This window comes from Oncorhynchus mykiss, chromosome 2 (assembly GCF_013265735.2).
Source record: "Oncorhynchus mykiss isolate Arlee chromosome 2, USDA_OmykA_1.1, whole genome shotgun sequence".
Lineage (NCBI taxonomy): Eukaryota > Metazoa > Chordata > Actinopteri > Salmoniformes > Salmonidae > Oncorhynchus > Oncorhynchus mykiss.
The window spans coordinates 82854728-82974385 of record NC_048566.1 but is presented as its reverse complement, the minus strand read 5'-3'; the positions used below and the strand labels follow the sequence as shown (position 1 = coordinate 82974385).

The window sequence follows — 119658 nt, the reverse complement described above, 5'->3', positions numbered from 1 at the left end:
GCAGTTGTTCTCAACTAGCCTACCTGGTTAAATAAAGGTTAAATAAACAAATTAAATAAGCACTGAGCTAGGCTGAAACTCCTCACTCAAGAAAGCGAAAAAGAGACCATGTTTGAATGCGGCTTAATTAACTCTATTATTATAATTTTTTACATTGATTGCAAACTGATATGTGACACGTATTAATGCCAAAATAACATGCAAAACATACATCAAAAAATAATACAACATTTTCTTTCTTTTTTTTTTGCTAAACAGGTGAGGATGAAAACAGGTGGGGCTCTGCCTGAATGACGGGTCGCCACTGGTTAACTCATATCCAGATAATGTTGTATATTCATGTTTTTGGCCAAAGCATAAATTGGAGAGAAAAAAAACACTTCAAAACCTCACCTCAAACAGATGTTTAAAAAATTCTAACTATTTCATCATAGAGGATGTCATCTTGAGGAGGATGAGCTAGCCAATCAACAGTCTACTTGTATGAATATTGTAAATAACCAGTAAACCCATTACTTTGTTGTGGTAGTCCACACCATTCCAACACAGAAAATCTGCTTTTCAACATACTTAATTACCATTTGTTGGAAAGAAAACTATTACACTCATATTGTAATTAATTATAGGTCATATTTAATAGAAATCGGGAAACAATGGACAGTTACTTTAAAGGGTAAATGACAGAAAAATTTTATAGTAGCATATACTAACCAATTGCATAAGTAGGCTAGCCTATTCATAACTGGCTGTTCATGACTGCACATATAGAGAATGCAATAATACATTGACCAACATTTGACTCGGTAATGCACATTTTATTACAGTATGGGCTACTGGTTGTATGAGCACATTTGGAAAATGGTAGAATGGCTTGTATTGAAATAATTATTGTGCCTTGACATAGGCACTTATAAAACTCTACACATTGGCCAAGCAGGTGTCCAGATGGGCAGTGCATGTTGGGAAGGGCCATATTTACAGAATGCTTAATTTAGACTTCATGACATGGCTTATAAACAAATTCTATAAATGGTTTATTTAAATGAGGCACGACATTGCCATGAGTCACTGCTGTTGTGCTGTTGAAATCAGACAGTGAGTTAAACTTTCTTTCTTCTTCTGAAACATGTTCTTTACCTTAACTTTTCAACTTGTAGGAAAACATCAGACTTTACAACACAAGTCCATGGTTTTATATCTTACACATGCATGCCCGGAGTATCAGATGTGTCCATTTATGTTCCTGTTGTGCAGATTACACAGTGCAGTCAGCTAAAGAAAGGTTATGTGCCTAATTGTGAAGCAAACTGGCCTGGTTAAATGCCCAGTCCAAAACAGTGTATGTGTGTGTGTGTGTGCAGAGTCTTATTCATAAATCTATGCTTGTGTGCGTGTGTTTGATGCCTCCAACTACAGGTGTCTGTTGTTGCTGCTAAGCAGTTTGGGGTAGGCTGTCCCAATGGAGCGCCCGTGCCTGACCACCACCACCTCCAGCTGACATTCGTCAATGTTGACCACCACTGTGGTGCTCCGATGTGTGTTGATGAGGAAGATGATGGTGTACAGGGCCATCTCAAACTCCGGACTGGCCCCCACGAAGGCACTGCCCACCGGCTTCACCAAACCGTGCCAGCTGAACTGGAGGTTCAGGACGTGGTCGTCTTGGTCAGGCTGTGTGTGTGTGAGTAAGTGAGAAAGAGTGAGGGACATCTTTGTTAGACAAAAGTCAATTCATAAAATTGGTTTGTGTGGGTTGGGAACAAGCATAATTTAACATGAATTCGACATGTTTAAAGCTGCAGTGAGAGTGAAGTTTTTGATATCCTGTCAAAGTAAAGGAAATGTTGATCAATGTTACATGTTTGAAAAGGGCTGTTAGGACACTTACTATGTCATGGTCCCTGGCTTTGTATCCCTTGTAGTCCAAATTCCTGCTCTTCTCCTGCAGGTAGAACTGGACCCAGTTATGGAAACCAGCAATCTCATTTCCGAATTTAGTCTCTCCAACAAACACATGCTCAAATCCGCACGAGTCCTTACTGTCAAATGAACAACAGACACATAAGACACATTTCACACAACGTAACAAACAAAAATGTGGTGGCAATTCCAATGTTATTTCAAACTCCAGAAATGGTGGTCAAAAAGTTACAATAACATGCAATTACAATAATAAACAGGTCATTAAATATATAATTAGATAAGGACCCACTATGTATCATACTTGGAGCAATATCAGAAAGTTTCCTCAGTGGTGGACAATGTAAAAAGTGGCTTATTACCTGACTCTTCCCTACAAATCAACACATGTAGGATCTAGTGTGCACAATTATGTTGAAAGAATGTCTAAAATACACATTTTCCAGACGTTGAAATCTGGTTCATTTTCGGTTCTGAATGAAAGTTGAAATATGTACTTTCCGGATGTTGAAAATACGTATTTTCAGGATATTGAAAACCTGTATTTTCTTTTGTAATTGTTTCTACGGACAAATTTCAACCGTATATAATGTATCTACATGTCAATGAAGAAGGCATTTATATCACATTTAAAATAGATATTTACAATTAAAGTAAGAATAATTTCTATAACTAAAGATTGCAGTATGAAATATTTATTACTGTCCCCATCTTTCACTTACGCTTTTTAAAAGCTTTTTAAAAGTCTTCTGTCAAAACCAACAGAACACTTCAACAACATTCTCAGTAACGGTTACAGAAATGTTTTACTTACTATGAACCTAATATGTGGTTATTTATCTACCTTAGTTGAATGAAAGTTGAATGTAAGTCGCTCTGGATAAGAGCGTCTACTAAATTACCAAAATGTAACTGTAAATGTAAAAATGAACACTTGCAAAGCACACTTATTCTAACGAGCTCCGCACACAAACAAGACCAAATTTGGTCAGTCTGGACCAGACCAAATCTAAACCAATCATAGATGTCTATCTTTCACAAGTTTGGATAGCAGAGTACAGTCCTGTACAGTACAGTAAAGTACAGTAAAGTTCAGTACAGTTCAGTACAGTAGGCTACAGTACAGTACAATAGAGTATAGTTAAGTACAGTATAGTATAGGGGTGTGAACATTTAAATGTTAAAATTGTTAAACAAAATTGGGATCCTTAACATTAACAAAAATCCCAAACCAAAAAACAATATTTAACAATGTTATTTTTGTATTTATTTACCCCACAACATTAAATCACAGTGCAATTATCACAAAACATATTATTAACTGTGTAATAGCCTGACTATTCGATAAGCTATAAAGGCCTGGGGAAAGTTGTGTAGTATAAATGAAACCCTCCTCTCTCCCTCGCACTGGATCGCCTGGAGGTGAATTCATTATGCCGATTCTGTTGCAAAACGTTTCTAACATGGAACGGGAAGGGACCTACCTGAATTTGTCCAATAGAAACTTTTGCATTTTGCAACTATTTGGACTAATGATTACAACCCTGCTCTCTCTCTTAGCTAGTGATGCGAGTGTGTGTTCTGTCATCAGTCTGTTGCGTGTAGAATATCCTAGCCTATTCATTGATGATAGGCCCTGCTAGAGGGAAAACACCCTATTCATTAGCAGTGTTGGGGAAGCTACTCTGAAAATATAGTTTACGAAGCTACTAATTACTTCAAACTGGAAGAAGTTAAACTACACCAAAGCTACCCTTAAAAAAACCTAGTTTACTTAACCGTCGTGGACACAGACATCTTGCTTCCAGACAAGCTAAACACCTTCTTCAGTGCCACCAACACCACGCTACCAAGGACAGTAGTAGGCCTGATTACCGACAATGATGAGACAGCCTACAGGGAGAAGGTGAGGGCCCGAAAAATAAACTCTCACTCAACGTTGACAAAACACAGGAGCTGATTCGTGGACTTCAAGAAACAGCACAGGGAGCACCCCACTATCCACATCGACCGGAGCGCAGTGGACAAACTGAAATGGTCCACCCACACAGACAGTGTTGTGAAGGACTCAAACTCAGTGTGCTGAAGAAATTTGGCTTGGCACCTAAAATCCTCACAAACTTTTACAGATGCACAATCGAGAGCATTCTGTCAGGCTGTATCAATGCCTGGTATGGTAACTGCACTGCCCACAACCGCAGGGCTCTCAAGAGGGTGGTGCGGTCTGCCCATCGCATCATCAGACCAAACTACCTACCTTCCAGGACACCTACATCACCCAATGTCACAGGAAGGCTAAAAAGATCATCAAGGACAACAACCACTCAAGCCACTGACTGTTCACCCCGCTATCATCCAGAAGGCGAGCATCAGTACAGGTGCATCAAAGCTGGTGTAACCGATGTGAAATGGCTAGCTAGTTAGCGGTGGTGCGCACTAATAATGTTTCAATCGGTGCCGTCACTCGCTCTGAGACCTTGAAGTAGTGGTTCCCCTTGCACTGCAAGGGCCGCAGCTTTTGTGGCGCGATGGGTAACGATGCTTCGTGGGTGACTGTTGCCGGTGTGTGCAGAGGGTCCCTGGTTCGAGCCTGGGTCGGGGCGAGGGGACGGACGAAAGTTAAACTGTTACATTGATGCTGTTGACCCGGATCACTGGTTGCTGCGGAAAAGGAGGAGGTCAAAAGGGGGTTGAGTGTAACCGATGTGAAATGGCTTGCTAGGTAGCGGTGGTGCGCGCTAATAGCGTTTCAATCGGTGACGTCACTCGCTCCGAGACCTTGAAGTAGTGGTTCCCCTTGCTTTGCAAGGGCCGCGGCTTTTGTGGAGCGATGGGTAACGATGCTTCGTGGGTGTCAGTTGTCTATGTTGTGCAGAGGGTTCCTGGTTCGAGCCTGGGTAGGGGCGAGGGGACGGACTAAAGTTAAACTGTTACACTGGGATCAAGAGACTGAAAAACAGCTTCTATCTCAAGGCCATCAGACTGTTAAATAACCATCAGTAGCACCTTAGAGGCTGATGCCCTCTATACATAGACTTGAAATCACTGGTCACTTTAATAATGTTTACATATTTTGCATTACTCATCTCATATGTATATACTGTATTCTATTCTATTCTATTCTACTGTATCTTAGTCCATGCCGCTCCAACATTGCTCGTCCAAATAGTTATATATTCTTAATTCCATTCCGTTACTCTGGATTTGTGTGTATTGTGTGTATTGTTGTGAAATTGTCAGATATTACTTGTTCGATATTGCTGCACTGTTCGAGCTAGAAACACAAGCATTTCACCCCACCCGCAATAGCATCTGCAAAACAGGTATATGTGACCAATAAAATTGGATTTGATTTGATTTAAAGTTACTCTGAAAAAAGTTGTTCACTTCATGCAAACTACTTTGTGGTAAAATATCATATCTGAAATCTAAAATGTCTTAGACTACAAATTGCAAGAACAGATCACTCTGAAGTCAGTTGTTAACAGAATGTGTAAGTTAGCCTATTAAACACAAAAACTATAGTTCAAGTGAGAATAAGTCAGGTTTCACAACAAAAAAATAAAAAAATAAATAAAGGACAATTTTGCCTTCAAAAAACGTAGTGTGTAGTTCCAGTTGTTAACTCAACTACTACATGGCAGAAAAGTAACAACTGAAAACACAACCAAGATTTGATTTTATGTTCATCTACCACCAAGCTACTGCAAAATGTAGAAAAATTACAAGTTCAAATACATGTAGTTCACTACTACCCAACACCGTTCCTTACAAAAACCTTGATGTATTTGGAGACTTCCCATTTCAGATCAGTGCAGATGAATGTCTACACTTTCTCCCGGGACACTGTGTTTCAAATAAAGAGTGTTAGCTGAACAAATCATACGTTCAATACAAGTTTCCGGGATGGACGTGATTGCAGCAAAAGTGAGTTTAGTTTGTGTTTGATGAACGTTTGAAACCCTGTAGATTACGTGAATTATTTAATTGTTATCTTTATGTGTATGTGAAATGTCAGAATTCGTCTTCTCTTCTTTGACAAATTATTTTCTTTTTGACATTGTTTGCCATGAGCACTTGTTCACTGTGTACCATGTCATATTTAATTATCCTTTGTGCATCCCTTTGATAGTATGTTGTTTATTGCAGAACTAGCATACGTTGTACAATTGCAGCATGTTTTCTGTTGCAAAATGTTTCACTATGGTGTGCACTAATGAATACTCCCCAATTCTTACCTTCCACTTCTGTAGTAGAGGTCGAACCAGATGGTGTACAGCTGACGCTTGAACGTCCTCAGGTCTGATTGGGAGTGGCCCTTGCTAACCAGATACCTGTGGGCATGCTGTGGGAAAAACATAAATAAATAAATTCACCAGGTGACACACACCAAACTCCTCTCTGTCCATATTGTCAATGTGAGATGTCACAATGACCAATAGTCTTATGCATAAGAGGGTAAAACACAATTTGACAGAAATTGTGTTTTACTTGCCTGTTATAATTTTCTTAGAAATGTTCATCTCAAAATGATAAGTTGTATTAAACACATTTTGAACATGTGTCCCCACAGGCTGTAAGGTCTTTATTTGAGAAAGAGGCCCCAGCCAAGACAGCGTGCCAAGACTCTCCAGATGTTTTAGATGTACTGCATTGTTCCCTGTGTTTTTCTCCTAACATCGTGGCCATGGTCATCCAAGAACAGAGTGTGACAGGAAGAGCCAATACTCCCTCTAGAGTTTGGTTTCACAGAGTAGTTACTGACCTTATGTAGAGCATGGGAGTCCCCTCACAAACACTCTGTTCAGGCAAACCCAAAAGCACTTATGCATATAGCTTAGGGCAGGGAATTGCCAGGGACCTCACAATACTTTGGTGCCAATATGATTTGGATTGCGATTCTGTATTTATGCATCACAATTCTATATTTATTGCAATTTGATACTGCGATTTTATTGTGATCCGATGTTCCAAACATATTGCTCACTAACTGTCTGCTGCAGAGGAACAAGTAATACTTTCTACATATCTTGCATTACATTGCTCGTCCAAATATTTTTATATTCATTTCATTCCTTTACTAGATTTGTGTGTATTGGTATAAGTTGTGTAATTGTTAGATATTACTCGTTAGATATTACTGCACTGTCGGAGCTAGAAGCACAAGCATTTCACTACACCCGCATTAACATCTGCTAAACATGTGTATGTAACCAATAGAATTTGAATTGAAGAGAGAGGAGAGAATTTGAAGAGAGAGACATGAGAAAGCAAGTTTTTGAGAAAAAAGTGTTCAAAACATGTTTTATTTGTTTTTACAAATCGATATTTGGAAGTCACAGAATCGATATGGAATCGGCGAAAATATACAATACTTCTGAAGCGAACCTCAGCCACGCTCTTAACAACTGAGCCACACAGGACCACTATACCAATTGTAGGCAATTTAGGTGACATGTTCTGCTGTACCTTCATGACCTCTGTGTTCAGAACGGCATCCAGGAAGAGATTGTTCTCTGTGACCTCTTCTCGGCTGACATGCTCTGCCACGCCTGTTGACCTCTCATAGTTGTCCAGGAGCTTCATGAAGCCTGCAGCGGAATGTCGTTGAAGACATCAAATAAGAGATTTAAAGTCAAATAAAGCCATTAGAAAGGCATTTGAAAGTAACAGAAAGTAATTTTTAAGTAATTCTAAAGTCTCAGAAAAACACTAACAAGTGTAATCTATTTGAGACGACTTCAGTTCACAACTAAATTCAGTTCATATATTCAGTTCAAACAATTTGTTTGACAATTTTGATGTAGACACAGATACTTACGGGAGAAGGTAGTAATGGTCTTCAGTTTGTTCTCATTGACATTGGAGAAGAGAGGCGATGAGGCATGGTCCCTGGCATGGTTACTGCCTTGAGAGACATAGCCAGCTTTGCCCTGGAGTGGACGACACATACATACACCAACAACTAAACACTTCCCTCATGTCAAAATAACATAGGCTAGGCCTTCTTCTTATGTGACTTATTTCAGTATAAGGACAGGAGTTTTTCTTGAGCGAGCCTACATCTTAGGGAGGGGTATTTTATTAGGGAGGGGTATTTTATTAGGGACTGGAATTTTTCCTGAGCAGGCCATTTTAGGAGGGACATTTCGGAGGTTTTCCTGTCCAGGAGGCCTACTTATGAGGGGCAAATTAGGGCCAGGAGTTTGTTCCTGTCCAGCTCCTAATTATAGCCTGTAACTAATAATGGAATGTGTGTCAGGTAAGGTGGTCAGGGAAAACTCTAGTCATGGGGGCCCTAGTCATATCCCACCTGCACAGAGATCGTATAGTCAGTCCCAGGCTTCATGCGGTTCACATCCAGCTTCCAGAGCTCATTGAAGAGGTCTGACAACTCTTGGTTTATTGCCTGACTACAACAACAGGAGAGCAAATCATGTTTTATAATAAAGTGTAATAATTATGTTAGAAGTATATAATAATCACGTATAGAATTATTGTAATAACCAGATCAGTAATGTCCATGTAAGCAATAGTTACTAAGGCTTTTAAATCCATGTTGAACCCATCATGATTCTGAGTGAAGCAACAGTGAACTGTGATCTTTACTCTAGCCCAGGTTTGTTTTGTTTTCCTTAAAACTGCCTATTGTAAAAGCATTTTGGTGTCTGAGAAAAGCACTATTAAAATACTATGTATTATTTGTACATTTCTAAAAACACAGACCCTTGAAAGTAGTCATGAACCAATAGTGTTTGTCTATTCATTGGATTTGCTTTTAATTCTTTTGATTTCTGTTATTATGGTATAATACAGAATATCTCGTGAATATTTTAGGAAGATCCACATTCATACAATAATAACAGTAAATGCAATGAAATCGGATGGTTTAAACTAAAGGCTACATTGGACTGGATTATGTGCTAGATTATCAGAAACACAGATGAACAGTAGAGTGAGCAAATGTCATCTCCAGTGATTCATATACCTTGCTGCATCCAAAGGGGGGAACACCACTGCCAGCAAAATGACAAGCAATCCACATCCTAGCAGAGCAGACCTGTAGATTACACAATTTTAAACATAATATTGTGGTAACAGATTTCCATAGAAAGGTTTTAAAACATGGATGCATTCAATTCCTTTAATACATCGAAACAAGTTTTTTTTAAAACAACAACTCTAAATTAACTGATTGACTCCATGGTCAATCCATAACCTATTGACAATCACTATTGAAAGATGTTGGTTATGCATGTAGTGCATGTTTTGGACTTTTCTCACTACTCTATGGCAATAACATACATAACAACATTCTTCATAAATTACGCAATGGAGAACAGAACAGAATGCAAACACAGGCAACATTCTCAACTTGTTCAGACATGGTTCAGTCAGTGATGTTTTTAAATGAATGCAGTGAAAGTTATGCTGTGATTCTAAAAAAAATGTAAAATAAAACGTTATCTTACCGTAGTGCCATACTACCTCCAAATGTAGGCTTTTGGTAGTTTACAATTTTCGAGGTCCAGAGGTATGCTGTGTTCAAAGTTGTCTTGAACGATTGCAACAATAACTCTGCCCCTCCACCCGAAACACTGTATATACAGTCGACAAAATACATTGTCACAAACCGCGCGTGCGCGTAGAGGAAGAAACTGTGTAGCAAATGGCTGTAAGTAAGCTATAGCCAAAGCGCTCTTGCATTTCTGTTGAAAATAGTCACAACATCAAATTATTTTGTCGGACTGGTCATTTATTTTTATTCAAATAACAGGCCTCTTAAAGATGCCCTATCTAGAAATCGCTCCGCCATTTCCTGGTTGCTAAACTTATAATTGTTCGCCTAATTTCAGTGTATGTGACAAAACAAGCAAGTAACGTTATAGTGTAGAAAATGACTGTACCATCTAAAGCGCTTTGAAATATCTTTACCACAACCAAAAATCTATTATGTTCAGCTGTTTGAAGCTGGTGTACCAAACCAAAAGTAAAAGACGCAAAAACAGCGCTCGTAGTGGCCGGGGACTTTAAAACCTCTACAGGATGGGTGTCCCTATACCGGGACAGTTGAGCTAACGTGCGTGAACTAATGTGATTAGCATGACAGTTGTAAGTAACAGCAAACTTTCCAGGACATAGACATGTCTTATATGGGCAGAAAGCTTAAATTCTCGTGAATCTAATTGCACTGTCCAATTTACAGTAGCTACTACAGTGAATAAATACCATGCTATTGTTTGTGGAGAGTGCTGTGCTCTAATGTGTCATCCTGTGGGCCCCAGAGATAAAACGTTGCATAGTTATGTTTGATCAAATCTATTTTTATATTCAAATGTAGGAACTAGGTTCTACAGTTTGAACCCCTGCTGTCTCTGGCTCCACACCCATCCCGCCCGGGCCATCTAGCTGTATAAGCTAATGATCATGTATGACATTCCTGGGAGTGTGTAAACTTAAATGTTGTATTACGATATCATTTTTCTATGTTCTCTAGTTATGTACTTGAAAACGTATCAATTCAGCACATTTGGGCAGACTTGATACAAAATATTGTCCAGTATTGCCATGCTTCACTGGATGAACATGAAACTTTGCAAACACACTGCTGTCATCTAATGGCCGAAATCTAAATTGCGCCTAAATTGCAATAATACATTATGACATTTCTCTTGAATTTCAAAGACGATGGAACAAAAAATAACATTATTATGTATTATCTTTTACCAGATCTAATGTGTTATATTCTGCTACATTATTTCACATTTCCACAAACTTCAAAGTGTTTCCCTTCAAATGGATATGCATATCCTTGCTTCAGGTCCTGAGCTACAGACAGATAAATGTCATTTTAGGCGAAAATTGAAAAAAAGGGTACGATCCTTAAGTGTTAATGCAGACAAATTTAAATCCTTTAGACCTAATTTCTAACAGCATGTCACATGTGCAACCAGAGGAAAAAAATCTCTAGACCATCTTTACTCCACACACAGAGACGCGTACAACTCTCTCCCTCGCCCTCCATTTGGAAAATCTGACCATAATTAAATACTCCTGAATCCTGCTTACAAGCAAAAACTAAAGCAGAAAGTACCAGTGACTCGCTGACTACAGAACTGGTCCGATGATGTGTATGCTATGCTACAGGACTATGCTAGTACAGACTGGAATATGTTCCAGGATTCATCCAATGGCATTGAGGAGTATGCCACCTCAGTCAACGGCTTCATCAATAAGTGCTTCGACGACGTAATTCCCACAGTGAGCGTACGTACATATCCCAACCAGAAGCCATGGATTACAGGCAACATCCGCACCGAGCTAAAGGCTAGCTGCCGCTTTCAAGGAGTGGGACACTAATCTGGATGCTTATAAGAAATCCCGCAATGCCTTCCGAAAAACATCAGACAGGCAAAGCATCAATACAGGACTAAGATTGAATCCTACTACACCGACTCTGACGATCGTCGGATGTGGCAGGACTTGAAAACTATTACGGACTACAAAGGGAAACACAGATGCGAGCTGCCCAGTGATGTGAGCCTACCAGACGGCTAAATGCCTTCTATGCTCGCTTCGAGGCAAGCAAAACTGAAACATGCATGAGAGCACCAACTGTTCCGGATGACTGCGTGATTACGCTCTCCGTAGGTGATGTGAGCAAGACTTTTAAACAGGTCAGGATTCATAAGGCCGCGGGGCCAGACGGATTACCAGGACATGTACTCAGAGCATGCGTGGACCAACTGGCAAGTGTCTTCACTGACATTTTCAACCTCTCCTTGACCGAGTCTGTAATGCCTACATATTTCAAACAGACCACCATAGTCCCTGCGCCCAAGAAAGTGAAGGTAACCTTCCTAAATGACTACCGCCCCGTAACACTCATGTCGGTAGCCATGAAGTGCTTTGAAAGGCTGGTCATGGCTCACATCAACACCATCATCCTGGAAACCCTAGACCCACTCCAACTCGCATACCACCCCAACAGTTCCACAGATGACATAATCTCAATCGCACTCCACACTGCCCTTTCTCACCTGGACAAAATGAACAGCTATGTGAGAATGCTGTTCATTGCCTACAGCTCAGCATTCAACACCATAGTGCCCACAAAGCTCATCACTAAGCTAAGGACCCTGGGACTAAACACCTCCCTCTGCAACTGGATCCTGGACTTCCTGACGCGTCGCCCCCAGGTGGTGAGGGTAAGCAAAAACATCTGCCACACTGATCCTCAACACGTGGGCCCCTCAGGGGTGCGTGCTTAGTTCCTGTTCACCCACGACTGCTTGGCCACGCACGACTCCAACACCATCATTAAGTTTGCTGACGACACAACGGTGGTAGGCCTGATCACCGACAACGATGAGACAGCCTATAGGGAGGAGGTCAGAGACCTGGCAGTGTGGTGCCTGGACAAAAACCTCTCCCTCAAGATGAGCAAGGCAAAGGAAATGATCATGGACTACGGGAAAAGGAGGGCCGAACACGATGTAGTGGAGCGGGTTGAGATTCAAGTTCCTTATTGTCCACCTCACCAACAAACTATCATGGTCCAAACACACCAAGAAAGTTGTGAAGAGGGCACAGCAACACCTTTCCCCCCTCAGGAGACTGAAACGATTTGGCATGGGTCCCCAGATCCTCAAAAAGTTCAACAGCTGCACCATCGAGAGCATCCTGACCAGTTGCATCTTCTTCTGGTAAGGCAACTGCTCGGCATCCGACCATGAGATGCTACAGAGGGTAGTGTGTACGGCCCAGTACATCACTTAGGCCAAGCTTCCTGTCATCCAGGACCTATATACTAGGCTGTGTCAGAGGAAGGTCCAAAAAATGGTCAAAGACTCCAGTCAACCAAGTCATGGACTGTTCTCTCTGCTACCGTACGGCAAGAGTTACCGGAGTGCCAAGTCTAGGTCCAAAAGGCGCCTTAACAGCTTCTACCCCCATAAGAAGGCTGAACAATTAGTCAAATGGATACCCAAACTATTTGCATTGATACCCCCCTTTGTTTTTACACTGATGCTACTCGCTGTTTATTATCTATGCATAGTCACTTCAACCATACCTACAAATGACCTTGACTAACCTGTACACCCGCACATTGACTCGGTACCCCCTGTATATACAGTACCGGTTAAAAGTTTTAGAACACCTACTCATTCAAGGATTTTTCTTTTATTTTTACTATTTTCTACAATGTAGAGTAATAGTGAAGACATCAAAGATGTGACATAACACATATGGAATCATGTAGTAACCAAAAAAGTGTTAAACAAATCAAAATATATTTTATATTTGAGATTCTTCAAATAGCCACTCTTTGCCTTGATGAAAGCTTTGCACACTCTTGGCATTCTCTCAACCAGCTTCACTTGGAATGCTTTTCCAACAGTCTTAAAGGCGTTCCCACATATGCTGAGCACTTGTTGGTTGCTTTTCCTTCACTCTGTGGTCCGACTCATCCCAAACCACCTCAATTTGGCTGAGGTCAGGAGATTGTGGAGGCCAGGTCATCTGATTTAGCACTCCATATCTCTCCTTCTTTGACAAATAGCCCTTACACAGCCTGGAGGTGAGTTGGGTAATTGTCCTGTTGAAAAACAAATGATAGTCCCACTAAGCCCAAATCAGATGGGATTGCTGTAGTAGTCATGCTGGTTAAGTGTGCCTTGAATTCTAAGTAAATTACAGTGTCATAAGCAAAGCACCCCCACACCATCACACCTCCTCCCTGCTTTACGGTGGGAAATACACATGCAGAGATCATCCATTCACCCTCACCGCATCTCACAATGACGCGGTTGGAATCAAAAATCTCCAATTTGGACTCCAGACCAAAGTACAAATTTCCACTTGTCTAATGTTTCTTGGCCCAAGGAAGTATATTCTTCTTATTGTTGTCCTTTAGTAGTGGTTTCTTTACAGCAATTCGACCATGAAAGCCTGATTCACTGAGTCTCCTCTGAACAGTTGATGTTGAGATGTGTCTACTTGAACTCTGTAGAGCATTTATTTGGGCTGCAATTTCTGAGGCTGGTAATTCTAATGAATTTATCCTCTGCAGCAGAGGTAACTCTGGGTCTTCTTTTCCTGTGGCAGTCCTCATGAGAGCCAGTTGCATCATAGAGCTTTATCGTTTTTGCACTTGAAGAAACTTTAAAAGTTCTTGAAATGTTCTGTAGTGACTGACCTTCATGTCTTAAAGTAATGATGGACTGTCATTTCTCTTCGCTTTATTGAGCTGTTCTTGCCATAATATGGACTTGGTCTTTTACCAAATAGGGCTATCTTCTGTATATCCCCTCTACCTTGTTACAACACAACTGATTGGCACAAAAGAAAGAAATTCCACAAATTAACTTTTAAGAAGGTACACCTGTTAATTGAAATGCATCCCAGGTGACTACCTCATGAAGCTGGTTGAGAGAATGCCAAGAGTGTGCAAAGTTTTCAAGTTAAAGCGTGCCTATTTGAAGAATCTTAAGTATAAAATATATACTGACACTTTTTTGATTACTACATGATTTCACAGTTTTGATGTCTTCACCATTATTCTGCAATGTAAAGACTAGTAAGAATAATGAAAAACCCCTGAGTGAGTAGGCGTTCAAAAACTTTGGACCGGTAATGTAGCTTCATATTTGTAATATTTAAAAAAATATAGAATTGTATTATTTTTTACTTTAGTTTATTTAGTAAATATTTTCTTAACTCTTATTTCTTAAAACTGCATTGTTGGTTAAAGGCTTGTAAGTAATTCATTCACAGTAAACTCTACACCTGTTGTATTCCTGACATTTCCATCCCCAACTACAACATTTTCCGACAAGATAGAAATGCCAAAAGGGGAGAAGTTGCAATCTACTGCAGAGATAGCCTGCAGAGTTCTGTCATACTATCCAGGTCTGTGCCCAAACAATTCGAGCTTCTACTTTTAAAAATCCACCTTTCCAGAAACAAGTCTTTCCCCATTGCTGCTTGTTATAGACCCCCCTCAGCCCCCAGCTGTGCCCTGGACACCATATGTGAATTGATTACCCCCCCATCTATCTTCATAGTTCATACTGTTAAGTGACCTAAACTGGAATATGCTTAACACCCAGGCTGTCCTAAAATCTAAGCTAGATGCCCTCAATCTCACACAAATGATCAAGGAACCTACCAGGTACAACCCTAAATACGTAACCATGGGCACCCTCAGATATCATTCTGACCAACTTGCTCTCTAAATACACTTCTGCTGTCTTCAACCAGGATCTCAGCGATCAATGCCTTATTGCCTGTGTCTGTAATGGGTCCCCGGTCAAACAACCACCCCTCATCACTGTCAAACACTCCCTAAAACACTTCAGCGAGCAGGCCTTTCTAATCGACCTGGCCCGGGTATCCTGGAAGGATATTGACCTCATCCCGTCAGTAGAGGATGACTGGATTCCCTTTAAGAGTGCTTTCCTCACCATCTTAAATAAGCATGCCCCTTTCAAAAACCGTAGAACTAAGAACAGATATAGCCCTTGGATCCCCCAGACTTGACTGCCCTTGAACAGCACAACAACATCCTGTGGCGTTCTGCATTAGCATCGAATAGCCCCTGCATTAAGCAACTTTTCAGTGAAGTCAGAAACCAATATACACAGTCAGTTAGGAAAGCTAAGGCTAGCTTTTTCAAACAGAAATGTGCATCCTGTAACACTAATTCCAAAAGGTTTTGGGACACTGTAAAGTCCATGGAGAATAAGAGCACCTCCTCCCAGCTAACCACTGCACTAAGGCTAGGAAACAATGTCACCACCGATAAATCTACCATTATCGATAATTTCAATAAGCATTTTTCTACCCCTACCCCGGCCAACAGCTCTGCACCCCCTGCAGCACTTTGCCCAAGCCCCCTCCGCTTCTCCTTCACCCAAATCCAGACCGCTGATGTTCTGAAAGAGCTCCAAAATCTGGATCCCTACAAATCAGCTGGGCTAGACAATCTGGACCCTCTCTTTCTAAAATGATCACCCGAAATATTTACAACCCCAATTACTAGCCTGTTCAACCTCTCTTTTGTATCGTCTGAGATCCCCAAAGATTGGAAAGCTGCCACGGTCATCCCCCTCTTCAAAGGGGGAGACACTCTAGACCCAAACTGTTATAGACCTATATCCATCCTGCCCTGCCTTTCTAAAATCTTCGAAAGCCAAGGGAACAAATAGATCACCAACCATTTCGAATCCCACCGTACCTTCTTCACTATGCAATCTGGTTTCCGAGCTGTACACGGGTGCACCTCAGCCACGCAAGGTCCTAAACGAGATCATTACCACTTTCGATAAAGACAGTACTGCGCAGCCGTCTTCATTGACCTGGCCAATACTTTCGACTGTCAATCATCACATTCTTATCGGCAGACTCAACAGCCTTGGTTTCTCAAATGACTGCCTTGCCTGGTTCACCAACTACTACTCAGATAGAGTTCAGTGTGTCAAATCGGAGGGCCTGTTGTCCGGGCCTCTGGTAGTCTCTATGGGGGTGCCACAGGGTTCAATTCTCAGACCGACACTTTTCTCTGTATATATCAATGATGTCGATATTGCTGCCGGTGATTCTCTGATCCACCTCTATGCAGATGACACCATTCTGTATACATCTGTTCTTTCTTTGGACACTGTGCTAACAAACCTCCAAACGAGCTTCAATTGTATACAACACTCCTTCCGTGGCCTCAAACTGCTTTTAAGAGCATGTAAAACTAAATGCATGCTTTTCTTCCGATTGCTGCCCGCACCCACCCGCCCAACTAGCATCACTACTCTGGATAGTTCTGACTTAGAATATGTGGACAACTACAAATACTTAGGTGTCTGGTTAGACTGTAAACTCTCCTTCCAGACTCACATTAAACATCTCCAATCCAAAATTAAATCAAGAATCGGCTTCCTATTTCGCAACAAAGTCTCCTTCACTCATGCTGCCAAACTACCCTCGTAAAACTGACTATCCTACCGATCCTTGACTTCGGCAATGTCATTTACAAAGTAGCCTCCAACACTCTACACAGCAAATTGGACATAGTCTATCACAGTGCCATCCGTTTTGTCACCAAAGCCCCATATAATACACACCACTGTGACCTGTATGCTCTCGTTGGCTGGCCATTGCTACATATTCGTTGCCAAACCCACTGGCTCCAGGTCATCTATAAGTCTTTGCAAGGTAAAGCCCCGCCTTAGCTCACTGGTCACCATAGCAACACCCACCAGTAGCACACCCTCCAGCAGGTATATTTCACTGGTCATCCCCAAAGCCAACACTTCCTTTTGCCACCTTTCCTTTCAGTTCTCTGCTGCCAATGACTGGAATGAATTGTAAAAATCTCTGAAGCTGGACTCTTATATCTCCCTCTCTAACTTTAAGCATCAGCTGTCAGAGCAGCTTACTGATCACTGAACCTGTACACAATCAATCTGTAAATAGCACACCCAACTACCTCATCCCCATATCATTTATGTTCTTGCTATTTTGCACCCCAGTAGCTCTACTTGCACATCATCATCTGTACATCTATCACTCCAGTGTTAATGCTAAATTGTAATTATGTCACTTCTATGGCCTATTTATTACCCTAATCTTCTACATTTGCACACACTGTACATAGATTGTTCTATTGTGTTATTGACTGTACGTTTGTTTATCCCATGTGTAACTCTGTGTTGTTGTTGTCTCCCTGCTTTGCTTTTTCCTGGCCAGGTTGCAGTTGTAAATGAGAACTTGTTCTCAACTGGCCTACCTGGTTAAATAAAGGTGAAATAAAAATAAAATAAAAGGATCCCCCCCTCCCCATCAGGCCCCAGAGCCAGTCCACCCCCAGCAACAGGCTCTGCTGTTAAGGTCATCTTGCTGGTGACAATACAGTTGTAGAGACCCTGCTCTATGCAGGAAAAGATGAACTGGACCAGGAAGATGTCATTGGGGGTGCCCAGGCTGGGTTGTAGCTGGTTCTGGGGTTCCTGGAAATCCAGGGAGTTCCTCAACTGGCCGGCTACATAGAGAGATGCCCGGGACAAGACCTGAGACTTGATGTCCCTCTGCCTCAGGATCTCCTCAGCCAGCTCCCTGAGTTTCCCAGGCCCATGTTGGTAGCAATCATCAACTTATTCTACTCAAATCTCAAATCTCAAATTTAACCTAGAGCAAACATTTTTAGTCCACAGTCGTGGCCAAAAGTTTTGAGAAGACACAAATATTAATTTCCACAAAGTTTGCTGCTTGTGTCTTTAGATATTTTTGTCAGATGTTACTATGGAATACTGAAGTATAATTGCAAGCATTTCACAAGTGTCAAAGGCTTTTATTGACAATTACATGAAGTTGATGCAAAGACTCAATATTTGCAGTGTTGACCCTTCTTTTTCAAGACCTCTGCAATCCGCACTAGCATGCTGTCAATTAACTTCTGGGCCACATCCCGACTGATGGCAGCCCATTCTTGCATAATCAATGCTTGGAGTTTGTCAGAATTTGTGTGTTTTTGTTTGCCCACCTGCCTCTTGAGGATTGACCACAAGTCTGGGGAGTTTCCTGGCCATGGACCCAAAATATCGATGTTTTGTTCCCCGAGCCACTTAGTTATCACTTTTGCCCTATGGCAAGGTGCTCCATCATGCTGGAAAAGGCATTGTGCATCACCAAACTGTTCCTGGATGGTTGGGAGAAGTTACTCTCGCAGGATGTGTTGGTACCATTCTTTATTCATGGCTGTGTTCTTAGGCAAAATTGTGAGTGAGCCCACTCCCTTGGCTGTGAAGCAACCCCACATGAATGGTCTCAGGATGCTTTACTGTTGGCATGACACAGGACTGATGGTAGCGCTCGCCTTGTCTTCTCCGGACCACCTTTTTTCCGGATGCCCCAAACAATCGGAAAGGGGATTCATCAGAGAAAATGACTTTACCCCAGTCATCAGCACTCCAATCCCTGTACCTTTTGCAGGATATCAGTCTGTCCCTGATGTTTTTCCTGGAGAGAAGTGGCTTCTTTGCTGCCCTTCTTGACACCAGGCCATCCTACAAAGGTCTTCACCTCACTGTGTGTGCAGATGCACTCACACCTGCCTGTTGCCATTCCTGAGCGAGCTCTGTACTGGTGGTGCCCCGATCCCACAGCTGAATCAACTTTAGGAGACGGTCCTGGCTCTTGCTGGACTTTCTTGGGCGCCCTGAAGCCTTCTTCACAACAATTGAACCGCTCTCCTTGAAGTTCTTGATGATCCGATAAATGGTTGATTTAGGTGTAATCTTACTGGCAGCAATATCCTTGCCTGTAAAGCCCTTTTTGTGCAAAGCAATGATGACGGCACATGTTTGCAGGTAACCATGGTTGACAGAGGAAGAACAATGATTCCAAGCACCACCCTCCTTTTGAAGCTTCCAGTCTGTTATTCGAACTCAATCAGCATGACAGAGTGATCTCCAGCCTTGTCCTCATCAACACTCACACCTGTGTTAACTAGAGAATCACTGACACGATGTCATCTGGTCCTTTTGCGGCAGAGCTGAAATGCAGTGGAAATGTTTTTTGGGGATTCAGTTAATTTGCAAGGCAAAGGGGGACTTTGCAATTCATTGCAATTCATCTGATCACTCTTCATAACATTCTGGAGTATATGCAAATTGCCATCATACAAACTGAGGCAAATTTTATATTTGTGTCATTCTCAAAACTTTTGGCCACGACTGTAGAGCTAATGAAAAAGTGTTCCCCCATCAGAGACAAAATTTTAAAGACAATCAAAAATACTAAAACCATTTACAAGACTCTTAGATGAGTGTGTTATTTTCCTTCAATGAAACCTCTAGTCATTCCTTCATTATGGAGTCACAGTATTATCCAAGGTTCAGCTCAGCACCAATATATCATGCTGGAAGATCAAGAGGATTTCCATGCAAAACACATTGTTCAGACTACATCAATAGCAGCCAGCTGTGAATGAGGTGGCTCAGTTATGGTTTCACATGAATAGCATACTTTACTTCTGCCTGAACAGAACTGGAGGAGCAATGCTCCTGCCCCTAATGCATTTTATTTTTAATGCGTGTTCATGTTCATCATGCTGCAAATAATAGCTTGTCAAACCTTTAATTTAAAGTGCACACAATGGGTAGGATACAGTGTACACAGTTGTTCAATTTGGGCAACTACTAACAAAAATAAGGGTCTGTACGTGTTGACAAAAATATGGGTCTGTACGAACATGGATGCTTTTAAATGGTATTGAATCTGCACTGCGGAGCAAAATTGACCCATACACTTTATGTTCTACATTTCCAAGCCTCCTACCTGATCATTGAAAGACATCACTTGGTTTAAATTACTTTATTAACCCTAGAAATGGGTAAAACCTCAACCAGTACACAGTACACTTTCTTCTCATGTGGTTAGGGCGTTCCATAATAGTATCTTTGCTTTTGAGACATTCTTGCATTGCTCTCTCAACATGCTACAACGTAGCCTGGGTGCCAGTCACTTTCTACTCTGTCAACTCCTTGTCACTCCAAACAATATGTTTGGCATGACAATTCCATTAGGAGTTGGCAAGAGAGCAGAAACAGACAGGCACCCAGGCTAGCTACAATACTTGGAAAATAACTATGCTATTTGGCAATTTTTAAGAATAGTTCTCAGTACAATGATAAAACAAAGTCTGTCTTCTGTTGGCAGGTGTACAACATTTTGGCTACAAGAAAGGCTTCAATAACATGCAATGATGACACTTAACAGGAATCAAATGCATTGAACTGTGTATTGTACTAAAATGCATACAGTACAGTATTGGTGCCAATGCATGCAAAGAAACACCATTACTGGGAGTGTCTAGGATATGGCGCGATATGTTGAAAGTATAGTAATGATGCAGCTAATAGTCTGGTTTTCTGCATAAACCATATCAATTGTTTTGGGGCATACCACTTAACTTGGGCAAATCTGCACAGCATTATACCGTTATTTTTCTGTCGACAGTAACTTCGTTCAAAAGCCAAATATATTCTTTAAAATGATATATTAGATTTTGCAATAGTCCTATAGTACATCTTACTGTAAAAAAAAAGTGTATCAGATATTGATATTAATACTTAATTCCACAGAAAGATGGCCAGTATACAAACAAGGATTACAAATGTCTCCAGTATCCAGCTGGTAGGCAAACTATGGTGGCGTATTGCTTTGAAATACATCCTCTCCCAATAGGTCAGTTAAAATGGATTGGCACCTTACAAAAACAGAGGAGTGTGTCAGTTCACATGACATCAGACATGGTCTTGTATTTCTTTAAAATCTAGATTTTTTTATACCTCATCTAAAATACTAAAAGGAGATCTGGTGCTTGCTCTGCGAGGGTTGTAGGGGTTACGGTGGAGTCTGGAGTGTGTGCTAGTGGAGGACCCGGGTTGAAATCTGTTGAGCGTTTGCTTTAGCCTGCATGGAGTGCTAGATGGGCAGACTTTTCTATTCCCATTGTATTCTAACAGGCAAGCTCAACCAAGCACAGCTGAAGTATTTGAAATGATTTCAAATAGTATTTGAATCCTGGTCTGCTAGTGGAGACTGTTTCGTTCACAACAACACTAGGGAACACGGTCACATGGCGACGGTCAGCGTCACATGTTGGAATCGTCATCTGTTATGCTGGGGTTGGGTGAGTTGGAGATCTCCTTGAAAAATTCATCGTCTTTCAGCATGCTCTGGAAACACAGGGACACAATGCATGAAATAAGAAATTAATACTGGAGAAGAAATGTAAGAACTTAGAGGTCGACCGATTAATCGGAATGGCCGATTGATTAGGGCCGATTAAGTTTTCATAACAATCAGATTTTTAAAAAATACCTTTATTTAACTAGGCAAGTCAGTTAAGAACACATTCTTATTTTCAATGACTGCCTAGGAACGGTGGGTTAACTGCCTTGTTCAGGGGCAGAACGACAGATTTTCACCTTGTCAGCTCGGGGATCCAATCTTGCAACCTTACCGTTAACTAGTCCAACGCTCTAACCACCTGCCTCTCATTGCACTCCACGAGGAGCCTGCCTGTTACGCGAATGCAGTAGAAGCCAAGGTAAGTTGCTAGCTAGCATTAAACTTATCTTATAAAAAACAATCATAATCACTAGTTATAACTACACATGGTTGATGATATTACTAGTTTCTCTAGCGTGTCCTGCGTTGCATATAAACGATGCAACGCTGGGGGATGATTTAACAAAAGTGCATTTGCGGAAAAAACACAATCGTTGGACGACTGTACCTAACCATAAACACCAATGCCTTTATTAAAATCAATACACAGAAGTATATATTTTTAAACCTGCATATTTAGCTAAAATAAATCCAGGTTAGCAGGCAATATTAACCAGGTGAAATTGTGTCACTTCTCTTGCGTTCATTGCACGCATAGTCAGGGTATGGGCAGCCTGGCTCATTGCGAACTAATTTGCCAGAATTTTACGTAATTATGACATAACGTTCAAGGTTGTGCAATGTAACAAGAATATTTAGACTTAGGGATGCCACCCTAGATAAAATACCGAACGGTTCCGTATTTCACTGAAATAATAAACGTTTTGTTTTCGAAATTATAGTTTCTGGATTCGACCATATTAAATGACCAAAGCCTCGTATTTCTGTGTGTTGTGTTATAATTAAGTCTATGATTTGATAGAGCATTCTGACTGAGCAATGGTAGGCAGCAGCAGGCTCGTAAGCATTCATTCAAACAGCACTTTTGTGCGTTTTGCAAGCAGCTCTACGCAAGCACAGCGCTGTTTATGACTTCAAGCCTATCAGCCTAATGGCTGGTGTAACCGATGTGAAATGGCTAGCTAGTTAGAGGGGTGCGCACTAATCACTCGCTCTGAGACTTGGACTAGTTATTCCCCTGCAAGGGCCGCAGCTTTTGTGGAGCAATGGGTAACGGTGCTTCGAGTGTGGCTGTTGTCAATGTGTTCCTGGTTCGAGCCCAGGTATGGGCGAGGAGAGGGACAGAAGCTATACTGTTACACTGGCAATACTATAGTGCCTATAAGAAGGTATATGATATATATGTATACAGTGGGGCAAAAAAGTATTTAGTCAGCCACCAATTGTGCAAGTTCTTCCACTTAAAAAGATGAGAGAGGCCTATAATTTTCATCATAGGTACACTTCAACTATGACAGACAAAATGAGGGGAAAAAAATCCAGAAAATCACATTGTAGGATTTTTAATACATTTATTTGCAAATTATGGTGGAAAATAAGTATTTGGTCAATAACAAAAGTTTCTCAATACTTTGTTATATACCCTTTGTTGGCAATGACAGAGGTGAAACGTTAGTTTCACAAGGTTTTCACACACTGTTGCTGGTATTTTGGCCCATTCCTCCATGCAGATCTCCTCTAGAGCAGTGATGTTTTGGAGCTGTTGCTGGGCAACATGGATTTTCAACTCCCTCCAAAGATTTTCTATGGGGTTGAGATCTGGAGACTGGCTAGGCCACTCCAGGACCTTGAAATGATTATTACGAAGCCACTCCTTTGTTGCCCGGGCGGTGTGTTTGGGATCAGTGTCATGCTGAAAGACCCAGCCACGTTTCATCTTCAATGCCCTTGCTGATGGAAGGAGGTTTTCACTCAAAATCTCATGATACATGGCCCTATTCATTCTTTCCTTTACACGGATCAGTCGTCCTGGTCCCTTTGCAGAAAAACAAACCCAAAAGCAGGATGTTTCCACCCCCATGCTTCACAGTAGGTATGGTGTTCTTTGGATGCAACTCAGCATCCTTTGTCCTCCAAACACGATGAGTTGAGGATTTAACAAAAAAATCTTCTTCTGGATCATCCAAATGCTCTCTAGCAAACTTCAGACGGGCCTGGACATGTACTGGCTTAAGCAGGGGGACACGTCCGGCACTGCAGGATTTGAGTCCCTGGCGGCGTAGTGTGTTACTGATGGTAGGCTTTGTTACTTTGGTCCCAGCTCTCTGCAGGTCATTCACTAGGTCTCCCCGTATGGTTCTGGGATTTTTGCTCACCGTTCTTGTGATCATTTTGACCCCACGGGGTGAGATCTTGCGTGGAGCCCCAGATCGAGGGAAATTATCAGTGGTCTTGTATGTCTTCCATTTCCTAATAATTGCTCCCACAGTTGATTTCTTCAAACCAAGCTGCTTACCTATTGCAGATTCAGTCTTCCCAGCCTGGTGCAGGTCTACAATTTTGTTTCTGGTGTCCTTTGACAGCTCTTTGGTCTTGGCCATAGTGGAGTTTGGAGTGTGACTGTTTGAGGTTGTGGACAGGTGTCTTTTATACTGATAACAAGTTCAAACAGGTGCCATTAATACAGGTAACGAGTGGAGGACAGAGGAGCCTCTTAAAGAAGAAGTTACAGGTCTGTGAGAGCCAGAAATCTTGCTTGTTTGTAGGTGACCAAATACTTATTTTCCACCATAATTTGCAAATAAATTCATTAAAAATCCTACAATGTCATTTTCTGGATTTTTTATCCTCATTTTGTCTGTCATAGTTGAAGTGTACCTATGATGAAAATTACAGGCCACTCTCATCTTTTTAAGTGGGAGAACTTGCACAATTGGTGGCTGACTAAATACTTTTTTGCCCCACTGTATGATATACAAATGGAATAGAGAGAAATAGTTCTATAAATACTATATTAACTACAACCTAAAACCTCTTACCTTGGAATATTGAAGTCTCATGTTAAAAGTAACCACCAACTTTCATATGTTCTCATGTTCTGAGCAAGGAACTCAAACGTTAGCTTTTTTACATGGCACATATTGTACATTTACTTCTCCAACACTTTGTTTTTGAATTATTTAAACCAAATTGAACATGTTCCATTATTTATTTGAGGCTAAATGGATTTTTATTGATGTAAGTCTAAGTCTAAGTTAAAATAAGTGTTCATTCAGTATTATTGCAATTGTCATTATTACAAATAAATAAAAAAAGAGGCCGATTAATAGGTATCGGCTCTTTTTGGTCCTCCAATAATCGGTATCAGCATTGAAAAATCATAATCGTCGACCTCTAGAACCTATATTTATGTCACAAATCCCTTATATATTTATACCGTGCCTTCAGAAAGTATTCATACGCCTAGACTTATTCCACAATTTAAAATTGATTTAATAGATGCTTTTAGCTCACCTATTTACACACAATAATGACAATTAAAAATATATTTTTTAATGTTTGCAAATGTATTGAAAATGAAATATGCCTCATCACAATTCTAGTTCCTTGGACTTCATGGTATAGTTTCTGCTCTGACAACTTTGGGACCTTTTCTAGAAAGGTGTTTCTTTCTAAATCATGTCCAAACGACTGAATTGGCCACAGGTGGACTCCAACCAAGTTCTCGTGACATCTCAACGATGATCAAAAGACAACGGATGCACAGGAGCTCAATTTGGAATGTCAAAGCATAGGGGTGTGAATACTTATGTAAATGAGAAATCTTGATTTCATTTTCAATACATTTGCTAAAATAAAAACATGTTTTCACTTTGGCATTATGGGGTAGTGTGTAGATGAAAAAAAAAAGTGTCACCAATTTTGAATTCAGGCTGTACATTTTTTTGTAATACATCATGTGGTATGAATACTTCCTGAAGGCACCGTAGCGCTTATACCCTAAATATTGTTATCCACAAACCATATCAACATAACACTTAAGCACAATTAAAACAGAAAAAAATAAAAGATTCCTTCTTACCGTCAAGTTTTGGATGCCCTCGGAGAAAGCTCCTATCTGCCTCACAGTTCCCTCTGAGTCCTCCATCTGCAATAACAGATATGGTTTGACACAACACCATTATTAAGAAGACCTGTCTGTGCAGCTGCTCTGAGCGAATATAGAAACTAGGCAGTGCTGCCATCTCCTGTTACGGCAGTGAACGACCAAAAAGGTCTGTATGTAATACAGGCAGACTGGAAACATCGAGGAGAGAACAATCTAAAAGGTGGAGGTTGAATCTTAGTATTGATGAGATGACTTACTAATTACTTGGAGAACTTAGTAAGTGTGTACTGAGCACCATGCAACCTTTACAGAGAAATGCTTTGCCAAAATGCTTGGTCTGACAACGACCATAGGAGTTGGCAAGACAGCACAAACAGACTTAAGACCCGACTAAAAAGTTTACCTGCTCTAGCCGGTCAATGTCGTCCTCGTAGAGCTGAAGCTCATAGCCTTTCTGGAAGCTACGTCCCTTTGGCATCTCCACGTCCATGGGGCAGACATACTCCTCACTATCATCCTGCCTCTTCTTCCTCAGGCTGCCGAAGCTCCCGAACGACATCTTCCTCGGCTGGTGGGAACAGATTTCTCAAATGATTATAAATTGAGACCACAGCTCATAACCAAAACCAGTGTCAAACACATGAAAACAATCTTACCACACCCAAACACACGTCTTCATCACTCCTTACCAAAAACCATGGTTGCATCCAAAATACGCCCTATTCCCTATATTGTGCATTACTTTTGACCCCTACCTTGACCTTGGCGGTGGCGGTGAGCAGGGTGTAGTCAGGATTCTCCAGACAATCCTGTTTGAGCCCCTGGGCCTCAGAGCCCACCAGCAGGTTGAAGTGGGTGGCCAGATGCCTCCGCAGCAGGGTCTTGTTGGGGGGAATGTTCAGCAGCAGGGCCATAGTCTCCACGTTGAACCGTGGCTCCAGCACCTGGGGGAAGAGGGAACATTATGAGATGTGAGCTAGGTTGAGACGCATCCCGTTCTAAGATAAAACCCCATTGTCATTTCTATGTCGTCGCCAACTGGTTTTAGGCATTTGGTCATTTTTCAAAAACAACAAAAAACATTGGTCTTATTTTACCAAGACCACTGTGGGCCACATTAAACCTGATCACAGACCTCTGATAATTCTCTCTTACCATGAGTCCCCCGTGAACGCCGCTGCCCCTCAGGTTGGGGGCATACTCCGCCAGGTCCACTGATCTCAGCCACTCCATCACTCTGTGATTGGTCCACTGGGAGATCTCTGCTGGCGTGATGTTGTTCTGACCAATCAGGAGACAGAGAGAGAAAATAATGTGTTTATCAACAGACCAAATGATTGTATGCCAATATTTGTTAAATACTTGTTTAGCTTGAAGAAGTACATAACAAAAAGTGACTACTAATGTTCATGTATTCCTGGAACCAGGGTTGTCTTCATTAGGGCACACACCGGAAAACTATTTAAAACATTTGCAACAGAAAGCAAAAAGGTGCCCGTTTTCTTCTATTTGGGGACTACTGAAAACAACCGGTGGACCTACCTCGTCAGAGGGCCGTCGGCGCAGGCAGTTGGGCTCGTAGTTGTTGAGGCGCAGCACCTGAATGGCTCTCTTGATGCTGAGGTGGTGGAGCACACTGCCCACCTTCAGAGATAGCAGGTCATCCTGACAGAGGACACAGGTGCAAGAATGTTAAAAAGAATGTCAGGTCAGATGGAAATAGTTAGCAGGAGGACTCCTACATTGAGTTAGTGAGGATTTTACCATTGTGCAAAGAAAAAACTATTTCCCAGCAGGTAAGGTCCAACAATCTGATGAGATTCTATTTGATTGTACTAATAGTAGTGTGGTATATGGCTAGTGTTTGTTTTTGCCGTCTTGTTTCGAGCCATTGTGTAGTCATTGCATCCACAGACGGTGAGACTAGGCCTCCAGTGTTACTAATCACACTCTGTAGTCCATGCTGTACAGTCTGTTCAGCTTAATGTGAACTGGCAGTGTGATCATTAGGCCTAGAGCCATACAGTATCTGAATCTGTGGCTCTGAATCTGATCAGGCCTATCCATGCATGGCCTGAGGACAGGAGTGTCAGTGTGTGCGTGTCTATCTCTTCGACACTCACTACTGTCATGTAGTGTAGCATGCGGCCGTCCACCCTCCCCTCATCAAACTGGGTCTTATACTGAGGCAGGCCAATGTCATCCAGCCACCCTATGGGAGGAGATGAGGGAGAGAGAGGGGGGATGTGTCAACCTGCCAGTCAATTTCCCATTAGAAATCAAATAATCAAAACGTACATCTCGAGAGCACTTTAATCAAATTCAGGACTTGTTAATTGGATTCCAATTAATTTGAAACTCCCACCATATAAATTGACAACATGAGATGTTAAGCATAGTAAAACCCCATTATTAACCATGACTCCCATACTGGCATTCATTTACTCACTGGTCACCCAGTTGTAGTCCAGTTTGCCCTTGTTGTCATCCTCCTCAGAGCCCAGGGCCTGCAGGGCCAGTTGGAGCTTCTTCCTGTGCAGCGGGTGTTTAATGCCCAGCTCCTAAACAAACAAACAAACAAACACACAACCACCCAGAGCCACACCCCCAGGACAGAACAGAGAATTAGTTCCATCCACTTTCTCCGGTCATAGAGTACAGTATTTTTGGCCAGAGAATAAAGAGAGGCAGTGCCTAGGTTAACCATAAAGTGCTGAATGAATAATATTTTCATTTATGTGTAAAGTCACCCAGAGAGACCCATCCCATTATTGAACCCATCCCTTACATGATTATTTGACACATATTTAAGGTCCTTAACATACAGTAGAATTAATACATCAATAAATGTTTTACACCTCGGTAGCGTCAACCACAACCCTAATGGGGCGAATTGCCTCAGGGGATCCATACAAATGACATCTGGCTGTACTGTGGAGTCCAAGTGTTTTTATTCATACAGGTTAGTCTCATTGAGATACAATCTCTCCTGCTCAGTGCTCACCCTCTCTAGGTCCTGCTGTGAGCCCTGCAGCAGAGTCTGTCCAGAAGAGATCCACACGCGGGCCATGTTCAGGTAGAGCCCTAGTCCCTGCTCCTGCAGCCAGTCACACACCTGCTCCTTGGACCAGCGGGCAAACGGGGTGTCCAGGTCACTACGAGCGAAAGAATGAGGACATGTTGGCTTAAAGTGGGTCACCCGTTCATAAAGGAAGACAGTATTGCCTTCTAACAATGACTTGACCGTGGTAGGACGCAAAACCGGACTAGTTTAGATTCAACTTCCTTTTCATCACATAGCCTGGTCCCAGATCTGGCTAGGCTCTCTATGCCTGTAGGAGTTGGCAAGAAATCACCAACAAATCTGGGACCAGGCTACATGATTGGATAAGAGTAGTGTAAGAGAAAGTCATTTCTAGCATTGTTTTTCCTCTGTGTATTTCACCACACAGAAAGCTAAAGGAAAGCCAAGTGACGCACATTATGTTTCTCAGTGCTCAACGGGAGTGCACTGAGCACAAAAACTTGTTTCTCATTAATTCAAGGTGAAATCACAGTGCACACTAACTTCTTGGGTAATCGCTGTAGGTCACGGGACCAGCCCAGTCTGGGACCTGCTGTGGCTCGGACTCCGCCTCTCTTGAACTCGACCGCCTCTGATAGGTTGTCATCCAGGTTGAACGTGGTGGACTGACTTCTCCTCAGCCTTAATTTGTTTTTACAAAAAATTCAAATACATAATTTAAATTCAAGTCTGGTCATGACTCCAAACGAATGTACCATGGATGCGGTGGGGTTAGCATAGCTGAAAGCATTAATTTTGTTTTATTATAAAAGAATACACAAAACATGTTTCTCTTCCTTATATTGCCAGCTTAGTTTTTTGATTAGTCAAGACTTAATTCAGAGTTTTAAATCAGATCAATATTAACCAGGGTTGTATTCATTAGGGCACACCGTAGCTAAATGTTTTGCAACAGAAAAAAACAAAAAACATTTTGTATTGAAAAAGTTTAAGTACTCCCTCCCCGTTTCAGTCAGTTTCCTTCTGTTTTGGTGCCTAATGAAAATGACCCAGGCACCCAAAACTCAATATTGATGTCTTACAGGACAGTGTCATCAAGAGTTCTGTACCAAACAACTTTAACACTTACTTTCCAAAGAGCCCCTTGATTCCTTTGGACTTCTTCTTGCACTCAGGGGATGTAGTGGAGGTCACACTGGTCAGTGTGTTGGTGCTGTCGCTGTTGGCTGACCTCTGGGGTAGACCGGCCAGGTCCAGATGGTCAGTGCCCTCCTCTCGCTCTGTCTCAGCTGTAGAAACAGGACATCAGCAATGACAACAGGACATCAGCACCGCCATGTCACCATGGTGACAGTCATGGGGTGCATCCAAAATAGCATCCTTTTGGCTCTGGTCAAAAGTAGTGCAACATAAAATCAGGTGTAGGATCTTAAATTGATCTTCCTGTTGTTGTAGGAAATGTTCTGCACAGCAGGAAATGCTGTAGGTTTAAAAAGGATTCTAAATGTGTCATTTTCACTTTAAAATGTTAGACTTGATTTGCCCCAAATAAAAATGTATCGACCCCTACAAAAATATCCATTCATTATAATCCACATTTACTGTTGCTGCAGGATTACTTTTTGCTGTGAAAAACCGGTCAAAGATTCCTCACCTGTAGGGAATAGGATGTCATTTCAGATGCAGCCATGCACAGATATCTGCATCTCAGGGCCAGAGGCTGTGGCCCAGAAACACCCTATAGCCAGCCACACAACTCCCAGACAGAGAAATCATAGGGATGGTATAACACTAATACCCAGGCAATGCTACTCACTTTTTATTATCTATGCATAATCACTTCACCCCCACCTACATGTACAAATGACCTCAACTAACCTGTACCCCCACACACTGACTCAGTACCGGTGCCCCCTGTATATAGCCTCATTATTGTTATTTTATTGTGATACTTTAGTTTATTTGGTAAATATTTTCTTAACTATTTCTTGAACATTTCACAGTAAGGTCTACACTTGTTGTATTCAGCACGTGGCAAATAAAGTTTGATTTGAATCTGTTAATATCTGCATGCAATGGAGTGGAGACTCCTGAAGCACTAAAGAGTTATTTTATTTTAGTTGTAGTCAAAGACTAGTTGTCCACTGGTGTATAGGCAAAACATGCGTACAATTCAAATGTCAATATTATACTTGAAGAGATATTGGAGGCATCCTAAATCTTGAACAGAGTGTTTATTTATTGAACCTTTATTTAACTAGGCAAGTCAGTTAAGAACAAACTCTTATTTTACAATGACGGCCACTCCCAGGTCAAACCCTCCCCTAACCCGGACGACGCTGGGTCAATTGTGCATCACAACCGATCAGGGCCGGTTGTGTATCACAACCGATCATGGCCAGTTGTGATACAGCCCGGAATCGAACCAGGGTCTGTACTGACGCCTCTATCACGGAGATGGAGTGCCTCAGACAGCTGCGCCACTCGAGAGCTAAAGAGTGTAATTTATGCACACACACATATTCCTAAATGAGACTCACTAGGCCTCTGGTTACAGCATGCATGACCTCTTCACTGAACTCAACTTGTACATGGGAGAGTGAGGTGGTCTAAGTTAGGAAACCACAACATAATCAGTATCTAACTGTGTTTAGTGGGTTTAAGAAAAAGGTTATTTGAATATTTGGAGTTGAATTTAGCTTTCAGGAATAGTGAACAGCATATCAACTGATAAGAGCCAAAACATCAGGAAGAACATAACATTCACATAAAGAAATGTACTTCATGAAGACTATCAGGGAACATCACTGCAGATGACATCTGGTTAGAAAACCGGGATATGGTTTGTTGCGAGGGGAGTTTGAACAGAAATAGAAATGAGCATATACAAGCAGTTTGCCGACATACAGAACAAAACATACAAAAAAGGCTCTGATCTTTGATGTAATCCAGCCATGTTGCAAAGCTGCTTGCCTCTGAACAATTGCTGGTAACATGGGTGTGGTTGCATGTGAGGATGTCTACTGTAGCTACTGTAGAATTATATACCAAAATAGCAGCAACGATAATGCCTTGCCATGGGCTAATGGTTGCCGGAGAGTAAGTAACCTCTTTTCAAATGTTTAGAGTGGAAATTCAAACCTATGTGAGAACTCCCAAGTTATATCTACATGAGCATGCTTCATTAAGTCTTGTATAACAATAACAAGGTCACCACCAAGACCTAGCATAAGACTTGGGTTAATCATGTATTATACAGTGCCTTGCGAAAGTATTCGGCCCCCTTGAACTTTGCGACCTTTTGCCACATTTCAGGCTTCAAACATAAAGATATAAAACTGTATTTTTTTGTGAAGAATCAACAACAAGTGGGACACAATCCTGAAGTGGAACGACATTTATTGGATATTTCAAACTTTTTTAACAAATCAAAAACTGAAAAATTGGGCGTGCAAAATTATTCAGCCCCCTTAAGTTAATACTTTGTAGCGCCACCTTTTGCTGCGATTACAGCTGTAAGTCGCTTGGGGTATGTCTATCAGTTTTGCACATCGAGAGACTGACATTTTTTCCCATTCCTCCTTGCAAAACAGCTCGAGCTCAGTGAGGTTGGATGGAGAGCATTTGTGAACAGCAGTTTTCAGTTCTTTCCACATATTCTCGATTGGATTCAGGTCTGGACTTTGACTTGGCCATTCTAACACCTGGATATGTTTATTTTTGAACCATTCCATTGTAGATTTTGCTTTATGTTTTGGATCATTGTCTTGTTGGAAGACAAATCTCCGTCCCAGTCTCAGGTCTTTTGCAGACTCCATCAGGTTTTCTTCCAGAATGGTCCTGTATTTGGCTCCATCCATCTTCCCATCAATTTTAACCAGCTGCGACCACCATGTTTGACAGTGGAGATGGTGTGTTCAGGGTGATGAGCTGTGTTGCTTTTACGCCAAACATAACGTTTTGCATTGTTGCCAAGAAGTTCAATTTTGGTTTCATCTGACCAGAGCACCTTCTTCCACATGTTTGGTGTGTCTCCCAGGTGGCTTGTGGCAAACTTTAAACAACACTTTTTATGGATATCTTTAAGAAATGGCTTTCTTCTTGCCACTCTTCCATAAAAGGCCAGATTTGTGCAATATACGACTGATTGTTGTCCTATGGACAGAGTCTCCCACCTCAGCTGTAGATCTCTGCAGTTCATCCAGAGTGATCATGGGCCTCTTGTTTAAAGCTTGGGAAATATATTTGTATCCAAATCCGGCTTTAAACTTCTTCACAACAGTAATTCGGACCTGCATGGTGTGTTCCTTGTTCTTCATGATGCTCTCTGCGCTTTTAACGGACCTCTGAGACTATCACAGTGCAGGTGCATTTATACGGAGACTTGATTACACACAGGTGGATTGTATTTATCATCATTAGTCATTTAGGTCAACATTGGATCATTCAGAGATCCTCAATGAACTTCTGGAGAGTTCGCTGCACTAAAAGTAAAGGGGCTGAATAATTTTGCACGCCCAATTTTTCAGTTTTTGATTTGTTAAAAAAGTTTGAAATATCCAATAAATGTCATTCACTTCATGATTGTGTCCCACTTGTTGTTGATTCTTCACAAAAAAATACAGTTTTATATCTTTATGTTTGAAGCCTGAAATGTGGCAAAAGGTCGCAAAGTTCAAGGGGGCCGAATACTTTCGCAAGGCACTGTGTGTGTGTGTGTGTGTGTGTGTGTGTGTGTGTGTGTGTGTGTGTGTGTGTGTGTGTGTGTGTGTGTGTGTATGTATATATATATATATATATATATATATATATATATATATATATATATACCCTTACATCTCTATCAACACCAGCATCCTTAAATAATATGTAGAAGTCACCTTCAACTCATATTCCATATAGAGCCGTCACCCAACAAAGAAAGAAATTGTAATTTTTTTTTAACTTAGTCTGGGGAGAATCATGATTTATGAAATTAAATTACAAAAGACAGTTCAGCTCACATAACGTTTGTGAGTTAGGTGAAAGTAGAAATTCAACAGTTGGTTGAGAGGGTTTGGGAAGGAAGGGGATGGAGGGAATGTTATGAGGTCAAGGGTCATATCCAGTAGTGGTAATTCCCCTAGAGAGGCCATACTGCCTTGCCCTGAGGACATGGCTCCATTATACTGTACCTAGCATAGGCGCACTCGCACTCCGGCTACGATCTTCACAATGTGTTACAGAAAGCAGACATGACATGAGAGGAACAAGACAGAGGTCAAAGGTTACCGGAGGGAAAAAACAACAGGGGAGAGTCACAGTATAACTGTAGGAGGAGGAGACAGATAAGATGCATATATAACACAACTACAAAGCGCACACACTATAGGCTAAATTTTCATAATTAGACCGGGAGAAGTTTCTGGGACTAGTCATTATGGTGTTCGTATGTATTTTAAATATGGGTGTGGTTTTGGAGAACATAAAAAATAAAATAAAAAACATTAAAAGCTGCATAGAAAAACCAAGCTCAATGTTAAGAACCGCTCAGACTTCAGAATAAACCAAAAGGCTGTGCAGCGCTGTAATGGTAACATTCCCCAGCACGTCACGACACTGTTTCCACCATTTCTCTCACTTGCCTGTCTACCCCTCTAAGTTCCTTACTGTCTGAATTAAGTGGCAGAAACACCAAAAATATATATACACAAAAGTATGTGGACATCCCTTCAAAATAGTGGATTTGGCTATTTGGCTACACCCATTGCTGACAGGTGGTTCAAATCGAGCACAAAGCCATAAAATCTCCAGAGACAACCATTGGCAGTAGAATGGCCTTACTGAGGAGCTCAATGACTTTCAATGTGGCACCGTCATAAGATGTCACTTTTCCAACAAGTCAGTTCGTCAAATGTCTGCCCTGCTACAGCTGCCCCGGTCAACTGGAAGTGCTGTTATTGTGAAGTGAAAATGTCTAGGAGCAACAACGGCTCAGCCGCTAAGTGGTAGGCCGCACAAGCTCACAGAACAGGACCCCTGAAGCGCGTAAAAACGTCTGTCCTTGGTTGCAACAATCACTACCGAGTTCCAAACTGCCTCTGGAAGCAATGTCAGCACAAGAACTGTTAGTCGGGAGCTTCATGAAATGGGTTTCCATGGCCGAGCAGCCGCACACAAGCCTAAGATCACCATGTGCAATGCCAAGCTTCGGCTGGAGTGGTGTAAAGCTCAACGCCATTGGACTCAAGAGAGGTGGGTAGATTTTCTCTGGAGTGATGACGCTTCATCATGTCAGTCCGACGGACGAATCTGGACTTTGAGGATGCCAGGAGAACGCTACCTGCCCTAATGGATAGTGGCAACTGTAAAGTTTGGTGGAGGAGGAATAATGGTCTGGGGCTGTTTTTAATGGTTTTGGCTCCTTCATTCCAGTGAAGTGTAATCTTAATGCTATAGCATACAATGACATTCTAGACAATTCTGTGCTTCCAACTTTGTGGTAACAGTTTGGGGAAGTTTTCCTGTTTCAGCATGACAATGCCCCCGTGCACAAAAAGGTCCATATAGAAACTGTTTGTCGACAACTTGACTGGCCTGCACAGAGCCTTGACCTCCACTCCATCGAACGCCGACTGAATTGGAACAAAGACTGAGCCAGGCCTACACGCCTAACATCAGTGCCCAACTTCACTAATGCTCTTGTGGCTGAATGGAAGCAAGTCCCCACAGCAATGTTCCAACATCTAGTGGAAAGCCCTATCAGAAGAGTGGAGGTTGTTATAGCAGCAAAGGGGGATCAACTCCATATTAATGCCCATGATTTTGGAATGAGATGTTCAAAGAGCAGATGTCCACATACTTTTGGTAATGAAGTAAATTTTTTTAAGAATAAAAAAAAAAAGACTACCATCTCACAAATCTAATCATACCTAACATGAATTGGTCAAAATGCACAAGATACCACATCATACAAGTGAAAAGAGCACAAAAGAAGCAGAGTTAGAAGGCAGAAAGCAGTGAGTAGCAGTGTTATACAGTATCTGGGCCTAATTCATAAAGCATCTCAGAGTAGGAGTGCTAAACTAGGATCAGTTTGGCCTTTTAGATCTTAATGAAAAAGATTATACGGGTGGGGAGGACCGGATCCTAGATCAACACTCGTGGTCTGATACGCTTTGTGAATATGGGATCTGTTACCACAAAACTTCCACCTGAGACCCAGAGCTCATCCACCCACACCAGGCCATCCATCTCTTACCCAGGTTAGGGGTGCTGGCTGTCCTCTTGCCTCCCTTGATCTTGAAGAAGCCCCGGCCGAAGGAGGAGCGAGCCTTCTTGTTACCGAAGCGGTCATCCTCCGTGGTCACGGGGTGAGACGAAGAGGGAGACTTGGGCGGGCGCTCGCTGATCTTACTGATCTCCTCCACAGCCTTATTCTGAACAGTAGCAGAAAAGAGCTGACAGATCAAATTTACATTTCCGTCATTTAGCAGACGTTCTTATCCAGAGCAACTTACAATCAGTGCATTCAACTAAGGAAACAAACATGACAATCATTGCAAGTCAAATTATTCTTCAAAATAGCCGCTATCTGACAAATCAGTGCACACAACGCCAGAACCATGTCACATCAAACACGCAGTAACATATAAAACAATCTATGGGAAATTGGATTTGAAAATACCATACAGTGCAGAGTTGGCTTAAAGTGTAAAGTCATACATTTCAATTGAATGTGATAAAAGGCAATCAAACGCATGCAACGAAACCAAGGTGACACACACACGAATAGGAATAAAACTTTTTTTTTGCTGTTCGAGACTACTCAGATTTTATTTCAAGTACTCAAATTAATAAATATTTATTTTATTTGTAACACGCCATGGAATTTCTCTCTGCGCATGTATATATGTATTTTTATTTAACTAGGCAAGTCAGTTAAGAACAAGTTCTTATTTACAATGACGGCCTAGGAACAGTGGGTTAACTGCCTTATTCAGGGGCAGAACAACAGATTTATACCTTGTCAGCTCGGGGATTTGATCCTGCAACCTTTCGGTATCTGGTCCAACGCTCTAACCACTAGGCTACCTGCCCCATCAGATCGGAACAATGCCTAATTTATCATAACCATTACAGATAACGCATCTTAATTGCCCCATATACTGTATATTCAGTCAATAAAAAAGAAAGTGCCATTTAAGATGAATTTATTGAAACCGTAATATCAACTGGTTATTGTGGAACACAATCTTCCAAAAGGCAGTAGCCTCAGTAGTGGAGATGAGCAGAGATGGGTGGGATGGGCTGAGGGAAGCTGAGGGTTGGGATGTGGAATTGGAGACAAGTGGGACAGGAGTTGCTGGGCGGGGGATTGAATGATGGTCAAAGATAAAAGTATAAAAATTAAAAAGTCAAAATAAAACCTAGTAAAACAGTTTGAATGATAATGAAAGGCAGTGTTTTTACAGCTAATGCCGATTTGCCTGAGGCTGATGCCGTGCAGGTGTTTGTACACATGCATATACACACACACTCATTCAAATACACACATACACATGTAAATAGTGCCAGGCATGCACTCAAACATATACAGTTGGCCTTGCTGTTATGATTTTAGTTGTCCTTTGTTTATTTGCATTGTTTTCTGTCTTGTCTTTTTCTCTCTTTAGTTCATTTTCTTAGTTGTTGGTGCACTGGGGGTGGGGAATGGAATCATTTGTATTTTTTTTCCTGTGGGAGGGGTCTCAGATGGTTGAGGGGTTGCTCTTGGGGAACTGTGGGGGAGGGGAAATATTGGCGGATTCGGGTCCCCGTTTTTGGCCTGGTGGTAGATCTGTCAATGTGCCCTTGAGCAGGGCATTGACCCTGGATGCTTCTGTGTGTCACTCTGAATGGGAGTCTGTTGGATGACTGGTCTGATGTAGTCGTTGAGCGGCCTCACTACAAGTACATTGTATGTTTTGGATATTCAATAAAATAAAATGAAATAAATGAGGTAGTGGCGATAGCTTGAAGTAGCCTATGGCTGTACTTATTTCCAGTCAAGACACCCATTTTATGTTTGGGGAGTAAGCATATTCTTAATGATTCTGATGAAAATACGCTCTGCTTGATCAACCTACCGGTAATGTTTTTGCATATTTTCCGTGTGGATCCTGTCCATGTTTAGGTGGGTTATAACCTAGGCCAGGGGTATTTAACATTATCCTACAAGGTCCAGAGCCTGCTGGTTTTCTGTTCTACCCGATAATTAATTGCAAGCACCTGGTGTCCCAGGTCTAAATCAGTCCCTGATTAGAGGGGAACAATAAAACAATGCAGTGAAACTGGCTTCGAGGTCCAGAATTGAGTTTGAGGGGCCTAGGCTAGTCAATTCAAAATAGTATTAGCAGTTCGCAAAGTAGCTTAAGCAGAAAATGGACAGGACAAAATTATTCCATAACTGCAGCTCACTTTGGAACAGATATTTCCTACTTCAATCAACCAGTCCATTTTGAATGTGTGATAAAACTGTTGTCATTTGGCAAGGAATGTAGCGTGTGTATCCCATCATTTAGATATATGTTTTTATAGGCATTTACACAGAGTGTCCAAAACATTAGCAACACACTGACCAGGTGAAAGCTATGATCCCTTATTGAGGTCACATGTTAAATCCACTCAAATCAGTGTATATGAAGGGGAGAAGACAGGTTAAAGAAGGATTTTTAAGCCTTGAGACATGGATTGTGTACGTGTGCCATTCAGAGGTTGAATGGGCAAGACAAGATTGAAGTGACTTTGAATGGGGTATGGCAGTTGGTGCCAGGTGCACCGGTTTGATTGTGTCAAGAACTGCAACGCTGCTGGGTTTTTCATGCTCAACATTTTCCCATGTGTATCAAGAAGGACATCCAGCCAACTTGACCCAACTGTGGGAAGCATTGGCTAGGGTCAAATAACATTTCACTTGCCACAAAGCACATTCCACCAAATAGTTTTACAGTATTTGAAAAAAATGTGAGCTCTCGTTAAAGATCACACTTTGTCGTCCATTCCAGTACCCAAGTCCATCCCTGCACACACTCATAAACATTAGCCTTACTGAGGATGCTAACCTTCAGGAGGCTTTCTAACAAGACGGAAGAGACAAAAAGGAAGAGAATATAAAGAATGATAAAGAGAAGATGAGCAAAAAAGTGTCTGACTGAAATTTGGATAGAAGACCACAGAGAAAAGACTCTGTTGGCTTTTCGTCCATCACCAATGTAATCTGCCACAGATGATGAGATGGAGTGTTAGTGGTGAAATTGACTGAGGACTTAAGAATTCATCAGAAATCTCTGGGCCTCCCGGGTGGCGCAGTGCCACTAGAGACTCTGGGTTCACGCCCAGGCTCTGTCGTAACCGGCCGCGACCAGGAGGTCAGTGGGGCAACGCACAATTGGCATAGCGACATCCGGGTTAGGGAGGGATTGGCCGGTAGGGATATCCTTGTCTCATCGCCCACCAGCGACTCCTGTGGCAGGCCGGGCGCAGCAGTGCATGCTAACCAAGGTTGCCAGGTGCACGGTGTTTCCTCCGACACATTGGTGCGGCTGGCTTCCGGGTTGGATGCGCGCTGTGTTAAGAAGCAGTGCGGCTTGGTTGGGTTGTGTATCGGAGGACGCATGACTTTCAACCATCGTCTCTCCCGAGCCCGTACGGGAGTTGTAGCGATGAGACAAGATAGTAGCTACTAACAATTGGATACCACGAAATGGTGGAGAAAAAAGGGGGGTAAAATTTAAATATATATAAAAAAATATATATAGAAATCTCTTTACCTTTTCGCTGTTGCTGACATACAAGTTGTCCTGACTCCCTGAATTGGGGCTATCCAGGGTCCTGAAATGACAAAGCTCATCACAGTGAACATTAACAACATCTGGCCAACATATGTACTGAACTGCTGACCTTTGGGAGGAAGGAATTCTGACAGAAGCTTGCAGCGTACATGACATGCAGCTTCACACCATAGACATACTCACTGTAGAGTATCACATGAAAGGGGGGCCTCCTGTGACTCTTCCTGGCCCCCTGCCTCGCTGCAGGGGATAAACAGACAAGTGTTGGGATGCTAACCCGATGCTAACATGGACAAGCTGCGAGCAGTCTGCTGCACGCTATACTGTTTACTGGCTGTGGTCAAACCTGGGTGTGGAGGCTACAAATATTTGTCCAAGGAAGCCTTATTACTCATTCAAGCGGATTTATACACCCTTATTAGACACATTGGACCTTGTGGTATCGACATGTCATCAATTATGCCACATTTATTATGCTAAGGGCGAGATGAAGCATGAAAGCTCGCCTAGATATTGACCTTTTCCAAGGCCAGTCTCATTTCAGGAAGTAGCAAAAACAAAAGTTGACTAAAGTAAGAATTGGGGAAATTCAGGTAGGTCCGTTCCTGTTTGGTTCCTAGCGAAAACACCCCAGCACTGGACAGACATTTGGAAATTTGGAAATTGTCCCACAGGTTTAAATAAAGCCTGTTGTTTCGAGGATTATAGAACATTATTATCTCTAGTTCAGCTCACCTCTCTGGTTCAGGTTGGTCCAGCTCTGGCCCCCTTTTTGGATCGCATGCTGACTGGACTGAAGGGCTAGGTGTGGGCAAAGACACTTCAGTAGCTCCATAGTGCATCTCCAGCTTCACAATGAAGCAGAGGACCAAACGGAAAAGAACATTTAGTAAAGTACAACCGCCAGAAATGCCAGAGTTTACCTTTCTTGTGTCAGTGTTGTCACAATTTAGTAGATTAAGGGTAACGAGCAGTAAAGAGTGCTTGCCATAATTCAAAACAGACAACCATCAAAAGTGTCACTGCAAAGTGATATTGAATGTTATCAACCTAATTTGACAAAGTGACAGTGACTCAACACCTCGTTCAAAAATGTGTAACTAGCTGTTTTATTGGTTGGAGGACATCTGAAGGCGTTTTCTGAGGACATTCTGTGATCAGAGGGCCTTGACCCGTTCTAGTCAATATATTTCTATGCATGAAGCTTACTAGTTATGACATGTCATCTTATACCTCGTCTGGGCTTTTCCCTGCTACTTCCTCGTCTCCGGCTAGAGCGTGCCTCTCCGACTCCATGGCAACCAGGGGGGTTGTCGTTGACATCATGGAGAGGGAGCTGTCGCTGTTACTCTCATCACTCTCGCCGTCTTGGGTTTTCTCTGGAATGGAATATGAAAGTTATTTTTATCAGGCAGATATTTATGTAGCCCAGAGAGAGAGTCCAGAGTTGGCCATTCTATTGGAGCCCACTGCCAGATATGAGGCTTTGACGTTCACATTTTTAAAATATTTCTATCTGCTCTTACAAATCACTGCTAACATTAAACTGCATCCGACTGATCATTCACAAGGTCACTCAGCATTGTTTGTAGTGTTACCTTGATCTTGAACAAATGATAAGAGTGTTTCTCACCTAGAAAAATAACATGGTAATAGCACATTGTTTTAGAGAGAGAACATGGTTTCTCAAACCTTTCTTCCCTTGCATTGAACTCCTGTCCTGGACCGTCTTGTAGTGCAGCAGCGACTGCCTCAACTCCTCAATTTTACGATCCTACAGGGGCAGAGGGGTCACAAAGATCAAACTTGATAAAACTAACCATCTAAGAATCATGATGGAGGGCGGTGGGGTCAACTGTAGTTTACTGTACCTTCTCCTCATTGGCTGCCATCAGTGATTCCACTGCTTTTTTCATTCTCTGCACTTCCACATCTGAAGGGTAAAGAAATTGATTTTTGCTAGAGAATATACAGCTGGGTCAACTCCGGGCAAAGGTTTGTCTGGGGTCCTCTGACTAACTCATCCATAGTGATCTATGGTACAACAGTACATTATTTAGAGAGCTGTCAATATATTTTAGTATCCAACAGCACTACCTAAACAGTCAGGGAGACCTCCTGGGGGACATTTTGACTCCCTATCCATGTAGTCTAACTACTTCTTAGCCTCACAGTGAAATAAGCACCACATCTAACAGTTGAGGGAACCTTGAGGTGAAGGATTTGGACTTGGTGGGTAAAACTATGTCAATGCGCTTTTCTATAGCTGTCACAATAAAGACATGAAGATGACAAGGATGATGGACTGACGATGAGGGTTAGCAGACAGCACGCTGGGTGTTGATGGAGAGAGCAAGTGGTGAGAGGAGAGAAGAGTAAGGAAAGGGTGAGAAGGAGAGGTCTGTGGTTGAAGGAGGTGTTGGTTGAAGGAGAAAGCAGGAAGATGGGAGCACAGACTGAACAGTGAGCGAGCGGGCGGGCATCTATACCATAACAGATGAGAGGAAGGGATGTTTTGACATGTCTATCATCGTATATATTTATAAATCCCTAGGGCAGTCTTAAAGGCACAATCCATAAATTAGATTTACATTGTAATCAATATGTTGTGTAGAGAGCTTTTGGGACCGTTGCAATCACAATACCAAAGAAGAGCAGGTGAATAAATTTGAACAACATATTTCTTGTTGTGTATAGGTTGTGTTTTACACGTTTACGTTTCAACTTCATCTAGTTGCCATGGAGGACAGAGAACTAACAGAATGCACCTTTAAGATATTTAAGTCAACTAACTTTATCATTCTTACAGTACATAAAGACAAAACACCTTTCTGCAATACAAACCACTGATATCTTTTCATTCACTTATTTGAGTTCTAAAATATCGGTGGCTGAACTGATAAAATGATTTCACAGAGTATATACACAGTATTAAGTAGCTTTCCAATGGGTTATGGACAAGCAAAGTTCAGATGGACCATTCATGCCCATACATGCAAACAGGGGACAGATGAGCAAGAGCAAATAATAATAAATACAAGAATTGATAAAACGCATAACCTTACGTTTCTCTTTCAGCCTCAATTTAAGAGTTTCATCTGGGTGAGAGACTAAACAGGACACAGAATTACTGGCTTCAGTTTCTGACGACTTCAGTTTCATTAAGACTGTATTCTTTTAAATCATGTTGATTGGTTACAAAATATGACAAACTGCAATATCAGACATAATATATTATAAGCATAATAATAAGACAAATGCTCATACATGCTTATAACACGTTATAACGCATTATACCTGTCTGCTTTCAGTTAAGTGTAACCAAAATGTTATCTTTGCTTAATGGAACATGTGTCACAGATCTCCATTGGACAGACCTTTCAGTGTAGAACTAGGCCTAATCTGTGTCCGGGAAACCGGCCCATTGAGTAAAGACACAGATAGAAAGTCAACTGCGGCCCATGATGTCACCTCTGTCTCCAATGTCCATTCCAACCGGTGTGATGCCTCTGAACCCAGTCTCGTCGTGTAACCTCCTCAGCTCTCCGTCCCTTCCCTCCAGATGCCTCCTCAGCATTGCCAGCTCCTCCTGCTCAACACACAACAGTTAGTCAGCGACATCCTCACAAAAAACACTGGTTGCATTCCAGGCCAACTACATTGCAGACGTACTGCAGCATTGCATCAACAAATGGTTGTGTGCCACGTCATCGACTGCGCAGTTGAGGAAGAGAATGGTCGTGTTCCCCTGCTTTGACGTTGCATTGCATCAACCAATGGTTGTGTGCCATGTCATCGACTGTGCCGTCAGTCACCAGATTGCTATAACATATGTGGTTAGCTGATATAAAATACCTATCCAGGGCTTGTAAATTCTGGCATGCATCAGCAACACCTGGGCAGAGGAACGCACCCAACAACTATGGTGTGGTTAACCGATATGTTAACCACTTATCCAGGTGTTGTGAGACCTGGCAGGCTTCTGCAATGTAGTCTGCCAGGAACATGGCCACTGACTTAACGCCCCCTTTCCCCACCTCCATCCTTACCAAACACCCACCTTCACAAACAAACCACAACACAAACATTCAGATGCTGACTTGACAGGCAGAGACAATGATACACACATACCCAGAACAGGTGTGACTAAGGGAGGAGGTGGGGATGTGGGGGTCAGTGCGGGGGTCTGGGGTGGTTGATGTCTCATCAAGTGTTGGAGGAGCCATTTTACATGGCAGCGTCCTAATAGCCTGGTCGCAGGCCTGTTTGTGCTGGCAAAACAACATAAACAGATCTTGGACCAGGCTAGTGTCAAAATGTCAAGGGACAGAACATCAAGCATGAATGATTTCAAAACAAAAACAGAGAACGTACATTTCATCCATGAGAAAGAGGGAGGGAGGGAAAAAAATGAAAGAAACTGCAAAACAGACTTCCAAAAGAGGTCACAAAAGACCAAAATGAAGACATACCTGTGGTTTACATTAAATATGCTATATGCTTAAATTAGGGTCTTGTGGATGTCGCCACATCCACAAGGATGTTTAAATTTGTATGTATAAGTGCTTAGCTTTTTGCACCTGCACCAGAAAAACACATCAATTTTACCATTTGCATCATTCAATTGTTTTTTATGATAAGTCAGTTGAGTTGGTCTTTTTCTGCTAACACACCTTTAATCTTGGCTAGAAATATGTAAAAACAAAAAAAAAACTGCACACACATAACCCCATATCAGATGGCAACAAGCAGAAACCCTGGGAGAAGCCAACCTTCAGGGCCTGCAGTTTGTTTTCCTTCCTCTGTTTCTCATACTGCATCTGGCCCACTTTGATTTTCAGGCTAGAAAGCTTGGCCATTAATGACTAGTAGCGGTAGAGAAAGAGGAAAGCCAAGGAAAGAGAGAGAAAAGAGATGTTATAAAAGAAAGACAGCAAAAGGGGGAGGAGAAGAGGGAGGAGAAGACGGGGGAGAAGAGGGAGGAGAAGACGGAGGAGAAGACGGAGGAGAAGACGGAAAAGACGGAAAAGACGGAGGAGAAGGGGATACTCAAGATTTGAAAAATATTCAAAGAAAGAAGAGAGCATATAAGTGTAAAGAAGAAATGGGCTATAGGGAAAAGTTTTCCTTCTGGAAGTAGATTTTTTTTAGCAGAATAAATCATTCATATATTACATATTGCAGTGTAGGTAGGCCTACTCCACAGGACCACATGATAACTCACCTTAGTGGATTTCAGTTTCTTCTCATACTGTACTCTTTCACTCTCCATCTCAGTCACTCTGTACCTCAGTTCATTCATCTCCAGAACCATGTCCTGATAGGGGAGAGAAAGACAGCATGACCCACAGTGTACTGGGAGGAGGGAAGCTGCATTCAACATGTTTGTTCAATCAGAGAATTTCTCAAAAGTAAAAGGAGTCCTAGAACAGTCACCCCGATGGCTTGATAAACCATATGGTAAGATTGCTTGTTCCTCATGCGCTACTTAAGATACGTCAAAACATGGCCATGGTTTTCATTTTATCAAAATAAATATTTTGAACCCTGAAGAAGGCAGCTTAGCTGTCGGCTTATTAGACTTATCACATCGGAGCGATTCGAGTGAAAAGCTTTGCTTTTTCTTATCAAAAGAAGCCTATACAGAGAATTCTCCCACATACTCCAAGGCCAACTACTGATCCCCACGGAGACCATATCATGTGATGAGGGACTAGTTTCCAGGCACAGTAGAAATCCCAGAGCTGTTCCCAGAGCTGTTCTGCTTTGCTCCGAACTGTCGTGTAAACAAGATATGAACAACCTTTTAGGTCTTTGTTGGCAACCATACAACCAGAGTTAAGCCAAATCTTCACATTTCTCCATTATCAAAACCCTAATGCCAGACATTTGAGTGAGAGCAACTCATGCATATCTTCAAACAAGGCACAGTGCCCCTGGCCATGGTAACTGGCATTCTCTTGGCAGTGAACAGTGTCTTTACTTGCCCCAACACACTGCGGCTTTGAACACATGATGATATAAGCCTCCCCACACAGTTTTCGGGCAGCAAGAAAGGGTGTGTGTGTGTGTGTGTGTGTGTGTGTGTGTGTGTGTGTGTGTGTGTGTGTGAAAGAGCGCGAGGGAGAGGAAAAAGACTGCAAGAAGGATGAATCCTAAAGCAGAGGCCTCCCATTCCATACCTCATTGTCGCTGAAGTCAAAGTGCAGTCTGTCCTTCTCAAATGAGTTCAGCTTCAGGTTGGACACCTCGGCCATCAGGTCCTGTTTCTGAGTCTCTAGAGCCGTTCTGCACAGGAGTTCCTGCGAAACCACAAAACACAGACTAAATATAGACAACACACACACACACTCAGAGTTTGCCTTGCTTGGTTTTGCAGTTCAGCAGTGGTGACAATAATATAACTTCAACAGAGCCCCGTGTTCAGGGGCCGTTCTCCTCCAAACTGACCTGTTGCAGCATCTCCTCAGTGGTGTTCAGTTTCTCCCGGTGCTCATCCAGACACATGTCCAAGTCCCTTATCTTCTCCCCCTGCGCCTCTACCTGGTCTGTCAACACACTCACCTGCACAGGAACACATGGGTAAGACTAAGTTGCTCTTATACCTGTGTAGTAAGACAGTAATTACAATTACTATGCACCATAATAATGTTTGAGTTACTACACCAAGTTCATTAAAGCCTGGTCCCAGATGTGTATGTGCAGTATAGCCAATTCCTCAAATCACATTTTATTGGTCACATACACATGGTTAGCAGATGTTAATGTGAGTGTAGCAAAATGCTTGTGTTTCTAGTTCCAACCATGCAGTAAAATCTAACAAGTAATCTAACAATTTCAAAACAACTACCTTATACACACAAGTATAAAGGAATGAATAAGAATATGTACATTTAAATATATGGATGAGCGATGGCCGAACGGCATAGGCAAGATGCAGTAGAGGTATAGAGTACAGTATATACATATGAGATGAGTAATGTAGGGTATGTAAATATTATATAAAGTGGCTTTGTTTAAAGTGACTAGTGATACATTTATTAAATCCAATTTCTAATTATTAAAGTGGCTAGAGATTTGAATCAGTATGTTGGCAGCAGCCTCTCTATGTTAGTGATGGCTGTTTAACAGTCTGATGGCCTTGAGATAGAAGCTGTTTTTCAGTCTCTCGGTCCCAGCTTTGATGCACCTAAACTGACCTCGCCTTCTGGATGATAGTGGGGTGAACAGGCAGTGGCTCGGGTGGTTGTTGTCCTTGATCTTTATGGCCTTCCTGCGACATCGGGTGCTGTAGGTGTCCTGGAGGGCAGGTAGTTTGCTCCCGGTGATGCGTTGTGCAGACCTCACTACCCTCTGGAGAGCCTTATGGTTGAGGATGCTCTCGATTGTGCATCTGTAAAAGTCTGTGAGTGCTTTTGGTGACAAGCCAAATTTCTTCAGCCTTATGAGGTTCTTTACCACGCTGTCTGTGTTGGTGGACCAATTCAATTTGTCTGTGATGTGTACGCCGAAGGAACTTAACTTACTACCCTCTCCACTACTGTCCCATCGATGTGGATAGGGGGGTGCTCCCTCTGCTGTTTCCTGAAGTACACAATCATCTTCTTTGTTTTGTTGACGTTGAGTGTGAGGTTAATTTTCTGACACCACACTCCGAGGGTCCTCACCTCTTCCCTGTAGGCCGTCTCGTCGTTGTTGGTAATCAAGCCTACCACTGTAGTGTCAGAACACACCCTTGTGAGGCCCCAGTGTTGAGGATCAGTGGGGTGGAGATGTTTCCTACCCTCACCACCTGGGAGCATCCCGTCAGAAAGTCCAGGACCCAGTTGCACAGGGCGGGGTCGAGACCCAGGGTCTCAAGCTTAATGAAGAGTTTGGAGAGTGCTATGGTGTTAAATGCTGAGCATTAATCGATGAACAGCATTCTTACATAGGTATTCCTCTAGTCCAGATGGGTTAGGGCAGTGTGCAGTGTGATTGCAATTGCGTTGTATGTGGACCTATTCGGGCGGTAGGGAAATTGAAGTGGGTCTAGGGTGTCAGGTAGGGTGGAGGTGATATGATCCTTGACTAGTCTCTCAAAGCACTTCATGATGACGGAAGTGAGTGCTACAGGGCAATAGTCGTTTAGCTCAGTTACCTTAGATTTCTTGGGTACAGGAATAATGGTGGCCCTCTTGAAGCATGTAGGAACAGCAGATTGGGATGGGAGCGATTGAATGTGTCCGCAAACACACCAGCCAGCTGGTCTGCGCATGCTCTGAGGACGCAACTAGGGATGCTGTCTGGGCTGGCAGCCTTGCGAGGGTTAACACGTTTAAATGTTTTACTCACATTGGTTGCGGTGAAGGAGAGCCCGCAGGTTTTGGTAGCAGGTTAGGAGGTCATTGTCATGCCAAACATTTTTGTAAGTTGGCTATTGTAAGCGCAATCAGTTCTGGGACAAAGCTAAGTTCATTACAATAAAAAGGTAACTTGCTGATAATTAATTTTGTTGTAAAGCCCTTTAAATGAGCCATTTAGGCTTCCTTGGTAAGATGGCTACTGGCTATGACATGTTGTTGTGTACTGGACACTACCTGAAGCACCAGGGATTCCTTGTCACCCTCCAGCCGAGACAGTCTCTCCTGGTAGAGGTCCCCACCCATGGAGATGTGGTGACCATTGGACTGCAGGCAGGCACAGAAGACAACATGAAGAGTCAGTGAAAGAGTGGCACTTTTGATTGGTCTGTGAGTGTTAACATACATCCTCCAATAGTATTTTGTGATAGACCGTTAAACATAAATGTTCATCAAGTTATGAGTAGCTGGACAGCGTGGACCCAAGAGGTGTTTTTTAGGTTCTGAGATGAAGCCTCTATTACACTGGTAAAGCTTTATGACATGCTCAGTGCTTAATGTGTCAAGATCAAGTCAGATCAAGCTAAAGATCGATGCTGTGGCACCTCTGGTACACTGGAATATGTCCTAGGGTGAACACGGCATATTGGAAGTGCCTTAAACACGGACAATTATCAGACAACAAATCGCACAAGTCTTTCGAGTGACCGCTTTGTGTGATTGATGTTGCATTTGCCCATTCCTTTGCCTGCAACACCTTAAATGGTTAAAGAGACTAGTGTACACACAGAGTGGGTTTCAGCAGAGAGTTACTAGTGTACACACAGTAGGTTTCAGCAGAGAGTTACTGGTGTACACACAGAGTGGGTTTCAGCAGAGAGTTACTAGTGTACACACAGTAGGTTTCAGCAGAGAGTTACTGGTGTACACACAGAGTGGGTTTCAGCATAGAGTTACTAGTGTACACACAGAGTGGGTTTCAGCAGAGAGTTACTAGTGTACACACAGAGTGGGTTTTAGCAGAGAGTTACTAGTGTACACACAGAGTGGGTTTCAGCAGAGAGTTACTAGTGTACACAGAGTGGATTTCAGCAGAGAGTTACTAGTGTACCCACAGTAGGTTTCAGCAGAGAGTTACTAGTGTACACACAGAGTGGGTTTCAGCAGAGAGTTACTGGTGTACACACAGAGTGGGTTTCAGCATAGAGTTACTAGTGTACACACAGAGTGGGTTTCAGCAGAGAGTTACTGGTGTACACAGAGTGGGTTTCAGCATAGAGTTACTAGTGTACACACAGAGTGGGTTTCAGCAGAGAGTTACTAGTGTACACACAGTAGGTTTCAGCAGAGAGTTCCTGGTGTACACACAGAGTGGGTTTCAGCATAGAGTTACTAGTGTACACACAGAGTGGGTTTCAGCAGAGAGTTACTAGTGTACACACAGAGTGGGTTTCAGCAGAGAGTTACTAGTGTACACAGAGTGGGTTTCAGCAGAGAGTTACTAGTGTACACACAGAGTGGGTTTCAGCAGAGAGTTACTAGTGTACACACAGAGTGGGTTTCAGCAGAGAGTTACTAGTGTACACACAGGGTGGGTTTCAGCAGAGAATTACTGGTGTACATACAGAATGGGTTTCAGCAGAGAGTTACTAATGTACACAGAGTGGGTTTCAGCAGAGAGTTACTTGTGTACATACAGAATGGGTTTCAGCAGAGAGTTACTAATGTACACACAGCCTCTGGCATTTCCCGTGGCCCAGATCCCAGTGGTCTCTGCAGCAAGCAGTTGGTTCCCACCACATCAGTGGGTTGTTTCTCACAGCGGTCTGTCACAAACCCTGGCTTTTATCTTATTGACTACAGCATACTCTAAGAGTTCAGGGAGATGTTTGCTTTGTAAACTCTGAGGACCTGTTCGTGGACATTGGAGACTCATATTAGAGGTGTTCTTGTAAAATTCAAAGCGAGGACAGGCTGAAGAACTGAACAAGATGATCAATGGCCAGATGGGCTTCACATAGTTAGTTTGAACTCAGTGTTCCAGAAACATTCCTGCTGTAAAACAGCTACAAAACAGAATGGAACGAAGAGCACACGCAGAGAGCAAAATATATAGGCTTAATCATTCATATACTATTAGTCGGCACAAAGAATCAACGTTTTAACCAACTGCCTTTGATATGGGTGTGCTGGCTGGTTGCTCTACAGCAAGATCCTCTAGTTGCCCAATGGAGCTTCAACCCCAACCAACATTTCCCTTGATCAATATTTAGAGGGTTTATATATTACTACTCTGCTGCTAAAACTGACCAGGAAATGTCTGTGATAATGTATCCCCTCATACCATACTTCTCCTTTAACCCTCATACTGTCACGTTCGTTATAAAAATGAGACCAAGGCGCAGCATGAGTAGAGTTCCACATGTTTTTAATAAAACCGAAACTGAGCAAAACAAAATATACAAGCACAAACGAAACGTGAAGCTTTACGAATAGTGCAGACAGGCAACTAAACATAGAACAAGATCCTACAAACACCAAAGGGAAATGGCTACCTAAATATGATCCCCAATCAGAGACAACAATAAACAGCTGTCTTTGATTGGGAACCATATCAGGCCAACATAGAATTACAAAAACCCTAGACAATACAAAAACCCTAGACAATACAAAACTAGTGTACCCACCCTAGTCACACCCTGACCTAACCAAAATATAAAGAAAACAGATATCTCAGGTCAGGGCGTGACACATACACAGCAGTAGAGCTCTTCAACGTACCATCCCAGATTCCCCACCAGACGAGTCTCAGACATGTTGTTTTTGTAGTGACACAGGAGGGAATAACACGAGGGAATAACACGAGGGACACAACAACAACAGATGTCCCCTTTGTGGATCTAACCTTATCACACCATAAATCACCACAACAACAGATGTCCCCTTTGTGGATCTAACCTTATCACACCGTTAATCACCACAGCAGGCCTATATTTACACATTCCGTGACATGTCTGGACAAACACCAGCCGTAACATGACACCGCTGTGGAGACTAATGTGATGAGGGATGTCATCGGAGCTGAACATGAACTTTAAATTAATGCAACAGTCGTCTCCCATGTCGGTTTACAGTACGTCTGACATTCTCTTAGTCCTCTCATCACAGATTTGTGTGTCTCTCCCAAGTCACTAGATGTGACAAAGGATTTCATACACATGGCTTTGAGAAGGTTCTAGATAAAGTAAGTTTTAGTACCAGCGAAACCAGGAAGACTTTGCAGTCCCTACACTGTGATACAGCACATTCAACCACAGAGATTTATCATCAACATCATGGGTGGATGCATCTGAAACAGCACCCTATTCCTTATATAGTGCACTACTTTTGACTGGTCTCACCATCAGGTGTCCCTGCTGCAGCCAGTCCACCAGGCTGTCTGCGGTGGCGTCAGGGATCTGGCAGCGCAGGCCCTCCCTCTCCTCTGTGTCCATTAGCTCTAGCACGCCCCGGAGGTCCTCCAGCAGGTTCAGCGCCCGCAGGCTGCCCATGAAGGGAGAGGTGGGCGACTGGCAGTCAAACAGCCCGTTAGAGTAGTCCATAGCCTTGGAGCCTGGGGGGGAAAACACTCAATTAAACAGTTTCTATACTTTAAAGATGGAGAAAGATTCTCTATTTGCAGTTAGCCTCCCCATGAAAGAAGTTCAGTCATTTATAAGGTCTATTAAATGGTACAACTTCATCAATTGACTATGTTGTATTTTAGCCCAAGAAAGAGGACATTCTATGCAATGTATAACAGGTTCACAACAGCCCTGCATTTCTAGAGTAGAGTGAAAATAACTCTCGGTTATACCATTACGTCACTGCTCCTCATTACAGGAACTAGCCAACACGACAAGTGAGGAAATCTAGCTAATTTACACACAAGACTCTACAGGGAAACACAGCTACAGGCAGAGAAAGAGTGGGATAGCAAAAGAGAGACAGAAAGAGAGAACAAGAGAGAGAGAGAAAGAGCTTGAATGAGGACAGAAAGGCTAGAGTTACTTGGGAAACGTAGACATCATGTGATCGGACAGTTAACTGAAATGTCAGGCCTATAATTAACCCAATGCATAAAATAAGATTAGCCTTAAAGCGCGTCTATGCTGACTCTGTGCATTAACATTACTGTACTAATACAGCCATACTGAAGTACCGAGATGGGCTTTACATTTATCCCCATCAGCTACAGTACTACATTTAACTGCCACATGTTGAATTCCGCTATCAAACCACAATGGGAAATGTCCACTTCTTGAAGATTTTTTTTTAGTTCCTGTCTGAAAACATGATCATCAAAAACAGTTAACATTAGCGATAGCGACATGAGGGGATAGTACTTGCTCAAACTAGCCTGAGCGTGTGATCATCATAATGATCTGGTATTCACAGTTAACTGGCCAGTCTAAAAAATTTATTCTGCCTCTTGAAATGTGTGTTGCAGAGCTACACTGGTTGGGCCAGGTATGACCATTAATCCTTCAGTGAGTATTGAGAAAGGCATATTGTACTGGAAATTAATTTCTGTATGCGTCAAGTGTCTCAGAGGAAGAGTGCTGCTCTAGGATCAGCTCTCCGCCCCCGTCCGTATAATCTTAATCATTATGATCCAAAAGGCAAAACTGATCCCGAATCATCAGCACTCCTACTCAGACTCTTTGTTAACACAGTCCCAGGTCTAACTATCCAACTCCGATAGTGTTGCGCCAGTGAATGTGATGCTGACAGATCAGTCGTTGTTCTTCAGCATGCCAACGCAGCAGTGACAGAGATTCTTACCTGCTATTATCCCATCCATCTGCTCCAAGGCTGCTGCCAACATGTCACTGGCATCAGACATCATCTTCAACACTCAGTGGGCACCCTGGGAGAAAGAAAACGGGACAATGAACCATTAAGCTATATGTAATTAAGGGCTAGGAGTTTTTCCTGACCCACTAGAGGGTTAGGCAATACATGGCACTTATTATTGACTTCACAGGAGGTTGGTGGCACCTTAATTGGGGAGGAAGGGCTCATGGTAATGACTTAAGCGGAATCAGTGGAATGGAATCAACTACAACAAACATGTTTCCAGGTGTTTGATGCCATTTCATTTGACCCATTTCTTCCCTCAGCAGCCTCCAATGACTGACTTACTTTGCAGTGAGTGCATACATTCTTTGTATGTGATCCCTGTGGGTTGGAACCCATGACCGTGGCATTGCTAGTGCCATGCTCTTGCCCACTGAGCCGTGGTCGGGAAAAACTGCTGGCCATAGGTACAGGCTTGTAGTTACTTAGATGTAATCTCCACATCACTAGAGCAAGAGCTTTTATGAGATTTTGAAGTAAAAAAAATACATATACATTTTAAAAACTAACTCTATGGAGTCTGAAAAGGTAGGAAGTGAGGGGAGGAAATTTCTGCTAAGAAATATGCAACACTTTATCGTCAGTCGGCTCAGTGTTTCACAGGAAAATATAATTACTGGGTTGCTGACACAAAAGCCACTCTAAGAGATTGCTAAGAACCAGAATGCGCAAGGACATAAAAAAACATGGCTAGGTTTTGGCTATTTTTTATTTAACTAGGCAAGTCAGTTAAGAACAAATTCTTATTGACAATGATGGCCTACCAAAAGGACTCCTGCAGGGATGGGGGCTGGGATATAGATATATAGATATATATATAGATACAGTGCCTTGCGAAAGTATTCGGCCCCCTTGAACTTTGCGACCTTTTGCCACATTTCAGGCCTCAAACATAATGATATAAAACTATTTTTTTGTGAAGAATCAACAACAAGTGGGACACAATCATGAAGTGGAACGACAATTATTGGATATTTCAAACTTTTTTAACAAATCAAAAACTGAAAAATTGGGCGTGCAAAATTATTCAGCCCCTTTACTTTCAGTGCAGCAAACTCTCTCCAGAAGTTCAGTGAGGATCTCTGAATGATCCAATGTTGACCTAAATGACTAATGATGATAAATACAATCCACCTGTGTGTAATCAAGTCTCCGTATAAATGCACCTGCACTGTGATAGTCTCAGAGGTCCGTTAAAAGCGCAGAGAGCATCATGAAGAACAAGGAACACACCAGGCAGGTCCGAGATACTGTTGTGAAGAAGTTTAAAGCCGGATTTGGATACAAAAAGATTTCCCAAGCTTTAAACATCCCAAGGAGCACTGTGCAAGCGATAATATTGAAATGGAAGGAGTATCAGACCACTGCAAATCTACCAAGACCTGGCCGTCCCTCTAAACTTTCAGCTCATACAAGGAGAAGACTGATCAGAGATGCAGCCAAGAGGCCCATGATCACTCTGGATGAACTGCAGAGATCTACAGCTGAGGTGGGAGACTCTGTCCATAGGACAACAATCAGTCGTATATTGCACAAATCTGGCCTTTATGGAAGAGTGGCAAGAAGAAAGCCATTTCTTAAAGATATCTATAAAAAGTGTCGTTTAAAGTTTGCCACAAGCCACACCAAATATGTGGAAGAAGGTGCTCTGGTCAGATGAAACCAAAATTGAACTTTTTGTCAACAATGCAAAACGTTATGTTTGGCGTAAAAGCAACACAGCTCATCACCTTGAACACACCATCCCCACTGTCAAACATGGTGGTGGCAGCATCATGGTTTGGGCCTGCTTTTCTTCAGCAGGGACAGGGAAGATGGTTAAAATTGATGGGAAGATGGATGGAGCCAAATACAGGACCATTCTGGAAGAACCTGATGGAGTCTGCAAAAGACCTGAGACTGGGACGGAGATTTGTCTTCCAACAAGACAATGATCCAAAACATAAAGCAAAATCTACAATGGAATGGTTCAAAAATAAACATATCCAGGTGTTAGAATGGCCAAGTCAAAGTCCAGACCTGAATCCAATCGAGAATCTGTGGAAAGAACTGAAAACTGCTGTTCACAAATGCTCTCCATCCAACCTCACTGAGCTCGAGCTGTTTTGAAAGGAGGAATGGGAAAAAATGTCAGTCTCTCGATGTGCAAAACTGACAGACATACCCCAAGCGACTTACAGCTGTAATCGCAGCAAAAGGTGGCGCTACAAAGTATTAACTTAAGGGAGCTGAATAATTTTGCACGCCCAATTTTTCAGTTTATGATTTGTTAAAAAAGTTTGAAATATCCAATAAATGTCGTTCCACTTCATGATTGTGTCCCACTTGTTGTTGATTCTTCACAAAAAAAATACAGTTTTATATCTTTATGTTTGAAGCCTGAAATGTGGCAAAAGGTCGCAAAGTTCAAGGGGGCCGAATACTTTCGCAAGGCAATGTATATATATATATATATATATATATATGTATATATGTATATATATATATATATATATATATATATATATATATATATATATATATATATATATATATATGTGTGTGTGTATGGATAGATAGAGATAGAGAGATAGATAGAGATATATCTCTATCTATCCACACACACACACACACACACACACTGCTCAAAAAAATAAAGGGAACACTTAAACAACACAATGTAACTCCAAGTCAATCACACTTCTGTGAAATCAAACTGTCCACTTAGGAAGCAACACTGATTGACAATAAATTTCACATGCTGTTGTGCAAATGGAATAGACAACAGGTGGAAATTATAGGCAATTAGCAAGACACCCCCAATAAAGGAGTGGTTCTGCAGGTGGCGACCACAGACCACTTCTCAGTTCCTATGCTTCCTGGCTGATGTTTTGGTCACTTTTGAATGCTGGCGGTGCTTTCACTCTAGTGGTAGCATGAGACGGAGTCTACAACCCACACAAGTGGCTCAGGTAGTGCAGCTCATCCAGGATGGCACATCAATGCGAGCTGTGGCAAGAAGGTTTGCTGTGTCTGTTAGCGTAGTGTCTAGAGCATGGAGGCGCTACCAGGAGACAGGCCAGTACATCAGGAGACGTGGAGGAGGCCGTAGGAGGGCAACAACCCAGCAGCAGGACCGCTACCTCCGCCTTTGTGCAAGGAGGAGCACTGCCAGAGCCCTGCAAAATGACCTCCAGCAGGCCACAAATGTGCATGTGTCTGCTCAAACGGTCAGAAACAGACTCCGTGAGGGTGGTATGAGGGCCCGACGTCCACAGGTGGGAGTTGTGCTTACAGCCCAACACCGTGCAGAACGTTTGGCATTTGCCAGAGAACACCAAGATTGGCAAATTCGCCACTGGCGCCCTGTGCTCTTCACAGATGAAAGCAGGTTCACACTAAGCACGTGACAGACGTGACAGAGTCTGGAGACGCCGTGGAGAACGTTCTCCTGCCTGCAACATCCTCCAGCATGACCGGTATGGCGGTGGGTCAGTCATGGTGTGGGGTGGCATTGCTTTGGGGGGCCACACAGCCCTCCATGTGCTCGCCAGGGGTAGCCTGACTGCCATTAGGTACCGAGATGAGATCCTCAGAAGACCCCTTGTGAGACCATATGCTGGTGTGGTTGGCCCTGGGTTCCTTCTAATGCAAGACAATGCTAGACCTCATGTGACTGGAGTGTGTCAGCAGTTCCTGCAAGAGGAAGGCATTGATGTTATGGACTGGCCCGCCCGTTCCCCAGACCTGAATCCAATTGAGCACGTCTGGGACATCATGTCTTGCTCCATCCACCAACCACAGACTGTCTAGGACTGTTGCACCACAGACTGTCTAGGAGTAGTCCAGGTCTGGGAGGAGATCCCTCAGGAGACCATCCGCCACCTCATCAGGAGCATGCCCAGGCGTTGTAGGGAGGTCATATAGGCACGTGGAGGCCACACACACTACTGAGCCTCATTTTGACTTGTTTTAAGGACATTACATCAAAGTTGGATCAGCCTGTAGTGTGGTTTTCCATTTTAATTTTGAGTGTGACTCCAAATCCAGACCTCCATGGGTTGATAAATTTGATTTCCATTGATCATTTTTGTGTGATTTTGTTGTCAGCACATTCAACTATGTAAAGAAAAAAGTATTTAATAAGAATATTTCATTCATTCAGATCTAGGATGTGTTATTTTAGTGTTCCCTTTATTTTTTTGGAGCAGTATATATATATATATATATATATATATCACAACAAGCGAGACACCACAACACTACATAGAGAGACTTAAGACAACATAGCATGGTAGCAACACCAAATGACAACATGGTAGCAACAAGAAGAATACCATTAGAACTTAAAAGGATTCCTCTTAGTCATACATGGTGCTGACAACATAGCCGGTCATGAAAACACATGGTTGGGTAGAATAGTTTACACTAAGTAGACAACTGTTGAGACAGAAATATGTGAGTGTAGACTTGCAGTTAATAACGTCATATCATGGAGGAGACGTGACAAATGGAGCATCATCATCTTAGAGAAATGTCATTCATAGATCTGTATTCTGTAAATAGTCTGTATTTCACATGGACTTGTCTCCACAACACCGTAAATGTCAGTCGTCATAAATAAGCTACAGTACTAGTGGCGCTGTGTGTGTACAAGGGCGGCAAAACAAGGAACTGTAAATAATCCAAGTATAAAGAAAATAAGTGCAGGGCATTCTGGACCAGAATCATGTTGTAAAAATGATGTTGTGCATAGTTAATGTTTCTCTTTTGGAAAATACAAATAGCCAGACATCTTTGGATTCAGTAGTATCAAACATTGGAACAACTTTTGAGCAGCCATGTCGTAAATCCAGAGCAGTCTTAAAACAAAGCCACAGCAGCAGCTCCCGACTGTACACCTCAATAAGGAGCGGTGTTGATAAGCTTGTCATTTCATAATCTATACCCCAGAAATTAGGCCCGGCATGCTCAAAGGCAAGGGGAATGGAATCTCTGGTGCATGAAATGAGAAATTAGCCTTTCAAATAACACGTTTTTATTTTATTATACATTTGGTTGTTAAATCAGTTTGGCCAGAAAGAAAAGTGTAAGAAGTACTCTGGATTCAATTTGACTGCACATAATAACCATTAGTACTAGTGTTTGACAGGTGCGTAAGTTTAAGAATCATAACGCATCAAAAAAATTAAATAAACATGCACACAGTTTTGGCTGGAGCCATGAAAGACCGTAAGATAAGGAGGATTTAGCAAAACATGAAAGTGTCTTGAGGCAACATCAAAATGAACAACTTTACTCCCTACTCTGGCACTGTTTCTTTTTAAACATGCAAACATTTGAACCTGAACGTGTTTTTAATACACGGCAGCCGGTGGGGTTCAAATGAACATCCAAACGAGAAATATGATCTCCTTGTGCTTGAGGTGAAATGTTGGCCAATCTTAAGCCCTTCCTGTGTTCCCTAGGTTACCCTGTCAGGCGTGGGTCATTGGACACACATTTAGAATAATAATTAAGCCATTTACCCCATTTATTGGCACAGTGAGTGAGCCACCGCTATGGACACTGGACACTTTGTTTTGGAGACCAGCGAGGAAACATCTTCTGGGCCCTAGTTTGGAGAAAGGCCCAAAAAGCACAGCAAGGCCATTCTCTGTCTAGCTTCCTAATCAAAAGGATGCGCACGCACACACACTCACACACACACACACAGAGAGAGAGACTCATCACTAACAATACAGGCCTTTTCTATGCCAAAACTACATTCTCCGAGAATTTATGTTTTGAGCTACAATGGTCTTGCATGAGTACGACACTGCTTTACAATTTGAGTCCATAAGGTTCTGCCTGCTTCTCAGACAATCACGGTCGATTGAGACAGCCCCCCACACCGCTCTGATTCAGAAGGGTGGGGATAAATGCGGAAGACACATTTCAGTTGAATGCATTCAGTTGTATAACTGACTAGGTATCCCCCTTTCCCCTTCCCACTGTCCCACTCACACAGTGCAGTGTTCTCCATGGTATGGGCCAAGGTAAACTCCACTCCTGAGAGCTTTCCTTCACTGGCTGCTGACTCACTTCCTGGGGGGAGGACCCCAATGTGTTAGGGTGTAACACTGTTCTACTTTTTATGGAAACCACCCAGCCACCTACCACTGTCATTTCAGCATTCCTGTGGTCAACATCTTCCTTATGGAAAATACAAGCAATGAATGCATCAGGATTTTCCCTGCTTACAGTGTTGAAAATGCTGTTGAAAACACCAACATCATACAACGTTTTATCGTTAACAGATGATTTATGAGTCATTCATATCTTCCGCAAATTGTGGTGTGTAAATTGGAAATTTTGTTGAGATGATTTAGGCTACAGTAGCTAACAACCAAAAATCTCTGCCTAGGTTTTTGAGAGAAGGCCTGAAATTAACTTCACACTAACTTAACGAGCTGTGTTAAGTAAATTAGTATTTAGCTGCTATTTTCAAAAGAGCACAAACATGTGTGCTCTGCTAACGCTACCCCCCAAAAGGTCTCCATACATACTTTGGGGCTAATCAGCCATTTTAAAGTCATTAACAGGATTTCTGTTAAACACTTTCAAGAGTTGCCATTCTAACACTCTTATCTTTTCTCTCTCCCAGAAATGTAATTCCAGAGTTCCTGGCAAATCTTTATTTAGTAACTTTCAGAAGCAGTTGTTTTTCTAAATAGTTTGGATTTGTATCAGGCCATTGTTTGAAGTCATTTCAAAAGGTAAAAATATTCCCAAACTCACGACCAAAAATAGAACTAGCCTAATCATGTCACCAAGACAATGAACATCAGTGACACAAAACTGTCATAAAGCACAACAAAAGTCATTCGCTTTTCTTTCTAAAAGTTGCATCATCACTGATGAAAGCTGCAAAACGTTGAAGGCTTTAAAGATCACAGAGAGATTGGAGATTGAAACAGACTTGTCTCACGTCAAAAATCAGCTAAAAAAAAAAAAAATTATTTAATCTTTTCACTCATTAGACAGCCACAGTAGACTGCACTTGACTCAGCACAATACAAAAAAAGACCAGGAACTCTTCAAGGTCAAGGGAAATATGCTATTAGGCCCCATTCCCACTATGAGATATGAAGGAGAGTGAGGGGCAGGGTGGTGAAAGAGAGATCTACTTTTCAGTTCACATTACATGTGGTCCGCAGCTCAAATTACATGGTCCGCAGCTCAAATTTACCGTAAATATCAAAGTAACCAGTAAGCACAAACTATTCAACAATGACAAACCTTTCCTCTTAAACATATTACACTTAAGAAATAAGGCACATCGAAGGGCTGTTCTTAAGCACGTGCAATGCGGAGTGCCTGGACACAGCTCTTAGCCGTGGTATATTGGCCACATACAGTACCAAAAACCCAAAGTGCCTTATTGCTATTCCAAACTGGTTACCAACGTAACTAGAATAGTAAAAATAAAATGTTATGTCATACCCATGGTATACGGTCTGATATACCACGGCATTCAGCCAATCAGCATTCAGGGCTCGAACCAACAAGTTTATAATTAAGCAATAAGGCACGGAGGGGTGTGGTATATGGCCAATATACCACGGCTAAGGGCTGTTCTTATGTACGACGCAACGCAGAGTGCCTGGATACAGCCCTTAGCATTGGTATATTGGCCAAATACCACAAAGTGCCTTATTGCTATTATAAAAAACTGGTTAACAATGTAATTAGAGCAGTAAAATTACATATTTTGTCATTCCCATGGTATACAGTCTGATATACCACGGCTGTCAGCCATTTAGCATTCAGGGACTGAACAACCCAGTTTATAATATTGAATACTGCAACCAAACTATATTACACTGTTGAATAATGCAAGATGTGCAGACAATTAAAGGGTTTATTTTCTCGTCTGTTGGCTACACTCATTACATTTTAGCTTCAAGACAAAAGCAGAGTGGCTAAGAGCATTTCTTCAAGTAAAGTTAGCCTACCAAAAATGAATGATTAACCCGCTCATATGAAAATAAAAGTACAGTAGGCCTACCTTTAAAAAATTAAGCCTGGTTTGTTTTATCAATATCATGCAAATTAGTACAAGTGGAATGCAACAAGTTGTTTTATATGGAAGACCTACTGCCCCTTTAAGAGCTAGAATTGATTTTTTTTGTACCCCGTTGTGATTCTCACCAAAAAATGTTGCTTTCTCACACTATTTAAATCCCACAATCGAATTAACAGTTAATGAAGCACTCTTAGCCTATGAATTACATATAGTAAACAAATAATCTGAACTCCACACATACAGTTGAAGTCAGAAGTTTATATACACCTAAGCCAAATACATTTAAACTCAGTTTTTCACAATTCCTGACATTTAATCCAAGTAAAAATTCCCTGTCTTAGGTCAATTAGAATCACCACTTAATTTTAAGAATGTGAAATGTCAGAATAATAGGAGAGAATTATTTATTTCAGCTTTTATTTCTTTCATCACACTCCCAGTGGGTCAGAAGTGTACATACACTCAATTAGTATTTGGTAGCGTTGCCTTTAAATTGTTTAACTTGGGTCAAACGTTTTGGGTAGCTTTCCACAAGCTTCCCACAGTAAGTTGGGTGAATTTGGCCTATTCCTCCTGACAGAGCTGGTGTAACTGAGTCAGGTTTGTAAGCCTCCTTGCTCACACATGCTTTTTCAGTTCTGCCCACAAATTTTCTATAGCATTGAGGTCAGGGCTTTGTGATGGCCACTCCAATACCTTGACTTTGTGGTCCTTGAGCCATTTTGCCACAACTTTGGAAGTATGCTTGGGATCATTGTCCATTTGGAAGACCCATTCGCAACCAAGCTTTAACTTCCTGACTGATATCTTGAGATGTTGCTTCAATATACACACATCATTTTCCGTCCTCATGATGCCATCTATTTTGTGAAGTGCACCAGTCCCTCCTGCAGCAAAGCACCCCCACAATATGCTGCTGCCACCCCCGTGCTTCACGGCTGGGATGGTGTTCTTTGGCTTGCAAGCCTCCCCTCCTCTCACCCTTTTATTTTTGTTTCATCAGACCAGAGGACATTTCTCCAAAAAGTATGATCTTTGTCCCCATATGCAGTTGCAAAACGTAGCCTGGCTTTTTATGGTGGTTTTGGAGCAGTGGCTCTTCCTTGCTGAGCGGCCTTTCAGGTTATGTCAATATAGGACTCGTTTTACTGTGGATATAGATACGTTTGTACCTGTTTCCTCCAGCATCTTCACAAGGTCCTTTGCTGCTGTTCTGGGATTGATTTGCACTTTTCTCAAAGTACGTTCATCTCTAGGAGACAGAACGCATCTCATACTTGAGCGGTATGACGGCTGCGTGGTCCCATGGTGTTTATACTTGCATACTATTGTTGTACAGATGAACGCGATACCTTCAGGCGTCTGGAAATTGTTCCTAAGGATGAACCCTACTTGTAAAGAACTAAAATGTATTTTCTGAGGTCTTGGCTGATTTCCCATGATGTCAAGCAAAGAGGCACCGAGTTTGAAGGTAGGCCTTGAAATATATCCACAAGTACACCTCCAATTGACGCAACTGATGTCAATTAGCCTATCAGAAGCTTCTAAAGCCATGACATAATTTTCTGGAATTTTCCAAGCTGTTTAAAGGCAGTCAACTTAGTGAATGTCAACTTCTGACCCACTGGAATTGCGATACAGTGAATTATAAGTGAAATAATCTGCCTATAAAAAATTGCTGGAAAAATGACCTGTGTCATGCACAAAGTCCTAACCGACTTGCCAAAACTATAGTTTGTTAACAAGACATTTGTGGAGTGGTTGAAAAACAAGTTAATGACTCCAACCTAAGTGTAAATAAACTTCAGACTTCAGCAGTACATTAACATTTTTGTGTATCTTTGACAATCGCTAATCAATATCCAAAAACAGTATTTTTTTGTAAACCTGCAGATCACCTCTCTTTTGTGGCACCAATATGAGGGTTTATGGCATGGGAAACAGTGTTGCAGTAGTCTAGTGTGACTCCTTTGGAGTGTTCACACTGCACAAAATATTAAGCGAGTCCACAAAAATTGGCTGAAAGGGACCAAGTTTTAAAACACCCTTGGTGATAGCTGGGTTCTCAACACTGCACTGGAGAATATATTGGAAAAACAGAGTGAGGACGATTTACAGCAAGGCTATGATCTAAATGCATGCTTTTCAACCGTTCGCTGCCTGCACCCGCAAGCCCGACTAGCATCACCACCCTGGATGGTTCCGACCTAGAATATGTGGACATCTATAAGTACCTAGGTGTCTGGCAAGACTGTAAACTCTCCTTCCAGACTCATATCAAACATCTCCAATCTAAAATCAAATCTAGAGTCGGTTTTCTATTCCGCAACAAAGCTTCCTTCACTCACGCCGCCAAACTTACTAAACTGACTATCCTACCGATCCTCGACTTCGGCAATGTCATCTACAAAATAGCTTCCAATACTCTACTCAGCAAACTGGATGCAGTTTATCACAGTGCCATCCATTTTGTTACTAAAGCACCTTATACCACCCACCACTGCGACCTGTATGCTCTAGTCGGCTGGCCCTCGCTACATATTCGTCGCCAGACCCACTGGCTCAATCATCTACAAGTCCATGCTAGGTAAAGCTCCACCTTATCTCAGTTCACTGGTCACGATGGAAACACCCACCCGTAGCACACACTCCAGCAGGTGTATCTCACTGATCATCCCTAAAGCCAAACACCTCATTTGGCCACCTTTCCTTCCAGTTCTCTGCTGCCTGTGACTGGAACGAATTGAAAAAATCCCTTTAGTTGGAGACTTCTCTCCCTCACCAACTTTAAACATCTGCTATCTGAGCAGCTAACCGATCGCTGCAGCTGTACATAGTCCATAGGTATATAGCCCACCCAATTTACCTACCTCATCCCCATACTGTTTTTATTTATTTACTTTTCTGCTCTTTTGCACACCAGTATCTCTACCTGCACATGACCATCTGAGCATTTATCACTCCAGTGTTAATCTGCTAAATTGTAATTCGCCTACCTCCTCATGCCTTTTGCACACAATGTATATAGACTTTTTTTCCCCTACTGTGTTATTGACTTGTTTATTATTTACTCCATGTGTTGTCTGTTCACACTGCTATGCTTTATCTTGGCCTAGGTCGCAGTTGTAAATGAGAACTTGTTCTCAACTAGCCTACGTGGTTAAATAAAGGTGAAATAAAATACTAAAAGGCACAATGCCAACAACCCTCCCACCAAAACCCTATATTCAGCACATCTCTGGAGACAAATAGTGGCATGCATGGCTGACACCTGCCCTCAACACACTTCAAACAGACAGGCATCTCCACAACAGATGTGCTCACTGCTCTTAAGTTTTCTGCCCACTTGTCATCCACTGTAAGTTCACAGGTTTAGAAATCATGTCATGAACACTTTTAGCTGAGCTGTTTGGACATTGCATCACCCGTCAAGGCCTCCATGCATTCAACGTGTTAGTGCTGTATACGCAACGGCTCGACAACTAACAAAGCATGCTTAATTAGACCACAGCACTCAGCCCTGGTCTTGGAATGCCTCCATTGTCTCATCGTATGTAAACACAGAGCTTACTCCAGCTGAGCATGGCTGGCGTTGAATAGTGGTAGGGTGCTTACTCTGCAGGTATGTTCCACTGATCGCTCATAAACAACTGTTTGCAGCCAGCATTTACACAGTGAAAGCCAGATCTGGGTTCAAATACTATTTAATTTACTATCATTACAAAAACTTCAGCTGGGATGGATAGAGCTTGCCTGGTACAATGGAAGTCACACAAATGCAAACCCCGCCCATCTGGCAGGCTAAAGCAAACACTAAACATATTTGAAAGATGTCAAATAGTATTTGAACCCAGGACTGCTTAAAACACATTGCGTCACAGCGTCTGTTGATTCACAAGGATAATCCCAAGTAGGTTTGGGCAATATCCAGATTTTGATACCGTCATAATACAATTTCTGTACCATACCGGGGCATACGGTATTACCAAATGTGCACACAAGGTGCGCTACTTAAAAAATTAAAATAAATGTCAAAGTAATATACACAGTGTTCAAAACATGAAGAAATTCTTCCTAATATTGAGTTGCGTTCTTCATCGACTACAGCTCAGTGTTAAACATTATTGTGCCCCCAAGCTCATCACTAAGCTTAACACGGAACCCAAACTGGCTGAGCGCGCCATCGAGCATAAATGTATTTTGTCCCCCTTCACCAAACACGATCACGACACGCAGGTTAAAATATCAAAACAATGCTTGTGTTTCTAGTTCTAACAGCACAGTAATATCTAACAAGTAATCTAACAATTCCCCAACAACTACCTAATACACACAAATTTAAAGGGGTGAATGAGAATATGTACATATAAATATATGGATGAGCGATGGCCGAGTGGCATAGGCAAGGTACAGCAGATGGTATAAAATATAGTACATACATGTGATATGAGTAATGTAAGATATGTAAACATTATTAAAGTGGCATTATTTAAAAGTGGCTAGTGATCCATTTATTAAAGTGTCCAGTGATTGGGTCTCAACGTAGGCAGCAGCCTCTCTGAGTTAGTGATTGCTATTTAACAGTCTGATGGCCTTGAGATAGAAGCTGTTTTTCAGTCTCTCGGTCCCAGCTTTGATGCACCTGTACTGACCTTGCCTTCTGGATGATAGCGGTGTGAACAGGCAGTGGCTCGGGTGGTTGTTGTCCTTGCTAATCTTTTTGGCCTTCCTGTGATGTTGGGTGCTATAGGTGTCACGGAGGGTAGGTAGTTTAGCCCCGGTGATGCGTTGTGCAGACCGCACCACCTTGCGGTTGAGGGCGGTGCAGTTGCCGTACCAGGCTGTGATACAGCCCGACAGGATGCTCTCGATTGTGCATCTGTAAAAGTTTGTCAGGGTTTTGGGTGACGGGACAAATTTCTTCAGCCTCCTGAGGTTGAAGAGGCGCTGTTGCGCCTTCTTCACAACGCTGTCTGTGTGGGTGGACCATTTCAGTGTCCGTGATGTGTACGCCGAGGAACTGAAATAGTTCCACCTTCTCCACTACTGTCCCGTTGATGTGAATAAGGGGGTGCTTTCCTGAAGTCCATGATCATCTCCTTTGTTTTGTTGATGTTGAGTGATGTTATTTTCCTGACACCACACTCCGAGTGGCCTCACCTCCTCCCTGTAGGCTGGTCTCGTCATTGTTGGTGATCAAGTCCACTACTGTTGTGACGTCTGCAAACTTGATGATTGAGTTGAGGCATGCATGGCCACGGAGTCGTGGGTGAACAGGGAGTACAAAGGAGAGGGCTGAGCACACACCCTTGTTTCCTACCTTCACCACCTGTGGACGGCCCATCAGAAAGTTCAGGACCCAGTTGCACAGGGAGGGGTTGAGACCCAGGGCCTCCAGCTTGGGAGGGTACTATGATGTTGAATGCTGAGCTGTAGTCAATGAACAGCATTCTTACATATGTATTATTTTTGTCCAGATGGGATAGGGCAGTGTGCAGTATGATGGCGATTGCATCATCTGTGGACCTGTTGAGGTATGCAAACTGAAGTGGGTCTAGGGTGGCCGGTAAGGTGCCGGTGGTATGATCCTTGACAAGCCACTCAAAGCACTTCATGATGACACGGGGTGGTAGTCATTTAGTTCAGTTATCTTTGCCTTCTTGGGTACAGGAACAATGGTAGCCATCTTGAAGCATGTGGGGACAACAGACTGAGATAGGGAGCGATTAAATAGGTCTGGAAACACACCAGCCAGCTGGTATGCGCATACTCTAAGGACGCGGCTAGGGATGCCGTCTGGGCCAGCAGCCTTGCAAGGGTTAACAAGTTTAAATGTTTTACTCAGCCACTGAGGAGAGGGGAGGCTGCAGTCTTTGTTAGCGATCCACAACGGTGGCACTGTATTATCCTCAAAGCGGGCAAAGAAGGTGTTTAGTGTCTGGAAGTGTGATGTCGATATCCGTGACGTGGCTGTTTTTTAATCAGTGATTTCCTGTAGACCCTGCCACATACGTCATGTGTCGGAGCCGTTGAATTGCGACTTCACCTTGTCCCTGTATCGGCATTTTGCTTGTTTGATTGCCTTGCGGAGCGAATAACTACAATGTTTACACATTCTGCCATATCGCCAGACCTCTTTCCATGGTTAAATGTGGTGGATCACGCTTTCAGTTTTACGTGTGACATGGCAAATAAAATGTTATTTGACAAGTGAAATCAATAACGGATCATAGCTTGTGCATTTCATGGAAGGAGCTTTGTGTTTTGTACACTCAGTGTAGACAGTACCAGTCAAATGTTTGGACACACCTACTCATTCAGGACTACCTGACATGATGACTCCCCAGTCCACCTGACCGTGCTGCTGCTCCAGTTTCAACTGTTCTGCCTTATTATTATTCGACCATGCTGGTCATTTATGAACATTTGAACATCTTGGCCATGTTCTGTTATAATCTCCACCTGGCACAGCCAGAAGAGGACTGGCCACCCCAAATAGCCTGGTTCCTCTCTAGGTTTCTTCCTAGGTTTTGGCCTTTCTAGGGAGTTTTTCCTAGCCACCGTGCTTCTACACCTGCATTGCTTGCTGTTTGGGGTTTTAGGCTGGGTTTCTGTACAGCTGATGTACGAAGGGCTATATCAATACATTTGATTTGATTCAATAGTTTTTTTCTCATTATTTTCTACATTGTAGAATAATAGTGATGACACAAAAAGTATGAAATAACACATGGAATCATGTAGTAACCAAAAAAGTGTTAAATGAATCAAAATATATTTTCTATGTGAAATTATTTAAAGTAGCCACCCTTTGCCTTGGTGACAGCTTTGCACACGCTTGGCATTCTCTCAACCAGTTTCATGAGATAGTCACCTGGAGAGCATTTCAATTAACAGGTGTGCCTTGCTAAAAGTTAATTTGTGGAATTTCATTCCTTCTTAATGCGTTTGAGCTAATCAGTTGTGTTGTGACAAGGTAGGGCTGGGTATACAGAAGATAACCCTATTTGGTAAAAGACCAAGTCCATATTATGGCAAGAACAGCTCAAATTAGCAAAGAGAAACAGTCCATCATTACCTTAAGACATGAAGGTCAGTGAATGTGGAACATTTCCAAAACTTTGAAAGTTTCTTCAAGTGGAGTTGCAAATACCATCAAACGCTATGATGAAACTGGCTCTCATGAGGACCGCCACAGGATAGGAAGACCCAGAGTTACCTCTGCTGCAGAGGATAAGTTCATTAGAGTGACCAGCCTCAGAAATTGCAGCCCAAATAAATGCTTCACAGAGTTCAAGTAACATACACATAAACTGTTCAGAGGAGACTACGTGAATCAGGCCTTCATGGTCAAATTGCTGCAAAGGAAACACTACTGAAAGGACATCAATAAGAAGAAGACTTGCTTGGGCCAAGAAACACGAGCAATGGACGGATGATCTCCGCATGTGTGGTTCCCACTGTGAAGCATGGCGGAGGAGGTGCGATGGTGTAGGGGTGCTTTGCTGGTGACACTGTCAGTGATTTATTTAGAATTCAGGGCACACTTAACCACCATAGCTACCACAGCATTCTGCAGTGACACGCCACTCCATCCCATCTGGTTTGCACTTACTGGGACGATCATTTGTTTTTCAACAGGACAATGACCCAAAACACACCTCCAGGCTGTGTAAGGGATATTTGACCAAGAAGGAGAGTGACTGAGTGCTGCATCAGATGACCTGGCCTCCACAATCACCCGACCTCAACCCAATTGAGATGGTTTAGGATGAGTTGGACTACATAGTGAAGGAAACGCAGCTAACAAGTGCTCAGCATATGAGGGTGGCAACTTTAAAGAATTATTTCATAGTTGATGTTTTCACTATTATTCCACAAAGTAGAAAATAGTACAAATTAAGAAAAACCCTTGAATAGGTTTGTCCAAACTTTTGACAGGTACTGTATTGCATGTTGGCAAATGTTTGAAAATGAAGTTTTATTGGATGCTTCCCGGGCACGTTGTACTTTTTCCTAATGGAAACCCTGCCACACACATCAAGTCTCTGTGCGTTCCATAAGCGCCACTTCTACTAAGTGCAAGAAGACACAATCAGCTATTGTTGACGCTGAAAGGGGTTTGAACTGACAAGCTTACAAAGACTGTAGGAAAGTGTGCAAAAAAAAAATCACAATGACAATACCAAGCCACAACACACTGCACAGTAATGGCAGCTGTCTGAAAGACTATGCTTTTCAGACCTACAGTACTCTACTGAGTAAAAACATTATTCAATAGTCTCTCACAAACGCTCTTGTCCTCAAGAGGAAACTTCTGGCATGCAATCCACTGGGGCAGAGTAATGAGCTCAAGGGAAAGAAGGGAGAGAGACTCTCACTAATGGCTTTTCAGCTTTGGGCTCTTCAGGCTAAGAAAGCATCACAACCCATCCTCTGCACAGCACAGAGCACTAAGCTATTCCCAGGTCATATTTAATCAGGCACCAAACAGAAGAAAATGGACTGAAACAGTGAGGGACAAGTTTGACTTGTCCAATAAGAAATGCCTATTTTCATTTAAATTGAGAAATGTTTTAAAACGTTTTCTGATGTGTGCCCTGATGAACACAACCCTGACATACAAAACCCTGCCCTTTGCTGAACTCTGGTTTCTCTCTGTTAGGCAGGCAGGCAATCTCCTGGTACATGCAGCAGAAAAATACTGTCCTGAGGGCCACTTATCTGTGAAGAAAAGAAGCATTTATGGCAGCCATGCAACTCTGGGAGCTGGCTCTGACTTCCAAGAGATCGAGCTGAGACGCGTTGCGATGCATTGTTTCTCTGGCTGGAAAGTGCTCTGTATAAGAAAGAGGATTTTACGATGTTGGCACCAATTTCTATGTGTAGCATCAGACAGCCAGTGAGGGACAGTAAATGTTTATCCAGTTGACAAAATATATCCAAATCTAAAGATACTCATAAACATACAAATTTCACCTGGTTAATATTGCCTGCTAACCTTATTTTAGCTAAATATGCAGGTTTAATAATATATACTTGTGTATTGATTTTAAGGCATCTATGTTTATGGTTAGATACACGTTGGAGCAACGACAGTCCTTTTTCGCGAATGCGCACCGCATCGTTTATATGCAACGCAGGACACGCTAGATAAACTAGTAATATCATCAACCATGTGTAGTTAACAAGTGATTTATGATTGATTGTATTTTATAAGATAAGTTTAATGCTAGCTAGCAACTTACCATGGCTTCTTACTGCATTCGCGTAACAGGCAGGCTCCTCGTGGAATGCAATGAGAGGCAGGTGGTTAGAGTGTTGGACCAGTTAACCGTAAGGTTGCAAGATTGAATCCCCGAGCTGACAAGGTAAAAAAATCTGTCGTTCTGCCCCTGAACAAGGCAGTTAACCCACCGTTCCTAGGCCGTCATTGAAAATAAGAATGTGTTCTTAACCGACTTGCCTAGTTAAATAAAGGTGTAAAAAATATTTTTATTTTTTTTAAACTGCCAAATCGGTGTCCAAAAATACTGATTTCCGATTGTTATAAAAACTTGAAATAAGCCCTAATTAAATCGGCCATTCTGATTAATCGGTCGACCTCTAATGCACACAAACATATATATATACACATACATACATATATATATATATATATATATATATATACATATATATATATATATATGTATATATGTATATATATATATATATATATGTATATATGTATATATATATATATATATATATATACATATATATATATATATATGTATATATGTATATATATATATATATATATATATATACATATATATATATATATATATATATATACATATACATATATATATATATATGTATATATGTATATATATATACATATATATATACATATATATATATATATATATATACATATATATATATATATATATATATACATATATATATATATATATATATATATATATACATATATATATATATATATATATATATACACATATATATATATATATATATATATATGTATATATATATATATATATATATATATATATGTATATATATATATATATATATATATATATATATATGTATGTATGTGTATATATATATGTTTGTGTGCATTAGAGGTCGACCGATTAATCAGAATGGCCGATTTAATTAGGGCTTATTTCAAGTTTTTATAACAATCGGAAATCAGTATTTTTGGACACCGATTTGGCAGTTTAAAAAAAATAAAAATATTTTTTACACCTTTATTTAACTAGGCAAGTCGGTTAAGAACACATATATATATATATATATATATATTACTTAAATGAGTTGTAATGACTCCAACCTAAGTGTTTCAACCACTCCACAAATTTCTTGTTAAACTATAGTTTTGGCAAGTCGGTGAGGACATCTACTTTGTGCATGAAACATAATTGTTCCAACAATTGTTTACAGACAGATTATTTCACTGTATCACAATTCCAGTGGGTTAGAAGTGTACATACACCAAGTTGACTGTGCCTTTAAACAACATGGAAAATTCCAGAAAATGTAATGGTTTTTAGAAGCTTATGATAGGCTAATTGACATAATTTGAGTCAATTGGAGGTGTACCTGTGGATGTGTTTCAAGGCCTACCTTCAAACTCAGTGCCTCTTTGCTTGTCATGGGAAAATCAAAAGAAATCAGCCAAGACCTCAGGATTTTTTTTGTAGACCTCCACAAGTCTGGTTCATCCTTAGGAGCAATTTCCAAACGCCTGAAGGTACCACGTTTATCGGTACAAACAATAGTATGCAAGTATAAACACCATGGGACCACGCAGCCATCATACCGCTCAGGAAGGAGACACGTTCTGTGTCCTAGAGATGAACGTACTTTGCGAAAAGTGCAAATCAATCCCAGAACAGCAGCAAAGGACCTTGTGGAGATTCAGAAGGAAACAAGTACAAAAGTATCTATATCTACAGTAAAACAAGTTCTATATCGACATAACCTGAAAGGCCGCTCAGCAAGGAAGAAGCCACTGCTCCAAAACCGCCATAAAAAAGCCAGACTACAATTTGCAACTGCACATGGGGACAAAGATTGTACTTTTTGGAGAAATGTCCTCTGGTCTGATGAAACAAAAGTAGAACCGTTTGGCCATAATGACCATCGTTATGTTTGGAGGAAAAAGGGGGAGGATTACAAGCCAAAGAACACCATACCAACTGTGACGCACGGGGGTGGCAGCATCATGATGTGGGGGTGCTTTGCTGCAGGAGGGACTGGTGCACTTCACAAAATAGATGGCATCATGAGGACGGAAAATTATGTGGATATATTGAAGCAACATCTCAAGACATCAGTCAGGAAGTTGAATCTTGGTCGCAAATGGGTCTTCCATACGGACCATGACACCAAGCACACTTCCTAAATTGTGGCAAATGGCTCAAGTACAACAAAGTCAAGGTATTGGAGTGGCCATCAGAAAGCCCTAACCTCAATCCTATAGAAAATTTGTGGGCAGAACTGAAAAAGCGTGTGCGAGCAAGGAGGCCTACAAACCTGACTCAGTTACACCAGCTCTGACAGAAGGAATGGGCCAAAATTCACCCAACTTATTGTGGGAAGCTTGTGGGAGGCTACCTGAAACATTTGACCCAAGTTAAACAATTTAAAGGCAATGCTTCCAAATACTAATTGAGTGTATGTAAACTTCTGACCCACTGGGAATGTGATGAAAGAAATAAAAGCTGAAAGAAATAATTCTCTGCTATTATTCTGACATTTCATATTCTTAAAATAAAGTGGTGATCCTAACTGACCTAAGACAAGGAATTTTTACTAGGATTAAAAGTCAGAAATGGTGAAAAACTGAGTTTAAATGTATTTAGCTAAGGTGTATGTAAACTTTCGACTTCAACTGTATGTATGGATGTATATGCTTCGTTAACTGTGAAAATACTAAATTCTCTATGGCATTTTCATACGCACATGGTGCAAGACAGGTTGCCTGATGACTTGAACTAAATACTTCTGCTGATCTATGTTTGCTTCATACTTCAGTCTGACTGCCATTGATAAAGTCAATTGTGGTGATGTACAAAACAAAGTCATCAGCGATTGGATCATTTCTAATCAGAATATCAAAGCCAACGACGAAGTGTCAAAACACATCTTTACCCACGTGTTCTTTCTCTGGCCCGACTCATCGATTTCTGGGACCAATCAGAACAGTTAGAATGTGTTTGCTTTCTAGAAATCCGTGGGTAGATACTCAGATCCAGACTCATCGCGGAGAAGAAACTAACATCTGTAGCAGTGGCGTATCGTTTGGCCGGAGCAAGGACTGGGTAGTCAGGCAACAAGACAGGAGCCACAAATACAAAATATAATGTATCCGAGAAAATTAGAGGCTGCTGTGAGCTAAGATAAAACGTTTGAATGTGATGACAAGCATCTGAATACATTTTTTTTTAATGGAGTTGTTAAGTGTCTGTTTCACTACATGCATGCCTTATTCAGTTGGTTGGAGCACTTAGGCCACATATGTCAGAGTCAAGGCCCGCGGGCCACATCCGGCCCGCAAGAAGGTTTTTTACGGCCCCTGGGATGATCTTGATTTATTATTAGAACCGGCCCGCAGCAAGCCGGCAGCCCGCAGATCTTTTACACGCACCAATACTACATTTCCCACAATGCAAAGGTGACGCACCGAGCAGTAGGCTGCTTCATTTCAATATTTATTGGCACAGCAGTCGTCAGCATCACAGTAAAATTAACTTTCAGATACCCATCAAAAATGGCAAAACGGAAGGTGGATACTGAGAACCGGGGGTTTCAAACAAGGTGGGAGTCGGAGTATATGTTCACGAAGGTAGCTGGAAAACCTGTGTGTCTTCTGTGTGGAGAAAGTGTGGCGGTACTGAAAGAGTATAATCTGAGACGACATTATGAAACGAAACACGCGGACAAAAACAAGAATATGGACATGGAACAAAGGCTACAAAAGGCAGAGGAATTAAAACGAGGCCTCAAATCTCGACAGGCTCTGTTCAAAAAAGCCAAATCACAAGGCCAGGCTGCTGTCAAGGCCAGTTTTATTTTGGCAGAAGAGATCGCTAAATCAGCCCGGCCATTTACGGAGGGGGATTTCATCAAAAACTGCATGATTAAAGTTTGTGACGAAGTTTGCCCAGAAAAAAGGCAACTCTTTTTAAATGTGAGTCTGAGCAGAAACACCATTGCCGAGAGAGTAGACCAGTTGTCCATCAATCTAAAAGAGCAGCTTGTGAAAAAGGGAAAAGATTTTATTGCATATTCCTTGGCTGTGGATGAGAGCACCGACATTTCTGACATTGCCCAGTTGTCAATTTTCATCCGCGGAGTGGACTCCAACCTAAGCGTGACAGAGTTTTTGGCTTTACGTCCTATGCATGGCACAACTACGGGGCATGATTTGTATGAAGAGGTGTCAAGATGTGTAAATGAGATGGAGCTGCCTTGGGAAAAACTCGTGGGTTTGACAACCGACGGAGCACCTGCGATGTGTGGACACAGGAGCGGACTGGTGGCGAAGATACGGGAAAAGATGCAAGAGGAAAACGCGACAGGTGAGCTGACAGCTTATCATTGTATCATACACCAGGAAGCGTTGTGCGGTAAAGCCTTGAAAATGGAGCATGTAATGAGCATCATCACGCGCACAGTTAACTTTATCAGAGCCAAAGGTTTGAATCACCGCCAGTTCAAGGCATTTCTGACGGAGTTAGAAACGGAGCATGGTGATTTGCCTTATCACACAGAGGTGCGATGGCTAAGCCAGGGAAAGGTGCTTCAAAGATGTTTCGAGCTTCGTGAGGAGATTTGTCTGTTCTTGGACAGCAAAGGGAAAGACACAACACAACTCCGAGACGAAATGTTTCTGTGTGAAATGGCTTTTCTGTGTGACATTACGAGTCATCTGAATGCAATAAACTTGCAGCTGCAGGGTCGGGATCGTGTCATCTCTGATATGTACAGTACAGTGAAGGCATTTAAAACCAAACTGACTCTGTGGGAGACGCAGATGCGGAAAGAAAATTTGAGCCACTTTCCCAGCTGCCAGACCATGAAAGAGAAGCTCTCTACCAGTGCGTTCCCGAGCACACAGTTGGCTGATAAAATAGTTATGCTTGCCGCTGACTTTCGACGCCGATTTGCTGACTTTGAAGCACAAAAAAGCAGGTTGGAACTGCTCGGTAACCCATTTGCTGTTGACGTGGAAAGCTCACCACCAAACCTCCAAATGGAGTTGATTGACCTCCAATGCAATGATGCACTGAGGGCAAAATATGCGGCAGTGGGTGCTGCGGAGTTCGCCCGTTTCCTCCCCGGCACAATGCCCCAGCTGCGCATCCAGGCTGCTCAAACGTTGTCTATGTTTGGCAGCACATACCTGTGTGAACAACTGTTTTCTTTGATGAACCTGAACAAAACATCACACAGAAGTCGACTTACTGCTGAACACCTCCACTCAATTCTGAGGATTTCTTCAGCTCAGAGCCTTACCCCGAACATTGATGAACTTGTGGAAAAGATGGGACACCACCAAGTATCACCCTCAACCTCAAACAAGTGAACATTACTGTGCAATCACATATTTAGAGTTTTTACTCAGTTCAAGTTTAAAAGTTAAAATTTAATATTTGTTTTCACTGCATGTTACTTCTCCTTAAACAAAGTGTTGTTTTTGATTAATAGATTTTTGCACTTTATTTTTTTGTATTTCAATCCAATTATATTTTAAAAATATTTCAGTTGAGTGGATGATAGAAAATTGCTATTATTGTTTTTTCTTTGAAGTAAATTTAGCCCACTTTTGCTAAAATAGAAAATATAGTCTACTGATGGTGCCTTGAATACCGGTTTCTTTCATTTAATGTTCATGTTATGGGGATATTTATATAAAGGAAATTTGTCTTTTGTGTCTGTTGAAAATTAAAGATTACTGACAGAGCCATAAGAAAATATTGCTTTATTTATCTGATCATATTGTAATATATTTGTTAGGTTTTCAGTAGGTTCAATTAGGTTCACTAGACTATATGCGTCATTTAAAAATTTTTCAATGAACATTCGAACAGTCCGGCCCTCGTCTTGTAGCTGATTTTTTTATTTGGCCCTCCGTCCATTTGACTTTGACACCCCTGACTTAGGCTATTGCTATTCTTTCAGAAGGCATAAACCACACATTCTAACGTTACTCGGACTATACACCTGAGTGAACGTAAGAGAAGCAGTTCTTCAGCTTTGGTGCTTAAGCATTCCAAAAGCACAAATATGAAGAAACATTTGTATTCCAATTTGGACCTCTCTAGAGCAGATCAGGCTCACTCCCAAAATGTTAATTTAGAGCCCTGCTATTTAATGTCACCAAAGCCCCATATACTGCCCACCATTGTGACCTGTATGCTCTCGTTGGCTGGTTCTCGCTACATATTCGTTGCCAAACCCACTGGATCTAGGTCATCTATAAGTCATTGCTTGGTAAAGCTCCGCCTTATCTCAGCTCACTGGTCACCATAACACCCACCTGTAGCACACGCTCCTGCAGGTATATTTCACTGGTCATCCCCAAAGCCAACACCTCTTTGGACGCCTTTCCTTCCAGTTCTCTGCTGCCAATGACTGGAACGAATTGCAAAAATCACTGAAGTTGGAGACTTATCTCCCTGACTAATTTCAAGCATCGGCTGTCAGAGCAGCTTACCGATCGCTGCAGCTGTACACAACCCATCTGTAAATAGCCCATCTGTAAATAGCCCATCTGTAAATAGCCCATCCAACCAACTACCTACCTCATCCCAATATTTGTATTTGTTCTGCTCTTTTGCACACCAGTATTTCTACTTGCACATCTATCACTCCAGTGTTAATTGCTAAATTGTAATTACTTTGCCACTATGGCCTATTTATTGCCTTAACTCCTTACTTCATTTGCACACACTGTATACAGATTTTCTATTGTGTTATTGACTTTACGTTTGCTTATCTCATGTGTAACTCCGTTGTTTTTGTCGCACTGCTTTGCTTTATATTGGCCAGGTCGCAGTTGTAAATGAGAACTTGTTCTCAACTGGCCTACCTGGTTAAATAAAGGTGAAAAAAAAAAAAAAAAAGCCACTCAACTAAAGACATTAAACATATGCCTGATAAGGGAACATACCAATGATTCCATTGAACAGTCAAACTGATTTTACCATTCACTTCTATTTCACTGAAAGATATTTGCCATCGGAAAAGTCTAAGTGAGATCCTTGCAATGGGGTGACGTCCAGCTCTGACGTCACCCCATTGAAGTTGACATTTAAAACAGTTAAGGTACGGATTAAAGTTAGGGATGTCCCAAGGATCCCATTCAGCATATATTTGCTATTGTGCAGTGGAGAGGAGAGCAAGCTCTGACAAATGGGCTCAAGGGGTTCCCTGACATTTGAAACAGTGTAGCTGCACATCTGTGGAAAAGACAGAAGGAGAGCAGTGCTTTGAAAAAGGGGCAAAATTATAATTGTCGTCATCTTGAAGTCCATTTGCTGCAGTAGCCTCCTTTTGAGAAGCATTCTCCATCGAAAAGCTCATGCAGAAATATAAACTAACAGAAGACGTTAGAGCAGGGCTCGCCAACCCTGTTCCTGGAGAGCTACCCTCATGTAGGTTTTAATCTCATTCAGCTAATCAACCAGCAAATTATTAGAATCAGGTGTGCTAGATTAGAGTTGGAGCGAAAACCTACAGGAGGGTTGCGCTCCAGGAACAGGGTTGGAGAGCCCTGTGCTAGAGAAATAGAACAATATATATATACATATATATTTATTTTTTTAAGTCATAACAGTTGACTCAACTAGTGTGTGGATCAAAATAAATTCTACCTTATAATCTTAGCGAAAACAATGAATCAACCTGAATCTAGGTGAGAACATTCGTGGCCATCTGTTAAAACGACTGTTGCGAAAACGGTAACATATTGATGAATGGCAGCAAGTGTTTGAAAGCATCACAGCTGTCTGTAGATCAGGGGTATGCCCCCTAGGGCCCGTGAGGTACTGCAGTTGGTCCGCTAAAATATGGATTGGTCCCCCCATGTTTTTATGAATATCGCTAGCAACCAAACAAACGTTGAATTACATACCTACAGTATTAACAGAGGAGAGAATCTAATGTCAAATTATGTCAACTTTATTTTTCAAGTCCTAATATTGAGCAAATTACACTCATTGGCGCCAATTATACTCACTGGAGTATCTGACATAGGCTTTGAAAAAGCACCCATGTAAAGGCTTTCTTGACTTGGACATACATTTTGCCAACACATGGCTAACCTTTGTTAAACTAGCTAAACAGCTGCTCTTAGCGAAAATGTGGTTTGAAGTTACAGTACCTTTCTAACTAATAGGCTATAGAACAGGTTTCACCAATTGGCGGCCCATAGGCCGAATTTGGCCCGCAGGTTATTTTACTTGGCCACCCAAGTTCTTTGCTTGGCCTTACTGAAGAGCTCAGTGACACTTTCAACATGGCAATGTCATAGGATGCCACCTTTCCAACAAGTCAGTTTGCCACCGAGTGCTGAAGTGCGTAGCGAGTAAACAATAGTCTGTCCTCGGTTGCAATACTTACATCACTCCAGGCAAGCTTTACACCACTCCAGCCGACGCTTGGCAGTGTTCATGGTAATCATTGGACTCTGGAGCAGTGGAAACGTGTTCTCTGGAGTGATGAATCACGTTTCCCATCTGGCAGTCCAAAGAACGAATCTGGGTTTGGCAAATACCAGGAGAACGCAACCTGCCCAAATGCATAGTGTCAACTGTAAAGTTTGGTGGAGGAGGAATAATGCTCTGGAGCTGTTTTTAATGGTTTAGGCTCCTTAGTTCCAGCGAAGGGAAATCTTAACACTACAGAATATAATGACATTCTAGACAAGTCTGTGCTTCCAACTTTGTGGCAACAGTTTGGGAAAGTCCCTTTCCTGTTTCAGCATGACAATGCCCCCGTGCACAAGCGAGGTCCATACAGAAATGGTTTGTCAAGATCGGTGTGGAAGAACTTGATTGGCCTGCACAGAGCCCTGACCTCAACCCCAGCGAACACCTTTGGGATGAATTGGAACGCGACTGCGAACCAGGCTTAAATCCCCCAACATCAGTGTCTGATCTCACTAATGCTCATGGCTTAATGGAAGCAAGACCCTGCAGCAATGTGCCAACATCTAGTGGGAAACCTTCCCAGAAGAGTGCAGGCTGTTATAGCAGCAAAGGGGTGACCAACTCCATATTAATGCCCTTGATTTTGTAATGAGATGTTCGAGCATGTGTCCACATACTTTTGGTCATGTAGTGTATGTTACGTTTGGTATGGTTACATAAGACATATGGTTATTTAAGGCAAAAACAAAAGTCGGGGTGGATGGGTGGGCATATAACGCGAACGTCCAGCTAGCTAACATTAGTGACCTAGTTAGAATTGTAACAAATCATACATATTGCAAATTCATAACATATAGTAAATTTTTCAGATTTGTAACATATTGTATGTTTTGCTAATTCCTAACATATAATACAAATTGTAATTAGTAACATGTTTAAAAATAATAAATAACCCTTATTTTACCAGGATGAATGAGCCAAGTCTAGACTGGGGATGATTAGTTGACTGTGACTGTATGAGGGCCAGATTGGGAATTTAGCGAGGACACAGGGGTTAACACCCTTACTCTTACGATAAGTAGGATCTTTAGTGACCACAGAGAGCCAGGACAGCCATTTAACATCCAATCCTAAATAAATATAAGTTTGATGACATCCACAAATTAATACATACCATACGAAAAGTAACAACATATCATACTAAATCGAGTGTCTCAGATTAACAGACAGAATGAGACCAGGTTGGGTCCCCTGACCATCGCTCAATAAAAATAAAAAATAGTCCCGCAGCTATATCTAGTTGAAAATCCCTGCTATTGAGTTATACTTCCTCTTCCAACAACGTGGGGAGGTCAAAATTACCTAAAAAACTAACAATTATGTAATTAAACAATTTTTTTTGATTACTTCTCCTTGCCATTATCATTCACCTGACAGGACGTGACATTTTTTTTTCGTTAACGTATGATTGGGGTCCCTGGGTCGCCAGTTTGCCTGGGAGGGGGTCCCTGGGCAAGAAAACGTTGAAGACCCCTGCTGTAGATTAAAGTGAGAAGCCACGTTGCTGGCTACATGCTATCTGTTAGGGTGTAATTATTATACAATTTCACTTTTTAAAGAACGAATTTGACGTACGTAGGCTACATTCATTCACTGGAACAAAATGAAAGCTGTCAATAATTTTCCTTGCAAAGAACTGTGCAAAACTAACATTGTAACAGTATGTCATTAAAAGTGCTAATATTAGAATGAGTTGGATAAAAGTAACATTACGACTGTCAACATTGTCATTGTGGCCAAATCACAGCAGCCGCTACTCACTGTGACTGAATTAGATGGATACAAAACATCTGCATAAATGTCGCACTTACCGAAACTTTGCTTGAATTCTAGTTATACCTTCCAACGGTTTATATATCCTCCTACTGAAATCCCTGTACTTTATCAACTTTTCCGCTACAATGCCAGCCCGCTGCGTTGCCTCTTCTCTACGCCATGTCGGAAATGGGACGATGGGAAGTTGGAAAGTGGAAACGTCATCGCAGGCAGGCACATCCCGCCCCGCTCCGGACTGGATTGGTTTGGCAAGAGGAAAGTCTCTGATCTTTTCAGAGTTTGGGACATGCCTGCCAATCAATTTTAAAAAGCAAGACGGCCCCATGTGGTCTGTAGGGGGCACACACGTAACCTAAGTGAAATAGTCTGGAAAATAGTCTGGGAAATGTATTTCATAATTACTTTTCAAATTTCCAGTGTTCTATTGCCTTTCTTGTACCATAAGGGGTAAAAAAAAAACATCTTAGACCTTGTTAATAGAATGGTATTTTGTTTAGGAATGGAAGTCAGCTACAGTATTGCTTTCAAGAACTGTAACACATATAAACACTGATAGTCTTGTCCTTTGGAAACTTTGCACAGATAGCTAGATTCCAGAGATTGTCTCAGCCCATATGTCCAGTTCAGTGCATCAGCTGACATCAAAGAGAGAATGAAATGAAGTTCTGGATCCCTCCACATCACCTCTCTGTCTGTCTTTACTCAAGCGCCATCCTTTCCACATTCAGTGTTGAGGTCACACTCCAGCATCTCCCCGATCCACTCATCATCCAGGGCCCCCATGATGAACTCCTCCAGGCTGATGGCTAAATAGAACTGAATGTTGTAGAATAAAATAGAATGATCAAAATTATATGTTTACAGCCTTGTATTGGCTGCACACTCACAAGATGTAGTTACAATCACAAATACAACAAAATACAGTTCAAGGCAGGGCTGGATAATTAGAATAGAGAAAAACTGCAGCAATAGCTGACCAGCTGACTGGGATACTGTAGGTTTTGTAACCTTAAATTAGAATTACCTGTGTTTTGAAATGGTTCCTGTGCGATCCTTACTATTGTTGTCTTTATCCAGTCTTACAAATATTCTGTTGGTGTGCTCCTCAGCTGTAAGTGGGTTTGGCTTAGTGAACAAGGCTGCCACACTCATCTTGTACACAGCCTGTGTAATCAGAGACCATATACTTTGTTAAATTTGACATTTAGCACCATCTAGTGAATGACAAGCACAGTAACATCTGCTACAAATGCAGCTGGGGAAGTGGCAATGCCAGTGCAACGCAGTGTCAGTAAGTTCCCAGCCTCCCATGGCACCCACACAAATTCCACTAATGATTCAATTATATTGAATTCCCCTGAGAAGTGATCTGATCTTGAGCAAAGACGTTTGAGCAAGGCAAAGAACAGTAACATTGTTCTATTTTCATCCTCATAATGCATTGCACCTACAGTACCCCTTGGGATGACAATGAAATATAATGTATTATACTGTATCTCTACATACTCCCGTAAACCAACAACCCCACCCTGTGAATAACCACAGATCCTCAGTCTCTCACACAGTATTAAATATTCTGGTAACACTTTGCCTTAATTTGCCCTTATACCTGTGTGGTAATGCCTGTTCCCTATTCCACTTGTGTAAAAAAGGCTTAATTCTACTACTATGCTACTATTATGGTATGGTACTACTATGTACTACTATGTACTACCTGTACTGACAATATATTAGTAACATTTTGTTAGATAATAGTTGGTGATACTACATCAGTAGCAGAGTAACAAAATGTAAAGTATTGACAGCATTTTGTCAGAATTATGCAAATAACAGTGCAGAAATACAGAGCTGATGTCTGTTCTGAGGATGGCTAACATTGAAAAAGTATTGAGAAGACTGGAAAGACAAAAGGGAAAAGACAAAAGGGAAAAAAGTTTGTTTAAAGATAAGAAAAGTACGTTTTTGGTGCCTACCCTGTTATTATCCAAGGTGGTGAATATCTGCTCAGTGTAGCTGACTCATTGCCCCCAGTTCCATTACAGAAGTATCTCCGGAAGTCATGCAGAGTGATCGGTCCACCGGGGAACACATTCAAACTTTCTATCACAAATAGACAACCAAAGAAAAGAACACAGAGATAAAAATTTTGAAATTAAAAGATTAGTTATAATTTTATAGTTGATTTAATCAATCAATAACATAAAATGATATAGATTCAGCTGTATTTGTAACGGTTTTAAAACCACTTTACAGTGGCTGTTTCTTGGTTTAAACATTTGTACTGTATGTCACAAAGACAGAGTTCCATAGAATGATAGAAAAAACAATGGTAGCTAGACTAACAGAAGCTCATCTTTTCTCTGTCATACTCAGATTGTTTTTCCTACTTTTGTCCCAAAAAAGTTAAATGGATTTCTTAAGATCAAATCCAATCAAATGTATTTATATGGCCCTTCGTACATCAGCTGATATCTCAAAGTGCTGTACAGAAACCCAGCCTAAAACCCCAAACAGCAAGCAATGCAGGTGTAGAAGCACGGTGGCTAGGAAAAACTCCCTAGAAAGGCCAAAACCTAGGAAGAAACCTAGAGAGGAACCAGGCTATGTGGGGTGGCCAGTCCTCTTCTGGCTGTGCCGGGTGGAGATTATAACAGAACATGGCCAAGATGTTCAAATGTTCATAAATGACCAGCATGGTCCAATAATAATAATAATAATAATAATAATAATAATAATAATAATAAGGCAGAACAGTTGAAACTGGAGCAGCAGCACGGCCAGGTGGACTGGGGACAGCAAGGAGTCATCATGTCAGGTAGTCCTGAGGCATGGTGCTAGGGCTCAGGTCCTCCGAGAGAGAGAAAGTAAGAGAGAATTAGAGAGAGCACACTTAAATTCACACAGGACACCGAATAGGATAGGAGAAGTACTCCAGATATAACAAACTGACCCTAGCCCCCCGACACAAACTACTGCAGCAAAAATACTGGAGGCTGAGACAGGAGGGGTCAGGAGACACTGTGGCCCCATCCGAGGACACCCCCGGACAGGGCCAAACAGGAAAGATATAACTGCACCCACTTTGCCAAAGCACAGCCCCCACACCAGAGGGATATCTTCAACCACCAACTTACCATCCTGAGACAAGGCCGAGTATAGCCCACAAAGATCTCCGCCACGGCACAACCCAAGTGGGGGGGCGCCAACCCAGACAGGAAGATCACATCAGTGACTCAACCCACTCAAGTGACACACCCCTCCCAGGGACGGTATGAAAGAGCCCCCAGTAAGCCAGTGACTCAGCCCCTGTAATGGGGTTAGAGGCAGAGAATCCCAGTGGAAAGAGGGGAACCGGCCAGGCAGAGACAGCAAGGGCGGTTCGTTGCTCCAGAGCCTTTCCGTTCACCTTCCCACTCCTGGGGGGAGGTTCAATGTGTAATACAGTGGATTGGTTTTCTTGCTTTTAAGTTGAATGTCCTTTATTTTTTATGGTCAATTTCTGATTGCTATCATTCGTGAACAAGAGACATATTATATTTAACTTAACAAAAATATATATATTTTGAAATGACATAGATAGAATTCTTACCTAAAGCATTCATAGAGCTCTGTGACATAGGTAGTCCCTCTCCTACAGGGTAGAGATGCAGACTGTCACTTCAACAGAATGGACCCTCCACCATGCCGACTTTATGTACACACCACAACCCATATTCACAAAGCGTCTTAGAGTAGGAGCGCTGACATAGAATCAGGTTCCCCCAGTCTTAATTATTATGATCTGAAAAGAAAAACTGATCCTAAAGCATCTCAGAGTAGGAGTGCTGGTTATGAAAACAGAACTTTACACCAGCTTACCATGGGCACACTTAATCACACTTACCCAAGTGGTATCATATTTGTAAAATTATGGAAATGTAATTCTCCTAGCAGGGGGGCAAAATGGAGGAGAGGGCAGGGTTGATCTAAATATAATTACCAAAAAGCAGCTGTAGTCATGAGTTCTCTCATTATGAGCTCTACAGGGAAAGTGTCGCAGTAAGGCTATGGATTGAAAGAGGACATTTGTACAGACAGGAAACAACATTGATTTAATATGAAGTTTGCATGTGTGTGCGCAGACTGTACATATGTGCATAACCGAAACACCACTGTGAAGTAAAAGGAAACTAATGTTTATTAAGAATAACCTTTTTTCACAAGACAGCTTAGACAGCTTCTCTGCCATAAACCAGACCTGTTGAAGCAGCAATAATGCCATGAATCTTTAAGTGTTTCTATAGCCCACTATTAAAACAAACAAAACAGATACACTAACAGTTAGTAACAAATACAGTATATTTTAAAAAACAGACAGGTGATTTTGAAGCTGTGAATGCGTCACTGACTAGCCTCCCCTGCTAACAAACAGCTCTTCTCGGAGCCCACAGGTAAAGAAGGGCCTTGCTTGTGTGTGGATAGGCTAAAAGGCAAGGCTAACTGTGGCCAACTGGGATCCCTGTGCCACAAGCACAATAAAACATTGGTTTGTGGTATATCTAGATTCTAGGGCATCCGCATCAATTGGGAAACAGCACTAGTCTGGGAAACAGTTTCTGAAGCCTCATCAGTCCACAGATAATGGTTTATGGTTACTCATTCACACGCCTACACACATACCGGTCTCTCATACCCTAGTTTGTCTTATAAGGCGAAAACAAAAAATGCATTAAACAAAAAAAAAAAGGATGCAAAAGCAGCTGCATGCAATAAGATCAACTGGGCGGGATATAAAAGGAACCAAAAATACAACGAAATCTAACTATACCTTGGATAATGTTTAGGATTTCAAACTGGGACAGGGGCAGTTGAGGTTGACTCTAACCAAAGTACAGAACAGAACTCGACTTCCACTCAATGCCACCACACAATGACAATAGGGTGGGCGGCAGCCCTACTGTACAAACATACTTTAACGGTTTCACAATTCAGGGCATTCACAAATACAGTACAATGATATTAGGAAAAAAAAATAATCTTAAAACAAACTAAAATCATACAACTTTTTTCCTTTTATAGGACCAGCCTGTATCTATGGCACATGCTTTCACAGCTTGCTTGTTGAATGCCATCATCTGTGATCAGGCTCGTGATTGGCACGTCAAATCCAGCCACCAATCGTGTTTCATACTTCCGATTAATCCCATGATACAAGAGGGGAGGGGAGAGGGGAAAGTCGAGAGGGGAAATGCCATACCATTTAATGTGTTGAGAGGTAAGGTGGGACTGATGGTTTGTAATATACTTCTCAGGTATCCATGCAGAAATGGCATGAGGCACTTCAGACAGACAGGTAGTGGGGGTCCTAGTGGATTGGTGCCTCCCTCAGTATTGAAGTAAATGTGGAGCTCCAGAGACAGTGTTCTTCAGAACTCACAATACACCTCCATCCATCCCACCCTCAGAACCGAATCAAAATCATTACTGGCACAAAATGTGAACAAACTTTAAAAAGTAACGACCGTGGCTGGATGGGCTAAAACAGCAGTATTCACACAGGCATTGGAGTTTAAACAGCATAATTTTAAAGATATTTCATGACTTTAGTTCTTTAGTCTTACCTCACATAAGGCTGCCACAAAACCATTATTCATTCAAAGCATGGTGACCATAGACCAATCAGTGTGACCATAGATGGCGGGTGATGGGTTTACTGACATGACCTCAAGCCACCACATTTAAAAAGCATGCTTATCCAGCTTCAGCTTCTTATAGTTTGGTGGGGCAATGGTCAAATGGGCAACTACAAATAAAGTAGCTGGCTATTTTTGTCTTGTCCAGGTCTTGTTACTTGTTTCTTTGTCCATGTGTACCTGTCTTACCAATAGCAAAACAAATTTGATCACAAAAAAAAACAGGTTAATTTGTTATTTTACATTCAGGGCATTTTTTCCCCCAGTGTGTGTAGGCTACCTATCTCTCGCCCTCCAAAACAGACACAGACAGGTAGTGGGGGTCGTATTCGAGTGTGTATTGTATATGGCATGTAGTCTATTGATTATGTAGGGTGTGGTGGCCTGCTGACATTACAAGTGTGATTATTCCGAAATTAGGGAGATAGATTTTTCTATTTGAGAAGAATGGATAAACGTACACAATACTAGTTAAGGATACTATATTTATCATGTTTCAAGTTGGCTTTATTAACTACAAAAAGGTCAAATGTGTTTTTATTTAAAATTCTGGTGACGCTCTGCACACACACACAAAGCTTCTGGTCCAAAGTTAAGCGAACTCTTGGAAGTTCAAAGACGTTCAAAGTTCCTTCATTGAATCTGCTCCTCCGCAAGTATAATGCTGTGATCCTAATTCAGATAATGCATGTAATAACAAAATGCCCAGCGCTTCAAGCCAAGCTTCCTCCACCCTCTATTGCTCGCTCCCTCCCCACCTGAAAAATTTCAGTCACATCTTGTGCCCTACACATGTCTGTCCAATGCATGTAAACATCTATTACAGCTTGCCCACTCCATAGAAAGCTGCTCTATCCACACTGATTGGTGAAGTAATTTAATGTTGAGCTAAAGAGGTTTAAAAAGGAAGAGAAAGGAATGATATAAACCATTATTTTTTTAGGGGTTTTGAACCGCTTCAGAACTTTATTTTGCTGGGCGTAACAGTGGAATGTAACGAAAATAATTATGGTTACAACCCCTGGTTTGAATAATAAGCGAGAGACAGAGATGTATATAGATGTTCTGGAATGTTCACTCTGCATAGTAGTCCCTTAAAGAATCCACACACCACAAACGACTCGGTTTACCTCTGAAGTAGCACCTCTGAACGAGCCATATAAGACTGTTGTCTATCAGTGCATTATGACACATGAAATTAAGTCAAAGCATGGGCGTCATAAAGCCGAAAAACGTTGTAAAAGAAAACAACAAATCACTTTACAACAATACCAACGTCTGTACTCCTACGTACTATAGGTGTGTGATATATAGCCTGATAAATAAAATACTGCTACAAGTGATAAAAAAAAGTGTAAAAGATTGAATAAACATGAAATGGAGGAATGAGGGGTGGTTTCTGTTCTGTTGCTCCCTGAGTGATCCCTGATTCAGAGATCATTTATAAACTGTACATTTTGAAATAAGGTATTTGATAAATCTCTATTTTAATAATAGAATTTAAGTCTATTCCCTTAAACCTCCATTTCTGTTTTTAAGAATGTGTCAAGATGGTGGGTGAATGTGGCATTTATCCATACCAGGTCTTCACACGTCGGTCCAAATGCTGTGTGCCAGAGAGTTGGTGGTTAGGCCGTGACACGCCCAGTTACTCTGATGGTGGGAAAATCTCTAAGTGGCACATTGATAGCGGACTATCAGTGACTCTCAATGTCAATGTCAACCAGACCTGTGTATTTAAGTATTTTAAAATAATCTGGTGCCGAATCAACTACTTCTATTAGAAGTATTTTCAAATGATTTCCTATAAAATAGCCTACTATTTAAGCATAAGTATTTTCAAATAGTTACTTCCAAATATATTATTTAAAATAAACCTAGGACCAAACAGACCTGGGTTCAAAAGCATGAGAGTATTTAAATATTTGTATAAATACTGGTTATTTTCAAATACATGCCAATACCTTCCAAGTGTATTGCCAAATGCATTCCAATATTCAAATACTTGTATATTCAAATAAAAATATTTGCGCAAACTCAAAACATATCGCGGAGCGTGTCGGGATAGCACTTCGCTCTAAAGCCTGCAGCCTTGTTTGCTTGGCTGTCTAATTAGCCCCCACACCTATGACAATTTTCACTACCTCTGCTTTGGGACACTTGTGCATATGGCGGAGGCAAGTGTGAAAGCTTAACTGGAGGGTCAAGGGGTGAAGGGAGTGATTTGGGATTCAGCCATAGTCTTATAGGATAGGATGTGACACGTGGGGGCACAAAAAGGCTGCTGCTCAAATAGACCACGCCTCCTAAGGCCACTCCAGAGATGGGGAGAGACTGTGGGCGCGTTCCTCTGCCCAGGCGTAGCTGATGCATGACAGACCTTACAACCCCTGGATAGGTATTTTACGTATCAGCTAATCACATCATATGTTATGGCAATCTGTCAGTCGATGACACAGTCAATGACTTGGCACACAATAATTGGTAGACGTATGCAACGTCTGAGCAGGGGAACGTGATCTGTAGGTCTGAGGAAAGCAGATACGGACAATTAGCCGCCAAGAATAGTCAAAATGGCCACCTGAAAGGCTTTGTAGGCACAGCCTCAGACTCTTCTCTTCCTCCCACTGAAAGTGGTGGAGAGCTGTTGTCCCTTATCGCCAATCGATCCCATTGTCTTAAAAAAAAAAAATGTAAACAGCCACCTGAAGATTACACAGCTTATGTGGAAAAAACTAAAACAACTAATAAATAAATAAAACATGTTTTAATAAGGGAGACGATACCTGGTGATAGAGAGAACTGTACTGAGGGAAATGCTGTGTTTGGGTCGAGTTATTGAGAGCTGTAGTGTGTTTCAGAGAGCCGGGGGGGGGGGGGAATTTCAGAGAGGCTTAGAATTTCAGTGAACTGTGGCAAGTTTCAGAGAGATCAGTGCAGTCAATTTTAGTGAGACGTGGAGAGTTTCAGTAGAGATGAGACAAAGAGGGACCAGTTCAGAGGGACCAGTTGATCTCATCCATGACCACGGCCTCGCCCAGATCGGCGTCCGTCTCCAGCAGGCTCATAATCACTGCCATGGCCGCCTCGTCATTACTAAGGCCTCCCAGGCCAGGGTCCATCATATTCTCCATATCCAGCTGGGAAGTTTCCACTGGGGGAGCAGAGAGAGGGAAGAGAGAGCAAAAGATGGTCAGAAAAAAAAAGAGTCAGAAAGAGTGTGAGGCAGAGAAAGAGAGCAAGGAAGAGAGAGAGGGGGCGTGAAAGAGGACTACAAACCAGTCACAGAACCACATAATCTACGACTGAACAATGGATCTTCAGCGAGAAGAGTACCATCATCAAAAACTCTGTTCGGTATCACAAAGGACCAATCCTAAACTAGTCAAGACTGTAATGGGCTAAAGGGATGAGATGTGATGATGTACCCATGAGTGATTCTCCTGCAGGGAATTGTGGTCTTTTGAGTTCTTGTTGTTCTCCTTCCTCTGAACTGGACTTCCCTGGCATCTCTAGGTCTGCCACCTCTCCATTTGGCACCTCAACAAGACAGGGGGAAAAAAGTTACTAAAGTAATACATGCATGAACACACACACACGCTCACACAGAGACTTACGCTGCTGCTGGACAGTGTAAGTTGCAGAGGAGACTTGTCCTTCAGCACAGTGAAGGGGCTGACATTACCGCTGGATGGGGACGAGTTCATCCTAAAACAGACAGATCAAACTGATCACAACAATCACACTTCAGGCATTTCTGAGCTTGTTTACTGCTTTGGTACAGTGACGACAATGCCAAACAGAATATATCCAGTGAGGTACCAACAATATCATTGAGCACATTCAAGCATAGCTTGAACAGCATACCTAATTCATAGTGTTATAAATTGGGGCGGCAGGGTAGCCTTGTGGTTAGAGCGTTGGACTAGTAACCGGAAGGTTGCAAGTTCAAACCCCCGAGCTAAGGTACAAATCTGTCCCTAGGCCGTCATTGAAAATAAGAATGTGTTCTTAACTGACTTGCCTAGTTAAAAGGTAAAATAAAAAATAATATATTTTGACATCTCCAGGCGCAGGTCCAAACTTGTGCGCCTTTCACACCTGCAACTTCTCAAGAGTGTTTTTGACAGCTTATTGCAGTTTGAAAAGATTCACCAGGATCTCATCAAGAGGGTGCCAAGCACTGAACGTTGCAGATAGAAATGTCTTAGCAGAGCTGACACGATTCCCCAAATGAGACAGGGAAGCATACACCCCCCACCCCCCCACTGAACGCAACCCTGTTCTATAGCTATTCCTTCACAGGCTGCTATTCTTCATTCACAAGTTGATGGGCATCCAATGACATTATTATCCATTAATAATAATAAACATAGAAATAAATGACAGTAGCAGTAAAAAGTTGAGACAGCTGGTCTTTCCAGGGTTATTCTTTGTTTGGACTATTTTCTACAATGTAGAATAGTGAAGACATCAAAACTATGAAATAACACAAATGGAATCATGTAGTAACCAAAAAGGTGTTAACCAAACCAAAAAGGTATTAACCAAATCAAAACATACTTAGATTTTTCAAAGTAGCCACCCTTTGCACAACCAAAACTTTTGACTGGTAATGCGCGCACACACACACACACACACACAACCCCATTTCTCTGCCACATGTCCATCTTCACTGATAGGCTACCACACCCCATCACCCACCTGTTGTAGTCCAGCAGCTCATTAGCTATCTGGGTCCCGATGCTCCCTGCATAGATCATGGTACTGGAAGCACTGGAGATCCCCGGGATGATGGGAAGAGACTTATTGCCATCGTCTAGGAGGAAAACATTCATTAGCCACAGGTTAGGTCTATTTAGCTATAGACCTCAATGCTTATATAACACCAATTGTCAGCTTTTTCAAGTTGACATCTCAACTAACCTTCTGAAGCCTTGGAATTACTTGACGGTTCTGCTTTGTCCCCAGATCTGTCTGTTGGACTGTGGTCACTGCTGGAGACGTGACAGAATGTGGACACAAGAGAGAACCGTTTTGGGAAAGAGTTTTGAGAAAAAAGGTTGAATTACACAGTGTCACAAAGCTACAACGACAGTACAGAAAGATCAGTGACGATCCTAAGGAGGAAAAGGAAAAGATTTGTACTTACGACATGACAGTATTGGTTGACACTATGTATTCTACTTCTTTGGTCCAGGGATTTATGAAACTAAACATCCGACTTTGTAGTGTGACAAAAGAGCCATGTTTCGTTTTGAATTTGTAGCAATGTGTCTCTATTTTCTCTTTACTCCGCAGCACTGAAAGGAAAAGGTGTGAAAGTTTAAGTTAGAGGAGATAGATATTCTTTATTCCATTTAACATCTAGGTATGGTTAGAACAAGAGTAATAATAACATGAAAGCTGCTTATGGCATGCAAGTAGGAATGTTTTACTTTTTCATTTTTGATTACCATTTCAGGGGAATACCGGAAGAAAACAATGGGAGGGATTTTTTGGGGGGAAATTCTGAAACTAGGAAAAAACATTGAAGTTGGGTAGCAACATGGCTCAAAAGTAGGACCGTTTCTCCCATGTAGTGGTTTGAGGCCCTACTGGTGAGTTGTGGCTAGCCTCTGGCTCTTTGCTCCTGGGTTATGATTTGATTCCACATTCTAGGAATTCTAGGGAAGACTTTGAATGTTTCTTCTCTCTCGGGTTGGTAACAGGAAAGGCATGGTGCAAGCGACAGCATTAACTAGTTTGGCAACCAACCACTGGCTGAACCAACGAGATCCTACCTTTTCGATGTCGTTCTGCTAAATGTGGCAAGTCATCTTGATGGAAGTATTCGTAGCATGACGTTCCAAGCAGCTCCTGGGGTAAGTATCCTAGGACAGTGGTGGCTCTGTAAGGAGTAGAGGTGTAGAACATATTGTTAGTAATCACATGATTTCAAGTCATTACTTCTTCAGAGGAGCCAATGTGGTTATGAAGAGGGCAGTCTGATATGCACAAATTTGTGCTGTTCTTCCATTAAAGGCATCTCGAGTCTGAGTGATATGAGTCAGTGACCCAGACTCTCTAGAGACACCACATCCACACTGTCATGGGATAATTACATTATCCAGTTTTCATTATACTTAATTTGCCATCAAGTGCTTGGAGACCAAGAGGATGAACTTTGAGCCCCTTCCCATTGAGTGTAATAACAACCTAAACATTAAATCAAAAAGAGAGGAAAACAATCACCGTTGGTCGACGAAGGTGAACTTGCCATCCATGGCGTAGCGCGTGACGAACTCCGTTGCTTTGACCAGGACCTCGTTGGCCCCGTTGACAAGAGAGACGGCGTGGAGGTGGACACGGCCCACGGCCACCAGGCAGCTGAAGTGGGAGCTGTCCTTGTCAGTCTCCCCCTCACCCCCCTCCTCCCCCAGCTGACTGGTGGGCCAGCTGCGAATGTAGCCTGTGCAGTGGACAGTGCAGTACTTCTCAGACTCTACATGGGGGGACAGGACGACAGGTAGACATTTTACATCCATTTGTTTTTCCATTACAGTTAAATCTTAATGAACACATTTACATTCATTGTTTAGCAGCTACTCCAATCCAGAGAATACATTTAATTGTATGTTTTATTATGAAAGAAAAGGGCTGTCCTGCCTTATACAAACACACAAACTTTTAAGGAAAAGATGGGAAACTATTTTCCTTCACACCAATCCACATTAAAGAGGGGAGAATATTATCTCAATGTTACACAGACAGGTTCCATATGTCCATTACATTTATGAAGACCATACTTTATAAAATGGGGACAGATTTTTCCCCTACCTTTCTTTTTCGATGTGCTGGACTGGAATTCCTTGTCCTCCTGTTTGACTGAGATCTTGTGGTACTTCATGCGGCAGAAGAAGGAGCGTCGTGCGCCCGGACACAGCCGAGCTGCTCCGACCGGGAGGTCAGCCTGGACCTGCAGGCCCGCTGGGGAGAAGAAAGGCTGATTAGACAGAGGTATACACACAGTAGAGTGAGTAACACACAGGCATACGGACGCGCACACATTCAGACACACAGTGGAGATTCAGTCACACTCACAATGCCAACGTAATTCCCTTCACATTTACATTTGTGCATTTTTTGTAATTTAGCAGACGCTCTTATCCAGAATGACATACAGTTAGCAGAACATAGTGTAGACACACACAAGATAGATCAGCTGAGACTACTCATCATTGCAAGGAACAATACAGGTATTTTCTATGTCAAAACGATATTCTCAGAAATGGATGTTTTCCACTACAACTGTCAGGCATGAGTACGACACTGCTTTACAATTTGAATCCAAAAGGTCCTGCCCACTCCTCAGACAATCATCCCACTGACCCACTCACAGTGCAGTGTTCTCCATGGTATGGGCCAAAGTTAATCTCCACTCCTGAGAGCTTTCCTTCACTGGCTGCTGCCTCACTTCCTGGGGGGAGGACCCCAATGTGTTAGGGTGTAACACTGCTCTACTTTTTTATGGAAACTACCCAGCCTCCTACCACGGTGTCATTTCAGCATTCCTGTGGTCAACATTTTCCTTATGGAAAACACACACACACCTTACTTTTCACACCCTGTACCCGCACACAGCTGAGAGTCACATACTTACTTTTCACACCCTGTCCCTGCACACAGCTGAGAGTCACACATACTTACTTTTGGCATCTATTAGTCTCTCGCGGGGATATAACTCAGAAGCTGAGAGCTGCTCCTTTACTTTCCCCATGTCCTTTGGGTGAATGTAGTCAAAGAGACTCTGTCCAATCAGTTCCGTCTGTAAACAAAAACAACCAATCAACTCCACTTGCTGATAATAAGTAACGACTTACATTGACTACATCTCCATAACACATTCATTAGATATCTTTAAGCATTTCATGAATGTGTTATAACAGGCCCTAACCGCATTACCAGTCTAAGTGAATATGCCAAAAGGACAAACCACGTTCTGAAAATGATGCTGATATGTAGCCTGTACCAGCCCCATTTCCCCCACTAGCCGGTATCGGTCTGTGACTTACCTTCTTCCTCTCACTGAGGTCAAAGGTGCATGAAGATCCCTACAGGGTTGAACACTAAGGGTACATTTTACAGATTAAATAGTGTAGTTGAGGGTCATAACGCTTTCGTACTTCATTGACAGCCTTCAGGGTACATTTTACAGATTAAATAGTGTAGTTGAGGGTCATAACGCTTTCGTACTTCATTGACAGCCTTCATCTAAAATGGATTAAAGTGTTTTCCCCCTCATCAATCTACAAATAATGACAAAGCAAAAACAGGTTTTTATTTTCAGGTCTCTCCAGAAATGTTTGATCAGGTTCAAGTCCAGGCTATGGCTGGGCCACTCAAGGACATTCAGTTTAGAATAAGGCTGTAACTTAACAAAACGTGGAAAAAGTCAATAGGTCTGAATACTTTCCAAATGCACTGCATTTATGAATTCCATGCAGTCAATGTAAAGTCAAATCTATTTTCCCATTCATAAAGCGTTTAAAGTTCAGCACTTCATGGTAATTAACTGCGCAGTTTGCCACTCTGGTATGTCACAGGCCGATACCGGCTGGTGGGGGAAATGGGGCTAGTTCAGGCTGTATATCATCATCATTCTCAAAACGGGGGTTTAACCTTTGGGCATATTCACCAACACTGGTATGATAAAATCACTTTTGAGAACAGCCATAATGATGACAATATGCTGTCATTGCAATGATACATCTATTAAGACACATAAATATGACCTATTGCATTGCTTGACACGAATGCGCTATAGATATGCTATGGATATATTTCATGAACCTTTGCTATACCCTGGCATTAGTGAATACTTGTTTCTGATTGATTTGAAGTGCATTCTAGAGCGTGCATAATTTCCTATAATGCACATTATATTTGAAACAGCAGAATTCAATGGCTATAGTTATTTTTTGACATGTTCCATGTTTGAGCTGCTTTTGAAAGCAAAAGTCAAATTTGATTTTTTTGGGGGGCCTTGTTGAATTTGATTCCCATAATGGCAAGCTACGACTGATGGCTTGGTTAGCTAAACTATAACGTCTGTTTGGTTACCACGGCAACTACTGGAGCTATCTAGCTACTTCAGTGGATGTTGAACACATGTCTACCAGCAAATGTGTTTATCACTTTTATACCATGGCTATAATGTAATCAACTCGGGGCTCTGTGTGTTCTCGGAAAAATAATGCAACTCCATAGAAGGTCAGTTCCACTCCAACATATCTTCCAGGTCGTTCATTGATTTTCCCTTACATAATGCGGTTGGGACCTGTTCTAACACATTAATGAAACGCTTATATAAGTAATAAATGAATTATGGATATGTAGTCAAAGTAAATCCTAACCTAACGTTGTTCCAATGCAACCTAAAACTTGCTATCAAAGAACATCAGAACTATTATTCTGTAACAGAAACTGTGTGTGAATCATTTGAAAATGTTAATAAAGTGTGTAGTGGTGAGATTTCTCACCTGGCTGTAATTCAGTGTCTTGTTGATGGACTCTGAGACAAAGACTATTTTTCCGCGATCACAACCCACTACGAACAGGAACCCGTCAGCAGCCTTGAGAATGAGGTGTTTGAGCTCGTCATCAGGGAGGAATGAAGGCTTATAATTGGCTTCAGCAAAGGAACAGGTGGAACCTGGGTAAGTATAACAGCAGTCAGAGAGGACGAGGATTTGTTGTTTCTGTCAAGTGGCATTGAAGCAATATATTAATGTGTGTGATATTTATGAGCCATTGCCAAAGAAGTAAAAAATATACTTGGGCTTTTCTTCATAAAAATAATATCAGATTTACAGTTAATACAATGTACAATATACTTAACAATTTGCGACTTAAAATTACCCGAAACCATCTAAGACAAGGTGACAGTTGGTGGTTAAGCTATCACCATGTCTCCTAAGAAAGTATTAGTATAAATAAAGTATTACCTTGTATTAGTACAGTATTAACTCACATTACTTAAGTCTATCTCATATTTGTAAAGTATTAAGTGGGTGAGCAGGCCAACCAACTGTACAGTAGGCTACCTTTGAGGGATTTGAGGTGCTGCACAGCCATCCTGAGCACGGTGAGTTTGTCCAACTTGCGGGACATGGGGTTACAGGTGGGAATCATGGCTGACAGCTCGTCGATCAGATTGTTCATCTTGTCCCGGCGCCGCTTCTCGATCTGGCTGTGAGGTTCCCTGGAGAGAGATGGACACTCAATGACACCAGATGCGGTGAACCCATTTTCTCTCATGACACCTCCCTACTTCTTGGTCTGGCTTTATGGGATTGTGTTCTCAAAATTCAACCTAACATTATCCACTTACATTATTCATACCCCTTGACTTATTCCACATTTTGTTGTGTTACAGTCTGAATTGAAATTGGATTAAATAGATTTTTTCTCTCACTCCCATCTACACACAATACCAAATAACGACAAAGTGAAAACATGTTCAGACATTTTTGCAAATGTATTGAAAATGAAATATCAGACTTTACATAAGTATTCACACCTGAGTAAATACTTTGTAGAAGCACCTTTGGCAGCGATTACAGCTGTGAGTCTATCTGGGTAAGTCTAAGATCTATCCACACCTGCAACATTCTCCAATTATCCTTTCCAAAATTCTTCAAGTTCTGTCAAATTGGTTGTTGATCATTGCTAGACAACCATTTTCAGATTTTGCCGTAGATTTTCAAGTAAATTTAAGTCAAAACTGTAAACTCGGCCACTCAGGAACATTCACCATCTTCCTAGTAAGCAACTTCTGTGTTTTACGTTATTGTCCTGCTGAAAGGTAACTTAATCTCCCAGTGCCTGATGGAAAGCAGACAAGCAGGTTTTGCTCTAGGATTGACTGTTTATCGTGTTTTTTTTATCGTGAAAAACTCCCCAGTCCTTTATGATTACAAGCATACCCATAACATGATGCAGCCACCACTATGCTTGAAAATGTAGAGTGTGGTACTCCGTAATGTGAAGTATTTGCCTCAAACATAACGCTTTCTATTCAGGACAAAAAGTTAATTGCTTCGCCTCATTATTTGCAGTATTACTTTAGTGCCTTGTTGCAAACGGGATTCATGTTTTGGAATATATTTATTCTGTACAGACTTCCTTTTCACTCTGTCAATTAAGTTAATATTTTGGAGTAACTACAATGGGAAACCCAGAAGCGAGCTGCCCAGTGACGCGAGCCTACCAGATGAGCTAAAATGCCTTGTAGGCTCAGAGGCAAGCGACAATGAAGCATGCATGGGAGCACCACCTGATCTGGACGACTGTGTGATAACGATCTTGGCAGCCGATGTGAGCAAGACATTTAAACAGGTCAACATTCACAAAGCCACAGGGCCAGACGGATTACCAGGATGTGTACTCAAAGCATGCACAGAACAACTGGCAAGTGTCTTCACTGACACTTTCAACCTCTCCCTGACCGAGTCTGTAATACCTACATATTCCAAGCAGACCACCATAGTCCCTGTGCCCAAGGAAGCGAAGGTAACCTGCCTAAATGATTGCCCCGTGGCACTCACGTCGGTTGCCATGAAGTGCTTTGTAAGGCTGGTCATGGCTCACATCAACAGCATCCTCCCAGATACCCTAGACCAACTCCAATTCGCACACCGTACCAACGGATCCACAGATGAAGCAATCTCTATTGCACTCCACACTGCCTTGTCCCACCTGGACAAAAGGAACACATATGTGAGAATGCTGTTCATTGACTACAGCTCAGCGTTTAACACCATAGTGGCCACGAAGCGCATCACTAATCTCAGGATCCTGGGACTAAACACCTCCCTCTGCAACTGGATCCTGGACATCCTGATGGGCTGCCCCAAGATGGTAAGGGTAGTCAACAACACGTTTGCCACGCTGATCCGCAACACTGGGGCTTGGCAGTGTGGCCCCAGGACAACAACCTCTCCCTCAATGTGAGCAAGACAAAGGAGCTGATCGTAGACTACAGGAAAAGTTGGGCCGAACAGGTCCCCATTAACATCGACGGGGCTGTAGTTACTTTTTACTTTAGTTTATTTGGTAAATATTTTCTTAACTCTTTCTTGAACTGCACTGTTGGTTAAGGGCTTGTAAGTAAGCATTTCACGGTAAGGTCTACACTTGTATTCGGCGCATGTAAAAAATAAAGTTTGATTTGAATGTTGATCCGTCCTCAGTTTTCTACCATCACAGCCATTAAACTCAAACTGTCTTAAAGTCACTATTGGCCTCATGGTGAAATCCCTTAACGGTGAAATCCCTTAACGGTGTCCTTCCTCTCAGATAACTGACTTAGGAAGGAAGCCTGTATCATTGTAGTGACTGGGTGTATTGATAAACCATCCAAAGTGTAATTTTTTTAATCTACCAAGGCACTGTATACATCAATGATGTCGCTCTTGCTGCTGGTGAGTCTCTGATCCACCTCTACGCAGACGACACCTTTCTGTATACTTCTGGCCTTTCTTTGGACACGGTGTTAACAACCCCCCAGGTGAGCTTCAATGCCATACAACACACCTTCCGTGGCCTCCAATTGCTATTAAATACAAGTAAAACTAAATGCATGCTCTTCAACCGATCGCTGCCTGCACCTGCCCGCCTGTCCAACATCACTACTCTGGAAGGCTCAGACTTAGAATATATACTACAAATACCTTGGTGTCTGGTTAGACTGTAAACTCTCCTTCCAAACTCACATCAAACATCTCCGATCCAAAGTTAAATCTAGAATTGGCTTCCTATTTCGCAACAAAGCATCCTTCACTCATGCTGCCAAACATACCCTTGTAAAACTGACCACCCTACCAATCCTCGACTTCGGCGATGTCATTTACAAAATAGCCTCCAATACCCTATTCAATAAATTGGATGCAGTCTATCACAGTGCCATCCGTTTTGACACCAAAGCCCCATATACTACCCACCACTGCGACCTGTATGCTCTCGTTGGCTGGCCCTCGCTTCATACTCGTCGCCAAACCCACTGGCTCCAGGTCATCTACTAGACCCTGCTAGGTAAAGTCCCCCCTTAGCTCGCAGGTCACCATAGCAGCACCCACCTGTAGCACGGGCTCCAGCAGGTATATCTCTCTGGTCACCCCCAAAACCAATTCTTCCTTTGGCCGCGCCTCCTTCCAGTTCTCTGCTGCCAATGACTGGAACAAACTACAAAAATCTCTGAAACTGGAAACACTTATCTCCCTCACTAGCTTTAAGCACCAGCTGTCAGACCAGCTCACAGATTACTGCACCTGTACATAGCCCATCTATAATTTAGCCCAAACAACTACCTCTTTCACTACTGTATTTATTTTGCTCCTTTCCACCCCATTATTTAGCTCTCTACTTTGCACATTCTTCCACTGCAAATCAACCATTCCAGTGTTTTACTTGCTATATTGTATTTACTTTGCCACCATGGCCTTTTTTTGCCTATATAGACTTATATTTCTACTGTATTATTGACTGTATGTTTGTGTTGTTGTATGTGTCGAACTGCTTTGATTTATCTTGGCCAGGTAGCAATTGTTAATGAGACCTTGTTCTCGACTTGCCTACCTGGTTAAATAAAGGTGAAATAAAAAATAAAAAAATAGGAAAACCTCCCTGGTCTTTGTGGTTGAATATGTGTTTGAAATTCGCGGCTTGACCGAGGGACCTTACAGATAATCATATGTGTTGAGTACAGAGATGAGGTAGTCATTCAAAAATCATGTTTAACTCTATTATTGCACACAGAGTGAGTCCATGCAACTTATGTGACTTGTTCAAAAGGTGCACTATGCAGAAATCGCTCCGCCATTTCCAGGTTGCTAAAATTCAAATAGTTTGGCTAATTTGAGTTTGAGGCAAAAGAAGCAAGTATAATATAGAGTGTCATTGTACAATATTTTCCATAACCAAAAATATTGTATTTTCAGATGTTAGGAAGCTGGTGTACAAAACCGAAAGTAAAAGAACCAAAACGAAACTCAAGAATGGGAAGCATAGAAATAGCGGACATAGAACAAATATAAAGCTTCTTAGACTTTATTTCAATGAGAATGTAAGATCTATAACTCACATTTCTAATTGAATTTGGTCGCGTCACCCAAAAAGTTACATACTGCAGCTGTAAGCAAAGGGGTTGAATATTTACTGACTCAGCGTTACGCAAAGGGGTTGAATGCTCACTCACTCAAGACATTTCAGATTGAAATGTTTAATTAATTAGTAAAACAAATGTGAAAACATAGTTCTACTTTGACATTATGGGGTAAATCTCAATTGAATCCATTTTAAATTCAGGCTGTAAAATGTGGAAAAGTCAAGGGGTGAGAATCATTTCTGAAGGCACTGTAAACCTTGGTTGTAGTTCATTCACCAAGTTTTTGGATATACTGTATTTCACCCATATAGCCATATTCTATTATCCATCCATTACTGCATGCATTTACTAGCCTATTACATGATAATTACATAGGATATTCAACTTATACATATAACCTCTATCTTACTTAAACTCACATAACACCAAAAAAGTTGCCAGTTTGTGGTCAATGAGTAACCCAGATACCTGAAGCATTTGATTTTAGCCTGAGAGTCCTCCCCTTCAGATCTGTAAGAGAGATACAGAGTATATTAAAATGAAATCACATCTACAGTCTAGTGAATTAATAGTGTGTTGAATAAAGCGCTCAGAGCCCTGAGAGTCGTTGAACAGTACCGGTCTTCTTCATCTTTCATATCTGCAACCAGATTGGAGGCTGATTTGATTTCCCTGGGAACAAAGTGCATGCTTATATTTAAACTCAAAACCAATTACATCTGCTGTTTTAAAAAGCCAATTGCACTGCCTAGTTAGCCTGGCTGATACCAAACATAAGTCCTCCTGACTTCAGTCTAGACTCTGGACATGCTGTTAAGATGTTGTTTGCACGATGCATCGATAATGAAAGGCGCTGTGCTTTTACTGGTTTGTCCTCATGTCTCTCACTCAATCACCCACATGCACAGACACACACACAGCAAATCCAAAACAGTGAGAGGTATCAAACCACCAGGGGGGGGAAAACGGACGCAAGCAGGCACGTAAAGCGCAAACACCACACACTAACCAATTTGTACTGTAATTTGATTTACTAAATGAAAATAGTGTCCAATAATCTTGTAAGAGATGGATGTGATAGTGGCACAGATACATATTTTTTTTTAAATCACACACACACTTACATGTCCATGCTTCCCTTGCGTTTCCGGGGCAGTTCCATTCCTGAGGTCATGCCAGCGGCTGAGGTGGGGGTCATCAAGCTGGGCAGAGAGACAGAATGGCTTTGGTTTTCCTCCACCAACACATCCCCTACAACCAACACACACACACTATCCATTAACAATGGATTAAAGATCTGAGTAAACAACCCTAAGAACAGTAGGTGAACAACTGTGTTGGTCATCCAGGTTGGAAATGGACAGTCCTACATTTTCGATCAAAACTAACCAAAAAAAAGTGAATTTGCCAACAGATGTATGGTATATCTTAGTACTAGCAGTATATTTAAATTTTATTTAGGCTTGTTGTAGCCTATTTAAGAGGATGTTTGGCAACGGACTATATAAAACACTGACGTGGGGGGAAGAAACAGCTGTGAACACTCCCATCTGTCTTTCCTTACTAGCACCGACTTTGCTGATAGTTGTTTTATTGAGGAACGGTTTTACTTACTATAACTGTGATATGTGGTTGGCTCACCTAGCTCCCTTAAGATAAATGCACTAACTCCATGTTGCTCTGGATAAGAGTCTGCTAAATGACAAATGTAAAGGACCCTAACCTGCTCACTGGGCGTGAGTGTGCACGTGTGTCTGGTCATGACAGGTCCAGGCAAGGGGACAATAACACAGGATAGGCCAAGCGTAGCTCCTGTCCCCTATCTATTACACAATGCCTGTTCCACAGACCCAAATAACCCCATTACCAGATCTGATGTTTAATTCTGCTCTCGCCACTGAAGATCTGTAGAGGGATTGCCGGCCTTTGGATAGGGGACAATGTTCAGGCATTCATTCACTAACTCACGCTCATCCTGAATCAGTTTCCTGCACTCACATAACTTACTGTCCAGGGCTCACTCACATGAGAAGTAGGTTATGATGTCACACAGGAGGAAGGACATTCAGTTGTAGGAGGGTGAGGGATTCATTGATGTCTTATGAATCTAAAACCCTCTTTTGTAATATCACTTTGCAGTTTTTTGACATTCTAATGAAATGCTTATATTTGTAGGCACGCTTAAGCTTATACAAAACAGTATCTGTTCCAGGTGTGTAGGTATTACATTTGGAATACTGGAAGAGATGACATGTACACAGTAAAAAAAAAAAGAGGAATAAATCCTAAATGGAAGCTTGAATGCAAAAACAGATGTTAATTTGGACAACATAATGGCCAAAAGTTCATTGCGCAAAAAAATGCATGAATAAAAACGTGAGAAAGCAAAACAAACGTTTCGGGGATCAAGCCATCATCCGTGTGAATGGTGAGCACACACACACACATCTGGCTTCTTTTTAATTGCATATGTCAAAAGATGAAGTGAGCAAATCTATACATGCAGACAAGTACATAGTACAATGCAAAATTAAACTACAGAAGCAGACAGAACTACTTATTTTTTACATATACCATGTGAACATTTCTTATGAAGAATGAGGAGGTGGGAACTAAAGGGCTTGAAATACCACTAGACTGGCGCTCTACACCCCCATGAAGTTACAACCACAAATGGTTACATAAGGCAAAAACTAAAGTAAGGTGGTTGGTCGGGGTGGGTGTATAACACGAACGTCTAGCAACACAAAGGTTGCGATTTCAAATATCGCCACGGACAACTTTAGCATTTATGCTAATTAGCATCTACTTACTTTTAGATATTTCTCAACTAATGTACATAGCATGTTAGCTAACCCTAACCCTTTTAGCTAACCCTTCAACTAACATTGACCTTAACTTCTAGCCAAGCTAACTTTAGCAAGCTAGCTAATGTTAGCCACTTATCTGAAATTCGTAACATATAGTACATTTGGAAATTTCATGACATATTGTACGTTTTTCAAATACGTAACATTTAATACTAATTGTAATTCATAACATATCATTCTAAATGGGTAATCTTAGATTTACATACAGAATAAGACTAAATTCTCTGAGACCAGGTTGGGATGGGAATACCAAGGCGCTGTTACCTCAACAAAAAAATACTAATACTGAGCTGTATTGTAGCCGCAAGAAAAGTATATTTTATACTAATACAATTGCTCAGAGAAAGAAATTGTTTAACAAGTAAATAAAAAAAGATGGGTCAAAATGATTGGATCAATAATCCAGCACCTTCCTCCTGCAAGGATAATGACAATCTAAAATGTTTTATAAGATTGGAGAACACATCGGGAGGGATCTTAGAACATTCCTCTATACAAAATCTTTCCAGATTTATTTATTTTTATTTCACCTTTATTTATCTTTCCAGATCCTTGATATCCTTCCTGTGCTTATGGACTGCCCTCTTCTACTAAAACCACAGGTTTTCAATGAGGTTCAGGTCCGGAGACTGAGATTTTGTGGTCATTTAACCACTTTTGTGGATTTTGATGTGTGCTTGGGGTTCTTGTCTTGCTGGAAGATTCAATTGCGGCCCAGTTTTAGCTTCCTGGCAGAAGCAACCAGGTTTTTGGCTAAAATGTCCTGGTACTTGGTAAAGTTCATGATGCCATTGACCTTAAATGCGTCTGCATGCTTCCCAATATATGCATATATTATGACAACATTTTGTGATGTCTTTGAGGGCGAGGGATTTTCGGCTTTTGGACTTTGTTGAGTTTTTTTTGGCTGTTCGGGCACACATTTTCTGGAGGCAAGCTGAAGTTCGGAGCAGAAGTCTACGCCCCTTTGTTGTGATTGGTCAACAGTAGGGATTCTTCAATAAAGTCTTTCTTGTCATTCAATGAGAGGACTCATTTTCATGCACAGTTTTTAATTGAGAAATACTGCACCAAACGTCTTAGAGGTAAAATTGCGTGACTAAGATCTCTTCGGCAAAACATCAAAATTGATAACAGATTTCTTGAGTTATCTTAGATGAATTATAACTACTTTGAGGAAGTGTATACAGGCTCAAAATAGACAAACGTTACTATTGCCGCTTTTTTTTTGTTTTTTGGGTAGCTGCCAGCCAAACTGAAGCATGCTCATCTTTATCAAGGGATGCACTAATCCCAGGCCCCACTGTATTAACTGTATCCATATTTTTTACATTGAGTTTAATTTAAAAGGGAAACTGAACACAAAAAAACGACTTCTCTGTTAGAGTGTTTTCTATGTGGCATCAATATTAGTCAGAAACATTTATTCCATTGACAAAATTGACAAAAAAGTTGGATAATTCTGGTCATAAAGTCATCATATTCCAAAACAGAGTTGAGAGACAATCATGCCCACTAACACGGGATTGTAATGCTTCGGGAGAATTGTCAAACAGCTGCGGTGTTGCAGGTACAGCAAACAAGCACAAACAACCCCCCCCCCCAAAAAAAAAAGTCAAAAACCTAGTTGCCTCCACCAGGAGTGGTCAAAAATGGTCTTAGATGACTCCAAATGTGTTCTGAAATCTCATAAAACATTTTAGAAGTAGGGTCAATGTCATTATCCTCCTAAGGGGAGGGATGAGATTCAAACTTGCTACCTTTGGGTACGTAACCATACCGAACGTAACATTTCATACTAATTTCAGTAACCCGGATTTACATGTAATAAGTTACATCTAGTCTATGAGACCAGGCTGTTATTTTATGTAGCCCAACTGCTGCATGTGTGCCCTTGTGGGGCAGACTGCTAGTAGAAATGTCACGATATGCCCTTATATGGAGCTTGATGAAACAGATTAAAGTTTTTTGAATTAGGCATATCACAGGTAAAGTTATTTACTCAAAGTGGAAAAAGAGATGGCAGCAAGAGCAAGCTGGTGTTTGGTCCCGGCTGTATATTATACAGGAAATCAAGGGAAAAGGCTGTGGTCCAGCTACGGCTAACTTATGGCTTTGGTGGCAAGAGCGGCAGCGGCCATCTGAAGCTCAATTTGCCTAAATTCTTCGTCCAAATACTCAGGCTCAAATAAATACTAATGTGGAACATTGTCTTCACTTCTCCGCTGAACAAAACCTGCATTTGTGAATAAAGGCATAATGTGCAGTCTATGTGGCAGGGATTCCCCCTATGAGCACACATGCGCAGTTGTTACCCATATGGCAGTCAGCTACATAAAATAATCAAAAATGTTTTAGGTGGAAAAGTACACAATTTCCGACTCAAAACGGATAGTACTTTTGACAAAAATTTTTGCTAATTTGGCCATACACTTTCAATACAACAACTAATTTTTCCACACTTTGCAGATTTCTGAATCACGAATTTACTGGCAAGAGAGTAGAGGGAGGCCTGCATCCAGCGATGTCACAAGTCACGTGACTAATTTTTTCAGCCTTTTCAGTACAGCACTACATTGAGAGGACAAGGGGGAGTGAGCAAACTCCACTGAACTAGTTTCAATGTATGGAATCACTTGGAAGTTTCTGGATTTTGGGCCAGTAACCGAAAAGTCGCTGGTTCGAATCCATGAGCAGACTAGGTGAAAAATCTGTCGATGTGCCCTTGAGAACGACACTTAACCCTAATAGCTCCTGTAAGTCACTCTGGTTAAGAGCATCTGCTAAATTACTAAAAAGTAAAAAAGGTCATTTAACGCCTAGTGATGTCACCAGACAGGCCAAAATGCCTTACCACCAAAACAGTCTGAAAGCTACTCTTCCAAATAAGGCAGCACCTACTCTTCCTGGGGTCTGGCAAAATGAAAAACATTACATCTCATAACAGATTTCACAACACACTAAGTGTGTGCCCTCAGGCCCCTACTCCAAAACCACATATCTACAACACAAAATCCATGTGTGTATGCATGTTTGTGTTGCTTCAGTCCCTGCTGTTCAATAAGGTGCATTTTTGACTGATTTTTAAAATCTGATTCTACTGCTTGCGTCAGTCACCTAATGGAGAATAGAGTTCCATGTAGTCATGGCTCTATGTAGTACAGTGCACCTTCCATAGTCTGTTCCAGAGACCTCTGTTGGTATGTCTTGTGGGGTATGCATGTGTGTCTAAGCTATGTGCTAGTCATTTAAAATAGAGAGCTCGATGAATTCAACATGTCAATACCTCTCACAAATTCAAGTAGTGATGAAATCAAATCTCTCCTACACTATGAGACAGGAGAGATTGACATGCATATTATTGTTAGCTCTCTGTGCACATCCAGCCGAGGCCCAGCTGTGCTGGCCCTTGAATGTCCCTCTTTGTGGCACCTGACCACATGACTGACCAGTAGTCCAACTGGGGCCTGTAGGACCTGCCTTGTTTGATAGTGCCACTAAGGTAGAGCAGCGCTTTATTATCAACAGACTTCTCCAAATTTCAGCTACTGTTGTATCAATATGTTTTGACCATGACAGTTTACAATCCAGGGTTACTCCAAGCAGTTTAGTCACCTTAATTTGCTCAATTTCCACATTATTTTTTTTTACAAGATTTAGTTGAGGTTTAGGGCTTAGTGAATGGTTGGTCTCAAATACAATGCTTTTAGTTTTAGAAATGCTTAGGACAAATTATTCCTTGCCACCCATTCTAAAACTAAATGCAAATATTTGTTAAGTGTTGCAGTCATTTCTGTCGCTGTAGTAGCTGACGTGTATAGTGTTGAGTCATCCGCATACATAGCCATACTGGCTTTACTCAAGGCCAGTGGCATGCGGTTAGTAAAGATTGAAAAAAGTAAGGGGCCTAGACAGCTACCCTGAGGAATTCCTGGTTCTACTTGGATAATGTTGGAGTGCCTTCTATTAAAGAATACACTGTGGTCTGTTAGACAGGTAACTCTTTATCCACAATAAAGCAGGGCATGTAAAGCCATAACACACATTTTCCAGCATTCAACTATGATCGATAATGTAAAAAGCCACACTATAGTCTAACAAAACAGCCCCCCAAATCATAATTCTCTTTCCTCCAATCAGCCATTTGTGTAAGTGCTGTGCTTGTTGAATGTCTTAACGTAGGCTGGCAACCTGCGTGATCAAGGAAGACACCACAAGCCTATAATCCTTGGCATGCATAGAATTGCCGCATTGGAACTCTGAGTGATCTATTTTGTCACGAAAAAAAAGTGTAGTAGATGCAGCGCCTGCAGCCCTGGAACCGTTCATTAACTTCTCCAGAAAAAGAGGGCTACATTGTAAGACTCATCTTGGACTAACTTTGTTAGCTTGATAGCTAGCAGCTTAGCGGCTCTGTCAAGCAGACCTCAACCTGTCAGCACTATGCTGGAAACACTCAATGACGTCTCTGCGCATTGATAACACGAGGCTGAAATGCACACACACTACCAGTCAAAAGTTCGGACACACCTACTCATTCAAGGGTTTTTCTTTATTTGTACTATTTTCTACATTCTAGAATAATAGTGAAAAACATCAAAACTATGAAATAACACATACGGAATCAGGAAGTAACCCCCAAAAAATTGTTAAACAAAACAAAATATATTTTATATTTGAGAATATTCGAAGTAGCCTTGATGACAGCTTTGCACACTCTTGGCATTCTCTCAACCAGCTACATGAGGTAGTCACCTGGAATGCATTTCAATTAACAGGTGTGCCTTGATAAAAGTGAAGTTGTGGATTTTTCCACCCATCTTAATGTGTTTGAGCCAATCATTTGTGTTGTGAGAAGGTAGGGGTGGTATATTTTGTTAAAAGACCAAATCCATATTATGGCAAGAACAGCTCAAATAAGCAAAGAGAAACAACAGTCCATCATTACTTTAAGACATGAAGGTCACTCAATGCGGAAAATCAAGAATTTTGACAGTTTCTTCAAGAGCAGTCACAAAAACCATCAAGCGCCATGATGACACTGTCTCATGAGGATCCAGAGTTCTCTGCTACAGAGGATAACTCTAATGAACTTATCTGCACCTCAGACTGCAGCCCAAATAAATGCTTCACAGTGTTCAAGTAAGACACATCTCAACATCAACTGTTCAGAGGAGACTGGGTTGGCGCCCCCCCTTGGGTTGTGCCGTGGCGGAGATCTTTGTGGGCTATACTTGGCCTTATCTCAGGATGGTAAGTTGGTGTTGAAGATATCCGTCTAGTGGTGTGGGGGCTGTGCTTTGGCAAAGTGGGTGGGGTTATATCCTGCCTGTTTGGCCCTGTCCAGAGGGATCATCGGGTGGGGCCACAGTGTCTCCTGATCCCTCCTGTCTCAGCCTCCAGTATTTATGCTGCAGTAGTTTGTGTCTCGGGGGGCTAGGGTCAGTCTGTTATATCTGGAGTATTTCTCCTGTCTTATCCGGTGTCCTGTGTGAATTTAAGTATGCTTTCTCTAATTCACTCTCTCTCGGAGGACCTGAGCCCTAGGACCATGCCTCAGGACTACCTGGCATGATGACTGCTTGTTGTCCCCAGTCCACCTGGCCATGCTGCTGCTCCAGTTTCAACTGTTCTGCCCGCGGCTATGGAACCCTGACCTGTTCACCGGACGTGCTACCTGTCCCAGACCTGCTGTTTTCAGTCTAGGGACAGCAGGAGCGGTAGAGATACTCTCAATGATCGGCTTTGAAAAGCCAACTGACATTTACTCCTGAGGTGCTGACTTGTTGCACCCTCGACAACTACTGTGATTATTATTATTTGACCCTGCTGGTCATTTATGAACATTTAAAAATCTTGGCCATGTTCTGTCATAATATCCACCCGGCACAGCCAGAAGAGGACTGGCCACCCCTCATAGCCTGGTTTCTTTCTAGGTTTCTTCATAGGTTTTGGCCTTTCTAGGGAGTTTTTCCTAGCCACCGTGCTTCTACGCCTGCATTACTTGCAGTTTGGGGTTTTAGGCTGGGTTTCTGTACAGCACTTTGATATATCAGCTGATCTAAGAAGGGCTATATAAATACATTTTATTTGATTGCATGAATCATGCCTTCATGGTCGAATTGCTATAAAGAAACCACTACTTAAAGGACATAAATAAGAAAGAGAGACTTGCTTCGACCAAGAAACACGAGCAATGGACATTAGACCGGTGGAAATCTGTCCTTTGGTCTGATGAGTCCAAATTTGAGATTTTTTGTTCCAACCGAGTGTCTTTGTGAGATGCAGAGTAGGTGAACGGATGATCTCCGCATGTGTGGTTCCCATCGTGAAACATGGAGGTGTGATGGTGCTTAACCAGCATGGCTTTCACAGCATTCTGCAGTGATACGCCAACCCATTTGGTTTGCGCTTAGTGGGAATATCATTTGTTTTCAACAGGACAATGACTCAACAGGCTGTGTAAGGGCTATTTGATCAAGGAGGAGAGTGATGGAGTGCTGCATCAGATGACCTGGCCTCCACAATCAACCAACCTCAAGCCAATTGAGATGGTTTGGGATGAGTTGGACCAAAGAGTGAAGGAAAAGCAGCCAACAAGTGTTCAGCATAACTCCTTCAAGACTGTTGGAAAAGCATTCCGCATGAAGCTGGTTGAGAGAATGCCAAGAGTGTGCCAAGCTGTCATCAAGCTGTTGCAAGTTCAAATCCCAGAGCTGACAAGGTTGTTCTGCCCCTGTCTATTTTGCAGTGCAAGACTTGTTGTGAGACGAATAGAAATATAATTCAATATAAGTCCATGTAAACTGGGTGGTTCGAGCTCATGGACTTATATTGAATTATTTTTCTATTCGTCTCACAACAAGTCTTGCACTGCAAAATAGACAGTTGCCATGGGGAATCATCCTCGCTATATGCTTCAGGAGCAATAAAGGTGTTTGACACACATGAAAACCTCAACAGTGTCTTGACCTCGGTCTTGATAGACATGGCTATAGATCACTGATCGGTCAATTATTTTGTTACTTTAGAAACATCAAAACTAGAATGTGCCTTAAACAAATGAGTAATAATATTAGATTTTAATATGACGACGTCATTGGCTGAGGTCAGTCGGAGGCTCGCTGGGGCGTGTTCATTAGGACACACTGTAGGAAAATGGCCCTGACTGCCCCCTCAGTTTCCATCTGTGGGCATCAGTGTGGCCAGAAAGAGCGTATGAAAACGATACCATAGCTTTCATGGATAGCCAGAGACAAAGAATTGCAAAACACCCCAATTCCCTTGACTTACTTTTATTAAAGGTTAATCGTAACGTAACCACGTAACCACCTTTTTTAGCCACAGTTATTCACAGGACCAAGGTCTTAGATTGTGGGTGTAAACACAGACTGTTGTATTCCTTGTCATTATGCCTTTGTAAGGATATGAAAACAATACCTTCCCGCCTGACCAGCTATTGACAGAGGGTCGTTTTAACCTTGTCTAAAGATTACAGGCTCTATTTTAACAAACCTAACATAATGGTAAATCTAAGCGCTGGGGCTCTAGGTGCGGGGGTGTCAGAAATATTTTTGCTATTTTCACAGCCGGTATTATAAGGGAAATAGCTGGCGGTGGTGCGAAAAGGATGGGTTTTGATTACTAAACAAGTTGTAGGTGTGATGAGGGCTTGGCCACTCACTGACCAATCAACTCGTCCCATGGCTTAACACTGCATGCGTATGTCTCAAGTTCTTTAGGTTATTGATAGTCGTTGCATTGTCATCAACCAATTCAGCTGGGGGCACAGAATATTCTCCTCCTGGTCCATTGTGGATTGATACTACAGTTTATTAAATAGCATAGGCTACAGTAACAAGTAACAGCAGAAAAAAAAACATTTCAGTTTGCGCAATATTTATTTAAACAGGAAGGGCTCATTGAGATTAAAATCTCTTTTTCAAGAGCGCCCTGGCCAAGATAGGCAGCACCAAGTCATTACAAAAAAATTAGACAGACAGACAACACGAAAGACTACAAGTAATCTAGTAAAAACCATTGAATTTACAAGAGTATAAAACAGCAAAATAAAAACATTGACAGGTAAGGGAATCAGCCTCAAACCTTCATCAGTGATTTAAAAACACCATTCGGGACAAGATTTTCCAGTTTAAAAGTATTTTGTAAGGTGTTCCAAGACGATGGCGCAGAGTACATAAAAGTCCTTTTACCAAATTCAGTTCGGACATTTGGAACAGTTAGCAGGATAAAGTCCAGCGAACGAAGAAAGTACCCACAACATTTCTGAACAATAAAAATGCACAAATAAAAAGGTAGTAACCCCAAAATGATTTGTAACTGACTGAGTAGTGACTAAGTGACTGAGCCTACGAGTGACTAGAGAAGGCCAGCCAACCCTGGTATACAAAGTGCAGTGGTGCGTAAGGGTTTTGCAGCTTAAAATAAATCTCAAAGTGCCATGGTAAAGAGTGTCAATTGATCTCAACTACTGAGCGGAAGCATTCATACATAAAATATCCCCATAAAGGCATAAATGGTGCTGATACTAGCCTCCTTCTGGCTTCAAAAGAAAAACGGGCCTTATTCCTAAAACAAAATCCCAATTTCAGCTTCAATTTTTTTGTAAGTTGTTGAATATGCAATTTAAAAGAGAGGCCGTCATCAATTAAAATTCCAAGAAATTTATATGAGGTTACAACCTCAATAGCCTATGTTTGGAGTGTTGGCAGTCAACGTTGTAATAGGTTTCAACGAGCCTGGCCTATCCTACATATCAATGCATCGCACTTCTAAAATCAATAAGTTTGGAAGAGCGCATCTTTGGTAACCGGATGAGAGGCACTCTTTGGAGATGGACACATGAACAAGCTAAATTAAGTATGGAGGTAGGAATAGGTGTATATGTTATAGAATGAAATATATTTTCAATTCAAGGCTCTGACTTAACATATTTTACACAAAATACTAGGCTTCTGTCAATTGTTGCCAATGTGTGAGGCAGATTCTCAAAAAAAAATCTGTAGTTGATATGGCACTATATTTGTAAAGCAGACAAGCGGCTCTCTTTGAAAATGGGGATGACAGCCTACTTGAACAAGCAAAATTAAGTATGCAGGTATGTGAACTGTGCATAAAGCATGAGAGCACAAAAGCACAAATATATATATATATATATATATATATATATATATATATCACACACACACAAATATATATAAAAGTATGTTGACACCTCTTCAAATTAGTGGATTTGTCCATTTCTGCCACACCGGTTGCTGACAGGTGTATAAAGTTGAGCACACAGCCATGCAATCTCCATAGACAAACATTGGCAGTAGAATGGCCTTACTGAAGAGCTCAGTGACTTTCAACGTGGCACCGTCATAGGATGCCACCTTTCCAACACGTCATTGCTAGAGTTTCCCTGGTCAACTTTAAGTGCTGTTATTGTGAAGTGGAAAATTCTAGGCGCAAAAACAGGAGCGCCGAGTGCTAAAGCGTGTAAAAATCGCCTGTCATCGGTTGCAACACTCACTACAGAGTTTCAAACTGCCTCTGGAAGCAACCTCAGCAATATAACTGTTCATCGAGAGCTTCACGAAACGGGTTTCTATTGCCGAGCAGCCCGACATAAGCCAAAGACCACCATACGCAATGCAAAGTGTCAGCTGGAGTGGTGTAAAACTAACCATCCTTGGACTCTGAAGTAGTGGAAATGCGTTCTCTGGAGTGATGAATTACACTTCACCATCTGGCAGTTCAACGGACGAATCTGGGTTTGGCGGACGCCAGGAGAACAGTACCTGTCCAAATGTATAGAGCCAACTGTAAAGTTTGGTGGAGGAGGAATAATGGTCTGGGGCTGTTAATGGTTTAGGGCCCTTAGTTCCAGCGAAGGGTAATCTTAACGCTACAACATACATTGACATTCTAACCGATTCTGTGCTTTCCCAACAGTTTGGGGAGGGCCCTTTCCTGTTTCAGCATGACAATGCCCCCGTGCACAAAGTGAGGTCCATACAGAAATGGTTTGTCGAGATCGGTGTGGAAGAACTTGACTGGTCTGCACAGAGCCCTGACCGCAACCCCATCGAACACCTTTGGGATGAATTGGAATGGCAACTGCGAGCGAGGCCTAATTGCCCAACATCAGTGCCCGACCTCACTAATGCTTGTAGCTAAATGGAAGCAAGTCCCTGCAGCAATGTTCCAACATCTAGTGGAAAGCCTTCCCAGAAGAGTGGAGGCTGTTATGGCAGCAAAGGGGGATCAACTCCATATTAACGCCCATGATTGACGAGATGTTTGACGAGCAGATGTCCACATACGCTACATGACCAAAAGTATTTCAAAGCACTCAGACCATTTAAAACCCCTTTATTCATAGGCTACTTGCCTATAAATGGCCTGGATAAAAAGACAACTAATACAACTATGCAATGCTGCTAAACCAATCTTGATTAAGGGGAGGGTAGGGTATGCTTAGTTTTTAATCAAATTAAACTAAATGGGGGAGAAACCAGTAATTAAAAAAAAAAGGTTTAGAAATACGAGATTCACCAGCACAAAAAGGCACATCCCTCCTTCCATGGGCACTGAGAGTTATTGCTGGATCAGCTGTGCTTCCTCTCTTCTTCTTCTGTGGACTTTATTTGCCGCTTAGCAACCAACTTTAAGGTGTATTACCGCCACCAACTGGACTGGAGTGAGGACCAGAGACAGTGAATGTTTAAATCCTACCCAATGTTCTCATCTCCCTAAGCAAACAAAATACATAACTAAATACTACAGCCCCTGAAAAATTCCCCAGTAGTTCACTTATGCTTGGCTCTTCAACCCCATACTCCCCAAATCTAATCACAATCAATCCCTTTCTCAAACATATTTCTGGCACTGAAATAGAACATGTTCCACAGTCTCCATCTCCCCCTGACAATCACACCTCCCAGTCTGATGTTTCCCCACCACTTTCAATGTACTATTGAGCCTTGTGTGTTCCAGTCTCAGCCTTGGGACTACACTTTCCTCCCTTCTCTCTCAGCCTGAGGACCTCCCTGCCCCCACCTTTCCTGGATCTTATTCTGGTGTCTTCCACAACTCTTGCCACTTATTTTTAACCACTGTTCTTATTAATCCCTTGGCTTCTGCTTTACTGATTGACAATTCCATCTCAATATTAGGATGTTTAAGAGCCTGCTTGGCAATAATATCCACTTCCTCATTCCCCTCTACTCCCACATGAGCTGGTACCCAGAGGAACATCACAAATACCCCATCTGTTCACCCTATACAAACACTGCAAAACCTCATACAATACATCCTGTCTGCTCTGAGACACATGAATTTAAGCTCATCAGTGCTGCACAGGAGTCAGGGAAGATGAATACCCTGTGTGGCCTCACCTCCTCCACAACCAAGAGTATTGCCAACAGCTCCATTGTGTAAACAATGATCCGTTGGTCTTTTCGTCATTGCCAACATAAACTCAGGAACACTAAAAGCTCCTCCTATACTCCCTGTTTTATGGTTCTTAGATCCATCTGTGAATATATTCAAGAATTTCCCTCCCATACAACCCCAACTCTCTCACCTGACTAAATACTTTTTTGCCCCACTGTATGTGAAATGTCAACACTATCAGCCTATGGCTTGAAAGAGTAGTAGGGTCTTTCCCAGGTTTCAGTATTGGCACCATTACCGCCTGCTTCCAACTTCCAGGCAGCTTCCCTTCCTGCCACACCTTATTGTAAAGGCCCAATACTTTCTGCATTGTTTTGTCACTGAGATGAGCTATCATGATGTAACACATATCATCCTTCCCAGGAGATGTTACCCCAACTTTAGCGAATGCTCTCTTCATCTCAGCCAACGTAAAAGGGCCATTCATTGTACCCCCACCATCTCGCTCTGATCCAGCACCCCTGAATGTTCTCCTCTTACCCTCTCTCTCCCACGCTGCCCCACTTCGGTCAGATTGTTTGAGCTGTGCACCTTCACAAATGCCTGGGCTAACATCTGACTTCTCCATATCTCTCACTGCAATAAACTCCTCACTTTTCAGCACAGGGAGATCCCAATATATTTTGATCCCACTCATCCCCTATACCTCTCCCACGGGAGTGGTCCTGCCTATGTTTCCACAGAACCGGCACCAATACGCCCTCTTAGCTGTCCTAACGATCCTCCTTACTACTGCTTGTGCTTGTTTATTCTGAATCAGGTGCTGGTAATTATGGGACCGTTTCAACATTCTGAAAGCACTGTTCCTACTCTTCACTGCTTCTCTACACTCTTCACTCCACCAGGGTACTGCATTACTCTCTCTCCCCTGTACCCATAGGAATCACCTGCATTGCGGCCCCTACTATTGTGTGCTTCTGCTCTTAAAATCCATGCCATTATCAACTGCATTACCGTTGAGACCTTTTTATATAACTCCACATTAGATTGGCATGAAATTGTCACTTTTGACCTTGTTTTTAAGGACACACCTCAAATATTGTCACCCCTCCCACCTCAGCGGAAGTGAGCTGATGTTAGATAGGTAAATTAGCGAACCTGGCATTAGGGCTGGAAAAAGCCAGAGTGACAGTTTTTAGATGACAACATTTCAAACTAACTTGTGCTTGACACTTGCCATAGGTCTCAAGGACTGTGTGTGTCTATAGCTGTTTGATAAAGCATATGCAGTGTGTGCAAGCATCCATTACAGTTCTGAGCCATTGTATGGATGCAAAATGGCTCCATGTGTCTTGATCTGATGTAGGCTACTCTGACAGGCGGCAGATTTCTCTTCATCTAACATATTCACCACACAACTTTGTCAACAAAACTACAGTTTAAGAGCATATGAATGTTGAGAATTGTAGCCTAAACAATATTTTAGTTCTGTAAATAAATGCACGAGACCTACTGAGACTAGCTTGAGGGGAGAGAGAGCACAACATAGTCAGGCCTAGAAGAGTTGCTGTTTGACCTAGATAGGCCTATTGTATAACTGTCACACCTCAGCCTGCCCATAACACACAGACAAGGAACATCTTTATGAAATGATCGAACACAGTGAATTTTTTCTAATATACAGATGACGAAAAACCATACAGTGTCAATACAATCCAAATACAGGCCATGCTATCATTATTTTCTCTAGTCCTTAAAAACTGTGTTTTGTTTTGGTGATTTCAAATCAAATCGTATTGGTCACATACACGTGTTTAGCAGATGTTTAGCAAATCTAAGTCAAGGAATGGAATTAATAATAATAAATATATGGATGAGCAATGTCAGAGCGGCATAGACTAACATACAGTAGAATAGTATAGAATACAGTAAAAACATATGATGAGTAATGCAAGATATGTAAACATTATTAAAGTGGCATTATTAAAAAAGTGACTAATGTTCCATTTATTAAAGTGGCCAATGATTTCAAGTCTGTATGTAGGCAGCAGCCTCTGTGCTAGTGATGGCTATTTAACAGTCTGATGGCCTTGAGATAGAAGCTGTTCAGTCTGTTCATAGCTATTAGATCCTAGGCCGTCATTGAATATAAGAATTTGTTCTTAACTGACTTGCCTGGTTAAATAAAGGTTAAATAAATAAATAAATAAAATAAAAGGGGCTTAAACATGTGGAAAACTTTGCCTCATATTTATGTTTAGGCCTAATATAATAATATATTTGGCTAAATACATGTTTTAAAAAAAAAGTATTATCAACAAATAGCCTATAGTATAGAGCAATGTAGGCCACTAGTGCACTATGCTTGCACAACCACTAGGCTCTCTCTTTACCACAGTCATCAGGCATACAATAATGATTGAAAAAGTTGTTTTTCTGCTAAATAAATGTTACACTCGTTATTGAACTGTTTGTTAACGGTAACAAACGAAGTAGGCCATCTTAATTAACACTTATCAATAATGGCAGTGATATACACAATATACACAATTTAGTGCAAAAAACAAACACAAAATGCAACCCAAAACTGTTGTATTTTCTACATTTGTAGCAATCAAAGACAAATAGTAGCCATACCATTTAGGCTACGGCCATGGCCTAAATATCAGGCTATTGTTTTTGGTATAGCCTTTCGTTGCAAAGATTAATAACATAGGCCTATATGTAGGCCCATCAAATAAAAAGTATAACTTTTAGCTTATCAACCACATGCATATCTTTCTCATTGCTGCAGCGTATCTTTAGAAAAATTACCCCAAATCATAAGCCTACATCATTTTTTATCGCTTTGTCTGAATTGTAGCAGATTTCGGACCTAACGTTGACAATAGAGGCCTATAGACTACTATGGAATAACATAGCATAACATAGCCTACAGTGGGTCGGGCTATAGCGCACTATGCTAAGCTATTCAAGGAAACATATATCATTAGACGTGTGTTCTTGCTACAGTTGCCGACAGTATTCATAAACCTCGACGGCGATACATAGTAGCTACCCAGCTACCTAATTTGGCTACATTGTCAACAGGAATATCGTAGTGTAAGATTGCTCGACTGATCTACTGACCTAGTTTTGGATAGGGCGCAGAGGAGCTTTGGCCAATCATTGAGACGTTTGCATAGTTCCCCATACCCCTCTGCGGCCACTTTAGAACGGGCAATCACTTGCGAGTCGACACAGGCTGAAAAAATGAAACCAGTAGAAGCTACCAGATATAGTGGGTGTCCTGTAATGTAATTTACCTGTCTGTTCCCCTTTCGTTCTGTCACCGCCGCCAGCCGCTGCATTCCTTGCCGACATGGCTGGAGCCGGTACGCCGGGGCCCAAGACTCCAATGCATGTGGATAAGGCGGTAGTATTGGATAGTGAGGGGGGCAGTGTGTTGTATAATTGACTGATTTATTCTTCCAAGGGTGGAGCGATCGGGGAGACAAAAACGTGAAAGGAAAGTACACGGTGTAATAGGGACACAACGTAACCTACAAATCCGTGAACTTGCGGAAGTGGAGACACAGCGTCCATCCACCGTCTGGCCAAAGATGGTTTAGTATGGTAGGCATCACTGCACTCAAATCACCCATTAAAAAAGCACGGCTCTTCACGGATTTTCTTTCTAAGTCGGGGTGAGAGGACATAGAAAGAAATAGTAATGGCGCCTTTTTATAAGCGATAACTCTGCCATGGTTCGTTGGACCAAGCCTATAAGGCAAATTAATGTACTTTTGGGGGGAATATTCACCGAAACTAATGATTGTGGTAAACACAGGTTTAGGCGATACGTTTTGTTCTTTCGCTTTTTGTGAAATTTGAAGAATGTATGAAATAAAACAAAACACATAAAGGTCATGTTAACTGACGGTATAATGGCATAGAACAAAACGTATATACTACCCTAAACCTGTGTTAACCTCGGACCTTATTTTCTGCGTTTATTCCAAAACCCTATTCTTTCCGCATTCATTTTTTCCAAAGGGGTGGCTGAACGAACCATAGGCGAGGTCTATAGTGAATATTACGAAATTAAGGTGACGTGATCATGAGCTACATTTCAGAATTAAAGTTTCCCTGAATTGTTTTTACTTAATTTACAGGAAATGTTTCTGATTAAAAATCACAAAATCATAGTTTAAAGTGACTTAAGCATACATTTATTGAAGGGAAAAAAATGACATATTATTTAAATAAATAAACAAAGATTGCCCTTCATAGGTTCTTGCCTTCTGAGGAGCTTTTCTTAGCCACTGTGCTTCTGCATATGCATTGCTTGCTCTTTTGTTTTTTTGGCCGAGTGTCAGTAAAGCACTGTAAATAGTTTTTTTTTAAATAAATGTGATTGATTGATTAGTCTACACATGTTTGCTTCTGTACCATTTAAACTAAAGGTCTACAGCTATTTTCTACTGTACTGTTAGTTCTATATACAGTGCTATCGGAAAGTACTTAGACCCCTTGAATTCTTCTAAATTTTATTACGTTACAGCCTTATTCTAAAACTGATTCAATTGTTTTCCCCCTCATCAATCTACACACAATACCCCATAATGACAAAGCAAAAACAGGTTTTTTAGAATGTTTTGCAAATATCTAAAAAATAAAAACTGACATCACAGAGGTATTCGGACCCCTTACTCAGTACTTTATTGAATCACCTTTGGCAGTGATTACAGCCTTGAGTCTTCTGGGGTATGATGCTACAAGCTTGCACATCTGTATTTGGGAAGTTTCTCCCATTCTTCTCTGCAGATCCTCTCAAGCTCTGTCAGGTTGGATGGGGAGCGTCGCTGCACAGCTATTTTCAGGTCTTTCCAGAGATGTTCGATCAGGTTCAAGTCCGGACTCTGGCTAGGCCACTCAAGGACATTGAGACTTGTCCTGAAGCCACTCCTGCATTGTCTTGGCTGTGTGCTTAGGGTTGTTGAACCTTTGTCCCAGTCTGAGGTCCTGAGCGCTCTGGAGCAGGTGTTCATCAAGGATCTCTCTGTACTTTGCTCCGTTCATCTTTCCATCAATCCTAACTAGTCTCCCAGTACCTGCCGCTGAAAAACATCCACACAGCAGGATGCTGCCACCAACATGCTTCACGGTGTCACGACTTCCGCTGAAGTTGGTGCCTCTCCTTGTTCGGGCGGCATTCGGTGGTCGTTGT

At 41.8% G+C, this 119658-nt stretch overlaps 3 protein-coding genes across 12 annotated transcripts; all 3 read right to left on the bottom strand.

The window, feature by feature from the left end:
• Positions 1 to 610: 610 nt before the first annotated feature.
• On the bottom strand, positions 611 to 9858 carry LOC110497803 (poly(U)-specific endoribonuclease-C). The gene is made up of 8 exons (XM_021574182.2): positions 9393 to 9858; positions 8909 to 8980; positions 8234 to 8333; positions 7742 to 7853; positions 7390 to 7511; positions 6159 to 6265; positions 1889 to 2039; positions 611 to 1671 (listed from the first exon to the last, which is right to left on the bottom strand). Exons 1-8 carry the CDS (start codon positions 9542 to 9544, stop codon positions 1411 to 1413), a joined length of 1077 nt encoding a protein of 358 aa, XP_021429857.1. The 5' UTR covers positions 9545 to 9858; the 3' UTR covers positions 611 to 1410.
• Positions 9859 to 20274: 10416 nt separating this feature from the next.
• On the bottom strand, positions 20275 to 80617 carry ppfibp1b (PPFIA binding protein 1b). 8 transcript variants are annotated; one of them, XM_036956773.1, is made up of 28 exons: positions 80394 to 80617; positions 52723 to 52807; positions 51300 to 51511; positions 48136 to 48225; positions 46007 to 46120; positions 45739 to 45858; positions 44781 to 44873; positions 44329 to 44421; positions 43028 to 43145; positions 42622 to 42666; positions 41428 to 41489; positions 41249 to 41330; positions 40790 to 40935; positions 40292 to 40404; positions 39740 to 39796; positions 39536 to 39596; positions 35986 to 36163; positions 29875 to 30034; positions 29289 to 29426; positions 28725 to 28875; positions 28170 to 28281; positions 27844 to 27932; positions 27263 to 27385; positions 26876 to 27001; positions 26476 to 26664; positions 26124 to 26288; positions 25694 to 25759; positions 20275 to 21656 (listed from the first exon to the last, which is right to left on the bottom strand). In XM_036956773.1, the coding sequence occupies exons 2-28, from the start codon at positions 52784 to 52786 to the stop codon at positions 21573 to 21575; spliced, it is 3051 nt and encodes a 1016-aa protein (XP_036812668.1). In that variant the 5' UTR covers positions 52787 to 52807; positions 80394 to 80617; the 3' UTR covers positions 20275 to 21572. The 8 variants fall into 8 exon arrangements, with proteins under 8 accessions (XP_036812668.1, XP_036812674.1, XP_036812701.1 ...); XM_036956779.1 differs by having other exon boundaries at positions 40292 to 40401; XM_036956806.1 differs by lacking the exon at positions 39740 to 39796.
• Positions 80618 to 84512: 3895 nt separating this feature from the next.
• On the bottom strand, positions 84513 to 118469 carry arntl2 (aryl hydrocarbon receptor nuclear translocator-like 2). 3 transcript variants are annotated; one of them, XM_021574156.2, is made up of 16 exons: positions 117755 to 118469; positions 101301 to 101378; positions 100795 to 100848; positions 100645 to 100686; positions 96116 to 96273; positions 95552 to 95724; positions 93720 to 93837; positions 92850 to 92999; positions 92265 to 92514; positions 91814 to 91920; positions 91183 to 91333; positions 90957 to 91027; positions 90735 to 90849; positions 89648 to 89738; positions 89459 to 89570; positions 84513 to 89184 (listed from the first exon to the last, which is right to left on the bottom strand). In XM_021574156.2, the coding sequence occupies exons 2-16, from the start codon at positions 101372 to 101374 to the stop codon at positions 89027 to 89029; spliced, it is 1824 nt and encodes a 607-aa protein (XP_021429831.1). In that variant the 5' UTR covers positions 101375 to 101378; positions 117755 to 118469; the 3' UTR covers positions 84513 to 89026. The 3 variants fall into 3 exon arrangements, with proteins under 3 accessions (XP_021429831.1, XP_021429821.1, XP_036812727.1); XM_021574146.2 differs by having other exon boundaries at positions 101301 to 101427; positions 117755 to 118468; XM_036956832.1 differs by lacking the exon at positions 117755 to 118469 and adding an exon at positions 117579 to 117686 and having other exon boundaries at positions 101301 to 101427.
• Positions 118470 to 119658: the final 1189 nt, after the last annotated feature.

Excerpts from the sequence above, each read along its gene's own strand:
- LOC110497803 (XM_021574182.2), bottom strand. The coding sequence starts at position 9,544 with ATGTATTTTGTCGACTGTATATACAGTGTTTCGGGTGGAGGGGCAGAG. Across the intron at positions 7,854-8,233 it reads ACTATACGATCTCTGTGCAG|GGCAAAGCTGGCTATGTCTC; the intron begins GTGGGATATGAC and ends CGTCCACTCCAG. Across the intron at positions 1,672-1,888 it reads AAGCCAGGGACCATGACATA|CCTGACCAAGACGACCACGT; the intron begins GTAAGTGTCCTA and ends ACACACACACAG.
- arntl2 (XM_036956832.1), bottom strand. The coding sequence starts at position 117,642 with ATGGGGAACTATGCAAACGTCTCAATGATTGGCCAAAGCTCCTCTGCG. Across the intron at positions 95,725-96,115 it reads GCACCTCAAATCCCTCAAAG|GTTCCACCTGTTCCTTTGCT; the intron begins GTAGCCTACTGT and ends ATACTTACCCAG. Across the intron at positions 90,850-90,956 it reads TAATTCCAAGGCTTCAGAAG|ACGATGGCAATAAGTCTCTT; the intron begins GTTAGTTGAGAT and ends TTTTCCTCCTAG.
- ppfibp1b (XM_036956773.1), bottom strand. The coding sequence starts at position 52,786 with ATGATGTCTGATGCCAGTGACATGTTGGCAGCAGCCTTGGAGCAGATG. Across the intron at positions 41,331-41,427 it reads TGGCAGCCAATGAGGAGAAG|GATCGTAAAATTGAGGAGTT; the intron begins GTACAGTAAACT and ends CTGCCCCTGTAG. Across the intron at positions 27,386-27,843 it reads TGCTACACTACATGACAGTA|GATGACCTGCTATCTCTGAA; the intron begins GTGAGTGTCGAA and ends GTCCTCTGTCAG.